The 144,179-nt window shown below is 36.7% G+C and overlaps 2 protein-coding genes, 1 long non-coding RNA gene and 3 pseudogenes across 5 annotated transcripts; 3 read left to right on the forward strand and 3 right to left on the reverse strand.

Annotated features, from left to right (window-relative positions):
- Window positions 1–5,936: 5,936 nt before the first annotated feature.
- LOC145951891 (rust resistance kinase Lr10-like) lies at window positions 5,937–28,581 on the reverse strand (annotated as a pseudogene).
- On the forward strand, window positions 18,181–18,955 carry LOC114915921 (uncharacterized). Its single transcript, XR_003804185.2, has 3 exons — window positions 18,181–18,491; window positions 18,603–18,723; window positions 18,879–18,955. It is a non-coding gene; the product is annotated as an uncharacterized LOC114915921 (long non-coding RNA).
- Window positions 28,582–28,877: 296 nt separating the features above from the next.
- On the reverse strand, window positions 28,878–31,592 carry LOC145951872 (putative pyridoxal 5'-phosphate synthase subunit PDX1; annotated as a pseudogene).
- A 13,974-nt stretch (window positions 31,593–45,566) lies between these two features.
- LOC109799264 (rust resistance kinase Lr10) lies at window positions 45,567–48,476 on the reverse strand. Of its 2 annotated transcripts, XM_083063993.1 has the most exons (3): window positions 47,669–48,476; window positions 46,821–47,452; window positions 45,567–46,727 (listed from the first exon to the last, which is right to left on the reverse strand). In XM_083063993.1, the coding sequence occupies exons 2-3, from the start codon at window positions 47,311–47,313 to the stop codon at window positions 45,625–45,627; spliced, it is 1,596 nt and encodes a 531-aa protein (XP_082920119.1). In that variant the 5' UTR covers window positions 47,314–47,452; window positions 47,669–48,476; the 3' UTR covers window positions 45,567–45,624. The 2 variants fall into 2 exon arrangements, with proteins under 2 accessions (XP_082920119.1, XP_029127221.2); XM_029271388.2 differs by lacking the exon at window positions 47,669–48,476 and having other exon boundaries at window positions 46,821–47,645.
- Window positions 48,477–48,495: 19 nt separating this feature from the next.
- On the forward strand, window positions 48,496–72,382 carry LOC109798876 (uncharacterized). 2 transcript variants are annotated; one of them, XM_083063995.1, is made up of 4 exons: window positions 48,496–48,863; window positions 49,098–49,351; window positions 50,008–50,040; window positions 66,299–72,382. In XM_083063995.1, exons 1-4 carry the CDS (start codon window positions 48,646–48,648, stop codon window positions 66,304–66,306), a joined length of 513 nt encoding a protein of 170 aa, XP_082920121.1. In that variant the 5' UTR covers window positions 48,496–48,645; the 3' UTR covers window positions 66,307–72,382. The 2 variants fall into 2 exon arrangements, with proteins under 2 accessions (XP_082920121.1, XP_082920120.1); XM_083063994.1 differs by having other exon boundaries at window positions 48,532–49,351.
- Window positions 72,383–73,916: 1,534 nt separating this feature from the next.
- On the forward strand, window positions 73,917–81,987 carry LOC109799265 (rust resistance kinase Lr10 pseudogene; annotated as a pseudogene).
- The last annotated feature ends 62,192 nt before the right edge of the window (window positions 81,988–144,179 follow it).

A 144,179-nucleotide genomic window follows, 5' to 3' on the forward strand; every position in this document is an offset into this window, starting at 1 on the left:
CACCCTCTAATTAACACCCTAGCCCAAAATTAAAAACCCTAATCATCAAGAGCACCCCATAATACAAGGGTAAAATGGGAAATACAAGGGAAAATAAATTCTAAGTCCTAAACACCCCAAAATACAAGGGTAAAATTGGAAATACAAGTAAAATAAATTCTATGACTAAAATACCCCAAAGTACAAGGGTAATTTTGGAATCAAAGATAAGGGAAAAAGTAGGAATAAAAATAAATGCTATGCTAATAAGAACTTAGGAGCTAAGGTCCAAAAGTGGCCTCACTCCTCCTATGGTTTTTTTTCAACACTAACCCATTCCTTTTGCTTCCTTCAATACATCACCTCTTGGACTTCTTGGCCTTATTGTTATTCCATCACTTCCACTAGTACTACACGTGAGAGGCTATCAAGGAATTAGATATACCTGATTAGCTTCTTAATACTCCCTCCAAGCTTTACAAATTGGTTTAAAAATACAAGAGAATTGACAAAAATTAAACTAAACTAGAAAGCAAATATTGGCGGCTTTTGTGACCAATTAGTGACGGATTTTTTTGAGTTTCAAATTTCCAACACTTATTCAAGTGTTTAATACGCCACTAACCTTCAAATATGATGCTCCTGGACCTGCAAAAGAAATACAACAAAGAGGTTAATGGTGGCTGCCTCACAAGGTGAAAGGAATGGTCACTCAAGTGAAGGAAGTTTAGGAGAAGTTTGGTCACTAAATTAGGTCAAATTTTGTGATCTTAGTGTCCAAACTTTTCCTACTCTTTGTTGAGCAATGCTTGATCCTTGAGCAAGAATTTGAGGCCACTTCCAGCACAGAGAATTTAAGGAAAGAAAACTAGACAAGCAATAAAAGCACAATTTCAAAAGCTTATACCAAAATTATAGAGTAATAGGTGTATATGACAAGACACAAAGAGGTTCAACAAGTAAAACTGAAAATTAAGACTCCAAATAAAAGTTAGCACTCAGTTAGGAAGGTTCCTAGATAGGTACTAGAGTAGATGAACAAAACAAAAAAAATTTGAAGGCAATTGGAGAAATATAGAACAAGTAGTAGTCAAAACAATAACAAGGAATCAAATGAATTTTATCCAAGAACACCTCACGGCTTTTTCAATTTAAATTGCTTTACATATTTTTTTTTTTAATTCTTTCTTTTTCTAGTCTCAAACTAAGACTTCAGATAAGGTGTTTGCCTTTTGTTTCAAATTTTTCTATGATTCCAAGCTATAGAAACCGAGACTACAAATTAGGTCAAATTTCAAGTGAAAAAAAGGAAACTAGTGCACTAGTTTTAGGTTTTTGTATTGAATTCTTTTTACTCACTTTTCTTTTGAACTTTAGAACTTTTTCTTTTGTTTTAGGCTCTGTTTTATCTCTGTTTTCAGCCTCTAATTTTTTTTTAAAAATTGAATCCACAAAATTAGTGCACTAGAATTAAGATTAAGCACTTGAGATTTTAGGTAACACAAATTTTCTTAAGAATTTTCAAAGGAAAGTGAATTGAAAACTTAAGTACACAATGGAAACCTAACTCTAAAGAAATTTGCTAGAACTAATAGAAAATTATGAACACAATAAGGTAAAAGAAAAAGAACATATAGGTAGGCACATATGAACAATGACCGAGAGCAAAAATTAATGAACAATGAACTCAAAACAAAAATTAGATCAACATGCTATTCAAGGAATTTTGTGACATATAAGGACTACACACAAACTCTAAGACAAAACAAGACTAAAAACCAAAAATATAATGCAAATGCATGAAGTCCAATCACAGACACATACAAGAATGGAGAGACTCAAAGAAAATTCAAAAATAAGCACAAGCTAATAGGTCCTAAACAAGTTGATTGAAGAAGAAATTCAAAAACAATCAACAATGGATCTATGAACACAAGAACATCAACAATATAGATCCGAAAATTGAAAACTCAAAAAAGACAAATACAAGAACACGAGACACAAACACGGACACAAAAACTTGAAGAACTTATCTCCTTGAAGAAACCTTGCTCTTGATACCAAAATTGATGGAGAAGGTAGGAAAAGTGAATGAAGTTCTTCTCCTATTCTTCACCTAGCTCGGATCCTCTTCAATGGAGACACAAACCGAATGGAATGGAACTTGAATGTAGAAGGAACACGGTTGAATGAAGGCTCAAGCCTTGGATGGAAGCATCCAAGCTCAATGATCAATGGAAGACTCACTTCAAAGAGAAGGAAGAAGATGAACTTCCTAGGGTTTTTGAGGTGAATTCTCAAGGTGACTTTGAAAGGAAACTCAGCACTTAGGCTATCAAATTTCATATAAGGTTCAAAGTGAATACAAAATGTGTTAGGAGGGAACATATAAGGCACCGAAAATAGGAGGAGACACTTGGCGCCACATGATAGGTCACATGTTGGCGCCAAGATTTGAATTCAAATTCAAATTTGAATTCAAACCTTGTGTCACATGTGCATAACCGGTCATGTGGAGCTAAATGCACATTAGATTGAATTTAGTATGTATTTAGGGTTGCATTTCGGTGTCACACTTGTGCAGCCAAGGTGGTGCCAAAAGTGTGACCTAAATGCAACTTAAATACATCCTAAATTTAACCTAATTTTGTCCTAATTCAAATGAACTACTAATCTTCCTTTAACCCTAAACTAATGACCAAAATACAATGGTCTAATGAATACAATGAATAGGAAAAATTACAAGGAGAAGAATGAGCCCAATATTGGGTATCAAAAGCCCAAAGCCCAAGAAGCCCAAAATTAAGCCCAAGATACTTAAACCCTAATCTATGGTCAAAATACAAGACCAACATCAAAGTGAATTCCTATACTAAGAAAACATAATTAAACATGGTGTTTATTCAAGTCATGTCCATGTGAGAAGCACCCTAGGCCCACCAAGCCCGTTGGGCCCACTAAGCTCCGAAGCAAATAAGTCTTCCTGTAATCTCCTGGCCATAGCTCTAGTGGTTGGGCCTTTAGCCCATGCTCTTCCATCACGAAGGTTCCTCTTCTCTTCGGCCTCTGGACCGACTGTGTTCCCTATAGGGGCGCCTTTCTGCTCCCCCTTGTTCGGGTTGATCGTGTCGGCGAGATCGATCAGCATTACCGGGATGAAGTGGGACGGTCAACAAAACCTTGGAGTTGTCATTGCTTGATTAAATCCTCAATTTTATCTCTCAGAGCCGAGCGTTCCTCTGTTGAATGTCCTCGATTGCGGTGGTACTTGCAAGACTTGGTTGTATCGGCTCGAGGGGGGGTCGAAGCCCGTTTTGGGACCGCAAGTACTTCGGAGGCAAGTGCTTGCTCTAATATGGCCGATCGGCTGAAGTTTAGCGGCGTATATTGTGAGTATCTCGGCCCACGGGGAGGTTTTTCACGGGGGACAAGCTCTTTCAGGCGGCTTCGATAATTTCTCTCAGCCGGCTTCTCGGGTTTTGTAGTCACTTCCGCCCTAGCTTGGTTGCAAAAATCGGCGAGTTCTTCCATCTTCATATACTTGTCAGCGCGCCAACGTAAGTCATCCATATCAGTTGGTGGTTTCTTGCAAATGTTGTTAGCAAAAGGTCCTGGTTTTAGAGTAGTAGTGAGATGGTGGAGGGCCACAGCGGGGTTCTAATCTCGGATCTCGAGAGCCGCTTTGTTGAATCGGCTCATGAACGTCCGAAGGGACTCTTTCTTCTCTTGTCGAATGCTTACCAAGGCCAGGGAAGTCAGTTGGTGGGGTCGGCTCGTGGCAAATTGGATAGTGAATTGGGAAGCCAAGGTATTGAAGGAGTCGATCGAGTTGGCTGGGAGTCGAGTAAACCAACTTAGTGCGTGCCCTTTCAACGATGTTGGGAAGATTCAACACAAGGCGGCGTAATCAGTCATGCTCAGAGTGACTTGGGTCAGAAAGAAGTCCACATGCTCGTCGGGATCGGAAGTCCCGTCGTACTTGTCCAATGGTAGGGACTTCCAATGGTCCATGAGTGAGGATTGAATGATATTTGGGGTGAAGGGGTGTCGGTGTGCTCTGGCTGGCGTGGTGTGCATCGGTCGGCCGGGTGCCTGGGCAGCCGAGGCGTGGTTTCCCAAGGCGGTGGTAGAGGTGTGAGGGATAGAGGTGTGATGTTCGAGTGAGCGGAATGACCCTTGAGTGTGCGTTCGGGTCGGCTCGAAGGGTTTCCACGTGGGGTCTTGGTTTTTCAAGGCAGCATTCTCTTCCCTCAAGCTGGCCATTTCACGCGCGTCTTTCTCCCGCTGTTGTTTCATGGCAGCCATCTCCTCCTTCAATTGCCGTACCATCTCGGCATTGTCCACCTCGGATCGGTGCTCCTCCTCGGACCGATGGTCTTCAGTCTTTGTTCTCCTTGTCTTCGCCATAGTACTCAGTTTGTCTCTTCAAAGCTTTCGGTTCGGCCCCACGGTGGGCGCCAAAATGAACCTGTCTAGGGGCACACTCGTCATCTTCGGGTAGGTGAAGGACCGAACGAGAGCTCCAGATGGATGCTTCAGAGGGGGGAGGTACCTGCAAAAGGCACTCTGACGCTCAAGTCAGGACAAGAACGATTCTCGAGAGTAATAAATGAACAGTGACATACCTCGTTTTACATGATCTATTTATACTACCTTTGATGGGCCTTGAACGTGGTGGGTCTCTTCTGATGCTTACCAAATTAGGTAATACGATGCTAATCGGCTGATTATGCCTTAATCGCGTGTTTGCCCTTATTAATCGTGATCATCCTCTTAATTCCTTCCTGGCCCTATCGGCTCCTTGTCGAGCCGATAGGTAAAGGCTTAGGGTTACCATCGTTATTGGCCTTTAGTCGAGACATCGATAGATAGAGTGTTGGGTTGTCCTTCGTTCTCGGCCCTTTACCAAGCCAAGGGAGTGTCCGTGGGTAGGGTCCATTTTCTTATCGGTCGCCGACCATGCCGAGAGTGTGTAACTGGGGTTTCCTTTCGGTTTCGACTATTTGCCTGGCCGAGATGATGATAAGAAGGTTACTAATAACTGTCGTCGCTGAGCCGTTAATGGCCTCGTAAGACAACGTGTCAGTCCACGTGGCCGATAGGATCCTTCCAGTACATAATGTATATTTTATTTAAAATTGTAAAAAAATTAAATGTATTTAATAATTTTTTAATGTGTGAAATAACTCATTTTTACTTATATATTAGTCCAGAGGAAATAACATTTAATTTCACCAATTTAATTTAAAAAGTTGTTCTTTTCTTGAATTATTCTTCATCGAAATTTCATATAAATAAAAGGATTCTTTAGAAATAAAACATCATGTGATTTTCTTGTGTTCATATTCAAGACTCGAGGGAGTTCTCCTTTTTCCTTTCTCATTTATATTATTCCCCTCTTTCACTGTAAATTAAACAAGGAAACTTTCTCGTTATCTTGAACCAATCCCCTGTACTTTCTGGCAAGTAGACTTTAGACCTTAACAGTGCCACCAAATTTGAAGTAAGAGCAATATTAATTCATTAATAATTTAATACAAGTTTGACTATCTTTTTATTCTTATAATTTTATCAATTTTACATTTTAGTCTTTATAATTAAAAATAATTCACTCTTGTCACTATAGATATTATGTTCATTTTTTTCTAATTTTATTTCTTTTAAGACTTTAAATATGTTTTTTTCCCTAAAAATGAATTAGTTTCTATTTTGGTTCATATAAAATATGTTTTTTTTCATCCTTTAAAATTTAGTCTTATTGTTTTTAGTCCATACTATTATATAATTATTTTAACAACTTATTTATTTATTAAAAAATTAAATGATCATTTCATGTGTTATCTACAATTGTTAATGATATCATATTAGTGTATGAAATCTTAATTATTTTATAAGTCATTAAAATAAATATTATTTATTTATCTTAAAAGCATCATTAAGGATAAAAGAATAGTGATTTTAAAGTTTAGAGATAAAAATTAAAAATCAAATATTCTATAGAACTAAAATAAAATTTACTCACTATATATAAGTATAAAAATAATGTATACAAATTTTATAAGGATTAAAATATTTAGAGAAAGAAAAAAAATTAGGACCAGAATATAATTCCATAAACTACTTTTTAATCCCTATAATAAAAATGAACACAAATAATATGTATAAGAACCAAAATAAAATATTTTTAACTATAAGAACCAAAAATAAAGTTGATAAAGTTGTAGAGATCAAAAAGAAAATTCAACCTTTATTTTATTTTCATCTACAAAAACAACAACTAACTTTTTTTTTTCTTTTTGAAGAGAAAATAAAATACATTTAAACACTAGGGTTTGTATTTAGTCATATCACATAAAATATATATATATATATGCTACACTTTTATACAAAGTATTCATTTTCTTCCACCGTAAAAGTTGGGAGGGTAAAATTAGCTATTCATTCTCTAATTCTTGAATGACTTCCAACTCCAAAGGTTGTTTCGACGAAGTGAGTCCACCGGTAGAAGTAGAAGTTGTTGAGTTAAATGGATTAGGAGGCACAGTTAACTCGTGTTCTTCTCCAGTTTCTAGCATTTGTATGACAGATTTCATGGATGGACGGTTCACTGGCCGCCATGCACCAAAGTCCAACAATAGCTAGTTGCTTTGCAATTTTAACATCACCTTCTTCCTCGACATGGATATGTACATCTCCATCAACTAGATTATGGATCCAATCCGGGTACAGAACATGGAAATCTTGTTTAGAAGACATGTCCAAATTCTTGCTTCCTCCAACCATTTCTAACAACAACATTCCATAACTATAGATATCAAACTCACTACTACAAGATGTATATTCTATATCAGTTCTCTAAAGTCATCTACATCGGTTCTAAAACCGATGTAGAATAGAGCGATGTAGAAAATGTATACATTTTTACATCGATTCTGAAAACCGATGTAAATTAATTAAGCATAAATCTACATCGGTTCTCTAGACAACCGATGTAGATTTAAGCATAAATCTACATCGGTTCTCTGGGAGAGCATGAAGTTTAGGGTTTGGTGGATGGGGGAGAGGGATTGGGAGTGGGATTGGTGGGAGAGGAGGATGTGGAAGGTGGAGCGGTCGGGGGAGAAGGAGGGGAGGGTTTGGGTGATGTGGCGGAGGAAGGCGAGGGAGTCGGAGGGCGAGGCGGCGACGGCGGCGTAGGAGTGGAGTGTAGACACCCAATTTCGTTCAGGGGCATACAAACAAGGGAATGGACCTCTGTTATGAAGGGAAGGAGCTCCCGAAGCATGCAAACAACAAGATAGGACTTTAGAAAGCCCAAATAAGCTAATTTTAGAAGACTGGAACGGGCTGTTCCAAAACCGGAACGGGCCGTTCCAAGTTCCTAAAAGGACCAATAACCCTAATTTGGAACAGGCTATTCCTAAATTGGAACGCGCCGTTCCAAGATTGGAACGGGCCGTTCCAAACTCTTCAAAAGAGGGCTAAAACTTTAACTGGAACAGGTCATTCCTAAACTGGAACGGGTCGTTCCAAGTTATAAAAAGAGCCTAAAGATCCTTGTTTGGAACACCTGTTCCAGTATACCAAATGACACGTTAATCTTATATCTGGAACGGGCCGTTCCAATTTTTGAATGGGTCGTTCCAGTTACAAAATTTACACGTAACGGCCATATCTAGAACAGGCCGTTCCGATTTTGGAACGGGCTGTTCTGGACCTTTTTTGAAGTCTATAAATAGACTGCTTGGGCTCATTTCTCAAGACTCCAACATTTTGTTCAGACTCCTTACACTACAAGAAAATGACGATTTTGCGACGATTATATGGCCTACATTGCGACGGTTAGAACTGCCGCAAAGACAACATTGCGACGGTTTGGGAACCGTCGCAGAATTGTCCATCACCAGGAAATTTTGCGACGGTTATCAGAACCGTTGCACAAACCGTCGCAAAATTGGAATTGCGACCGTTTCATCAACTGTCGCACCAAATGCCTCTATATTAACATTGCGACCCTTTAATCAACTGTCGCACCAACTGCCTCTAAATTAATATTACAACCCTTTTTTTACCCGTCGAAAATTATAATTTTTTTTATTTTAATAAATTTATTAATGTAACAATCCTCATATTTGGCCTTTCAAGGATTTTATTTCACCATATTTCACTGTTTAGCATGTTTTATCCTTACTTGTGCAATTTCTGGGAAACTTCCCAGAAGGTCACCCATCCCTGTACTACTCCAAGTCAAGCACGCTTAACTGTGAAGTTCTGATGAGTAAGCTACCGAAATGTATATGTATGTTGTCAGTATAACTTATACAAATTAATTCATTTAAGTCATTCTCAAATATACAATCTCATATTTGTACTATAATAATAATATATAATAATTTTATATTACAAATAATAATAATAATAATAATAATAATAATAATAATATATTTAGTTATTCTTTATTTATATGTACTTACTTTTATAATTAACATCTACTTATTTCGATATAAAATTATAATTTAAATTATTTAAATTTTTTAATTTATAATGATAATATAATTTATAAAATTATAAATATTTATTTATTACGTACTTATAAATTAAATTTTAATATTTTAAATAAATTATTAATTAATTTAATATATTTATTTACCTTAAATCAAACATATAAAATTCAAAAAAAATGTATTTATCCTTGTTTTATTTTCTAATTATCAACTATTAATAAAATACTAACTTAAAATCTTATCTAATTATATATAATATTCTCATATCAAATTTAAAACCAGATATTAGTTATACAAAAATATTAAGATCATATAGTAAATTGTCAATAAGATTTTAGTTAAATAATTTAAAATAATTAATGTTTCAATTATATTGTTAATTAGCAAATTATTTATTCCAAAACTAATTAATTTTTATATATTAATTATTAGTAAAATTTAATAATTTTTAAATTAACAATTAATTGGATCGATGAAATTCAACACACACGATGAGTTATTGAGCGGAATAACTTTACCAAGAGTTATTTTGTAAGTTATCTTAAATCAAACATATAAAATTCAAAAAATGTATTTATCCTTGTTTTATTTTTTAATTATCAACCATTAATAAAATACTTACTTAAAATCTTATCTAATTATATCATAATATTTTCATATCAAATTTAAAACCAGTTCTTACATTTTCGACAAATATAAATTTTTCTGAAATATTCCATCAATAATATAGCTTTTCCTACAAAAATTTTCTCATCGAAAATATAAATTTTCCGATAGATTTAATTTTGTTTTTATAAGAAATCATCTTCGATTAATATAACATTTTGTATATATGATTTAACAGTAAAAGATTTTCAATTTAACGGTTAAATTTACAAAATTCACATTTAATATAAAGTTATTGAGTGGTATAACACTTAGTAAAATTTACACTGATGTAATTATAAACCCCCTCATATATATATATATATATTAAATATGACTTTTACTAAGTATTACACCGCTCAATAACTTTATATTAAATGTGAATTTGGTAAATCCAACTGTTAGATTGAAAGTTCATATCTCTCATAGATTATATATACAAAACTTTATATTAACCCAAGATGATTTGATACTTCATTTTTATAAAACAAAATTGATGTAATATATTCATTTCAAAATACACTAAAATATAAACAATTTGATTACCTTCCAGTTGTTGTTCAATTTTAACAAAATTTGATATACACTTATAAAGTGATATGAACTTTCAATTTAACGGTTGGATTTACAAAATACACATTTAATATAAAGTTATTGAGCAACATAATACTTAATAAAAGTTACATTGGTATAATTATAACCCCCTATATTATATATATATATATATATATATATATATATATATATATATATATACAGGGACGGATGCACGTTTGGAATAGTGGGCACTTGCCCCACTACTATTTGACATATACATAATTTTTTATCTAAAAAAATTATATTCTAATAAAATAAAAATATAGATTCAGAAAAAATGTTTATTTATTTTATATCTGTCAAATTTTTGAAAGAAATTAATTCTCATGTAATAAAAAAAATTTCTTAATAATGAATTAATTTTTTAAAAAAGTTTAATTATAATATATATATGTATATATATATATATGTCTTAATATTCACATATATAATGTAATATATTAAAACAAAAAGTTTTTTGATAAAATAAAATTTTTACCATGCATGTTTATCTTTTGTGTTTTTTATTTATTGTATACGTGGATTGAAAAAATCAAAATAGTAAAATTGTATATATTGATTAAAAAAATCAAAATAAGAAAAATAAGAAGATTTATGTTCCATTTAGAATTGTTATTATAAGATATATTTTAAAATAAATTATCATCTAAAAATATATATTAGATATTAAAAACATATTTATATCATAAATAAATTAAACTGGATTTTTATAAAATTTAACATTGTAAATTATTCAATAATATGTGATGTGATAACTCAAAAATTAAGTTATAAAATGATAATTATATTTATTTATATACTCTAACACATCTTACATACAAGATAAATTCATAAGTTTGTTGAAAGATAAATTTATATTCTAGTCACGATTTTGAAATTATATAAAGAAGAAAAAAATCGTGTACCTCATGTTAAAGAAAGTATATATAAAATTGTTAATAAAATATAAGTTCATTAAGATAATATACATAATACTTCAAAAAAAGACTTTTAAATTCTAATAAAAAAAATGTTGAAAATTTTGCGACGGTTTATGACTAACTGTCGCAATGTTAAATTTGCGACGGTTTATGATTAACTGTCGCAATGTTAAACAAATTTTGTGACGATTTACGATAAACCGTCGAAATGTTGAACAATTTTGCGACGGTTTATCATAAACCGTCGCAATGTTAAACAAATTTTGCGACAGTTTATGATAAACCGTCGCAATGTTAAACAAATTTTGCGACGGTTTACGATAAACCGTCGCAATATTGAACAATTTTGCGACGGTTTTGAAAAACTGTCGTATGAAGGGTCGCAATATCAAAGCGACGACGGTTTCTAGATAACCGTCGCAATTTGTCCGTCGCAATTTATCATTTTTCTTGTAGTGTTAGAGCTCGAAATTTCTCTCTTTTTCTCTCTCTCTCTTTTGTATTTCTTGAGATTTTGTGAGGCATTGTAGTGTGAAAGGTTGCCACAAAGCACCTAAAATCTCCATAGTTGAAGATATAATAAAGCTTGCTACGAGATATTACTCATCAATCTCTTATTCTATCTTTCTCTTCTTTTATTTTATATATTGCTATAATAAACGCAATTATGTAGATATCTTAGGGTTCACCGTGTAATTTAATTTTCATGTAAATAATCATTAATAAAGGGGATTAAATATTTTAATTATTAATTCTTATTACGTTATCTTCATCATAGGGTACCGATTTAGGGCGTTGTAGGGGTGCTTAATACCTTCCCTACACGTAACCGACCCCCGAACCCAATTCTGGTTATCAAGAACATTATTGGACTTTTAAAAATCTTTTCTTTTTCTAATGTTTGGAGTAAAACATTGGTGGCGACTCCATGAACCTATTTTCAAAACCATTAATTAAGGATTAGTCTGGCGTCCAGGCATTCCTTAATTGATGAGACTTTTAAACGGATGTTTAAACCATAGGTCGCAAGATCGGAAATTTTCGGGTTGCGACAGATGGCGACTCCATTGGGGACGTTTAAAGAGGGTCAGGCCCATTTAATTGATGAAGTTAATAAAATAAAAATAATAATTTAAATATTTTTCCCCTTTACCTTGTTTGCTTTCTTTGTTTGGCTTTGATATTTGTTTGCTTATTTAAATTTCATACCTGTTTGAAATAAAATTGTACACAAACCTTTGCACACGACAGTTCTCCCTACACCCGGGGGCATGAGGGTATTAAACATAGGGAGTGATTGACATACGAACGGCCCAAGTTTGGCCTTGGAGCCTGCGAGCCTTGTTAGAAATCACACTCAAGGTGATAACCGGTTACTCTAGCCTGAAATACTGCGACAGACCTTAGAGTTTGCCAGGTGACGGTGACAGAGATACTGGGTTCCTATAATGGGGACAGCTTGGGGGCCTTAAAGACCAGTGAGATTAGAACCTTCCTATGCAACGCACTTTTCTTACAGGGACCACAAACCAAAGATTTGAACATGATCGTTCGTGGGTGTACGTTGATTGAGCATATGTGTGTGCATTTGTTTGTATTATTTTATTCTAATAAGATGGATTGGAATTTTAAAATACACAAACAGATAATAAAAAAAATAATAAAAATTTTATACCCCTTTGTACATTCTTAGGTCAGCATCCCATTAACATCATATAGATAGTTTCTTTTTTTTTAAAAAAAAAATGAATAAAGGGAATCTCATCTCCATCACACATCATTCCCCTTTAGATAATAGAAACATGATAAAGATTAGGCAAAAAAAATGACATGCATTCTAGATTAGCTCATTAATTTCATTCATTTTATTTTATTAGCTAAGGAGGATTAGGTTGCAATACGTATAGAAAGTTAAGAAAAGTGAATGCTCTAATATACGACAGTATCTGTGCTATAAACAAAAGCCCAAATCAATTTTTTAAAAAATACTATGATTGGGCCCTTGCTTTGATATGTTTGTTAAAGTAAGTCTTATTGGAACCTAATATAGATTCTCGTTTAATACTGTCAAAATCTATTTGAGCATTCACAGATAAATAAATCAATGAGACTGATATTTATTTTTTTCAACTTTCTCTACATTCTGCATTACATTCATTTAGAACAAATCCCTCCTTGTAAAAGAATAAATGAGAATAAAAAGGGAAATCAACCTATGTGCGTTAGTCAGAAGTAATGGAGAGTAAGTCGCTAGTAGCCAAGCCCACATGATGGAACGGGGCACACTCAATGGTGAAACTAGTTATTATCCGAGGGGGCAAAGGGAAAAGAATGCCAAAATTAACTATCAAGACGTCAGGCCTTTCCCCAAACAACAAAGATGAAGCCGTGTTGGGGGTCCGCGAGAATCCAAGCATCATCATCAAAGGACCCATTCAACATTACTAAGGAGGAGACAAATCTCAAGCGTGTAGGGCAAGTGGATAGAGTTTTCTTATCAAGATAATTTCAATATGGAAAAGGAGTATCATGTTTGCAGACATTGTTTGTCGAAAGCCCGATAGGACGGAAACCCGTAAAGGGCGTCCTAGGTAAAAATTAGGGTTCAAAGAAAAAAAATAAATAAAGAAAATCAAAAGTCTCGATAGGATACGTCCTATGCAAAAGTTAGGGATACAAAAAAGGTAATGTCTTCCAGAGTTGAAAGTCGAAAATTAGTATTCCTTTCAAAAAATAAAGAGAAACAAGACTCCATGAAAATTCTATGCCAAAACTCTATTGTCGCTCCTACCTACAGCCACCTCCTATGAAAGGCCATAGTTACATCAAGCAAGTGGAGGACTAACTCTATAGTCAAATCACCTAGGCCTCTCTAAGGGGAAACCTCCTTCTACTTCTCTATGTGTGAATCACGAACTCGGGCATGCCCGAGCCCTCGAGCTACATTAAATGGGCACGTGTAGATTGAAAATTCTTTTTTAATGCCATACACTTTTCTACTTCATTTCTCTTCTCCCTTTTATCTACTCTAAGCCTCGTCAACAAACCTTAAATGAACAAGTACATTTGAAATAAGGACGTCATTAGAAACAATGGCTTAATACGCAATAAAAAACACATAAAGATCAATCAAATTGGGCATGACTTATGGATAAAAGTCCAAATAAAATCAGTGCAAGGGGCATCCCCCTTTAATGAAGGAATGAAAGATGATCACAAATGCTGCAAAGACAAAAACCTGGCAGGAAACCCACTAAGGGGGCTGCGCAAAAATTAAGGCAAGGTTCGCTAGGAGACTCACAAACAAAAAGGGTAGCCTAGGCAAAAGCGAGGATCAAAAGAAAATGTCCGCTAGGGAACACATCTCAAGCAACCTAGGCAAAAGTTAGGACAAAGCAGCATCCCGAGCTGAAAAACGAAAGGCGGCTCAAGAAGATCATTTAATCAATATGCAATCCCAAGTCATCGCTTAACTTTGAAGGAAATAATAAGCTAACGCGGAAAATGATTTCCTCACTTTGAATGTGCTTGTTCATCAGCCTAAACCACTAGCCTACCTCGGCCAACCATTCTTCTATAAACCATTTTTGAAAAAATCCTTTCTACCAAAACTTTTACAAAAAAATATATATATATATATATATCCTCTTCCTCTTTTTCCTCTTGACCTATATGGCATTAAGATAAATTTGAGAGATACACGGAGTATGCACAGTGAACACTCACAAGGAGAAGATGGAGGTGTCCTGGAACAGAGTCTAGGTTCACCTGATCTAAGGGCTAACATATCATATCCAGTACAAGCGAGAGGGCTGAACCACACAAACCTTAGGTTCAAGAAGCAACACTGAATTCGACAAGGCTAAAGGCTAACAATCCATGTCATTGATCAATGCGCATAGATAAATTTTTTGAAATTAAAAATAAATTTGCATTGTAAGCATTAGCATAGAAGCATCATTGCATAACATGCATATGGCACAAGTGTGCACAAAAGGGTATAAGTTCACAAAAAAAAAATTTAAAAGAAAAAAAATCCAATCCATTTCTACTTTGCATTTTCTTTTGCATCCTTGCATTCTTTGTGTGTGTCTATCCATCACTTGCTGAAGGAATCAAGAGGCAGAAGCACTCGTAAAAAAGATCAACAACTATACAGTGCCTTAAAATCCGAGATCATGTCAAAAAGCATAGCCCCAACAAGGGCATTTCATACAAGTGGTTTCATATAACCACCAAGAAAAAAGACACATCAACAGCAAGACGAGATAGAACCGGACGAGGAAGAATAATCAAGTCCACAAGCATGAAGAGGCCATCATGTCCTACTCCTCAATTGAATTAAGGATGATTCAAGAGAATGTCAAGACTAGGAATGGTTTCCTTACCAAAGCTAGGAGTGGCTTACAAAATAATATTCATCATAAATATTAAGCAAATGATATCCTCATGGGATGGGATCCCTCCACCAATGATGATAACAAAAGATAAAACAGAAAAAGGCAAGCTTCATATATGTTGAAAAAGCCAAAGCATTTAGAAAAATAGCAGAAAAAGGCAAGCTTCAAACATGAAAAAGCCGAAGCTAAACAAATATAAATTCAGAAGAAAAAAAAAACCTACCACAATCAGGCACCTGGAAAGGCATCACAATACTCACATGGCAAGGGCAGCACCAGAATCTCTGTCAACCATCTACTTTTTTGCCCACCAGCACAAGCGCATCACTTACCAACAATCCTCGTCAAGGAGTAATCAGATCATCAGCACCAGCAGACGGCCTGTAGAGGCTATGAAAATACTACGGCCTGTAGAGGCTATGAAAATACTACGACCTGCAGAGGCTACGAAAATACTATGGCCAGTAGAGGCTACGAAAATACTACGGCCTGGAGAGGCTATGAAAATACTACGGCCTGGAGAGGCTATGAAAATACTCTCTCTTAAACAAGCTACAAATAAAGGGACACACCATCACAAGAAAAATAATGGAGCATCTACTCGAAGACTAAAGATCAGGTGTATGGTTTGTCACCCTTGTTACCCCATAGAGTATGCAACCCAACACTCAGCTACTCTAAAAGGTAATGATACAAGCAAATACACCTATCCAAGGGAAGCAACATAGAAGCACCAAAGAGACGAAGAGAAGGCCCGGACGAAATGTCTACGTCTTTTCTTGCCTTTGGAAAAGTAACACATTACTATTCCAAAGGACAAGTAAAGAGGGGTAGCTGTAGACACCCAATTTTGTTCGGGGGCATACAAACAAGGGAATGGACATCTGTTATGAAGGGAAGGAGCTCCCGAAGCATACAAACAACAAAATAGGACTTTAGAAGGCCCAAAAGCCCAAATAAGCTAATTTTAGAAAACTGGAACGGGCATTCCTTAATTGATGAGACTTTTAATTAAGGATTAGTCTGGCGTCCGGGCATTCCTTAATTGATGAGACTTTTAAAAGGATGTTTAAACAATAGGTCGCAAGATCAAAAATTTTCAGGTTGCGACATGGAGGAGGGAGTTGGGGAAGCGGGGGTCGGAGGAGGAGGAGGGGGAGGTGGCGATGGAATCGATGAGGAAGAGGGTTTGGGGATTTGAAGAGAGGGGGAGGGGGTTGCTGATGAGTGAAACGAAAAAAGTAGGGTCTCATTTCTACATCAGTTATAAGCAAAACCGATGTAGAACAACTCCCAGATTTCATTTCTACATCGATCATAAAAAAAAACCGATGTAAATATGTTTGTATTTTCAATTTATTTACAATTTTGCCACCGCGTTTATGATTTACATCGGTTCTACTAGAACCGATGTAAATATGACGATGTTAAACAATATTTTTGTAGTAGTGTTATAAGACACATTTCCAAAGTTCCTGGAGAAAACTTTAGGTGCAATGTATCCCAAGGTTCCCCTAGCAACTGTCATGGAGACCAAACTAGGATTCTTGGAACACAATTTGGCTAAGCCAAAATCAGAAATTTTTGGAGTGAAGTTTTCATCGAGCAACACGTTGTGAGGATTAATGACAAAATGAATAATGGGATGGTTACAACCTCGATGAAGATACTCAATTCCTTTAGCTATGCCAATAGCAATTTGTTGTAGCTTCTCCCAGCCAAGGAAACGGTCCTTGTCATCTGGTGGAAATATGAAACTTTGTAGCGAACCTTTCGGGAACAAACTGTAGACAAGAGCGCGATGGATTCCATCGGCACAGAAGCCACTACAAGAAAATTGTTAATTAGCGAGGGATTTTAGCGTGGAAAAATTTGTCTCGCTATTCCCTCGCTAAATAGCGACAAATTAGCGATAAAAAATATTCTCTAGCTAAGTCGTAGCTAAATTGCGAGAAACATAAATTTGGTCACTAATTGCTCACAAATAGTTAGCGAGAAACAATATCTCTCGCTAATGCTTCGCAAAATGTCTAGAATATTGAATTTGTTTTGGCGAGGTTGAGTTTCCTTCGCTAATCTCTCGCAAAAGAGAAGAATATAAAAGTTATTTTAGCGAGAGAATAATTTGGTCGCTAATCTATCACTATAATTAAAATAGTAAAAGTTACTTTAGCGAGGGAAATGTTCTCTCGCCAATCCTTCACAAAAGTGGAGATATTAAAAGTTTATTTAGCGAGGGAAATTATTTCTCTCTTTTCCCTCGCAAAGTTGACTATATTAAAATTATTTTTTAAATAAAATAAAATTTTTATTATATAATATTAATTACATATATTAAAGATAATATATGAGTATTAAAACAGTAGTTAATAGATGTAGTTAATGTATTTTGTTAATTATAAATATTTAAATAAAATAATATTTTTATTATATTAATTACATATATTAAATGTAATATATGAGTATTAAGATATAATTTATATAAAAATATTTTATAATATCTACATGAATTAGTGTTTTATGATATAATAGTGAATTGTGTTATATATGTAAGGGATAAAAATATAATTTATTTGACATTTTAACATATGAAGAATGAATAATGTAATACTTATGTTACTTATAGAAAGAGAGCGTAATTTACATTAATTACATTAAATTAAATGTACTAAATTGTATATTTTAACATAAAAGTGTGCTTAAAAATTAATTACATTAAATTAAATGTATTAAATTGTTAATTCTTAATTAATTGATAATATAATTTTTTATACTATCAATCCTATAAATTAAACTCTATCAATTACTTACTCCAAATTTCTCCTTTAAGAATAAATTTCTTGCACACATTTAATACTCTTGATTAGCAGACACCATTGATTAGGAGAACCAATATTAGTTAAATATATATATATATATATATATATATATATATATTTATTTATTTATTTATTGTAGGTTTATTTTAGTTTTTTTATACTATATGATTATCTCTACAAAAAACAAGGTTTTCATGATACATCACCGAATATAAATTAGTACGTAATCTTATATATGTCAATGTCACAATAAAATCGTACGTATATATTATATTAAAATTTTAGCATTTTTTTGACATCATAGATTTTTCTTTTTTTTTATTTTTACAAAAAGTTATATAGCTAAAATTTATGTAATTTACATCATAGCCTTATCTGACTGAAATTAAGTCACGCAGACGGCATGAGGCGATGGTGGTTTTCTAACTGAAATTTCCCGCCATGGGGAAACGAGAATATAACAGAATGCATGACAATTGTGAGTGTGAGTGAGACACTGAAATGAAGAATGCAAAAGCTTTGGAGCGAAGACGAAACCCTCTTTCGGATCTCACCAATTCTATCCCTTCCAAACCCAACCCCTTCCATCGTCGTCTTCTTCCTCTTCCACATTCAACACCACACGCGGTACTCTCTTTTTTATTCAATCACATGTTAACTATGAATTTTCCTAAATTCCACATTGCTATATTAACCATAACTCTTTCGTACTTTTCGAATTCCATGCTTTGAATTCAGGTACAGTTGGCCTTCATGTTTCTGAGCCAATTTCCGCATTCTGCAACCGAATTCATACTCTCAATGAAAAGAAAAGGAAAATTAAAAAAACAATGACGAATCCAAAGTTCTCTACTATTCGGTAACATTAACTATCCCTCCGTTTTTTAGTCATACTAAGTTCAATACTACAATGATTAAGGGAGCAAAGTTTAATTATTACTTTTCTTCTATTTTCCATAAAATTCCACCGATGAATTACTCGGTTGGCGTCTATGTTTCTTTCGTTCCAAACAGAGATAAAAGTGATGGAGTTGAGCTTGAAGGTTTGGACCTACCTAAGGCTAGTCTGTTAACAGTCCGTTGCAGGAAGGTAAATAATATGACTACAACGGTTCCATGCAAAACTTTCAACTCTTCTTAATTTGTGTGTGTTGAAACTTGCCATAAGTATTTTCCGTAGATTGGTTAATGTTTACTCTGTTTATGATGGTTCTGCAGATTTCTATGGAATAATTGATTCTGATGTGTTTGTCATTACTCATTGGATTAGTTTTTATATATGAAAAATTAACTCTATAAATGTTAGAGAAATCTTCCCAATTGTTGTCTAATCGGTAGAAATCAAAGGAAAAGTTGTTTTGTGTAGAATTGTTTTGGTAGCCTTTAGTATTTTTATTTTATTTGATGCAAGTTGATGAAACAATATATTTGATATGCAAAATACAGGTACTACAATCTTGATATCACAACTAAACAATTATGATAGTTATAGTATGAAAAATGCAGGTAAAGACGAATATATGAATATTAAAAATAAAATTGCGACAAAATAGCGAGGGATTAGCGATGATAACCAAAACATAACAGTAAGGGATCTGCTAGGAAATAGCGAGGGAAAAAAGAGTAAATAGCTAGGGAAATATAGCGAAGGAATAGCGAGACAATTGCTAGGAAAATATTGCGAGAGAATAGCGAGAAAATTGCTAGGAAGTATTGCGAGGGAATAGCGAGATAATTGCGAGGGAAATATTGCGAGGGAATAGCTAGACAATTGCTAGGGAAATATTGCGAGGGAATAGCGAAACAATTGCTAGCGAAAGGTAGCGAGGGAATAGAGAAGGGTTTGCGAGGGATATTCAGCGAGGGAATTGCGAGGCCTTAGCGAGGGAAATTAGCGAGGGATTAGCTACAAATTAGAGAGGGATATTTTGCGACACCTTAGCGAGGGAATAGCGGGGAAGCTTGATCGCAAATTAGCGAGCGATATAGTTAGCATACTTAATATAATTAGCGAGGAACTTAGCGAGGGATTGGCAACGGATTTTGCTATAGATCAGCGAGGGATTAAATCCCTCGCTAATTAGCTACCTGTATTTAGCGAGGGAATGGTCTCTCGCAATTCCATCACTATTCCGTCGCAAATCTGATTAGCGAGAAATCAGAGAAGAAATAACGAGGGAATATTCCCTCGCTAATATGTAATTTTCTTGTAGTGAACTAAGCAAACGAACCATGTTGATGTGGTGCATTTTGGCCATAATTCTCACTTCACTGATGAACTCTTTCCATTCTCCTTTTGAGTTATTAAGGATCTTCACAGCCACCAGAATCTCATTTGAAAGTTTTCCTCTAAACACAGTCCCGTGAGCCCCTTCACCTAGCTTTTCTTTAAAACCATCGATGATTCTTTTCAAATCAGCATAGGTAAACCTTGCAGGATTTTCTGCCCTATAATCCTCTAAGAACTTCTCCACTCGTGCTTGGTCTTCTTCGTTTCTTCTAAAATAGAGGGCGATCTTAATGAGGGCAACGACCACCAGCCCCAAAAGAATCGAACCTACAATAAGAGTAACTGTTAGTTTATGAATTATTAAATAGTAAAAGATTATTTGATTGGTAGAAAGAATGGGGAGGCAAATTGATAGACCATGGGCCAAGGGCCCAGTCACTAGAGCTATGGCTAGAAGAATTCAAGAAGAGTTGGACCTCTTGAAGACTATTGGGCTTTTCAAGCCCAAGGTATTTTTCACTTGGACCACTCAATCATAAAGAGAAGGCCTAGTTCTACTTGTGTATATTGTATAGTTTATACATAGTCTCTTGTATAGGTTATTTTTGCCTTTGTATTTGTGAGGCACTTTACTTGCTTCTTCTAGTGTTTGTATATTGATTTTTGGGTAGGCTACTTGGAGAGTTTAACTCCATTTAACCTCCCTAGTTGATACATTCATTTTGTATTTTTTTAGTAGGGAAAAGGGGGTGACATTTAGCAAAGCTAGGGAGTGTGTTTAGAAATTGGGCCTGAGTCGGGCCTAGGCAAAACTTTGCATATTGGACTCATTTTACTCCTAATTTTTCATAGATTTGATTTAGCTAGGTCTCATCATCATTTGATGAACCTAACTAAAGAAAATCAACAATTTTTGAAATAATTCAAAGGAGGAAATGAAGCCATGGCCGCTTATCTCACTTACCTCTCCTTGGCCGAAATTTCTAAGCTACACCTCTTGGTTTTTGAAGCTTCTCCTCCAAGTTTCTAAACCTTGGTAGGTTTGGCTGACCTTACCATGGTTCTTAAGTGAACCATGGTCAAGGTTAGCTTCTCCTACAAGTTTTAGAAACCATGGATGGTTAGCTACACCTTACCATGGTTCCTAGTGAACCATGGTTAAGGTTAGCTTCTCCTAGAAGCTACCTCTCCCTATATATTTGTAAATCCCTCTCTTGTAATCACTTTTGGACATTTATGAGAAGAAGAATTCAGAATTCTCTCTCATTTTTCAAGAGTCAAATTCGTGTGAAACTTCTCCTAGTTTTCTCTCAAGGTTCCTTCTCCAAGAAGCTTGGTTCCTCAAGCTTTTTCACTTCTCCAAGAGGTGGCGGAACCTCCCTAGGTGATTCTCCTCCATTGGAGATTGCTTCAAGAAGCTTCAAGTGTTGATTTGAAGATTTACCTCAAGAGTATTCACGGTCCTTTGCATGGAATACTTGAAGAACATCAACCTTCTCCAAGTAGCTCCATCACAAATTTATAATGATAGGCTTAGTTGAGAAGAAAACTAGTTTAGAGGAATAGTTGGAATAGATTTGAGTAGTGGAAATGACTTACTAGTTGCTTAGTATACAAATGTTGGGTACATGACCTATTTATAGGCCTCAACACCACATTCATGTTTTATGTAAAAAACTCTAGAGATATCTATTTCTAGAGTTTTCTATCTATATATAATTATCTACATGATTCTAGAATTTGTATCTAGTAATTACTAGCATACCTATGTATTTTTCTATAAGAATCTAGATTATTCTAGAAGTTTGTATCATATTTTAACACTCCTCCTTGATACAAATTTCTCTAACTCCTATCATAGTGCGAAACTGTTCGAATCTTGCTCTCGGCAATGCCTTTGTGAATATGTCAGCAACTTGCTCTTCGGTCTTACAATACTCCATCTTGATTTCTTTAGTTGTTTCTGTTTCTTTGATAAAGTGATATTTAATTGCAATGTGTTTTATCTTGCTATGATTTAATGGATTTTTTGTCATTGTTATTGCTGATTTATTGTCACAGTAGATTGTAGTAGGCCCATCTTGTTGTTCTCCCATTTCTACAAGTATTCTCCGTAGCCAAATTGCTTGACTTGTAGCTTCAGCCGCTGCAACATATTCTGCCTCTGCGGTTGATTGTGAAACTGTTGCTTGCTTTTTTGATGCCCAAGAAAATATTCCTGATCCGAGTGAGCAAGCATAACCAGAGGTGCTCTTCATGTCATCTACCAATCTTGCCCAATCACTATCGGTGTATCTGAGCATACTTGAGTTGGTCATTGTTTTGTACCAAATATCAAACTCCTTCGTGCCTTGTAGGTATCTTAGAATTCTTTTAGCTACTCCAAAGTGAATTTGGCTTGGGCTTTGCATAAAGCTTGATAAAAGACTTACAGCATACATTATGTCTGGTCGTGTGGCTGTTAAATATAGTAAGCTTCCAATCAAACTTTTGTAGCGAGATGCATCGGCATCTAGTGCTCCATCATCTTTTTGTAACTTCTCCTTTGTCACAAGCAGAGTAGTGACAGTCTTGCAACCACTCATCTTGAACTTCTTCAAGAGAGCTTCAGTGTATTTCTTTTGACAAATTAATATCTCTTTCTTCTTTTGACTTACCTCAATACCAAGGAAGTAGTTCATCAAGCCAAGGTCAGTCATTTCAAATGTCTTCATCATGTCTTCTTTGAATTCTGTCATCATCTTTATATTGTTCCCTGTGTAGATAAGATCATCTACATATAAGGAGACAATGAGAGTGTCATACTGACCTTGGGTCTTAATGTATAGTTTGGCTCACTCTTACTCCTCCTAAATCCATGATCAGTGAAGTATTGATCTATTCTGCTATACCATGCTCGAGGAGCTTGCTTCAAACCATATAAAGCTTTTCTAAGCCTTAGTACTTTGTCTTCATTGCCCTTGTTTATGAAGCCTTGTGGTTGCTCTACATAGATCTCTTCTTGTAGTACTCCATTGAGAAAAGCAGACTTGACATCTAGTTGGTAGATATCCCAGCCATTTTGTGCCGCAAGATCTATTAAAGCTCTAATTGTATCCAGACGTGCTACTGGGGCAAATGTCTCATTGTAGTCAACTCCAGCTTGTTGTGAATAGCCCTTAGCTACCAACCTTGCCTTGAGCTTTTGTATGGTGCCATTTGGATTGAGCTTTGTCTTGTAAACCCATTTTACCCCGATGATATCTTTGTTTTTTGGATAGTCTACTAGATCCCATGTGTTATTTTTCTCAATCACTTTTATCTCTTCTTCCATAGCCTTGACTCATACTTGTTGCTTTGATGTTGCTTCAAATCTTTCAGGTTCAAGTGTGGCCAAGTTGCAGGTTTCATATATATCCGCCAAGGATCTAACTCGTCTTGGAGTAGACTCTGGTGATGGAGTTTGTTGCTGTGGAGGAGAATGAGGCTCACTTGAGACTTTTGTAGTTTCTTCTTCTGGTTGTTGAATTGAGATAGGAATGTTTTTCTCTACTTTCTCATCATTCCAATTGCAAGTCACATTTTCATCAACTTCAACATCTCGACTAATAATCAACTTCTTGGTTTGCAAGTTGTAGACGCGGTAGCCTTTTGACTGTATGCTATATCCAAGGAAGATACCTCGTACTATCTTGTCTTCTAGCTTGTGCCTTTTCTCTTCTAGAACGTGTATGTAGCAAATAGATCCAAATACCCTTAGGTGTTTTGTTGATGGTTTTTTCCCGCTCCAGGCTTCAATCAGAGTCTTATCTTGGACTGTCCTAGTTGGGCATCTATTAAGTATGTAGACAGCAGTATAAACTACTTCAGCCCAAAATGTGTTTGGTAATCCTTTCTCCTTGAGCATCGATCTAGCCATCTCCATTACTGTACGATTTTTTCTTTCAGATACTCCATTTTGTTGTGGAGAATATGAAACTGTAAGTTTTTGCTCAATGCCTTCATCTTCGCAAAATTTATCAAACTCATGGGAAGTGTATTCTTTGCCACGATCACTTCTAAGTACTTTTATTTGTTTGCCACTTTGCTTTTCGACAAGGGTCTTAAACTTCTTCAAAATACCAAAGACTTCTGATTTTTCTTTTATGAAGTAGACCCAAGTCATTCTAGAAAAATCATCTATGAAGAGAATGAAATACCTGTTGTTATGGAGTGACGACGTCCGCATTGGTCCACATATATCTGTATGGATCAGCTCCAACAAGTTCTTTGCTCTCCATGCTTTGCCTGTTGAAAAACGACAGTTGATGTTGCTTGCCAAGGAGACATCCTTCACAAGCTTCACACTATTCTCTTTTAGGCATGGGAGATCTCTCATCATATTTTTTTGATATAATAACTTTAAGGCATGTGTATTAAAGTGGCCAAATCTTCGATGCCAAAGCCATGAGTCATCTACTTCTGCTTTCATGGCAATGTTAGGGCCTTGTCTCAGGCTTATAGGGAAACTTCTATTCCTCTTCTCCATTTTTACTCGACCAATTTCTAGTTTTTTATTGTCATATATTTTACATGTGTCTCCTTCGAAATGGAGAGTATAACCTTTCTCCATCATTTGGCCAATGCTCAAGAGATTTTCTTTAAGATCGGGAACTAGAAGAACATCAGTAGTAAGTCTCGTACCTTTCTTCGTCTCCACCATAACTGTGCCTTTGCCTTTTGATTCAACGACAGTGTCATTCCCCATTCAGACTTTCACTTTGACAGATTCGTCAATACTTGAAGATGCTTGCATCTTTGGCCATATGATTGCTGCAGCCACTATCCAAGTACTAACTTCCACTTGTTTCACTATTGGAATCTTGGCTAGCATAGAAAAGATGTTGCTCACCATCTTTCTCTTCAACAAAGTTTGCTTGATGCTTATTTTTGTTGCGGCAATACTTCTCCACATGTCCAAATTTTTTGCAGTGGCAGCATTGTGGCTTTCCACGATATCGACAGTCTTTCTCGGCATGATTTTTCCTCTTGCAAATGCCGCATGGAGGATATTCATTCTGATAATTTCTAGAGAAATTTCTAGAATTCTCTTAATTTCTAGAAATTTCTCCATTATTCCTTTTATATTTATTTTGAGACCGTAATTTGAGCTTTGATTGAAAGGCATTTTTAGTTGAGTCCTCATCATGCCTATTCAACCTTTGCTCATAAGCTTCAAGTGACCCCATCAACTCTGTTACTGATAAGGTAGATAGATCTTTTGTTTGTTCATCGTTGTCACAATTATTGGATCATACTTATAGGGAACACTAATTAGAATTTTCTCCACAATTTTCTTATCAAGAATATTTTCCCCGTACGCTCTCATTTGGTTAACTATTTCTTTTATCTTAGAATAGTAGTCATTTACAGTCTTAGATTCCTTCATATTTAACAATTCAAAGTTACGCCGTAGAGTTTGTAATTTTACGGCACGTACCTTTTCACTTCCTTCGAACTCCTCCTGCAACGTAGTCCAGGCTTCTTTGGCTGTTGTTGAACCCATTATTCTCGGAAAAATTGTGTCGGTCACAGCTTGTTGCAAAATGAATAACGCCTTTGAATTCTTTTGTTTGTTCTCTTTTAACTCCTTTTTTTTTAGTCGCAGTAAGGGCTGAGGTATCTTCTGGAGTAGAAAATCCTTCTTCTATCGTGTCCCATAAATCTTGAAAGGTGAAATATGTCTTCATTTTCGTACTTCAAAAATCATAATTTTCACCATTAAAAATGGGAATAGGGATAGATGATGGTTGAATGGTGCTAGCCATGGATTAGAATTTGTTTTTTGAAAGTGGGTAGTATATTGGGAAATTTTTTTTGGAAGTAGTGGGGTAATATTTCTACGCCCAGTAGATGACTGATGAGTCAATATTTTCCCCTATTTTCTTACCTTTCTGTACTTATTTTAATCTTTGATTTGTGCCTAATTGCTTATATTCTGCATTGTTTTCTATTTGGGCTGTAATTGGACCGGTAATTCATATTTTAGCTAATTTGAATTTTCTGCATCTAATTATTCCAAATTTCATTTTCAGGGCAGTTTAATAATTATTTGGGCTTGGAATTAATTTCTGGACTTCAAGTGGAGCTGCCACGTCATCTGTCATGTCATCTTCCATGTCACTGCTGCACCATTTTCCACCTCAGCATTCATTTTTAGTTTTTAGGCTATTTTATTGTTATTGGGTCAGACATGTAATTGTTTTGGGGCCCAATCTCATTTTAGGTCATTTTAGGTTTAGGCTAGGGCTGACATGGCAGCCACTAGAGGAGGGGGGTTGATGTGACTACGTGAACAGTAGCCTCCTTCATCATTCCAGACGTTTTTGGCTTCTCTCTTTGTTCTTCTGTTTTACGTTTTCTCTCATGTAGCTACAGTTTGGACGTTTTGAGTTTTCCTTGTTGCTTTCTTTTACGTTTTGTTCTCTTTGAGCTGCCATTGTATTTTCGTTTTACTCTTCTCCTCTGTGGTTGTGGAACTTGAACATTTATATTTGAAGAATACACATTTTCGTTTTCCTTCATTTTCGTTTTTGTTCATTTTCGTTTTCCTTCTCTGCCTTGCTGCATTTTCGTTTCTGTTTTCTGTTCTGTTTTAATGGAAGGCTAAAAACCCTTGGGGTTGGTTCCTTGAGCAGATTGCAATATCTATTTGAGGTTTTATTTGTATTTGAATCTGTGTCCTACTTGGTTCTTCTTCATTGAACCTCTGAAACATTTTCGTTTTTGATAGCTATTCATGCTTAATGAATCAGGTTGCTCACAAGTTGCTTAATCTTGTGGGGAGGTTTAATGTTGTATACGTTTGCTTAATTCGTGTAGGGAAATCTTGAGTTAATCTTCGCTTAGTTGGTTAACTCGGATGAAACAAGGATTAAGTTATGAACAGAGAAATATTCTGAGAACCAGGGATAAAAGAGTTGCAATCTGAGCAGGGAACCAATCTGTTTTACTTGCTATTTTATTTCGTTTTATTGTGTCACCAACTGAAAATCCGAAAACAAACCCCCTCACTGTGTGTTTAAGCCTTTAACAGTAAAAGACGGTCCTTGGAAGACGACCTAGGAGTCACTTCCTAGTACTACATTTAATTGTATTCATTTGACCGGATACGGTTTCGATCAATGACCGAACGTAGCTCTGATACCACTATTAGTTTATGAATTATTAAATAGTAAAAGCTTATTTGATTGGTAGAAAGAATGGGGAGGCAAATTTATAATGATAGGCTTAGTTGAGAGGAAAACTAGTTTAGAGGAATAGTTGGAATAAATTTGAGTAGTGGAAATGACTTACTAGTTGCTTAGTATACAAATGTTGAGTACATGACCTATTTATAAGCCTCAACACCACATTCATGTTTTATGTAGAAAACTTTAGAGATATCTATTTCTAGAATTTTCTATCTATATATAGTTATCTACATGATTCTAGAATTTGTATTTAATAATTACTAGCATACCTATGTATTTTTCTATAAGAATCTAGATTATTCTAGAAGTTTGTATCATATTTTAACAGTAACATATAGGAGAGTTAACTAATTAATAAAGAGATTGACACTTCACTTGAGATAAGTAGTGTGAAAGAGTCTATTCTCACATGTGGTGAAAAGAAACGATCGAAGCATATGGTTTCCTTTTTTGCCCTTGCAGTCAAAACACTCCATGTCTCCTTCTGTGCTGTTGCTCTTCCATTTACATGTCTTGCCTTGCGCTTCACACTTAGCACAACCTGGATTGGACCATCTCAAATTAACCGAATTCGATAGCATCATATCTGCACTCATTGGCGTGATAACGTCGAACATCTTGGTACAAGATGGGTCCATGTTGTCAAATATTTGGAAGACACTATAGTCTGAAGAAGAAACATAAATCGGACATGAGATCATTTCTTGTGAAGAACAATTGAAGAAGATCAATTCGTTGTTTGTTCCTTCCAAATACGGTGATTTAAATTTGTAACGATTGATAAAATTGTTGATTTGTTGAAACTTCTTCGGAAGGCACTTTTCAGGGTCAGTGAACTCAATTTCGTGATTTTCGTAGTCTATGCTACTGACTTGGAGTTTGATTGTAGCGTGAACAACCATTGTCTGATTTTTTCTCGTACAACGTAGACAAATTCTTATTATTATTGGAAAAACCAGATTTTTTGAACATTTTTTGTTTAGGTTTATTAGCGTTTTCCACTAAATGAGCCTTAGCCTGAAAAAAGGATTTACGAGAATCCTTTTGTGAAATATGATGCTTATCTTCAATTCGCAAGGTAACCAATAAATCAGATAAAGTGAAATGATCAGGTTTATGCTTAAGTTCTTGCAAATTTAGACCAAGAAGGAGGTAGTTTTGAAATTAACAAACTAACAAGCATTATGTTAGGCAAAGTAATTTCTTTCATCTTCATATCATAAATAATATTTTCAAACTCATGAACTTGGTTAGAAAAAGGTTTTCCATCTTCCATTTGAAAATAAATCATTCTTTCACAAGAGTATCTTCTTAAACCCTTTTCAGCAGAACCATACTTTAGTTCAAGAACGTCCCATAACTCCAAAGCAGTTTTTGTATGACAAAATATTTTATAAATATTATCAAATTAATAAAGCACTCAAAATACGACCATGACAAAAATATCTTTATCACTAGAAGTATCATTAAAAGAACTATCTTCAACCAAGGCACATTCAAAGCAATTTTTATATTTTCCATTTAAAATAACAGAAAATAAACTCAACTTTATAAGCCAAAATTTCATATGTTGTTGCCAACATAAAAAATTTTCACTATTAAATTTTTCTGTCTTACTACTCAAAGACTTTAAAATATTCATTGCAGACATGTTGATATTGAACAAGAAAAGAAATCTTTTCTCTCTAAGATTGTTGGAGATAAAATTAATTTAATAGAGCACAAGAAAAATAAAAATTTAGATTTATCAATAAAACCAATATCAACAACACAATGAATACCATAAAATTAAAATAAAATAATCAGTAACAACTAATTAAACACAAAGGGTAAATAAAATTATTAAATAATAAGTTTAGAGTAGTCTGGGTTGAAGCACGCAGAGCGCTATCCTTAGAAATAAAACACCTCCACTGCACTGGTAATTTTGAGTCTTATAATGCGCTCCTCTCTCAAGATACGTCAACCTGTTAAACCGTTCGAGTGCAGCGAAAGATCTCCGAATCAAAGAACACTACTCCAAAAAATATTTTTTTTAGTAGTAGAAATAATTTTGAGAGAGAGATAAATGAACTTGTTGTGTATTTTTTAATTTTGTATATATTTCTCACGTACTAATGTATATATAGACACAATATTAAATACCTTCTTTTTTTAAATCAAGAGTACGCGCATCAGTTTTATCTTTAATTTGTTTTGCAAACTTTCTAGTAACAGTAAACAAGTGGATGTACTTGTGCTAACTAATCGGAAAAAACCTGAGACTTGGTCAAAGGTGCAAAACCAAAAAACTGTTTTAGTTTTGAAACGATATGGTATTAAAAAAAACAAAGATTAATAGATTAAATATTTAGTTTAAATTTTAAATTATAGTATAATTATCGGCAATTAGGTCCTCGAATAAAAAACATGGAAAAATAAAAAAAAAATGTTGTGCCTGCTTATAAAGCTTATCAACGGGGTCCACAAGGTTACAATCAAAGTCTTCTCCTTGCCATAAGTCTTTGATGTGGTTGATTTTGGGTTCATCGTATATGTATGGAACTTACCTTTGTAATTATTAAATAATTAATATGCGTTTGCGTATAGGTACCTATACAAGTTATAGACTTGTGTAAATTTCTGTGCAAGACTTGCATGATATTTAAAATACATACAGAAAGTTATAATAAGCAATATTAGTAATTAAACAGAAATTCAAAAATATAAATACACAAAAATGTTAAACAGAAATTTAATATAAAATATTTAAAGGCGTGTTTGCTAAGAAAAAAAAAATAATGGATAAAGAAAAAAGGTAAATAAAAATATATGTATGAGTGAAAAATAAAATGAATTTAAAAGTGCTTGCTTTAAGAAAAACATGAAACTGTACGAAACAGAGAAATAAAAATAAAAATATAAATAGTTTAATTAAATAATATAATCAGTTTTTCATAATTTGAAAATCAATATTGAAAAAGTGATAGTTGATTTTCATGATAATCTATTTTCAAAATGCATAAAATTCATAGTTGTGTGAAAATCGGATGAAAACGGTCGGTTGCACCAAGAACTGGTCCATTTTTTATTTATTTAAATTTAATTTAAAATATTTTTAATTAAAATAATATTTAATAAAAAATCATAAATTAGAATAACTTATTTTAATATTTAGTATTATAAAATTATAGTTTATACTTATTTAATATTATTTTTATACTCATAACAATAATGATAATTATTAATACCGGTTTGATGAAGATTGAATCGTTGAACCTTAAACCACATTAAACCTTAAATAAGTACTTTTCTCGGTTCAACAACTTCTCCAATTTTAAAAATGTTGATAAAATGTAATAACCGATTTTAAAAAAAAATATGATTTTATACTGATTGGAAATAAATTGATTAGGGCTATATGAAATTAAAATTCATTATGTTGATTTAAGACAAAATAAATGAGTTAACGATTATTATTTCTAAAAACAATAATATTTTTTAGTCTTAAATATATTCAAATTATCTCCAATTAGCTCGATTTTCATATTACTACTTATTAAATGTTTTTTGTTTAAATTAACTGACTAATTTTTTTTCCAATTTAGTTGCTGACGTTAGTCCCCTTCTGTTAAATGATGATGTGGCAGCCACATCATCACTCAATGGTGTATGGCATGTCAGTTAGATGTACACCTCACTTGCCATGTCATTTTCCTCGTCATTTTTTAAATTTTAAAAAAAAAATTGTTTCGCATACTCATTCAGAGTGATGGGCAAAGCTCTTGACCTTGGAATCGTTCAAATTGATCCCAACCATGGTGTCGCCCAAGTCGCAACTAACCTTAGCCAAGACCTCAAGGTCGCTGTAATGAGTGACGGCCTGGACGATGGCCCTGGCACACTTGGCAGGGTCGCTGCTCTTGAAGAAGCTAGAGCTGACGCAAACGCTAAGCTACATCATGAGGGTGGCGTCGACAGGGTGGCGACGCTGATAGTGGTGAACAGGACGACGAGGAGGTCGAGATGCTTTGTCTGCATGACAACGTTGTAGGGGGCGGCGAAGTTCTTGGCGAAGGTGAAGACCTTGTCGTCATCCATGTTGCGGAGGAGGCGGATGTCGGCCATGACGGAGTGGATGTGGCGGAGGGCCTCGATGATGATCCCAGTGTCGGCCTCGCCCTTGGTGCGGATCATGGCGGTGCCCTCACAGATGCGGCAGAGGGCTTCGTTGAGGTTGTGGCAGCCGCAAACGAAGGGGATGCGGAAGTTGTGCTTGTTGATGTGGTTGGCATCGTCGATTGGGGTCAGAATTTAAATACTGACGTGGAAAATGACTTGGCAAGTAAGGTGTACATCTAGCTGACATAGCATACACTATTGAGTGATGACATGACAGTCTGTCAGTCACGTCATCATTTAACAGAGAGGGACTAACGTCAGGTACTAAATTGAAAAAAAATTAGTTAGATAATTTAAACAAAAAAAATTTAATAGGTAGTAATTTGAAAATCGAGCTAATTGGAGGTAGTTTGAACATATTTTAGCCTATTTTTTAATATACATATTGATGAATGATTTTATATTGTAGACACCCAATTTCGTCCGGGGGGCACACAAACAAAGAAATGGACCTCCATTACGAAGGGAAGGGGCTTCCGAAGTAGGCAAACAACAAGACAAGACATCAGAAGGCCTAAAGGCCAAATAAGGTGGTTTCAGTAGCCCGAAACGGGCCGTTCCAAAACTCAGAACGAGCCGTTCCAAAATCGGAACAGGCCGTTCTGAACCCCGGAACGGGCCGTTCCAATATAAGAACGGGTCGTTCCAACGTAACTGAAATCAACTAAATATTTTGGGTGAAACGGGCCGTTCCAATACCAGAACGGGCCGTTCCAAACAAGGCAAATCTGGAACGGGCCGTTCTATAAAAGGAAAATTTGTGTTACTTTCTACTCTGGAACGGGCCGTTCCGTTTTCAGAATGGGCCGTTCTAGGGTACGAAATTTACACATAATAATTGGGCCAGAACGGGCCGTTCCGAAATCGGAACAGCCCATTCTGGCCCACTGCTGATCCCTATAAATTGAAGTCACTAGTGGAAAAAAGGCTTTTAAAATCGGTTATTTTGGACTTTTAAAATCGGTTATAGAACCGATCTTAAAAGAGCCGATTTTGAAAAGGTAGACTTTTAAGATCGGTTATCAACCGATTTTAAAAGTAGACTTTTAAGATCGGTTGATTTATAACCGATCTTAAAAGTCTTGAACCATGTATTAACTCTCCAGCTGCAAGCAATATCTGCACCAGTTCTCTCCCCTCTATATATTTGGCATGAACAAACAAAATCAGATAATTCATCTATTTCTCAAAAGAGAATAAATAGCATAAATGATATTAAAATAACCATGTATTAACTCTCAAGGAATGAAAGCAACCAATACCACTTAGTCAGGGAAGTCATAAAAAATCCTCGAAATATAGTCTCCTCAAGGAGTGGAGCAAGAACCCCTGTGATGCCCACCAAGCAGGCAGTGCTACAATGAAAATAAACACAATCAGTCCCATACTTGAGAATCTGGGATATCTAACATAGGTAGGAACTTTTGACAATTTTTTTTCATTGATAGAATAACTGTGATTTGAAATTGAAGTCCACAACTGCAATTTTCACCACAATGTTGTGGTTTAAGATACCCTGCAACTGCAATTTGGCTGCATAAGCCATATTTTACCGCAATTTCTTTAATCAAAGTATAACTGAAGCCGCAACTCCAATTTAAAATAACGGAACAGAATATGTTACCTGAGATTTGAAGATCCAATTAATGGAAGCAAGCATACAAGAGCGTCAGTCTGTAAAGCAGTTTATAAAAGCATCAAAACATCCATAAAAATCCAAAAATTACATACTTTATACTTTTATTTAATAAATAAAAAGAATCACAGCAGGAAGGCAGAGGATTTGCAGCATGAAGAAAGAAACAATTAGCTGGAACAGTATCTTATCAACAAAAGAAATTACAAGGCAGATTAACACTACAACTTGAAAACATTAAGTATAACAAGCTTCTCTTCCCTCCAAAGCCCAAAGCATACAAAGTGCATTTCTACAAGTTCAAAGAAGCATTCAAATTTATGTATTAAACTGGGCACAACAGACTGAATCAACCTTCCAAGATTAAACTGTAAACAAAATAGTAAAATCCTTGGATGATGTTACAGAAGAAAGGACATAATAAAAGAAGTTAATACTGTATAGCACCTTGTACCATTGGATCAACCAACTAAACATGTTTTTTTTCTTTCTTTTGTTTAACTTTTTGTATTAAATAAAAATGAACATGGCTTCTACAAAATCTTAAATTGAAAATAAGGAACAGTTCAATTAATAACTGACCTTTGGTTGTTGATCAGGCTTTGGAAATTGTCTTATGTGAACATTAGCAAGCAGTAAGATCAAATGCTCTCTCTGATTTGCAACATTATGTTTCTGCATTATGTATACAATTGTATATTAAAACCAAGAGGAGGCAAACAAGTTCAATTCAATTACTCATGTTTTTGTTTAAAAAAATTTAAAATATGTATTAAAATAGAAAATTAACCTCACAGTTTCTATTTTAAGAAGTGATTCTAGGTTTAGAGCAGCCAAACCTTAAACGATTTAGGGTTCCTTGCGCGCACAGTTTCAACAATGGCGTTTAAGCTTTTGGAGAAGAAGATGATGCTTCGAGAGACACTTCTTCGGGGGAAATGGCTCACGCTGGTCACCGAACAAACGAAACTTGATGGTGCTTAAGCTATACAACAATGGCGATTCCAGGGCGCGCACAGTTTCTTTGTTCAATGTAATGCATATGGGTAAACGAAACCTAATGTTGTTCACGGAGAAGGAGAAGTGGCTGCAACGAAACCTAATGTTGTTCACGGAGAATGAGAAGGGTGGCGATTTCAGGGCGCGCACAGTTTCTTTGTTCAACGTAATGCATATGGGTAAACGAAACCTAATGTTGTTCATGGAGAAGGAGAAGGGGCTGCAACACGGGTAAGCATATGGGTCTCTGTGCATACCCGAACGGAGAGCTGTCTCTTTGCTAACCTGAACGAAGAACACCCCTTGCGACAACGAACGGACAACAACAAAAATGTCAATGGAGAACAACATTAGAAACCCTAAGCACGAATGAAGGAAAGGACAACAACAAGCCTGAAACACGAACAAACGAACCTGAACGAACGAAGCAGAGAGTGGAAAAGGATATTTAAGATCGGTTATCTAAGAACCGATTTTGTATGTCACATACGAAATCGGTTTCTATATAACCGATCTTAAAAGTAGTAAAAAAGACATGATTTAAAATCAGTTAAATTGTGACCGATTTTAAAAATAATTTTTAAAAATAATTTTTAAAATCGGTTATATTTGAACCGATCTTAAAAGTTGTGTCAGACATACCTTTTAAGATCGGTCATAAAATAACCGATTTTAAAAGTACTTTTAAAATCGGTTAAATTTTAACCGATTTTAAAAATGTTCATATTATTTACAAAATTGCCACCGCATCACTTTTAGGATCGGTTACCTTGTAACCGATCTTAAAACTCCGATTTTAAATCCAATTTTTGCACTAGTGAGTCTTGGGCACAATTCACCGGGCGGCCAGAGAAATTTCGAATAAGACTCCTTTGAGCACGAAAATTCTCTATCTCTCTCCCTTTTATTATATTTTTTGAGATTTGTGTCGCATCTCTATATTCTCTCTCCCTCCTATTGTATTTCTTGAGATTTGTGAGGCATACTGTAGTGTGAAAGGTCGCCACAAAGCACCTTTTCATATTTGAAGATTCAATAAAGCTTGTTCAAGAGGTATTTCAGCTAATCTTCTTCTCTTCCTTTTATTTCTTATCTTTATCTTTTTTTTTGTTATAATAAACATCATAATGTAGATATTTTAGGGTTAATCGCTTAATTTATATTTTAAGAATGATTTATATTTTAAGCATGTAAATAAATATTAATAAAGGGGATTCAATATTTAATTTATTAATTTTTATAATGTTAACTTTATCATAGGGTACCAATTGAGGGCGCTGTAGGGGTGCTTAATACCTTCCCTACACGTAATCGACCCCCGAACCCAATTCTGGTTATCAAGGCCATAGTTGAATCTTTAAAAAACCTTTTCTTTTTCCAATATTTTGAGTAAAATATTGGTGGCGACTCCATGAACCTATTTTCAAAAACCATTAATTAAGGATTAGTCTGGTGTCCGGGCATTCCTTAATTAATGAGACTTTTAAAAGGATGTCTAAACCATACGTCGCGAGATCGGAAATTTTCGGGTTGCGACAGATGGCGACTCTGCTAGGGATGTTTAAAGAGGGTTAGGCCCATTTAATTGATGAAGTTAATAAAATAAAAATAATAAATTAAATATTTTTCCCCTTTACTTTATTTGTTTTATTTGTTTGGCTTTAATATTTGTTTGTTTGTTTATTTAAATTTTGCACCTGTTTGAATAAAATTGTACACAAATCTTTGCACACAACAGTTCCCCCTACACCCGGGGGCATGAGGGTAATAAACATAGGGAGTGGTTGACGTACGACCGGCCCAAGTTTGGCTTTGGAGCCTGCGAGCCTTGTCGGAAATCACACTCAAGGTGATAACTGGTTACTCTAGCCCGAAATACTGCGATAGACCTTAGAGTTTGTCAGGTGACGGCAACAGAGATACTGGGTCCCTATAATGGGGGCACCTTGGGGGCCTTAAGACCAGTGAGATTAGAACCGTCCTATACAATGCACTTTTCTTGCAGGGACCACAGACCAAGGATTTAAACGTGACTATTCGCGGGTGTACATTTGTTTGAGCATATGCGTGTTGCATTTGTTTGTGTTTATTTATTTCAAATAGATAAGAATTACAAACAAGTAGATATCAATAAAAAAAATATGATAAAAATTTTAATTCCCTTCTGTATACCCTAACTCTAAAGCATCATATAGGGTAGTTTATTTCAAAAAAAATAAAAATATATATATATATATAGCAAAAAAAATCATGCATCATAACTCTTAGTTAAAAACATGATAAAATCTAGGCAAAAAATAAATATCATGCATCTCCTAGGATAGTACGTTAGCATATATTCATTAGAAATGGAAGACACATGTAATAGTATGCAAAGAATGTTCTCTAAACAAAAATCAATGAGAATGATATCCGTTGAATTTCTCATATGTCTTTGCATCCTATTTTATGTTTCATATAGATAACACGTCTTCCTTGTAAATAATAAATACGAATAAAAAGGGAAATCTAATTTGTGCGTGTTAGCCGGATAATGGAAATTACTGTAATCAAATGCGAACCTGATACATCAAATCGGGAAACACTTATCAGTAATTAGGGGCATCACACACCCAAATCGACGATTCAAACAGCGAGACTTTCCCATGACGAAATGACAATTGTCGGGATAAGAGGAATGCTCAAGAATGGACGAATCCTTGCTTCTAGGGAATCACAAGACAAAATCCAATTGAGAAATAAAGACATTGCACGACGAAAACCCGCTAGGATGAAAACCCGTAAAGGGCGTCCTAGGCAAAATTAGGGTAAAAGAAAAAAAGAATTAAAATCCCGATAGGATACGTCCTATGCAAAAGTTAGGGATATATAAAAATGTCTCTCTGAGTTAAAATCGAAAGGTGGCTCGAGTATTTCCTTCGAACGCAAGAATTCATAAAGATTTCACTCCCAGTTCGAAACACCGACGTCCAATCAAGCGGAACAGTCTTTTTGAAATTATCAAATCATCCATGACTTTCTAGGGGGCAACCTTTGTCTATCTCTCTGTGTACGAATCACGAACTCGGGGCATGCCCGGGCCTTCGAGCTTTGTTAAAGGGGCACGTGTAAATTGAAAGTACTATTTTAAATGCCATAACACTCTTTTGTTTCTCTTCTCCCTCTAAATATCCATTCTAGGCCTCATCCATCAACCCTTAACAAACAAAATGCATTTGCAACAAAGATGTTACTCAATAATAGCATGGAAAGGATAACAAATGAACAATCAGAATTCAAACATGACTAGGGTTTGATAAAATAAAGACATCCCATACCTCATGAGTGCTGCAAAAAATGAAGGCCCGGCAGGAAACCCACTAAGGGGGCTGCGCAAAAGTTAGGGCAAGATCTACTAGGCAACCCACAATCCAAAAAGGGAAACCTAGGCAAAAGTAAGGATCCAAAGAAAGTGTCCGCTAGGGAACACATCTCAAGTAACCTAGGCAAAAGCTAGGACATCAAAGCAGCGTTCTGAGTTGAAAACTGAAAGGCGGCTCAGGGAATCATCTAAACAAAGCACAACCCCAGGTCATCACTCCACTTTCCAAAAAGGCTAAAACACAATGATAACTTCCTTGTAGCGAATACATTTTGTTTGATAACCCTAAACACCAAAGCTTACCTTGGCTAGCCATTCTTCTAAAATCCCCTTTTGAGAAAACCCCTTCTAACAACCCTTTTAAAAAAAAAAAATAATAATAATAAATACAAACATCCCTTCTTTCTTTTCTCTTAACCCTTATGGCATTAAAATGGTACCGAAAAATACACGGAATATGCACAGTGAATACTCACAGAGGGAAGGCCGAGATGTCCTCAAATAGAGGTTAGAGACGCTTGACTACACATCGACTAGATAATCAAGGAGCCACTGAAACCTTGAGTTCAAAAGAACATATCCCGAGGATAATCACAAATGACATGGTTAAACAGGAATCGTCAACATTAACCTTAACGCGCACAGGTTAATTTCTCAACAAAAAAATTGAATTGCATGTTTAGGAACAAATACATGAGCATAAACTGCATCGCATGCATATGAGGTAGGGGCATATGGAAGGGCGTTACACAAAAAAAATAGAATAAATAAAAGAATCATTCCTGTCTTGCATTTTCTTTGCATCCATGCATTCTACTTGCTATGGGTCAAGAAGAGTCATCAGGACAAAGCACTCGTAAAAGCTCAAAAGCCAAGCATGAGTCGAAACGGTGACAAACAAAAACCCCAAGTGATTCTATGTGCCCACTAAGCAAAGACACATCAGTAGTGGAATAGAATGGAATCAACCAAGCAAGCAACTATAAGCATGAAGAGGCCACCACGCCTTACTTCTTCACCAAATGAAAGATAATCCAAGAGAATGCCAGACTAGGAATGGTTTCCTCACCAAAGCCAGGAGTGGCTTCCGAAATAATACTCATTAATAAAGATTCAGCAAATAACATCATCATGGGATGGGATCCCTCCACCAATGATGACAACAAAAGATAAAATAGAAAAAGGCAAGTTTCGTACATGTTGAAAAAGCCAAAGCATTTAAGAAAAAATAGCAGAAAAAGGCAAGCTTCAAATATGAAAAAGCCGAAGCTAAACAAAAATGAAATTCAGAAAAAGGAAACCTACCACAAGCAAGCGCCTGGAGAGGCATCACAATACTTACACAACAGGGGCAATACCAGAATTCCCGTCACCCATCCACTTTGCCCACCAACATAGGGGCACATCAAACATCTCCTGCCCATCCACCTAGGGGCAGTCTTTCATCCCACAACACCAACAAGAAAAGCCAAAAAGGAAACACAAATTCCAATTGACAACATCTGAACAAAAGACAAAAGCAGCCCAAAATAGAGGCATCACGACACACCTCCTGCCCAACATCCTTGGGGCAATATCTACCAAAATCCAAGCAAACCAATGAGGGCACCGACAGTTTCCTCAAAATACAACAAAGGTCTGGAGAGACTGTACTCGCATCCCAACCGGTATACAACAAAGCCATGAGGGAAAGGTCTGGAGAGACTATACTCAAATCCCAATCCGGTATACGACAAAGCCGTGAGGGAAAGGTCTGGAGAGACTATACTCAAATCCCAATCCGGTATACGACAAAGCTGTGAGGGAAAGGTCTGGAGAGACTATACTCGCATCCCAATCCAGTATACGACAAAGCCGTGAGGGAAAGGTCTGGAGAGACTGTACTCGCATCCCAATCCGGTATACGACAAAGCCGTGAGGGAAAGGTCTGGAGAGACTGTACTCGCATCCCAATCTGGTATACGACAAAGCCGTGAGGGAAAGGTCTGGAGAGACTGTACTCGCATCCCAATCCGGTATACGACAAAGCCGTGAGGGAAAGGTTTGGAGAGACTGTACTCGCATCCCAATCCAGTATACGACAAAGCCGTGAGGGAAAGGTCTGGAGAGACTGTACTCAAATCCCAATCCAGTATACGACAAAGCCGTGAGGGAAAGGTCTGGAGAGACTATACTCACATCCCAATCCGGTATACGACAAAGCCGTGAGGGAAATGTCTGGAGAGACTGTACTCGCATCCCAATCTGGTATACGACAAAGCCGTGAGGGAAAGGTCTGGAGAGACTGTACTCACATCCCAATCCGGTATACGACAAAGCCGTGAGGGAAAGGTCTGGAGAGACTGTAGTCATCTCCCAATCCGGTATACGACAAAGCCGTGAAGGAAGCTAAGCTACGAAAAGACTCCCTCTTCAACAAGCTACAAATAAAAGAACGCACTATCACAAGAGACATAATGGAGCATCTACTTGAAGATCGAAGATCAGGTGTACAGTTTGTTAGCCTTGTTACCCAATAGAGTATGCAACCAACACTCAACTACTCTAAAGGGCGAGGACACGAGCGAATACACCTATCCAAGAGAAGGAACGTAGAAGCGCCAACACCAAAGAGACGAGGAGGAGACTCGGACGAAATGTCTACGTCTTTACTTGCCTTTGGAAAAGCAACACATAGCTACTCCAAAGGACAAGTAAAGAGGGGAAGCTGTAGACACCTAATTTCGTCCGGGGGGCACACAAACAAAGAAATGGACCTCCATTACGAAGGGAAGGGGCTTCCGAAGTAGGCAAACAACAAGACAAGACATCAGAAGGCCTAAAGGCCAAATAAGGTGGTTTTTGTAGCCCGGAACGGGCCGTTCCAAAATCGGAACAAGCCGTTCTGAACCCCGGAACGGGCCGTTCCAACGTAACTGAAATCAACTAAATATTTTGGGTGAAACGGGCTGTTCCAATACCAGAACGGGCCGTTCCAAACAAGGCAAATATGGAACGGGCCGTTCTGTAAAAGGAAAATTTGTGTTACTTTCTACTCTGGAACGGGCCGTTCCGTTTTCAGAACGGGCCGTTCCAGGATACGAAATTTACACATAATAATTGGGCCAGAACGGGCCGTTCCGAAACCGGAATAGGCCGTTTCTGGCCCACTGCTGATCCCTATAAATTGAAGTCTTGGGCACAGTTCACCGGGCGGCCAGAGAACTTTCGAATAAGACTCCTTTGAGCACGAAAATTCTCTATCTCTCTCCCTTCTATTATATTTTTTGAGATTTGTGTCGCATCTCTATATTCTCTCTCCCTCCTATTGTATTTCTTGAGATTTGTGAGGCATACTGTAGTGTGAAAGGTCACCACAAAACACCTTTTTCATATTTGAAGATTCAATAAAGCTTGTTCAAGAGGTATTTCAGCTAATCTTCTTCTCTTCCTTTTATTTCTTATATTTATCTTTTTTTTTTTGTTATAATAAACATCATAATGTAGATATTTTAGGGTTAATCGCTTAATTTATATTTTAAGCATGATTTATATTTTAAGCATGTAAATAAATATTAATAAAGGGGATTCAATATTTAATTTATTAATTTTTATAATGTTAACTTCATCATAGGGTACCAATTGAGGGCGCTGTAGGGGTGCTTAATACCTTCCCTACACGTAATCGACCCCCGAACCCAATTCTGGTTATCAAGGCCATAGTTGGATCTTTAAAAAACCTTTTCTTTTTCCAATGTTTTGAGTAAAATATTGGTGGCGACTCCATGAACCTATTTTCAAAAACCATTAATTAAGGATTAGTCTGGTGTCCGGGCATTCCTTAATTAATGAGACTTTTAAAAGGATGTCTAAACCATACGTCGCGAGATCGGAAATTTTCGGGTTGCGACATATATCAAAATAAATAATCAATTATTTTTGTCGAAAAATGTGTTCTACTATTCATTTAAACATAGTTTTGTTGAGAGAAAAAAATTGCAAGACTTGCATTTTTATTTTTCTCCTTTTCAGTTTCTCTTCATTACAAAATAAGAAATGATTATCATCTCTTCTATATTAATTTCTTCACTTTCACCCTTTAATTTTCATAGCAACAAGCATAGAATAAGGTCTTATGGTTGAGTCAACACACATAATATTGTAAAATTTGATGGTGAAATTATAGTTTATGGAACTTAGAAGCCTAATTTTTGATAATGATACCATTCATGGTAAAGAAAGTTTTGGTTTTGTTTCATGTTGTTACATAATTTGTTTTTACTTGTTATTCAATTCACCACTTTGCTTTTTCGCTCCATTCTTAATGATAACATAATGAATTATTTGACACTCATTCTACCTCAATATACATAATAAAGTAAATTAAAGAAATATCAATTTAACATAGGTAAAATGGTTCATATATCCAAAAGAAAATACATTTCTAATATCCAATCAATTTAAAATAAAATTTAGAAAGTAAATAAGTTCGTAAATAGTTTCAAAGATATGTAAAATCCACATATGTGCTTATAAACAAATTGCACATATACACTGTGTCACACATCTAGTACCGTATCACGTACACGCCCCTACTATCACATCACACACCTAGAATCATGTACACTCTTGACTATGCCAATGCATTCCACTATCGATCGATACCGATATCACGCATATGACTATACCAACACATCACGCATCTAGTACCGTATCACGCATACGACCATTCCCACAATAGCACATAAATAGCATTATATCACATGCATGCCCTTACAGCCCGGTGTCACACATACGACTATGCCCAATCATCACATCATAGTTCACAATTCAATTCCACATCACATGCACAACTAACATTTCCACAATAAGTCATACACATATCTTCCAAAACCTCCTCATACACATCAATCTTTAATTCACAATTAATTTACATTCATCCCAACACAAACCATTTATACCTCTTCATACAATAGCCATTACTGGACATCATACGATTCACATCCATCATCAAAATCTATCAATATAATACCATATTTCACAATCCTACATCAAACTCATTCAATCATATCATAAGTATTATAAATCATCACTAAGAAATCATAAAATATCATAAACATGCCAAAAAAGGGAGTCCCAAAACGTCAAAAACACAAACTAAAATAGAATACCCGCTTCGGGCACTGTAAATATTGACAGTTTGACCTCTACTCACTATTTTGACCATAACTTGAGTTATACACATCCTTTTTGTGTGATTCTAAATCCATTAGAAATCTAACACTCAAATCTACAACCTTTGTGAAGAACATGAAGCCTAAAAATGTCGTTAAGGTTACCTCACATGACTAACAACATAAAAATTAATATTTCGCTCATTAGAATGGAGGTTGAACTTATAACTTGCATAACTCAATCAAATCTTAACATTTTTATATGATTCTAAAGTCTAAATTATAGCCCCAAGTTTCTAATTTCTAACCCAACAAACGAAAATTGATTTAATTAATTACACAGAAAAATATTACAACAATACTAAGATACATTCATAAATAAAATTATAAATTAGTTATGATACCACTCAATATTCTTGAGGACTGATGATGAATTATTTATAAAAATAAAACATTTTTAACCTCAATTTAAGTATGAGGTAATTCATTATGTTATCATTAAGAATGGGGTGAGAAAGCGAATAGGTCAATCCACGGCCATAAAATATAAAATTTTAGTAGCATTTAATATTATTTTTAGTGATAATAAAAATAACTATAAATTTTTTTATCGGTAATCGGTAAAATATATATTAACAATTATTCTTTATGTTAGTAAAATTTTTTATAATAATCAAGAAAAATGTATTATCACTTTTTTTAAAATTGATTTACACATGATGAAAACCAATTATATTATTTAAATAAATTGAATATATTCTTATTCTTATTTCTTTGTTTGTTATAGTTTTATGTTTTTCTTAAAACAAACACTTTTTAAATCATTTTATTTTTCACTCATACATATATTTTCTTTTACCTTTTCCTTATTTTTATCCATCTTATTTGTTAAAAAAAATTCTTCTTACGAAACACACCTTTAAATCTTTTCTTAAGTTGCTGTATAACATTTTTGTGTATATGTATTTTCGAATTTTTGTTTAGTTATTAATATTGCTTATTATAATTTTCTGTAAGTATTTTAATTACAATATGATGCGAGTCTTAGACAGAAATTTAGTCATTGGCTATAACGATAGTCTTTACCTTTATTAGTCTTTGGCAAACGCAAGTGTAAGTTCCATACAACACAGTACATACATAATCAATGAACCCAAAAGACGACCACATCATAGACTTATGGCAAGAAGACTTTGATTAATTAATATCCTTGTGCTTGTGGTCCTTGTTGATAAGTTTTATGCTGGCTCAATACTTTTGTTTTTGCACGATTTTTATCCGTGGGCCGAATGTTATGCGTGGACTTTGACTTGCAGTGAAATATATCTTTCAAATTAATAATTTTTAATTGATACTCGAAAGTGATTATGATAATTAGTTTTTGTCTTGGTCTTTCCCCCGGTGGATCTCATACATAAAGAAAAAAAATGATATATGCTAATCAAGAAAATTAGTTAGTACTGTATCTATATATAAGTATTGGAATGAAAGATAAAAATTAAAAAAAAAATCAAAATCAATTATATTTAATATTTTTAATCCAAAAATATTCTTATGATAATAAATGAGAATATTATTTATTATAAATGTGGTTAATGATATTTTAGTTAATATAATGTATATTTTATTTAAAAATTGTAAAAAAATTAAACGTATTTAATAATTTTTTAATGTGTGAAATAACTCATTTTTACTTATATATTGGTCCAGAGGAAATAACATTTAATTTCACCAATTTAATTTAAAAAGTTGTTCTTTTCTTGAATTATTCTTCATCGAAATTTCATATAAATAAAAGGATTCTTTAGAAATAAAACATCATGTGATTTTCTTGTGTTCATATTCAAGACTCGAGGGAGTTCTCCTTTTTCCTTTCTCATTTATATTATTCCCCTCTTTCACTGTAAATTAAACAAGGAAACTTTCTCTTTTTCTTGAACCAATCCCCTGTACTTCCTGGCAAGTAGACTTTAGACCTTAACAGTGCCACCAAATTTGAAGTAAGAGCAATATTAATTCATTAATAATTTAATACAAGTTTGACTATCTTTTTATTCTTATAGATTTATCAATTTTACATTTTAGTCTTTATAATTAAAAATAATTCACTCTTGTCACTATAGATATTATGTTCTTTTTTTCTAATTTTATTTCTTTTAAGACTTTAAATATGTTTTTTTCCCTAAAAATGAATTAGTTTTTATTTTGGTTCATATAAAATATTTTTTTTCATCCTTTAAAATTTAGTCTTATTGTTTTTAGTCCATAGTATTATATAATTATTTTAACTACTTATTTATTTATTAAAAAATTAAATGATAATTTCATGTGTTATCCACAATTGTTAATGATATCATATTAGTGTATGAAATCTTAATTATTTTATAAGTTATTAAAATAAATATTATTTATTTATCATAAAAGCATCATTAAGGATAAAAGAATAGTACTGATTTTAAAGTTTAGAGATAAAAATTAAAAATCAAATATTCTATAGAACTAAAATAAAATTTACTCACTTTATAAGTATAAAAATAATGTATACAAATTTTATAAGGATTAAAATATTTAGAGAAAGAAAAAAAATTAGGACCAGAATATAATTCCATAAACTACTTTTTAGTCCATATAATACAAATGAACACAAATAATATGTATAAGAACCAAAATAAAATATTTTTAACTATAAAGAACCAAGGATAAAGTTGATAAAGTTGAAAAGAAAATTCGACCTTTATTTTATTTTCATCCACAAAAACAACAACTAACTTTTTTTTTTCCTTTTTGAAGAGAAAATAAAATACATTTAAACACTAGGGTTTTTATTTAGTCATATCACATAAAATAATATATATATATATATATATATATATATATATATATATATATATATATATATATATATATATATATATATATATATATATATATATAATATAATATATATGCTACACTTTTCTACAAAGTATTCATTTTCTTCCACTGTAAAAGTTGGGAGGGTAAAAGTAGCTATTCATTCTCTAATTCTTGAATGACTTCCAACTCCAAAGGTTGTTTTGACGAAGTGAGTCCACCGGTAGAAGTAGAAGTTGTTGAGTTAAATGGATTAGGAGGCACAGTTAACTCGTGTTCTTCTCCAGTTTCTAGCATTTGTATGACAGATTTCATGGATGGACGGTTCACTGGCCGCCACTGAATGCACCAAAGTCCAACAATAGCTAGTTTCTTTGCAATTTTAACATCACCTTCTTCCTCAACATGGATATGTACATCTCCATCAACTAGATTATGGATCCAATCCGGGTACAGAACATGGAAATCTTGTTTAGAAGACATGTCCAAATTCTTCCTTCCTCCAACCATTTCTAACAACAACATTCCATAACTATAGATATCAGACTTATAAGACACATTTCCAAAGTTCCTGGAGAAAACTTCAGGTGCAATGTATCCCAAGGTTCCCCTAGCAGCTGTCATGGACACCAAACTAGGATTCTTGGAACACAATTTGGCTAAGCCAAAATCAGAAATTTTTGGAGTGAAGTTTTCATCGAGCAACACGTTGTGAGGATTAATGTCAAAATGAATAATGGGATGGTTACAACCTCGATGAAGATACTCAATTCCTTTAGCTATGCCAATAGCAATTTGTTGTAGCTTCTCCCAGCCAAGGAAACGGTCCTTGTCATCCGGTGGAAATATGAAACTTTGTAGCGAACCTTTCGGGAACAAACTGTAGACAAGAGCACGATGGATTCCATCGGCACAGAAACCAAGCAAACGAACCACGTTGATGTGGTGCATTTTTCCCATAATTCTCACTTCATTGATGAACTCTTTCCCTTCTCCTTCTGAGTTATTAAGGATCTTCACGGCCACCAGAATCTCATTTGAAAGTTTTCCTCTGAACACAGCCCCGTGAGCCCCTTCACCTAGCTTTTCTTTAAAACCACCGGTGATTCTTTTCACATCAGCGTAGGTAAACCTTGCAGGATTTTCTGCCCTATAATCCTCTAAGAACTTCTCCACTCGTGCTTGGTCTTCTTCTTTTCTTCTAAAATAGAGGGCGATCTTAATGAGGGCAACGACCACCAGCCCCAAAAGAATCGAACCTACAATAAGAGTAACATACAGGAGAGTTAACTAATTAATAAAGAGATTGACACTTCACTTGAGATAAGTAGTGTGAAAGAGTCTATTCTCACATGTGGTGAAAAGAAACGATCGAAGCATATGGTTTCCTTTTTTGCCCTTGCAGTCAAAACATTCCATGTCTCCTTCTGTGCTGTTGCTCTTCCATTTACATGTCTTGCCTTGCGCTTCACACTTAGCACAACCTGGATTGGACCATCTCAAATTAACCGAATTCGATAGCATCATATCTGCACTCATTGGCGTGATAACGTCGAACATCTTGGTACAAGATGGGTCCATGTTGTCAAATATTTGGAAGACACTATAGTCTGAAGAAGAAACATAAATCGGACACGAGATCATATCTTGTGAAGAACAGTTGAAGAAGCTCAAGTCGTGGTTTGTTCCTTCCAAATACGGTGATTTAAATTTGTAACGATTGATAAAATTGTTGATTTGTTGAAACTTCTTCGGAAGGCACTTTTCAGGGTCAGTGAACTCAATTTCGTGATTTTCGTAGTCTATGCTACTGACTTGGAGTTTGATTGTAGCGTGAACAAGCATTGTCTCATTTTTTCCCGTACAATGTAGACAAATGCGGGGATAACCACATCCATCTTCGATTCCCTTCACGAGTTGGAAAGGAAACCTAATAAGAGGTTCTTGAGGCCCACAAGACGTTCCCTCGCACTCGTTGTGACCACTGCCACCACCGAGAAGAAGGAGAATTAGCAACAGTTTGATCAATATGGAATCACATTGCAGGGACAGCACAGTGGACTCTACCATCATAGTTTCAAAATTGTATCTCCACACTTCTATTGAAGATACAAAAATAGTGATTGATATATGAAAGAAAAGTCAATGTAAAACATATATATAATTTAATGACAAAAAGAACCGTATCAAAATAAAACACCTTATATGATGGGTTCTTTCTCCATGAAATGACGTAGAGATGAAGGAGAGGAAGCCTTGGCCCTTGATCTAGGTTCAACAAGGTAGACAAAAGGAAGGTGTATGGTGAAGAAAAGGAAGTTGGCGTGAAAATGATGGTGTTTGGCGGAAGCTATTTAGGTGATGGTGTTTGGTGATTTAGGTTGGCTCACTCCAAGGTAGGTGGAGGCCACTCTAGGTCTCACTCTCCAAGGGTGGAGAATGAAGGTAGGCTAGCCGAATTTAGCTAGGGACTAAGGATAGGGACTTGAGGCATAAGAATGCTCACTCAAATTCATATACATCCAAAGTATTTACAAGTGGTGGGGTGTTGGGTATTTATAGGAGGGGAGGCATCTAGGGTTGCATTTGGAGCAATGCATGGCCGAAATTCACAAGGCAAATGCACTCCAAATGCAATGCCAAATGAACCCTAGATGCTACTTGGTGGCCAAGGATGGAATCTAAGGGGTTAGATTGGCTACAACTAGGTGCATGATAAGTCCATGTAACCTTTGCCCTCCACTTGGGCCTAAGCCTTTCTAACACCAAAAATATGTCCAAGACTCACCAAAAATGCGTCACCTCCTCACTAAAACACCCTAGCCCAAAATTAAAACCCTAATCATCTAAAGCACCCCATAATACAAGGGTAAAATGAGAAATACAAAGAAAATAAATCCTATGACTAAAATACCCCAAAATACAAGGGTAAAATTGGAAAATAAAATAATCCTATACTAATCAAATTGGCCATAACCATGAACCATGTGATGGGTCTCACATGAAGTGAAGTACGAAGGATGGTCCTCCATCATTATATTACATAGAATGAATCAGTTGTGGAAACCAGAAGGAAAGAGAGGAAAACGCGGTTTAATTTCTGAGTCAAAGTCTCCGTTTTGAATATGTGGTCCCTTAGTTTATGTCTATGTCTATTAAATAGGTACTTTGATTTGTATGCAGTTGAAGTTGAGTTCAATGAGAGAGAGTTTGGGAGTAATGTGGAGAGAGAGAGCGTTATTGGTTGTGGTTGTGCTCCTTACGTTCCTAGTGCAGCATATTTGTGCTACCAAAACTAAAAAGCATGCTTGCAACCCTTCTTCATGTGGCACAATCACGAACATACATAATCCATTTCGATTAAAAGACGACCCAAAAAGCTGCGGCGTCAAAAGGTATGAGCTTGCTTGTGAAAATAATGTGACGGTATTGTATTTGTTCTCTGGAAAATATCATGTGCAGGCAATAAACTACAACAATTCCACAATCCGAGTGGCTGATCCTGGAGTTCAACAACACAATTGCTCTTCCCTTCCTCGCTATTTCTTTTCTCGATCCAATTTCAGTCCTAACAGAACGAACCCATACTATGTCTATGGAATAAAATCGTTAGTGTTCTTGAATTGTAGCCATCCAGTGAATGAGAATCTTAAGTATGTGAAAATTCCTCCTCGCTGCCTAAACTGGCACTCGAAAGGGTATCATATATACGCTATTGGTGGTGACGTAAAAGCAAAGGACATTGAAGTTGGTTGTCGTGTAAAGTTGGTTGCTCCCACATCTTGGTGGGGTTTGGACACAAATAAATCTTCATACCCTGTGCTGCAGAGATCGCTGGTCTATGGATTTGAGATTTCATATAGCGGATACTTCGGGAATTTTGGTAAAGGAAAAAAAATAAATGTTAAAATTTAAAATATTTATTCCTTTCAACGTTTTATTTTATTTATATATTATATTCCAATTAATCCTCTCGTACTTCATAACAATAACCTTTTTTCACGCTCTTATACTTTTACATGAACAACTGTCTTTCTAATTTTGTGGAGTTTTCATGTTAAATTAAATTAATATTGTTAATTTATTAATTAATCAAAGTAATTATTTTTATCTCTTTTAATTTCTTAGTTGATACTTTTTTTTTCATTCCAACTAATACTATGCAAATTTAGGTATTTTCAAATCATTAGTAAAATCACCTTTCCTCTTCTAAACGAATTTTTAAGATTTTTAAAAACATAATTTAAAATATATCTATCAATTTATCTCTATATATAAATTTATATATAGTTATTAATTAATTTTCATTGGTAATATACATCATTCTATTAATCCAATCAATTTTTAGAAGAAAAAAATGTATTGTCTCTTATATTTTACCTGAATTTATAAGAATCCATGCGTTAAATAAAAAAAGCTTTTAAACTGGTTGATGGCTATAACCTTTAAGTAATTAAGCAAATAACATTCTTTTTCTCTATGTTGAGATTACTATGATTCTGAAATTGATATTTTCTCTCATTTTTTTTGGTGATATAGGAATTCGGTATTATTTGGTACTATGTGCAAGCGGTAAGAATTTTATCATCTTAATTTACCTTTATGTTTTAATTTTGTACATAATAACAAGAATTTGATTTGATGCTTTATGACGACCTTATTCGATGATATAATTTTTATTTTACACAATTTATATATATAACTTTAAATTCATTATTTATATATTATAAAACATTACATGTAGAAATACCAAAAAATATGTCTATAAATATATAAACCCTAAACTCAAACATTATTACACACACATGTGAATGGTCAGTATTTATTTATTTAAGAGAATATGCTCCCGTGTAGATATATGTATATGAGAAAATGTATTAAATTAAATATAGATGAATCCATTTGGTTGTATAGGTATGTAAGAGTTTTAATGCATGATCTCGTAAAGTATATAATATAGAAAATTAAATAAATATAAAACATCAAATTAGTCTTTCAAATGCCATAATTCGTTATTTTGATACTTTGTGTAACAAAAATAGTAAATTAATTAGCTTTCACAACAATTAGTAACACAAAAGTGTATATTATAAAAGATCATTAATAAAATATATTTAATTAAAAAATATGAAACAATTTCATTAATATGGATTGTAAAAATTTCACATGCCTTTAATAAAAACTTTATAACGTAAAGAAATAATTAAAATATAATTTTATAAATCAAGACACAAATTGGTCTTTTATAAAACATCACAATAAAGTAAACATAAAAAACCACTAGGGTTAGCCTAGTGGTTAGGTGGAGAGGGATTTGGGATAGTTAGAAACATGAAGATCTAGGTTTAATCTTCATTGTGACCATTTTTGGTAATTTTTCCTATCTTTACCAAAAAAAAAAACTATCATAACAAAACTCCAAAACATCAATTTGAAGCACTAAGTTGACTTAAATATGTTTCTAGTCTCTCAAATTTTTAAAAATTTTGTTTTAGTCCCTTAGGTTAATAATAACATATCTAAAAGTGGTAGATTGACATAGTTGTCTAGTATCATCTAGGTTTAATGTGATGTTTTCACTAACAGTGATACTAGTAGGTAAATTTTATACAATAGTATTTGATAGAGTTCCTAACAAAATTTGATTATAAAGATTATAATAATAAGATTTTTTGAAATTACATGGACTAAAAAATAAATTTTAAATTTGAGAAATTAAAAACAAATTTACCTTAAATTTAAGATATTAAAAATATATTTAAGCCCACTAAGCTTCCTCTCTATCACATGCTCGGCCTCATACCTATTCTACTCTTGCATGTGATAGAAAAGAATGGCTTAAATCAAGAGGGGGTCAATTGGATTTAATGACACTTAAAAAATTTATCAGAGTTTAAGGATCTTAATTTCTTTAAAACTTTTCTAAACCCAATTTCCAATGAAGTATATTGAACCTCTTAGTATATGTGAATGACTCTTATATGATTTCTTGGTTAATCTTTATTGAATCAGCTTAAACAACAATTTATATGCAGTGCTTATGTTCCGGTTTAAACCATTTAATCATACAAGCATATTAATCAAGACCAACCATTTTAACATTCAATTAAAGATTGTTCAATGTAAGAGATAATGATAAGAGAAAAGTGCAAAGTGTTTTATCCTGGTTCAGCCACTCTACATGTGACCTACATCTAGTCCTCAATCAAAACCTAATCAAGATTTGTTCCACTATCTCAATGAAAGAGTTTTACAAGCATGCCACACATGCATACACTTCAACACACATGATAGACCCTTTTCTTGCACCCAAGAAAGCACTTCTTGTAGAAACCCACTACAAGAATTCCTTACTACTTTAGAAACCTACTCAAGACTTTTACCACAATACACAAAAAGATTAAAGGAGCGAATTCACTTGGAAATTGAACAAATCATACTGTGAATTCTTGATCAATCTTAATTCCTCTTTCCAAGAATGTAGTGATGATGATGATTCTTCTCAAAGCATTTCACAAAGTGTTTTACTTCTTGGTTTCATAAAGAAAACTCTCCAAGAAGATCACAAAGATCAAAAGTTTATCACAAAGATTTCACAATATCACTTGGTTTCATCTCTCTCCGTTTCTGAGTGTGAGAACTATTTTAATAAAGTTTTCAGGCTCAGATTATCGATTATTTTTAAGGATAATCGATTATTTTGTTCTTCATGAATTCTGGAAATCACTCAAGAACATAATAATCGATTATTTTGCAGGATAATCGATTATTCTAGAGAGCACTTTCTGGAATAATCGATTATTTCACAGATAATTAGTTATTACAACAAGGTTTCTCAACCTCTTGAAAAATAGAGTTGAAATAATTGATTATAGTTAGTAATAATTGATTATTTTGAGTTAGTTTTCAAAATTCAATTTCACATATTTAGAATCTTTCCAAGTTACTTTTAATCATCGTCATACTCACTCTTAGATAATTAGAATTAAGATTTAACTCATGCACAAAGCACAAACATGCATAGAAAATAAAATTGACCAACAAAGCAGCTCAACACATAAGAACACATAAACTGCTCCTATTACATTTGGTATTCATTCATGGTATTCATGTCTTCTCTTTTTTTCATGTCCTTTGTTAGCTTATGTCCTTTGTTATCATCAAAACTCTTTGAACTTGATTCACCATCCATGAATCTCAACAACATGATGATCAACACAAACAAGAAACAACAAAACATACACAAAGGAAAGAAAATATCTCACCTATGTGCAATATATAAGGCATATACACGCAACATACTAACATTTATATTTATACATTTATCCAATACTCAAGATTTATTTCATATAATTCAACACATTAAATCCAAATGATATGTCATATTTGGATAGTAGTACTTGCCACTTGGCAACCTTTCCTATAAGGATGGGTTTCTCAAACAGTCATTTGATAGGGTATACTCTAGACATCAACCAAGTGGTATGCCTAAACATGTACTATCTTAGTCGTTGAGCAGCCCAAACCAGAGCACAACAAGTTTTTTCGAGGGGTAAATACCGTGTTTTGTAGCCGGTAAACTTTTTGCTCAAATAGTATATAGCCCTTTCTCAACTTTTAGTCTCATCCTGCTAGCCTAATACGCATCCCATAGAGTTTTTTAGCACCGTGAGGTACAGAATCAGAGGTTTGCCTTCAATACGAGGCACCAACACTAGTGGACTTGTTAAGCATTCTTTAATCTTGTCAAAAGCCTATTGGCATTCTTCATTCCATTCTGTTGTTTGATTTTTATGGAGCAGTTTGAAGATAGGCACATTATTTGTCAATTGAGAGATGAATCTCACAACATAGTTTACTCTCCCGAGGAAACCTTTGACCTCTTTTTCTGTTTTAGGAGGAGGCATTTCTGTGATGGCCTTTACTTTATCTGGATCTATCTTTAACCTTTCTCATTGACAATAAATCCAAGGAGTTTTCCAGATCGAACTCCGAAAGTACATTTGCCAGGGTTCAGCTTTAGCTGGTATTTCTGGAGACGATTGAACAATTTTCTCAAATGGATAAGATGATCATGTTCGGCTTTTGATTTTGTGATCATGTTCGGCTTTTGATTTTGTGATCATGTCATCCACATAGACTTAGATCTCCTTATGGATCATATCATGGAACAGAGTTACCATGGCTCTCTAGTAGGTAGCTCCTACATTCTTTAAACCAAATTGCATCACCTTATAGCAAAATATGCCCTAGGGTGTGATAAAAGATGTTTTCTCATGATCTTAACCAGCCATCTTAACTTGGTTATACCCTGAATATCCATCCATGAATGAAAAGATGGTATTCATTGCAGTATTGTCTACCAACGCATCAATGTGTGGTAAAGGGAAATCATTTTTGGGACTAGCTTTGTTCTAGTCATGGTAGTCCAGACAGACTCAAACTTTCCCATTCTTTTTCAATACTGGAACTACGTTTGCAAGCTATTCACGACAATGTGAAACAATTAGGAACCCCACATCCAATTTTTTTTAACCTCCTCTTTTATTTTGAGGGACCATTTGGGCTTAATCCTTCTTAATTTCTGTTTCACGAGGCAAAACCCTTCTTTCAAGGGTAGTTTATGTTCCACAATCTTGAGGTCCAATCCTGGCGTATCATGGCCATGCGAAGATGTCGACATACTCTCTTAGTAGATCAATCAACTGATGCCTGATGTTCTCATTAATCATTATGTTGATATTGATTTCCTTCCCATCCTCTCCCTATCCGAGATCTATTTTCTCAACTTCCTCCTAATGATGCTAGATCATTTAAGCTTCTCTATTCAATAATCTCTATATATCTAGAGAAATGACCTCCTCATCCTCCTTAGACTTAGATAATGCATTATGGATGTTCAAAGTTTGATTAATTTCATTATCTTCAGTCATGTTTGCTTTAGGTTCTGTAATTAGTTTTAGAATTTAATGCATGAGAGGAGGAAGAAGATAATAAACATAGAAAGTTGAGATAATGACATATTTTATTGATGAAGGTAAAATTTTTACAAGCCCTTATTTTTGTATGAACTTGTGACCGTGGGCGAAGGTCACGAGTTGAAAGCAAAATTTATCTATTTATTTTTTAGAGAGCCCCCTGGCATCTTTTGAACAGACCATCCCAAAATTGCTACTCATCATATTTGAGGAATGGCTACTTATCAATGTTTGGTGCATTGGCCTCAAACTTGAGCCACTTAGCGTTAATAAGCCCTTGTATCTGTATCTTCAGGGCTTTGTAGTTCTCAATAGAGTGTCCTATAGATCCTGAAAGATAATCGCAAGTTTTGTTGGGCCTATACCATTGTAGATAGGGTGGCTTTAGCTTATTTTACGGTGGAATTCCCACCAACATCGAAGCCTTCAACAATTGAGGAATTAGATTTGCATAGCTTGTTGGTATCTTGTCAAATTTCCTCTCCTCCCTTGGTACTGCTTTGGCCGTCTAAGGAGTAGTGGAGAAGGTACAGTGTTAACTCCACCCTCCTTTTTCTTTCCAAAAAACTTCTTAAGCTTTTGGTTTTTGGAGGTTTTTCCTATCTTCCCTCTTTTCAAGCCTTCTTCGACTCTTTCCTCGATAGTGACTATATCGGCAAAGAAAGTTGATGTGTTCCCTATCATCTTACTATAGTATAGTCTAGTTAGGGAATCGATGAAGAGAGTCATATTCTCTTTGCCCAGGGCTCTACTTTTGTAGGAAACTCCCTCCATCTTTAAGTATAGACCTTGAAGGGTTCGTCATCCTTTTAGCTCAGGTTTTGTAGATCTGACTTGTCGGGTGTCAGGTTGATGTTATACTTGTAGCGCTTGAGGAAGGCATCAACAAGTTGCTTCCAAGTTTAGATTTTCCTACCCTCCAACTGCATATACCAGTTTAATGTAGCTTCAGATAGACTCTCCTAAAAGTAGTGTAATAAGAACTTCTCATTATTGGCGTAGGAAATCATCTTCCAACAACACATTGTCAGATGACCCCTTGGGCAGTTGGCCTCGCTATACTTGGGGAAATTGGGGCTTTGAACTTCAGGAGAAACTAGATGTTTTGCATAAGGCACATCTCATCGGCTTCCTTTACATCAAAGTTATGGACCTCAACGGCCTTTAACCTGTCCTCTAGGGTGTTCAAATGTTCCCTAGAGTTGTCCCCGACGTTATTGGTGCTTTCGTCATTGTTTTGCATTTTGTTCATGGCCTCGATCATTCGGGCCATTTGTTCCCTCATCTGTGTGAGCTCCTCGGAGATTTGGCAGTTTCTTTCCTCTAGGGCTTCCATTACCCTTTCTTTCTAAGCCTTGTCAGAATGAGGTGTTGAAAAGCCAATTTTAGGGAATGTGTTTTATTAGCTTTATGTTGAATGAATGATGCAGAAAAGCTTCTAACAAAGGTTGAAAAATCATTTCCTAAGAAACCTTTGTTCCTTACGAACGAAGGTGATTTATTATCATTAAAATGGGTGTCCCTTTTCGTAATATTTTACAATGTTACAAAAGCCACACTAACTAGGGCCTATTTGCCTTTGTTAGAAAATTTCCTGGTGATTCTAAATGTTTTAAAAAAATGCATGATATTTGTTTAATGATGCAATGCATGTCTCTCATAGATTTATTTTTCCACACTAGGTTTTCCCTCATGAAAATGCTTTTTTTTTGTTTGCTTTTGTGTTTTGAGTGTTTTCTTTATTAGATTATTCAAAACAACAAACAATGCACACAAATAAATGCACAAACATATGCTCAATCAACATACACCCGCAGACAGTCGCGTTCAATTCCATAGGTTGAGGTCCCTGTAGAGAAAAGTGCATATTCTTGGGTGGTTCTAATTGTTCTCACTAGTCTCAAAGGCCCCCAAGGGGCCCCCATTATAGGGACCCAATATCTTTGTCATCGTCATTTGGCAGACGTCAGTGGTCTGACCAAGTATTGGCTAGAGTAATTGATTATCACCGTAAGCCCAATTTCTGACAATGACCTATGGGCGACTAAGACCCGTTCTATGGCTAGCCGTACATCAACCACTCCCTATGGCCTACTCACACTCTAGATCTTGGGTATAGAGGGAACTATTGTGTGGAATGGTTTATGTGTAATTATTTTAAAACAAGTATAGAATTTAAGCAAACATGTAGTTATTAAAGCCATACTAAAAGTATGTTATAGACAAACAATGTAAAGGGGTAAAAATTTGATTACACCTTATTTTTCTAGATTTGTCACTAAATGAGTCTAACCCTCTTTTAGCTTCTCTAGTGGAGTCACCATTTGTCAGAACCCAAAAAAATGAAAATTCCGACGTGATCAATAGATGGTTTGGACCTCTATTTGAAAAATCTCATCAACTTCACATTGCCCAATGACCGGACTAATCCTCTATCTAATGGTTTTGAAAATAGTTTGAAGGAGTCGCCACCAATATTTTACTCAAAACATCATAAAAAGAAAGTTGATTTTTGCAAATTTGACATTGACCTTCATAGCTAGAGTTAGGTTTGAGGGTCAATTACGTGTGGGGAAGGTGTTAGGCACCCCAGAACGCCCGATCTCGATACCTTATGACAAATCTAGCATTATAACGGTGTAATTAAGCATTTACCCCTTTATTTATTAAGCATACATGGCTATTTATTTCTACATTATTCCTAATCTACTACGGAATGTCTTATGATGGCTATCCTAAGCGTACAACTAAAGAAATAAATAAGGAAAAGAGATTGAAACCTCCGAAGCAAATTTTTATATTCTCTTCTCGTAAAACTGTGTGGGGGCACTTTTTTGCAGCAACCTCGCTCTACAAAGACCTCTTTAGTACTAGAGAAGAAATTTTAGACTAGAAACTCCAAAATCTCTGCCAAAGGGACCAAAGATCTCTTAATCGAACACTGCAATGAGTTTATTTTACTCAAAGTGATCTAAAAAGAGTCAAGGGGGAAGAGAGAATGAGGTGTGTGTGAAGTGAAGTCCATGGCACATTTCTATAGGCACCTGGGAAGGGGAAAGGTTGTTCCGCGCTTGGAAAATGCTTCTCTTTGTGCAGGCGAGAACAGTCATTCCAGGCCATGCAAACAATGAAGGTGGAATGGTCATTCTCACTCTGGGAACGGTCGTTCCAAGCTAAAATTAGGGTTTTTGATCCTTTTGGTGAAGAACTTATTGGATGTCCTATGTTCTGTTTTGGATTACTTCTACATCTTCCTCGACTTCAGGGGGTTACTTTTCTTGAATTAGAAGCTTCTTATCCCTTATAGATAAATCTCGAACAAAACCTAGTGTCTAGACTTATTTGGTGATAACCACTTTTAAGATCAATTTTAGAAAATATGAGTGCTCTGTGCAAATCATCTAGCATATCATCTAGTTTAGGGATTGGATACCTATACTTAATAGTTATATTATTAATAGCTCTAAAATCTGTTCACATTCTCCAATTTCTATCCTTATTAGGAACTAGAAGAATAGGCACAACACAAGGGCTAAGGCTCTTTTGAACCCAACCCTTCTTCATCAAGCTTTCAACTTGAGTCTCGATCTCTTTTGTTTCTTGGGGAATGGTCCTATAGGCAGGCCTATTAGGAAGGCTAGCCCCAGGCACCAAATTAATTTGATGTTCTATCCCTCTTAATGGTGGAAGTCCACTTGGAACTTCTTGAAGAAATAAATCATCAAATTCCTTTAAAAGAGTTTGAGCCCCCTTAGGTAGAGACTTAAGTTCAAAACTTGTGACAACAAGTGTCTCTTTGGCATAGAGAAGGTAAAAAGGTTGTTCAACTAGAAGTCATTATTTGATAAAATCTTTAATAGAAAATTGACTTCTAAGAACAACATCCTTGGAAGAGACATTACCCCCAACTCTAGGACCTTTTCTTCCTCCTCTTTAGGACAAAGGTTTTTGTTTTTGTTTTTTACTTTCTTTTATTTTTTTCCTCTTCTTTTCCTATTTTACTTCTTTATCTAATTATTTTTTTCATGGATACTTGATCTTCCAACACTTGTGAAGGTGAAAGAGGAGTCAAGGTATGTTTATATTGCCAAGGTCTACCAACTAAAATATGACTTGCATCCATTGGAATTACATCGCATAAAACTTCATATTTATATTTTCTAATGGATAAAGGAATATTTACTCGGTCTTTGACTTCTATAGGTCCATCCTCATTAAGCCATTAAAGTTTGTAAGATTTAGGATGAGCTATAGTAGTCATGTTAAGCTTATAAATCAACCTTTGGCTTACAAAATTGTTACAAAAACCATTATCAATAATGAGAGAACAAGTTTTCTTAAAAATTTTACATCTAGAATGGAAAAGGTTCTCCCTTTGTGATTGGTCTTGTTCATAAGGTTGATTAGTAAGTAACCTTTGTGCAACAAATATATCACCTCCACATGGTGCTTCCTCACTAGAACTATCGTTTATGTCTTTATCACTTGAGAAAGATGAAGAAGAATATGTGTCTTCTTCACTTAGGATTTCATTTCCCTTCATTATCATGGTTTTCTTTGTGGGGCATTGGGATGTTGTGTGACCCTTTCCTAAGCATTTAAATCACTTGATGGAACTAGTTCTAGTATCATGGGAAGGCTTTTCTTTTTGATTTTCTAGTAACCTTTCAATCCTATTTTGAGAAAAGTAACCCTCGTTCTTGAAGTCCTTATTAAGGTATGAGGTAGAATCTTTCCTAAGACTAGGCTTTCTTCTTAATTTTTGTTCTACCCTCACACAAAGTTGAACTAACTCATTAAGATCTCTATAAGGTAGTAATTCAACCTTGTCCTAATTCCTAGGTGAAGGCCACTTTGGAATCTAGCTATGGTAGACCTTTCCTCTTCCCTAATGTTAGCCCTCATCATGAGCAACTCCATTTGTTGCCTATACTACTCCACACTTTAACTTCTTTGTTGGAGTCTTTGGAGCTTATCCATCAACTCCCTTTCATAGTAGGTGGGTATATGCATTCTCCTTAAGGCACTTCTAAGCTCATTCAAATATTGGACTGAAGGCTCATGATGTATTCTTCTTTCCCTTTCAATGGAAGTCCACCAGTACATGGTATCCCCTTGAAAGTTAAGGGTAGCCATGGGAAATCTTATCTTTTCACTCACATTGTGGCAAGTAAAGAGTTGTTCCACCTTCATCTCCCAATCCAAGTACCCTTCTACATTATTATTTCCATGGAAGGGAGGAAGGTCAACTCTAGATTATCTTTGATAGTGTTTCTCTTGCCTAGGACTATGTTGCCTAGGGGTTTTTTGCTAGTAGCCATCATCATGGTAACTACTATAAAAACCCTTCAATTGAAGTAGTGTGAATGATGGCTTTTGGGCTTACTAGTATCACTCCCACTACTAACTTAGCTATCAACTCTCTAATCGATTGATTATTCTTTTCATTTTCTTCTAATATATTCCCTAAGTTCCCTAAATTCTTCTTTAGTACTTTCCCTACTACTATGAGAGTTTTTTCCATGCACACTACTATCATGAGAATAACCACTCATTTTTTCTTTGAAAAGGTTTTCACAAAAGCTTGCAAGTAAAGAAAAAATAAAAGTTATAAAGATTTTCACAAAAGCTTTGAGTGTGTGTGTGAACACACCCTTAATAGGTAAGAAAGCCTTCTAAAATGAACTTGGAATGCCCTTAAACAAATTTTCAAGGTAAACTAGCAGATAAGGCAATAAAGAAAGCAAGTAAAAGCATAGTCAAATTCCCTAGGGTGGAAGTCTAAGTGACACTTAGAGCTCCTTAGAACACTTCCACGATACTAAATGCATCTAGAAAGAAAGTAAACTAGGAAAGTCCCAAGTGGAAGCCTAAGTGACACTTGGAGCCCCTTAGGACACTTCCACAAGTACTAACGGATATTAGGTTTCACTAGTAAAACTTAGGAGAGATGGGAGACACTAAAAGGTTTCCAAAGTCACTCCTAATAGGTCAATACAATTACAATATGAGTAAGGAATATGAAGGGTCCAGAAACTAAAGATTACAAATGAAATACCAATGAATTAAAAATGAAATCTAATCCAAACAAGGTAGAATTAGATTTAGAGACAGCTTTTGAGACATATTTTGTGACAGATTCAAGTTGCAATGAAAAAATTTCTCTAATTTTTATCGCTAAGTCCTATTCTTTGTAATTTTCCTAAAAAATGAACAAACAAGTTAGCCTCATCAAAGTATTTCCCTCAAGATTTTAGGTACCTCAATCTCCCAAAAGTTGCAACCCCATTTGAAATGGTTCCAATGTGTCTCATTATCAACTTCTTTCCAAGTGTGATGACTTGAAAATAAACCTACCACCAACAAGATGATGGACACGCCTAGTTGAAATGATTGAGGTTCTTCAATCTAGCTCCACCTTCAAGTCCAATCTTCTCTTGAGGTTGAAGGATCTTCATGGATTCAGGTTCAAGCTCCAAGAGCTTGAAGGAAACAACAATGGTGGCGCACTGTTCTTGAAGAAAAAGAAGAAGTTTGATGAATCAAGGCACAAAGGAAAGATTCCTTTGTGAAGGTTCTTAAGGAGAGAAAGTTCTCCACGATTTTGGACTCTTGAGAGAGAGAGAATTTTCTTAATTCTAATCTCATAAATGTCAAAACTAATTACAAAGCCAAGGAAAAGACTTATATAGTGGGGAGAAGCTTGTGGTGCAAGCTAGACTAACTATGGTTCAAGAGAACCATGGTTAGTTAAGCTTGATCAGCTTAGTTGGTTTAGGAGGGTTGTGAAGCAAGCTTCTAACTTAAAAGCTTTGGAAGTAAGCTAAGTTAGAAGCTTGTAGCATAATCTTCCCAAGTGTGTAGAAGAAGCTTGGTAATTCGTCCAAAGGAAGGAGGCTAGGCACCAATGGAGTTTTCTCTCATTTAATCCAATCCAAAAATCTTGGAGTTGATTTAGTTGGGTTCACCAAATGATGGTGAGACCTAGTGAAATCAATTCCTTGGGAAAAAATGGAGGAAAAGAAGCCCAATATGTAAAATTTAGCCTAGGCCCACTCCTGATCCAATTACTAGTTACACCTACACACCTTACTATTTGGAACCCCACTTCTACTACTAAATATATGAAAATTAATGATCCTTAATACAAGTTAAATAGAGAAAAAGTATCCAAGTAACATACCCTAAATACTCAAAGGAATATCCTATAATAAAAGAAAGAAAGTGCCTCACAAATACGAAGGCAAAATGAACCTATACAAGGAACTACTATATACAATCATATGAAAGGTCTTCAAGATTAACTCATTCCTCTTGGGTTCTTTAATGTATCACCTATTGGTCTTCTCGGCCTTGGCATGATTCCATCATCCCCTCTCTCTTGAAAAAGATTTGTCCTCAATTCTCGAGGATCTTCATGATAGACATCATTAACTAAAATTATGAAATACCATTCATAAGAGGTGACATTTTCAAATAACAAATATGAAAGGAATACCCTAAGAGGAATCCTTCCAGAGAACCTAGCAAAGAAGTTTAAATTAATGACATTAGTCCTTCAAGGTAATGGATAGGATTCTCTCCTAAACAAAGTCTAGGTGTGTAACTAAAACCTAAGAATGTGTTAAAACTAAGACTATAACATCTTAAAGAATTAGTCCTAAAAACTAAAACATATTGCCTAAAGTACCCAATGTAGTAACCTAGGCGTTTCCTAGAAAATAAGGAAAATACTACTAGAAAATTTCCTAAAATTTTTTGTAGTATATTATTTGTTGGATAGTTATGAGAAGACAGTGTCAAAAGGAGCCTTAAAGACTCATATATTCTAAGTTTATCTTGTAGGGAAGTAGTCAAATTAAGTTCAAGTGAATGTGAACTTCCCTTAAGATTTAACATAGAATATATCTTTTTAAGTTGTATCCACCAAACAATATAATCCAATAATTGGGTGCTTTATTAGAAAAATTAAGGTAAAAGGAGTCCTAAAGAAAGGAGGGTTATCTACCTAGGGCACCACCAAGGAAGTAGCACAAGAAGTGAGACTAAGTGAAGTCCACTTCTTCTTCACTAAATCTTGAAGTTGAGATTCTTTTTCTTTAAAAATAACTTATTTTTGAATCTCCACTTCATGACTAGTGGCATCATAAGGGTAAGAGTTAAGGTCTTTATGAATGAAGAAAATATTTTTCAAATGATTTTTCGTGATAAAGTAATTCTCTTTACTCACAAGTCCTTTAGAGGAGACATTTTCCACCTTACTCTTCCCTAAGAGAAGTGTCTTTTTTATTTTTCTTTATTTTTCTTTTTTTCTTTTGAGTTTCATATTTGCTTGATCCTCAGCCACTTGTTGAGGTGAGAGAGAATGAAACACAAATTTCTTTTCCTTATGCGTGAAGGTGATTTCATTAGTAGGACCATTATGCATTGTTTTCTTGTCAAATTGCCAAGGTCTTCCTAACAAAATATGACAAACTTCCATTGGTACTATATCACATAAAACATAGTCTTCATACTTCCCAATGGAAAACTTGACCTTCACTTGTTGGTCAACTACTATGTCTCCATCCTCATTGAGCCAATGCAATTGATAAGGTTTAGGATGTGGCATAGTAATTAAACACAACTTCTCAACCAACCTAGTGCTACAATAGTTGCACCATGAGCCACTATCTACAATGAGAGAACATGTTTTTTTTTGAAACATTGCATCTAGTATAAAAAATGTTCTTTCTTTGTGATAGAGTACCACTAGGTTTATTGTTAAGGACTCTCCTAATCATTAGAAGTTCTCCTTGATAAGGATAAACCAACTCCATATTAGACTCTTGCTCTATTGTTTCATCCTCACTCTCACTTGAAGAGGAGGTAGTAGTCTTTTCTTGACTACTATAAGTGTCATACCCCATTGAGATCATGAATTTCTTTTCGGGGCATTGAGATGCAATATGGCCTTTCCTTAGACACTTGAAACATTTAATATTATTAGTCCTTGTGCTAGTGTCTAGAGTGATTTTCCCCTTATCCTTATCCTTAGCTAGTTCTTTGGAGGGTTCTAAAGTATTTTTCCTTTTAAAATATTTCCCCTCCCTTTTGTAGTCTTTCTTACGAGATGTAGAGTGGGAGCTTTCTTTCTTAAAAGAAGATTTTCTAAAAAGTTGTTGTTCTACTCTTACACAAAGTTGGACCAAGTTATTTAGGTCTCTGTAAGGTAGTAGCTCCACTTGATCTCTAATCTCTAAGTTAATACCACTAAGGAACCTAGCTACTGTAGTGGCCTCCTATTCTCTTATACACTCCCTCATCATATATAGCTCCATCTGTTGCCTATATTGTTCAACAGTCATATCCCTTTGTTGGAGCCTTTGGAGCTTATTCATAAGCTCCCTTCCATTATAAGAGGGAATGTGTCTCCTCCTTAATGCACTCCTTAAGTCATTCCAATATTGGATAGGAGAGTCATTGTGGAGGCGCCTCTCTCTTTCTAAGGAGATCCACCAGGACATTGCATGCCATTGAAAGCTAAGGGTTGCAACTGACACCTTCCTCTCTTCACTCACCCTATGGCAAGAAAAAAGTTGCTTTACCTTTATCTCCCAATCAAGGTAGGCTTCCACATCATCCTTCCCAAAAAATTGAGGGAGATCCACCTTGGATTCCCTAGGTTTAATACTCCTCCAAGGGGTAGGTTGATAATGGTCACCTATGTTAAGGCTTTCATTAGGAGAAGAGTATTGTGAGTGGGTGCTACTACTTCTTCTTTTTCTTTTCATTTCTTCGTTCAATTTTTCTTCCTTTTGCCTAAAAAGTCTCATTTCTTCTTCTAGAATAGCAAGTTGAGCCTCTCTTTCAATCTTTTCCTTCTCTTTTTGAATGGCTTCTTGCTTCCTGCATAGTTTAAGTGATTTAAGCTTTTTAGCATGATACAAAATACTTTTTGGTGAGCTATCACTTTCACTATAGTCATCAGGGTGAGACATTTTAGACAAAAGACTTTTTCACACAAAAAAAAATATTTTTTTGAAAACAAAGATTTTGGTGCTAGACTTAGCACTTGAAGGTCTAAGTACACAAATTGAACTATGGAGGGAGGTGACCTACAAGGAGCCACTTAATAACCAAGTCTCTTCAAGTAGAAATTACTAAACTCCCTTGTACCTTGTCTTGCACAAAACAATTTTCACAAAAATTTTCAAAAGAGAAAACAACAAACAAGTTTCTAAGTGTCTTAGCTAAATTTTCCTAGGTGTTACTTTGGCCTTTGGAACCTTGGTAACACTACTAAACACGTATAGCAAGCACAATCAAGAATTAAATAGCAAAAAACTTAAATGACTGAAAACATAAATGACTAAAAACATAAATGAATGAAAACATAAACTAGTCATGTAAAGCTATAACCTATATGGGAGCTTGAAAAACACCAAGAGCTTTCAAGGACCACTCCCACCAAGTACTAAATGAAAATTACCCTAATTGAAAACACTAGGGAGAGATGAAGATGCACCAAAGACACCTTCAAGACACTCCCAAAGGCATTGTACACAAATGAAATTAAAATGGCAATGAAATGAAATGTAGTGGCTGCACCAAGTTTGAAAAACAAAATCAGCCATTAATTAGAGACAGAATTTTGAGATGGATTTAGTGAGGGAAAATTTGTGACAGCAAAATTTCCGTCTCTAAATTCGGTTTCTAATTTCTTCACATATTTTTCTTAAAAATCTCTTTGTTCCTTCAAGTCCAATTCAGCCACTACTCCTTGCAGCAGCTCCTCACAAGTGTTTCACTCTTCTTTTGACGTAGTCTTGATGGTGATTAACTTCAAGGTGTTTATTTCCCTCAAGAGTCTTCCACATAAGGAGAAATCAATCTCCTAAGCCTCCACAAACATTCTAAGATGCTACCCTTGTATCTTGGCCTTCCAATCCTTCAAAGAAGCATTCAACACACCAAGTAGTTTCTGGAGTAAAACGTTAAAAACTGAAATAGCACAATTAAAAAGGCTAAACCAAATTGAGAGTACAATGAGACAAGGCTAGAAGGATTGCCAACAAAAAGACAAGCTAAAATTAAGGTATAAAAGAAAGAAAACACTTCAATAGGAGTCCTATCAATGGCTCTAGAATAGATTACCAAACAAAAATCTAAGATTTGAAAATGAAAACAAGATGGAATAAAAAATATAACAATGGTTGACAATTTTTCCAATAGAAATCCGAGAGCTATTTTCACAAGTTTTTCAATCCTTTTTGGCTTTTTCTTTTGTTCTTTCTTTGGTTTTTATTTTGTGTGTTATTTTCACATCTATTTTTATTCAAACGGGAGTTTCATGCCTTTTAACATATATATGATTCTCGAATTCAAGTCAAAAAGAGTTTCATGAATGTTTCTCAACCAAACAGGTTCACAAGTGTTTGTGTTCTACTAGTACTCACAAAATTTTGCACAAATTTTTAGTATATCTCAAGCAGACCTATCCTTTTTATTTCCTACACTTTTAATACACTTTGAGCCTCTATTTTTCTCTGTTTTGTTTGATTAAGGAAGCATAAAAGATTCGGCCAAACAAAGATATACAAGAACCTAGGAAGCAAGTAGTGTTTATGACAATTTTTTTGACAAACTTTTCAAGAAAACATAATGGAAACCTAACTCTATGAATTTTCTAGAACTAATAGCAAATATGAACTCAAAGATGAAAATAAAAAGCACATTTTGGTTCAGCCACACAAGAACATGTTCAACAAGACGGAATCAACAAAAAATGTAAACAAACTAAGTTTATAAAGCTAGTCTAGGATTTTATGACATATAAAGGACTACACATGACTTCTAAACAAAACTTTTAGGCTTCTGATGGAATCATGCTTTGGAGTGCAAGAGGTGACATACTCAAAGAACCAAGAGGAGTTGGATAGACATGAAGGTTTGGGCCTGTCAGGGCCCATCGGGCCATTGGGCCTAGGAAGGCCCAAGTTAAACTTTTCATGGGCCATATTTTGTTATATCTATTTTCATATGTTTTGTATACATCATGTTAGTATAGGTATCATATATTTTGGTCTTGTATTTTGGACCACATAGAGTAGCATTTTAGGTTATAGGCTAGTTGGGCCTAGTTTTGGGCTACATGGGCCTTTGGGCTTTTGGTACCCAATATTGGGCTCATTATTTTCCTTGTAATATTTCCTATTGATTGTATTCATTAGACCATTGTATTTTGGTCATTAGTTTAGGGTTTAAGGAGGTTTAATAGTTCATTTGAATTAGGACAAATTAGGTCAAATTTAGGATGAATTTAAGTTGCATTTAGGTCACACTTTTGGCACCACCTTGGTTGCACAAGTGTGACACCGAAATGCAACCCTAAATTCACTCTAAATTCAACCTAATCTATCATTTAGCATTACATGACCGGTCATGAGCATGTGACACAAGGTTTGAATTCAAATTTGAATTTGAATTCAAATCTTGGTGCCAACATGTGACCAATCATGTGGCGCCAAGTGTGCTCCTCAATTTCGGATGCTATATGGTTCCCTGTAGACCCCTAAAATTGTCCGGGTCGGAAATAAAGCTTGAAGACTCTTGAAGACTGAAGGAAAGTCAGCCAGAAGGACTCATGGAAGGCCCTAGGAGGATTCTCTGTAGGTCTAGAGGTCTTATAATAGCTCAAAATAAGGAAGTGGAGGGAATAAAGCCCAATATGGCCTCCCAAAAGTTCAGTACGGCCGTATTGAACATTTTGAACTACAATACGGTCGCACTGAACTCAATACGGCCGTATTGAAGTTTCTGAACTTCAATACAGCCGCACTGAACTCAATACGGCCGTATTGAAGTTTTTGAACTTCAATACAGCCGCACTGAACTCAATACGGCCGTATTGAAGTTTCTGAACTTCAATACAGCCGCACTGAACTCAATACGGCCGTATTGTAGTTCAAAACTTCAATACAGACCGTATTGACTCCAGGGCCCGTATTGCGCCTGTTCCCTATAAATAAGACGTCATTTGGACGTCATTTGACACTTTTACACTGAGTTTTAACCCTCTTCTTGAGTATTCTGGGTTTTTTTGAGCAGTGCTCTACCTAGAAATCACTCGGAGAGTTGATCCGACAAAGTTCTCGAGTTCTGAGCTTTTTGCTTGAGTCTCGAACTGAGTCGAAGGGAAATCCTCCGGATTTCCATAGTTAAAATTTTCTAGGAGGGAGCGAGCGGGCTTGTAGAGCGAGGGAACGCCAAAAAGCTTCCCAGTTTTACTTGAATATAAAAGCACGCTTCAAAGGTTTCTTCTTAAGACCTTCCTTTTACTGCTTTCTGTGTGTATATTTAACTGTCATCATGTAGATAGTTAAGTTATAATTGTTTAGAATAAATAGGGGTAATTTAGTAATTTCGCACTATTATTTTTTTAGAAATAATCTGTCATAGGGAACCCGAAAGGGGCGCTGTGGGGTGCTAACACCTTCCCCACGCGTAACCGACTCCCTTACCCGACTCTGGTTGTCATGGCCGAAGTTGATTTTTGAATCGATTGCCTTAAACTTCTTTTTCCAATGTTTTGAGTAAAACATTGGTGGCGACTCCATGAACCCTTCCTTTTTATGAAAACCGCTAATCCATGGAGGGTCCCGCTTGGGATTAACATGGATTGGTGAGCCTTTTAATAAAATTGCTCGTTTGACAAGGTCTCAGTTTGAGAATAAGTCATTCTAGCAATCCATATTTTTAAACAAATAAAAGAGTCCAACCATCCTTCGCGAATGCCGAAAGCCCGTTTCGGGCCGGTGGCGACTTCACTGGGGAAGCCTCGAGAGTCAGTCCCATTTAGTGACAGATTATTTTTAACAAATAATGGTTAAAATTACTTCATTACCCCTTGTTTGTATGATAACATGCTTTATTTATATGGCTTTAATAACTGTTGTATGTTTAGTTTCTGCAATTGTTTGAAATATAAATTGCACACAAACCTTTGCACACAACAGTTCCCTCTATACCCGGGGGCATGAGTGGTAAGCCATAGGGAGTGGATGTTAGTACGGCCGGTTGTCGAATGGGTCTATAGGTGCCCGTAGACCGTTGTCGGAAAGCATCACTCAAGGTGATAACCATGAACTCAAGTCCGACAGTGCGTTGGAACTTTCCATCGACTTACGACGAGAGGAATTGGGTCCCTATAATGGGGGCACCTTGGGGGCCTCAGACCAGTGAGAACAGTTAGAACCTCCTTGAATATGCACTTTTCTGCAGGATACCCCTACCTCGTGATTCGCTCGTGACTGTTCGTGGATGAGTGAATTGTTTGTGCATTGTTTATGTGACATTGTTTGAGCATACATTGCATTCTTTAAACATACAACATTCCTTTTTAAAAGAATAAATGGGAATAAGAATCTTCCGTTACATGGTGTTAACATCTACCTTCATCACATTCATATAGGTAGTTTCCCTTTTCACCCAAAAATACAAAAAAAAAAATATAATAAATAAAAATACCCAAAAAAGAAAAAAGGGTTATTTATCCAAACCAAGCAATATCATGCATCATCTTAGGAACATCCCGAAAACATGATAATGCTTAGTTGAATAAACACAATGCATGCATATTCAACGTCATCATCTCATATCATGCATTCTTATCAAAGATCATGGAGGGATCTAGGTTTACATTTCATACATCCCTCCTAGTAAATCATTAATAAACATTAATAAAAAGAAAGAATTAATCGATGCGTATGTTCAAAGAATGGATCGCACGCCATTTGTTATTAAGTGTAAGCCAACAACCGCGCCAAGCGAGCGCACATCAACTCCGTTGTTGGTAATCAAGACGAATAAAGGGGAAGGTCCAACACCATTAAGGATCACTGCTCCAAGACCTTTCCCCTACGAATCAAATAAGGCTGTGCCGTGGATATACGACATCCATTCTTCTGCCTACAGCGATATCTCTAACATCGCTGGACTTGGGGGCATGACTAGGAGTGGCAGGATCTACACTCCCGATGATCTTCATGATAAAGCTCCCAAGAATAAAGAAAAGGAAAAAGAAAAAGAAAAAAACCGAGGAAAATAAAGAATCCGAGGAGGAGACTGATGAGCTATTAAAATATATCCGACAGAGCGAGTACTCCATCATGGATCAACTTCATAAGACGCCAGCAAAGATTACTCTGTTGTCGTTGATCCTATGCTCCGAACCGCATCGGCAAGCTCTGTTGAAAGTCTTGAACGAGGCATATGTGTCGCACACTATCTTCCAAGACAAGTTTGAGGGGATTGTTAGTCACATCACGGCTAATGATCACCTCACTTTCACCGATGAGGAAATCCCCGCTGGGGGACCAAATCACAACAAGCCCTTGCACATCTCTGTAAAGTGCAAGGAGTATCACATCGCTAAAGTCTTGGTAGATAATGGATCTTCCTTGAACGTGATGCCAAAAAGAACGCTCGATCAAGTGGCAATCAAGGGAATCCAAATGCGCCCGAGCAACATGATCGTTCGAGCTTTCGACGGTTCTAAAAGAGAAGTGGTGGGAGAAGTCAATCTCCCAATCCAAATTGGACCCACCATCTTCAACGTCGAATTTCAAGTGATGGACATTACTCCGGCATACAGCTGTCTCCTTGGCCGACCTTGGATTCATGATGCGAAAGCTGTACCCTCTACGCTCCACCAGAAAGTCAAGTTCATAGTGGGTGACAAACTGGTGACTGTACAAACTGAAGATGACATACTCATCAGCAAGCCATCCAACATACCTTATGTGGATGCAGCAGAGGAAGCTTTAGAAACCGCCTTCCAAGCATTGGAGATCGCCAATGTTGAGACATTTCCCTGAGAAATGAAGAAGGTAGCCCATATGCTCACCAAGAATGGATACTTGCCGGGACAAGGACTTGGCAAGGACTCCCAAGGAATTCCGGAGCTACCCATCATCAAGGATAATTCGGGGAAACAAGGGTTAGGATACAACCCTAATAAAGATCAAAGGACGAAGAGGAACCAAGATCCTTCTCGACGTTCTTTAAGCCAGATCTTTAGGAAGGCCGGTTCACAAACGTCAAGGCCGGTCGTTGTCATCAAGTGCTTTTCTCCTTCTGATAGGGATGTATAGACTTGATGACTATTAGAGATCACTCCTCGGGGACAGCCCGACCCCCGAGCCTCGATAGGGCACATGTTTCCATTATGATTATAATAAAATCATTCTTTATTATTTCTTATTGCTTCTTTTCTTGTTTGCAATAAATCTCTAAACCACATTATTTTTAACCCTGTTTGAATAAGCATGAATGAGGTTAAAATTGTCTTAATAACAATAAACCCACATCATTTTTATGTGGAAGTGTGCGTGACAACTTAGAGCACCTTTCCTTGGCCTCGACAAGTGCCATCATGGATAAAAAGAAATCTTTTAAAATAAAAGAAAGCTCGGCAGGAAACCCAAAAAGGGGGCTGCGCAAAAATAAGAGCAAAAGACCCGCTAGGAATCCCACGAAAGGGTGACCTAGGCAAAAGTTAGGGTTGCAAAAATGAACAAAAATCAAAAGTCCGCTAAAACGCCGCAAAGAGGTGTTTTAGGCAAAAATAAGGACAATCAAAAAACGAAAGAAATCCATGATGGTACCATGAACCGAATTCAAAAAGAAAGGTTCAAGGGAAGTTATCTAAGTTGTCAAATCACAACGTCAATAACAAGATTTGATTAACTTCATGAATGTTTAAACAAACAAACCTAAACACAATAAGCCTACCTTGGCCAGCCATTCTTACAAAAACAATTTTTCAAAATAAAAATAAATCCCCTCTAAAACACAAACTTTCAAAAACGAATATACCTTTCCTTTCTTTTCTCTCTTGTCCCAAACGATTTTAGGATAATCTAGTGAAAACATGGAGATATAGTGGTCAATAGGAGGGTTGACATATCTTTTAAAGGAAGGGAAGGATCATTTGGTTGATGACACCAAATCTCAATATAACACGCATCATTCCTCGGTTACAGAAATCGGCAGCGCACAGCCCGTCTAGAGGAATGGCAAAAATCCAAACAGAAAAAACGCATCGGTTAATTCTTTTGAAAAATGAATCAAATAGAATTAGGTGCATCATACATCATACATGCATACAGATGATAGGTGTAATGGAAAATCACTTATTCTCTGTTTATTCAAAAAAAAAAAAAAAAAAAAAATAAAAAAAAAAATCAAACTTCAGAAAAAACTATGCGCCCGTATCATGTTCAGTATGCCCGTACCAAAATTAGGGTTATGAACAAATTTTCAATTCAATACGGGCATACTGAAATGAATAACGGCCGTATTGGCAATAACAGAAATCCTCCCTCACGTCAATGACAAAAATTCCTCCAAGAAGAAGAGGATAGGGGGAGCCATTCATTTTTTCTAAAAAAAAAAAAAAAACAAATTAATAAAATAATTAAACTTGCATTTTGTGCATCACGCACATTAATTGCACATTCAAAGACCTCATCATGAGGCAGTCGCATAAAATAGAAAAAATAGAAAAATTGCTTGTGTATGACAGCGGCAAACAAAATGCATAAATTCAGAAAATCAATAAAACGTACAGAATAATTGAGCCTGGAGAGGCTCGCCGAAATAATACTCCCTCGTCATACAGAATAATTGAGCCTGGAGAGGCTCGCCGAAATAATACTCCCTCATCATACAGAATAACTGAGCCTGGAGAGGCTTGCCGAAATAATACTCCCCAAATCATACAGAATAACTGAGCCTGAAGAGGCTTGCCAAAATAATACTCCCCAGAGACATTTCTGTACAGAAAAAGCCAAAACCAACAAAAAAGGCAAAAATACAGAAAAAGCCAAAATCAACAAAAAATACAGAAAAAACCGAAATCAACAAAAAAGGCAAAAACACAGAAAAAGCCAAAATCGACAAAAAAGGCAAAATACAGAAAATCCAACAAATCATACAGAATAACTGAGCCTGGAGAGGCTTGCCGAAATAATACTCGTACAGAATAACTGAGCCTGGAGAGGCTTGCCGAAATAATACTCATACAGAATAACTGAGCCTGGAGAGGCTTGCCGAAATAATACTCTCAGAATAACTGAGCCTGGAGAGGCTTGCTGAAATAATACTCTCTCAGAATAACTGAGCCTGGAGAGGCTCGCCGAAATAATACTCCCTCAACAGAATAACTGAGCCTGGAGAGGCTCGCCGAAATAATACTCCCTCAACAGAATAACTGAGCCTGGAGAGGCTTGCTGAAATAATACTCTCTCAGAATAACTGAGCCTGGAGAGGCTTGCTGAAATAATACTCTCTCAGAATAACTGAGCCTGGAGAGGCTCGCCGAAATAATACTCTCTCAGAATAACTGAGCCTGGAGAGGCTCGCAGAAATAATACTCCCCAGAGAAACCTCAGCTTAAGCTCATGGAACAAATCCCCAGCGAGAGCTATCAAAGCAAGATCGTCAAAATCCCCAATGGAAGCGCGATCATCCAAACAAAATATCCAAGTCAAAGGATTTAAACTTCCTCAGTGGAAGATAGCTTTCCAACTCAAACGAAGAGTGAAGCTAAGCCTGAAGAGGCTTTCTAAATAATACTCTGGGATACATAAGAACTTCAAATCCCCAGTCGCCTACACAAGAGGCACTCCTTCAAAAAGGAAAACCCAAAAAAAAAAAAAAGGATCAATAACAATTCCCCAAGCGGAATTTGGCTTTTCAGCCAATCATTGAACATCAAGATAATATGCCTAACAGAAGAGGCTAGACAAAATTAACGACAGAATCCCTCAGCGGATAACAGCCTACGCAGAGGCAATAAAACCAAGAAAACCCAAAAGAGATACCCGAATAAGGATAATCGGGATACTCCACCACCGTCAAAAGGACGTCAGCCAATCATAAGGCATCGCTCACATCAGAAAGAGCATCTTCGTGTCTACACCCCAAGGAAACAGAAATTCCTCAATGGGTACCAACTACGCAATGGAAAGTTGGGACACAAGAACCTATGAGTAACTGCACATCCCCTAGACGGATCCCTGCGTTATCCAGCCCTCAGTGGCACAAAAATCAAAAACAATCGTCGAAGCAGCATCGTGGACTGTGGAGACAAAACTATCACAAATCCCTGGAGAGGGCAAACTCACGCTACCCAGATGTCCAGAACACCGAGGTATGCACAAAGCCTGGAGAGGCAATACTTAGCTACCCAGATGTCCAGAGCACCGAGGTATGCACAAGCCTGGAGAGGCAATACTCAGCTACCCAGATGTCCAGAGCACCGAGGTATGCACAAAGCCTGGAGAGGCAATACTTAGCTACCCAGATGTCCAGAGCACCGAGGTATGCACAAGCCTGGAGAGGCAATACTCAGCTACCCAGATGTCCAGAGCACCGAGGTATGCACAAGCCTGGAGAGGCAATACTCAGCTACCCAGATGTCCAGAGCACCGAGGTATGCACAAGCCTGGAGAGGCGTTACTCAGCTACCCAGATGTCCAGAGCACCGAGGTATGCAATGAGCCTGGAGAGGCGACGACTAATACTCACCCTGGAGAGGGCAAACTCAACCTGGAGAGGCTACTCAACAATTTTCCCACCTGAAGACACTACAAGTCGGAAGGATGGCTTATTCCCCGGACAATTGGGTCAACTCCTTTACTTATTAAACGGTACACCAAAAGGCCGTTTGACTAAGTAAAGGGGGGGCAGCTGTAGACCCCTTTACTTATCAAACGGTACACCAGAAGGACTCATGGAAGGCCCTAGGAGGATTCTCTGTAGGTCTAGAGGTCTTATAATAGCTCAAAATAAGGAAGTGGAGGGAATAAAGCCCAATACGGCCTCCCAAAAGTTCAGTACGGCCGTATTGAACATTTTGAACTACAATACGGCCGCACTGAACTCAATACGGCCGTATTGAAGTTTCTGAACTTCAATACAGCCGCACTGACCTCAATACGGCCGTATTGAAGTTTCTGAACTTCAATACAGCCGCACTGAACTCAATACGGCCGTATTGAAGTTTCTGAACTTCAATACAGCCGCACTGAACTCAATACGGCCGTATTGTAGTTCAAAACTTCAATACGGACCGTATTGACTCCAGGGCCCGTATTGCGCCTGTTCCCTATAAATAAGACGTCATTTGGACGTCATTTGACACTTTTACACTGAGTTTTAACCCTCTTCTTGAGTATTCTGGGTTTTTTTGAGCAGTGCTCTGCCTAGAAATCACTCGGAGAGTTGATCCGACAAAGTTCTCGAGTTCTGAGCTTTTTGCTTGAGTCTCGAACTGAGTCGAAGGGAAATCCTCCGGATTTCCATAGTTAAAATTTTCTAGGAGGGAGCGAGCGGGCTTGTAGAGCGAGGGAACGCCAAAAAGCTTCCCAGTTTTACTTGAATATAAAAGCACGCTTCAAAGGTTTCTTCTTAAGACCTTCCTTTTACTGCTTTCTGTGTGTATATTTAACTGTCATCATGTAGATAGTTAAGTTATAATTGTTTAGAATAAATAGGGGTAATTTAGTAATTTCGCACTATTATTTTTTAGAAATAATCTGTCATAGGGAACCTGAAAGGGGCGCTGTGGGGTGCTAACACCTTCCCCACGCGTAACCGACTCCCTTACCCGACTCTGGTTGTCATGGCCGAAGTTGATTTTTGAATCGATTGCCTTAAACTTCTTTTTCCAATGTTTTGAGTAAAACATTGGTGGCGACTCCATGAACCCTTCCTTTTTATGAAAACCGCTAATCCATGGAGGGTCCCGCTTGGGATTAACATGGATTGGTGAGCCTTTTAATAAAATTGCTCGTTTGACAAGGTCTCAGTTTGAGAATAAGTCATTCTAGCAATCCATATTTTTAAACAAATAAAAGAGTCCAACCATCCTTCGCGAATGCCGAAAGCCCGTTTCGGGCCGGTGGCGACATTCCCTCCTCTCATCTTTTGTACTCACTTTGAATATTGAATGAAATTTGAGAGCCTTTGGCCGAGTTTCCCCTTTCAAAGTCACCTTAGAGTTCATCTTCAAAACCTTAGGATTTCACCTTAGAATCCTCCTCTTTGAAGTGTGCTCTCCATTGATGCTTGAGCTTGGATGCTTCCCTCCTAGTTCTAGGTTGAGTGCATCCGTGAGTTCTTAAGCTTCTAAGTGTCTTGAGTTGAAGAATCAAGCCTCCATTGAAGAAGATCCGGCCTAAGCAAATCCGTGGAGAAGATCATCCATCACTTTTCCTAGGTTTTCCATCAACTTCACAAATAAAAAACACATGCTAATAATGTTGTTCATACACAGATTAGGATTTAAGAAAATGACTCAAGAAAAATAAAAAGGCACAAACACAAGAACCTAAAGCACCACACGGTTTGGTTCATGATTAAAGGAACAAGCAAATTTATGAACCAAACAAACAATGAGACATGTAGATCTATCAAAAATATGTCAAAAAAATTAGATCTATACAACAAACATGACAAGACAAGAAAGAAGACAACACATGAACGAGAATTTTAAGAGAAAAGAAAGGAACACATAACCTCAAGAGCAACCATGGCTCTAGATACCAAAAATGATGTACACGTCTAGTTGAAGTGATTAAGGTTATTCAATATAGCTCCATCTTCAAGTCCAATATTCTCTTGAGGTTGAAGGATCTTCACAGATTGAGGTTCCAGCTCCAAGAGCTTAAAGGAAACAACAATGGTGGCGCACTCTTCTTGAAGGAAAAGAAGAAGTTTAATGAAGCAAGGCACAAAGAAAGGATTCCCTTGTGAAGGTTCTTAAGGAGAGAAAGTTCTCCATGGTTTTGGACTCTTGAGAGAGAGAATTTTCTGAATTCTAATCTCATAAATGTCAAAAGTAATTACAAAGCCAAGGAAAAGACTTATATAGTGGGGAGAAGCTTGTGGTGCAAGCTAGACTAACTATGGTTCAAGAGAACCATGGTTAGTCAAGCTTGACTGACTTAGTTGGTTTAGGAGGCTTGTGGAGCAAGCTTCTAACTTAGAAGCTTGGGAAGCAAGCTAAGTTAGAAGCGTATAGCACAAGCTTCCCAAGTGTGAAGGAAGCTAGGCGCCAATGGAGTTTTCCCATATCTAATCCAATCCAAAAATCTTGGAGTTGATTTAGTCAGGTTCACCAAATGATGGTGAGACCTAGCTAAATCAATTACTTGAAAAAAAATGGAGGAAAACAAGCCCAATATATAAAATTTAGCCTAGGCCCATTCCTGGCCCAATTACTAGTTACATCTACACACCTTGTTATTTGACACCCCACTTCTACTACTAAAAATATGAAAATTAATGACCCTTAATACAAGGTCAAATAGAGAAAAAGTCTCCAAGTAACATACCCTAAATACTCAAAGGAATATCCTATAATAAAAGAAAGAAAGTGCCTCACAAATACGAAGGCAGAATGAACTATACAAGGAATTACTATATATAATCATATGAAAGGTCTTCAAGATTAACCCATTCATCTTGGGTCGTTCAATGTATCACCTCTTGGTCTTTTTGGCCTTGGCATGATTCCATCACAAGAGATAACAACCAACAAGAGAGAGTGGAAGCCAATAAAATCAAGACTAAAAAGAAAAATTAGAAGAGGCTAAACTCAAGTAAGAATTAATGTGACAAACTCAAAGAATATTAAAAGACACAAATCAACAATTAAAGGACAATTTCAACACTAGCTTTCAAAAGAATAGTCCTAGAAATTGTACTAAAGTTGATTACAAAATAATAAAAAAATTGTGCTAAAATTTTGAGAGTTATTAGTATGTTTCTAGCCACTAGATAGAGATTAAACCAAAGGAAAAATACACAAAAAATTATAGTGTCAAGTGCTCTAAACTTGTTTTACACTTTTGTTTTTCTAGCTTTCCTTTTGTTTTATTTTTCTTTTGTTTTCTTCTTGGTTTTTTTTTTTTACACTGAACATGAGCACTAAAATATAGGCTTAATAATGAATTAAAAAAGGTTTACAAGTTGTGGAAAAGAGGTATAGGAAGTATAAGTGTACTAGACAAGTTTTTATATTACTAGTAACTAGTTTTGCTTCTAGTTTGTTCTCTTTTTTGTACACTTTCTTTAATTTTCATTTTACACTTCCTAATCTGATTCTTTTTCTCAAACAAAGCACAAAAGACACAAGGAATTTCTGGCCTTAATTTATAAGAGTTAGCAAGTGAAGTTCACAAAAATTGACACTAGAACATGTTAGTCTAATAACATGCATATGAATCATTCAATGAAAACTTCTAAGAGTAATTACATGTGCAACCAGCAATATAACCAAACCTAAACAGAGACCAGTGTTTATAGATTTCAAAAGAAAAAGGCACACAAGATAAGTAAAGACAAGTAAAGCAACAACACAAGAATTCTAAGACAAATTAAACTAGGATATTAAGAAATGAAAAATGCATTCAACTACTTGTTTTTCTTTGTAGTTTCTTTTGATCGAATATTTTGGAGTTTCAACAAGATATAAGCAAACCTAAAACATTAAGATACGGGTACAAGAATATCCTAAAAGCAAACAACAAGATTGATTCACAAATATTAATGTATAAATCAAAAACATGCAAGACAATTTGAATTGTTCTGTAGATTTATAGTTGTGATACAAGAACAGTTATAAACCATACAAACATTACACAATCAAGAAAAAAACATATAGCACGAATCAAGACACTAAACAAAGTGTTTCAATTGAACCAAAACATACAAGGAAGCTTAAGGAAAGTGTTTACCATGAAGACCTTGATCTTGATGCCAAATGATGGAAACCTTATTGAGGAATTGATATGGCTTCTCCTTCAAGTTCCTTCCTAGATCTTTTGCTTCATGATACTCCTTAAGCTTATCCAGGATCTCCAATAAAGGAAAAGACCTCTAGTTTCACCTTCAAAGGTGAGGAACTTTCTTCAAGTCGTGTCACTTCAAGATAGAAGATAACCCACTTCAACTCTCACCACACTCTTAGGAAGAGGATAAGAGAATTGAAAAAATCAAAGAGAGAATTTAGAATTTTGAAAGAGAGAATTCTTAATAGAAAACTTGGCAAAATCTCATATATCATCCAAAAGTGAGTTTTACAAGTGAAATAACCTATATATAGTAATGGAGAAGCTTGTAGTGTAAGCTAGATAAGGTAGAGACAAGGTAGGGACACTTAGCTCTAGATTATCCAATCATAGAGTACCACGTGTCACCTTGTCTCTTAGGAGACAAAGAGAATACACTTAGACCTAAAAGGGTCAATCATAGTGTCAAGTGTCACCTTGTCCGCTTGGCAAGCCAAAAGACAAAATGTGTTGGAGAAGCTACTAATTCTAGCCATGGAGAAGGGTGGGTGGCCAAGGCTTGTTTTGCTTCATCTAGTCCAATCCAAAATCTTGGAATTGGTTTAGTTAGGTTCACCAAATGATGGTGAGACCTAGTTAAATCAATTCCTTGGATTAAATGGAGAAAAACAAGTCTAACATGTAAAATTTGGCCTAGGCCCACTAAAGGCCCAATTACTATCTTCACCTACACATTTGCTACTTGCTACCCCACTACTAAAACTAAAAATATGAAAATCTATGACCCTTAATACAAGGTCAAATGAAGTAAAATTCTCTAAGAAACATACCCTAAAATCCTAAGGGTATGACCTGCAAAGAAAGATAAAGGTTCCTTACAAATACAAAGGAAAAAATAAGCCTATACAAGTATCTACTATATACAAGGTAAAAGAACTTAAATTATACAAGGTATGTACAATAGAGACTATGAAACTAAAAAGAGGAATCATACTTAATACTTTTATAGAGCATAGGTCTAAGAAACACCTCCTCTATAGAAGCTTCCTCTAGCTTCCTAACCATGGACCTAGTCAAAGGTCCAATGGTCTTTAAGTGTAAACTGTTTGTGGATGGTCCTCCATCAACCCCACTTTCTAATCTTTATCTTTTCTCCACAAACCCCAACCCTTGTACAATTCAATTCAACACATGATTAATTTAGTAACAAAATTTTCACCAACAATCATCATACATTAGTTTCAATTATTAGATTATTCTCATAGGAATAAAAAAAATCCAACTAACAACCTAAAAGGCTCAAGGATTGCCTCACTACCCTTACCCCTCATACGTGTCCAAGAATAAGACATTCCCACTCCCCTTTACCTCAAATAATAACTTTTGAGGCATAGGCACAGACATACTCTCCCAACATCTCTAATGCTACTATACTTGCTCTTCGATGTTTCCTTCTAGGGTTTTTGTTGCACTCACTTTTAGGGTTTAGAATAGATGTGTAACATGACCTAACCTTGTTTTTTTAGTAAGTCTCTACGTTAGACTCTAGAGTCCAATCCATGGCTCTTTTCTAACCCACTACCTATTTTATTTTCTTTTATTTATTAAAAAAAATATTTAATTATAGACTCAATTGAATAAAATAATTTAGTTCATAATATAACTTTTATTTAAACAACTTATTTTATTTTTAACTTAAAAAATCAAGATGTTACAATTTACTCCTACATACCAATGTCAACAACCATGTTGATTGATATTGTTTAAGTTCAAAACTATTTTTTGTAATATTACTATCTAAATGGATATATGTTAGTGTATGTTTTAAAAGCCAAATCGATATTTTACTTAAATCCACATTCTTAAGTCAATACTAGAGCTTATGATCTAGTAATTGTTGTTAGGCTTATGGTGAACATTTGTAGGTGGTTTGCTAACAACATGATAACGGGTAACATAATAAGATTAACAATGATGGCAATGATATTTTTTTATCTTCTCTTAAGATAGTAGACTTTGGTCCTAAATCAACATTACATAATCGATTTGTAAGGTGAGAACTAGTTGATGTGGAATCTTTATTATTAATGAAGTAATCAAATGATTCTTTATCATGATATTTATTAACTTAACTAAAAATTTTCTTGCAGCTATTGCCTCATTGGTCTTTATATCATGGACATGCAAATTTTTGTTTGGGATGCCAATGGTTATTGTGTTTTTAATATACAAATGGAGGAAAAGACATTCATCAATGTTTGAAAGTATTGAAAACTATCTACAACACAATAACTTGATGCCTATTAGATATTCATACAAAGAAATTAAGAAAATGGGTGGAGCTTTCAAAGACAAGTTGGGTGAAGGAGGATATGGCTCTGTGTTCAAAGGAAAGTTGCGTAGTGGGCCACATGTTGCAATTAAAATGTTAGGTAAATCAAAAGGAAATGGACAAGATTTTATTAGTGAAGTTGCAACAATCGGAAGAATACATCATCAGAATATAGTGCAATTAATTGGATTTTGTGTTGAGGGGTCAAAACGTACTCTTGTTTATGAATTCATGCCAAATGGATCTCTTGATAAATTTATTTTTTCCAAAGATGGAAGTGTAAATTTAAGTTATGATAAAATATATAATATATCAATTGGAGTGGCTCGTGGGATTGCTTATCTCCATCATGGGTGTGAGATGCAAATTTTGCATTTTGATATCAAGCCCCACAACATCCTGTTGGATGAAAATTTCAATCCAAAAGTCTCTGACTTTGGGCTGGCAAAGTTATACCCAATAGATAATAACATTGTCACAATGACAGGTGTAAGAGGGACAATTGGGTATATGGCTCCAGAATTATTTTATAAAAATATTGGGGGGATATCCCATAAAGCTGATGTTTATAGCTTTGGAATGCTTTTGATGGAGATGGCAAGTAAGAGGAAAAACCTAAATCCTAATGCAGAGCATTCAAGCCAACTCTACTTTCCATTTTGGATTTATAAAAATCTTGAGGAAGAGAAAGATATAGAAATGGAAGATGTCACAAAAGAGGAAAAGGAAATAGCAAAAAAGATGTTCATGATTGCACTTTGGTGTATACAATTGAAACCAAATGATCGTCCCTCAATGAACAAAGTAGTGGAAATGTTAGAAGGAGACATTGGTAGCCTAGAAATACCTCCAAAGCCTACACTATATCCGCATGAAACAATGACAAGGGATAAAAGAATATGAAGTTTAACCAAAAAATATCAAGTGACTTTATTTGCTCTTTTGATTATTCCACGTAAATTGTAACTAATCCTTTAATAGAGAATACTATTTGAAAATGTACAATAATTACTTCATTAGGTCCGCCAACACCTTGAATTGTTAGTTGAAATCTTTTAAGATTACTTCTTTAAACTCTCGCTGGTAAGATTCTCCATGTAAGATTCCCTCCATTGTAATCAAGAATGGTAATTGGCCATTTTAAACCTCTTCATTTTTTGGGTGGTATTTTCGTGTAGTTTGAAGGTGATTTGAAAACCTTCACCTAGGAAACCGACTAGCATATGCTTTAAGTGCTTTCCTTTGAATGCTTTAAAGCTTTGGTAGTATATTTTCCTAGGACTTTAGTTTGTTTATTTGTTTCATTTAGAAGGTTTCATTTGCCTACTAGGGGGGCGTGCACAACACACACACATAAATTTTGTGCAAAAAAAATTGTTTTGTGAGAAAAGTGTGAAAAGGCTTAGTAATTTTTACTTGAAAAGGCTTGGTTTTTAAGTGATTCTTAGTAGTCCACCTCCCTTGATAGTTCAATTTGTATACTTAGGCCTTTTCATACCAATCTTGCATCTTGAAAACCTTTTTATCACTCATTCTTTGTGAAAACCTTTTTACCAACCTTTTGAAAACAAATTTGTGAAAACCTTTTCTAGATCAAAGATGAGTACTCATTCTAGTGTACATGGTCATAATTCTTGTAGTACTATGTCTAGTATTAGAGATGAGATTAGAGAGTTAAAATAGTACATAAGAAAAAAAGAAGAGGAACACATAAAAAGAGAGGAAGAAATTAGAAAGAGGGGAAAATAAAATGCTAGGAATAAGGAGGAAATAAAACAATTACTTGCAAAATTAGTTGAGGGGAGAGAAACTAGTGGATCCAAACCTAGGGTTTTCCCAACTAGGTATCAAAAATACAAAGAGGTTAGAATCCCTAAGAGTATGCATGAGGAAGAAAATACAAAAAGAGAGGAAGAACTTAGAAGCAAAGAAAAAGAAAAGAAAGAAAAAAATAAGAAAAGTATAGAGAGGGTTAAAGAGTGGTTAGAACAAGAAAAATAACAACCAACACTCTTAGAGAAGAGTAAGGAGGATAATGTTTCTTCCAAAGGGCTTATGCTTGAAGAGAGTCACTTTCCCATTGAAAATGATTTAAAAAAGACTCTCTTCATTCATCAAGACCTTAACTCTTTCTTTCACATTGCCACTAGTCATGAAGTGGAGATTCAAAAACAAATCCTTTTTAAAGAAAAAAAATCTCAACTTCAAGATTTAGTGAAGAAGAAGTGGAATTCACTTAGTCCCACTTCTTGTGCTACTTCCTTGGTGGTGCCCAAGGATGATAAGCCTTCCTTCTTTAAGACTCTTTCCACTTTAGTTCCCTTCATAAAGAACCCAACTTTTGGTTTGTATGGTTTGTTGGATACATCTCATGGTGTTGTATCTTCTATTTTTGATCTTGAAGGAAGTTCACACTTATTTGAACTTAACTTGGTTACTTCCCTACAAGACAAACTTAGATTATATGAGTTTTCTAGACTTCTCTTAACACCTTTTTTATCATATGTATCTAACAAATTATGCAATACAAAGCTGTTTAGGTAATTTTTTAGTTAAGTTTTCTTTATTTTCCAATACATACCTAGGTCACTACATTGGGTACCTCCAAGAAGACATTTTAGTTTTTAGGACTAATGCATTAGTGTGCTATAGTTTTAGTCTTTTTACATTTTTAGATTTTAGTTATACACTTAGACTTCACCATGGGGAGGATCCTATCTTTTGCATTAAAGAGTCTAGTCCTTTTAATTTAGACAATCTTTTTTAGCATTTTTAGGGGAACTCCTCTTAGGATACACTTCCCATTTCTATCATATACTATTACCTCTAATGCTTATTTTTATTTTTTTGTTGGTCATGATGCCCACCATGAAGAACCTCTTGATTTGAGGTCAAATCCTTTTCAAGAGAGGGGGAATGATGGAATAACACTAAGGCCAAGAATTCCAAGAGGTGATGTATTGAAGGAGGCAAAAGGAATGGGTTAGTGTTGAAAAATAAACCATACGAGGAGTGACCCCACTTTTGGGCCTTAGCTCCTAAGATTTTCTCAGCATAGCATTTATTCCTATTTTGTCCTTGTATTTGATTTCCTATTTTACCCTTGTATTTTGGGGTATTTTAGTCTTAGAATTTATTTTACTTGTATTTCCAATTTTACCCTTGTATTTTGGGGTATCTTAGTCATAGGATTTATTTTCTTTTGTATTTCCCATTTTACCCTTGTATTATGGGGTGCTTTAGATCATAGGATTTTATTTTTGGGCTAAGGTATTTGATTAGGGTGGGAACAAAAACCTAGACATATTTTTGTGGCTATTGGACCTATTTTTGGTGTTAGAAAGGCTTAGGCCTGTAGACCCCTAAAATTGTCCGGGTCGGAAATAAGACTCGAAGACTCTCGAAGATCAAAGGAAAGTCAGCCAAAGGGACTCTTAGAAGACCGTGGGACGACAATCTGTAGGTTTAGAGGTCTTAGAGTAGCAAAAAATAAGAAAGTGGAGGGAATGAAGCCCAATACGGCCTCCCAAAAGTTCAGTACGGCCGTATTGAACATTTTAAACTACAATACGGCCGCACTGAACTCAATACGGCCGTATTGAAGTTTCTGAACTTCAATACGGCTGCATTGAATTCAATACGGCTGCACTGAACTTCAATACGGCTGCACTGAACTTCAATACGGCCGTATTGAGGTTTTTTGAACTTCAATACGGCCGTATTGAATTCAATACGGCCGTATTGTAGTTCAAAACTTCAATACGGACCGTATTGACCCCCAGAGGCCGTATTGCGCCTCATCCCTATAAATATGACGTCAATTGGACGTCATTCTACACTTTTTCACTGAGTTTTAACCCTCTTCTTGAGTATTCTGGGTTTTTTTGAGCAGTGCTCTGCCTAGAAATCACTCGGAGAGTTGATCCGACGAAGTTCTTGAGTCACGAGCCATTTGCTTGAGTCTCGAACCTAGTCGAAGGGAAATCCTCCGGATTTCCATAGTTAAAATTTTATAGGAGGGAGCGAGCGGTCTTGTAGAGGGAGGGAACGCCAAAACGCTTCCCAATTTCTGTCAAGATATATAAGAAAGCACGCTTCAAAGGTTTATATCTTTAAAGTCCCTTCTTTTACCGCTTTCTGTGTGTACATATTTAAACTGTCATCATGTAGATAGTTAATTTATAATTGCTTAGAATAAATAGGGGTAATTTAGTAATTTTGCACTATTATTTTTAAATAATCTGTCATAGGGAACCCGAAAGGGGCGCTGTGGGGTGCTAACACCTTCCCCACGCGTAACCGACTCCCTTACCCGACTCTGGTTGTCATGGCCGAAGTCGATTTTTGAATCGATTGCCTTAAACTTCTTTTTCCAATGTTTTGAGTAAAACATTGGTGGCGACTCCACGAACCCTTCCTTTTTATGAAAACCGCTAATCCATGGAGGGTCCCGCTTGGGATTAACATGGATTGGTGAGCCTTTTAATAAAATTGCTCGTTTGACAAGGTCTCAGTTTGAGAATAAGTCATTCTAGCAATCCATATTTTTAAACAAATAAAAGAGTCCAACCATCCTTCGCGAATGCCGAAAGCCCGTTTCGGGCCGGTGGCGACAGATGGCGACTCCACTGGGGAAGCCTCGAGAGTCAGTCCCATTTAGTGACAGATTATTTTAACAAATAATAGTTAAAATTACTTCATTACCCCTTGCTTGTATGATAACATGTTTATCTATTTGGCTTTAATAACTGTTGTTTGTTTAATTTTCCGCAATTGTTTGAAATACAAACTGCACACAAACCTTTGCACACAACAGTTCCCTCTATACCCGGGGGCATGAGTGGTAAACCATAGGGAGTGGATGTTAGTACGGCCGGTTGTCGAATGGGTCTATAGGTGCCCGTAGACCGTTGTCGGAAAGCATCACTCAAGGTGATAACCATGAACTCGAGTCCGACAGTGCGTTGGAGCTTTCCATCGACTTACGACGAGAGGAATTGGGTCCCTATAATGGGGGCACCTTGGGGGCCTCAGACCGGTGAGAACAGTTAGAACCACCTTGAATATGCACTTTTCTGCAGGATACCCCTACCTCGTGATTCGCTCGTGACTGTTCGTGGATGAGTGAATTGTTTGTGTAAATGCTTATGTGCAATTGTTTGTGCATTAATAAATAACCTCATGATAAGGTCTAAGAATAAATCCCCATGCATGAAAATGCCATGACATGAGGGAAAAGACCGTGTGTGAAAATATAATAAAAGTGAGGAACATGTGCATCATTACCAATAAGATATCATGCATCCTCATAAACCATGCATTCTAGGTTCACCAATACCTCTTGACATGAGTAAAAGAGACCCATAATTATCGAGATTCTCCGTTGGGGAGGGATCATAAGTCAAGGAGGGTGGTAACTCTCCGTTTTAAAAAGGCAGCGCCTTAAAAATGGAGGGTTATCAAGCTCATGTCAAGAGCGTATTCATTCCATAAATTAATTAAATTAAATATTCATTTTTAGAAAGTGGCTGGTCATCTCTCTGTCCTCACACGCGCGCAGAAAATCAAGAAGATGGAGGCGCTGGAAGAGCAAAATAAGAAGCTCACAACCGAGCTCTCTCAGCTCAAAGAACAGATGGCGCAAATGATGGAGCTCATGCGTCACCACAATATGCATGGATCACACCACAGTGACCATGAGTCCCATCATAGAGAGGAGGAAGAGCACGAGGAAGAGCCTCCACACGCTATACCTATAGGGGCTGGAATTGTAATCAAAGAGCCCGAGGTTTCAAAAGAACAATTCCACGCCCTAGAGGATCGGTGGAGGGCTATGGAGGGGCATGATTTTGACATCAAAGATGCCACCGACATGTGCTTAGTGAGGGACATTCAATTCCCTCCTAAATTTAAAGTGCCAGATTTCCCGAAATACGTGGGATCGACTTGCCCCAAGAGTCATCTCACCATGTACTGCCGAAAGATGGCTGCATATGCCACAAACGAAAAGCTCTTGATCCACTGCTTCCAAGAGAGCTTGGCTGATACCGCGCTCAACTGGTATATGCAGCTAGATGGAAATCTAGTACACACATGGAGGCAGTTGGCCGACGCCTTTCTCAAGCGCTACAAATACAACATCGACCTAACACCCGATAGGTCAGATCTTCAAGCCTTGAGTAAAAAGAACGATGAATCCTTCAAGGCGTACGCCCAACGTTGGAGGGAGTTGGCGGCACAGATAGAGCCCCCGCTGTCGGATAAGGAGACGGTGTCCTTGTTCATCAATTCGTTGACTGGTCCCTATTATGACAAAATGATAGGGAACACAACGACACTCTTCTCGGACATCATCACCATTGGGGAGAGAGTGGAACAAGGACTTAAAAGTGGGAAGCTGGCTAAGCCTTCCCAATCATATGAAGCTAAGAAGGCCTTCGGGAAGAAGAAGGAGGGAGGAGTCAACGCCATAACCATTTCTTCATCTTCTTCCACTTCGAAGTCAGGAAAGTCGCAGTATAACCCTGTGAGGAAGCTTGATAAACTTCCGACCACATATAGCGACCTCCTGCCGAAGTTAGTGGAAGCTCATCTTCTAGCTTACATTCCACCAAGGAAGATGGATCCACCTTATCCCGAGTGGTACAAACCACAAGATAAATGCCTATACCACTCGGGGGCACCAGGACATTCAACGGAGAACTGTAAGGCTCTCAAATACAAGGTCCAAGACCTTATTGATGCTGGGTGGGTCACCTTTGATTCGACAGCACCCGACGTGAGCAAGAATCCTCTACCAAAGCAGGAGTAGAGAATGATGAGCCACAATAGGGCCCCTCCATATTTTTCTTTTCTTTTAGGGACTCGTGATCAGTACCCGAGATCATGAGAACCTTTTCATGTAAATAAGGGTCTTTGTACAAATTTTAATACATATCAATAAAGAGGCATTTTTCACACATTATTCTCTCATTTGTTCTTTTCTCTCTTTCTCTCATTAATATTAATAAATTCTAAACCTAAACAGAACCAATAAAACAATTATGTCTGTGATTGTTCGCTCCGACCGGGATCCGAAAGTTGAGGATGAATGGGTTGAGTTGGACAGTGATGAGGAGACCATTTCTCCGGACTTGCAAAGACTGCTAAATCAAGAGGCTCGTCTACTCCAACCGCATCAAGAAAAATTGGAGACCGTGAATTTGGGGCAAGGCCAAGAAATAAAAGAGGTCAATATTGGAACCCATATCAGTGATGAAATAAGGGAGCAATTGATCCAGTTGTTAAAGGAATACAAAGATGTATTTGCATGGTCGTACCATGATATGCCCGGTTTGGACTCTAATATCGTCGAGCACAAATTACCACTGAAAGAAGGGTTTCGACCCGTCAAACAAAAGCTCCGACGAGTCAAGCCCGAATGGTCTTTAAAGATCAAGGAGGAGGTAGAAAAACAATTAGACGCGGGGTTCCTGATTGTATCCCAGTATCCCGAATGGCTGGCTAACATAGTGCCGGTCATTAAAAAGAATGGAAAGGTTAGAGTTTGTGTTGACTATAGGGATCTTAATCGTGCTAGTCCAAAGGACGATTTTCCCTTACCACACATCGATACATTGGTGGATCATACAGCCACAAACACACTCTATTCCTTCATGGATGGGTACTCTGGGTACAACCAAATCAAGATGAATGTGGAAGACCGCGAGAAGACTTCCTTCATTACACCCTGGGGTACTTTTTGCTACAGGGTAATGCCTTTTGGACTCAAGAATGCGGGTGCCACCTATCAACGAGCGATGGTGACGTTATTCCACGATATGATCCACAAAGAAATTGAAGTATATGTGGATGACATGATCGCAAAGTCAAAAGATGAGATGGACCATGTCCAATATTTGAGAAAATTATTCAATCGGCTTCGCAAGTATCAGCTTAAGCTAAATCCGGCTAAGTGTACTTTCGGAGTCCGGTCGGGAAAGCTTCTCGGGTTCATCGTCAGTGAAAAAGGCATAGAGGTGGACCCCGATAAAGTAAAGGCAATAATGGAAATGCCTACTCCTAAAACTGAGAAAGAAATTAGAGGATTCCTCGGCAGGGTGAACTACGTCGCAAGGTTCATCGCACAGTTGACTGACACGTGCAAGCCAATATTCAAGCTGTTGCGCAAGAATCATTCCGAAGTTTGGGATGAAAATTGTCAACAAGCTTTTGATAAGATCAAACAGTGCTTGGCCAATCCACCGGTATTGGTGCCACCTGTCGAGGGAAGACCATTAATCCTCTACTTGACGGTGCTTGATGAGTCTATGGGGGCTGTGCTGGGACAACAAGATGAAACAGGAAAGAAAGAACAAGCCATCTACTACCTGAGCAAGAAATTTCTTGATTATGAAACCCGCTATACGCCGCTAGAAAAAACGTGCTGCGCGTTAGCATGGGCAACGCAAAGTCTCAGGCAGTACATGATTAGGCATACTACTTGGTTGGTTTCCAAAATGGATCCAATTAAGTACGTGTTCGACAAACCCATAATCACTGGGAAGATCGCCCGATGGCAAGTACAATTATCAGAATTTGACATCATACATGTCACTCAAAAGGCCATCAAGGGTAGTACCCTAGCTGATTACCTAGCATACGGGCCGACCAACGACTACCAATCCCTTCAGGATGATTTCCCCGATGAGCATATAATGCATCTACAACATGAAGAGCTTAAAGATGATGCATGGACCATGTATTTTGATGGAGCCTCCAACATGCTTGGACGAGGGATTGGCACAGTGCTAATCTCTCCACAAGGAAAACACATTCCCATAACGGCAAGACTCAACTTCGATTGTACAAACAATATGGTAGAATACGAGGCTTGCGCGTTGGGAATCCAAGCAGCCATCAACAATGGTATCCTAAAGCTCAAAGTGTTTGGTGATTCGGCCCTAGTCATCTACCAATTACGAGGTGAATGGGAAGTCCGAAATCCCAAATTGATACCATATGTTGAGCACATCAAAGAATTGACACAACTCTTCCAAAGTGTCGTCTTTGAATACATTCCAAGGGAGGAAAATCAGTTTGCCGACGCTCTTGCTACACTATCATCAATGTTCGCCTTGGATAATGAGCATGAAATGCCCATCATCAATATCCGGAGGCATGATAAGCAAGCGTTTTGCCTTCTGATAGATGAAGTAGTTGATGATCATCCATGGTTCCATGACATCAAGCAATATTTGACAAAAGGGGAATATCCTGATATGGCCAGTGATAATGACAAGAAGTATATCCGAAGAAGGGCCATGGGATTTTTGCTAGTCGGCGAAACCCTCTACAAGAAAAATTATGACTCGGTCTTGTTGAGATGTGTAGACCAAGTCGAAGCTCAAAACATGATCAAAGAAGTTCATGAGGGGGTTTTCGGTACCCACATTCCCGGGCCCGCAATGGCTAAAAAGATCCTCAGGGCGGGATATTATTGGTCGACCATGGAAAAGGATTGTTACCAATATGTGCGAAAATGCCATAAATGTCAAGCATACGCCGACAATATTCATATCCCCCCAACCCCACTCAACGTATTGGCTTCGCCTTGGCCATTCTCAATGTGGGGCATGGATGTTATTGGACCCATTGAGCCGAAAGCATCCAACGGGCACAGATTCATTCTTGTGGCCATTGACTATTTCACCAAATGGGTAGAAGCGGCATTGTATGCTCATGTGACCCGAAAGGTGGTAACATCCTTCATCAAAAAGAATATGATATGCAGATACGGTATTCCTGATAAGATCATCACTGATAATGGATCCAATTTGAATAACAAAATGGTGGGAGAACTGTGCCAAGAATTCAAGATCCAACACCACAACTCTTCCCCATATCGGCCAAAGATGAATGGGGCAGTCGAGGCAGCCAATAAAAACATCAAGAAAATAGTGCAAAAGATGGTTGTCTCATTTAAAGATTGGCACGAGGTGTTACCCTTCGCTCTCCATGGTTATAGGACTTCCATACGCACATCTACCGGAGCTACTCCATTCTCCCTTGTCTATGGGATGGAGGCAGTTCTACCCGTCGAAGTTGAAATACCCTCTCTGAGGGTGATCATGGAAGCAAAACTTTCCGAAGCAGAATGGGTTCAAAGCCGGTATGACCAGTTAAACCTTATTGAAGAAAAACGGCTGAACGCCATATGCCATGGTCAAGCCTATCAGAGAAAGATCAAAAAGGCTTTTGACAAGAAAGTCCACCCTCGAGTCTATCATGAGGGAGAACTGGTAATGAAGAAATTACTACCAGCCCAAAAGGACAAAATCGGAAAGTGGGCCCCGAATTACGAAGGACCATACGTGGTGAAGCGAGCCTTCTCCGGAGGAGCATTGATCCTCACAGACATAGATGGAGAAGAACTTCGATACCCAGTCAACGCCGACGTGGTAAAAAAGTATTATGCTTGAAGACGTTGCTTGCATAAGCCCGCTAGGATGAAAACCCAAAAAAGGGCATCCTAGGCAAAAATTAGGGCAAAACAAAAAGCCCGCCAGTACAAGGGTACTAGGCAAAACAAAGGCAAAATCACCCCCGCTAGGATACGTCCTAGGCAAAAGTTAGGGGCAAAAGAATAAGACATAAAAATAAAGCAAGCAACGATCACTTGAATCGAAAACCGAAAGGCGATTCATGTGATTATCTTCTAGAAGCAAGCGTCTTGCAGTGTCTACACTCCTGACTCAGGCATATCACCCAAAACAACTAGGAGAACGTACGGAGCAACAATTACAGATATAATTGTTAAGCCCAATGTAAATAAGCCTACCCAGGCCAGCCATTCTTCAGAAATTTCCTTCTGTATATCTTTCTGTAAAAACACTTGTGAATATTAATAAAATATCTATTCATTTCTTTTCTCTCTTGACCATGTGATTATGCCTCTAAATTGGTATTTCTAAAAAAAAATTGTATGAAATTCCTTAATAATCGGTCAATAAAAGAAAATGGGAGGGGTTCCTATAAAATCCGTAATCTCCTGCATAAAAAGGCTCACAAAAATATTCCCTCACGTCAATGACAGAAGTTCCTCCAAGAAAAGGAGGATAGGGAGAGCCATTCATTTTTCTAAAAACATTAAATAATAAAACTTGCATTTGTGCATCACACACATTAGTTGCACATTCAAAGACCTTATCATAAGGCAATTGCATAAAATAGAAAATAGGAAAAATTGCTTATGTATGGCAGCGGTCAACAGAAAGGGCCGCAAATCAACAGAAAAGGCAAAAATACAGAAAAAGCCAAAAAAATGACAAAAAAGGCAAAAAATACAGAAAGAGCCAAAAACGACAAAAAAGGCAAAATACAGAAAATCCAGCAAAATTGTACAGAATAATTAAGCCTGGAGAGGCTTGCCGAAATAATACTCTCCAAAAGACGTTTCAGCTCGCATTCTCGGGCTGAACAAAAAACCAATTCATCATACAGAATAATTGAGCCTGGAGAGGCTTGCCGAAATAATACTCCCACAGAATAATTAAGCCTGGAGAGGCTTGCCGAAATAATACTCCCCAGAGATATCTCAGCTTTCACCCTTGGACCAAATTTCCCAGTGAAAGCTATCAAGGCCAGATCATCGAAATTCCCCAACGGAAGCATGATCCAAACAAAATATCCAAGTCAAAGGACTTAAACTCCTTCAGTGGAAGATAGCTTTCCAACTCAAACAAAGAGTGAAGCTAAGCCTGAAGAGGCTTTCTAAATAATACTCTGGGATACATAAGATCCCCAAATCCCCAGTCGCCTACTCAAGAGGCACCCTTACAAAAGGAGAAAAATAAAAAAATAAATATTCCCCAAGCGGAATTCGGCATCTAGCCAAACCACTAAACATCAAGATGATTTGCCTAACAGAAGAGGTCAATCAAAAATCAACATCCAGAATCCCCAGCGGATAACAGCCTACACAGAGGCAGCAAAAATCAGAAAATCCAAAAGAGTCACCCGAATAAGGATAACCGGGATACTCCACCACCGTCAAAAGGACGTCAGCCAACCATAAGGCACCGCTCACATCAGAAAGAGCATCTTCGTGTCTACACCCCAAGGAAACAGAAATTCCTCAATGGGCACCAACTACGCAAAGGAAAGTTGGGACACAAGAACCTATGAGTAACTGCACATCCCCTAGACGGATCCCTGCGTTATCCAGCCCTCAGTGGCACAAAAATCAAAAATCAATCGTCGAAACAGCATCGTGGACTGTGGAGACAAAATCATCACAAATCCCTGGAGAGGGAAAACTCACGCTACCCCGAGGTTGTCAAGAACACGGAGGTATGCAACTACCACGAGGTTGTCAAGAACACGTTGGTAAAGCCTGGAGAGGCGGTACTCGGCTACCCCGAGGTTGTCAAGAACACGGAGGTATGCAACTACCACGAGGTTGTCAAGAACACGTTGGTATAGCCTGGAGAGGCAATACTCAGCTACCCCGAGGTTGTCAGGAACACGGAGGTATGCAACTACCCCCGAGGTTGTCAAGAACACGGAGGTATAGCCTGGAGAGGCAATACTCAGCTACCCCGAGGTTGTCAGGAACACGGAGGTATGCAACTACCCCGAGGTTGTCAAGAACACGGAGGTAAAGCCTGGAGAGGCGGTACTCACAACTTCCAGCTCGGGCGTCGAGTGAAGTTGAGCCTGGAGAGGCGGTACTCACAGCTTCCAGCTTGGGCGGCAAGCGAAGCTAACCCTGGAGAGGGCAAACTCAACTGCCTAGGATGTCAGAAGCACCGAAGCAGAGCCTGGAGAGGCGGTACTCACAGCTTCCAGCTTGGGCGGCAAGCGAAGCTAACCCTGGAGAGGGCAAACTCAACTGCCTAGGATGTCAGAAGCACCGAAGCAGAGCCTGGAGAGGCGGTACTCACAGCTTCCAGCTTGGGCGGCAAGCGAAGCTAACCCTGGAGAGGGCAAACTCAACTGCCTAGGATGTCAGAAGCACCGAAGCAGAGCCTGGAGAGGCGGTACTCACAGCTTCCAGCTTGGGCGGCAAGCGAAGCTAAGCCTGGAGAGGCGGTACTCACAACTTCCAGCTCGGGCGTCGAGTGAAGTTGAGCCTGGAGAGGCGGTACTCACGCTACCAGAGTGTTCAGAAGCACGGAGGTATGCAGCTTCCGGCTCGGGCGACGAGCGAAGCAAAACCTGGAGAGGCTACTCAGCAATTTTCCACCGGAAGACACTACAAGTCGGAAGGATGGCCTTATTCCCCGGACAATTGGGTCAACTCCTTTACTTATCAACCGGTACACTAAAAGGCCATTTGACTAAGTAAAGGGGGGGCAGCTGTAGACCCCTAAAATTGTCCGGGTCGGAAATAAGACTCGAAGACTCTCGAAGATCAAAGGAAAGTCAGCCAAAGGGACTCTTAGAAGACCGTGGGACGACAATCTGTAGGTTTAGAGGTCTTAGAGTAGCAAAAAATAAGAAAGTGGAGGGAATGAAGCCCAATACGGCCTCCCAAAAGTTCAGTACGGCCGTATTGAACATTTTAAACTACAATACGGCCGCACTGAACTCAATACGGCCGTATTGAAGTTTCCAATACGGCTGCATTGAATTCAATACGGCTGCACTGAACTTCAATACGGCTGCACTGAACTTCAATACGGCCGTATTGAGGTTTTTTGAACTTCAATACGGCCGTATTGAATTCAATACGGCCGTATTGTAGTTCAAAACTTCAATACGGACCGTATTGACCCCCAGAGGCCGTATTGCGCCTCATCCCTATAAATATGACGTCAATTGGATGTCATTCTACACTTTTTCACTGAGTTTTAACCCTCTTCTTGAGTATTCTGGGTTTTTTTGAGCAGTGCTCTGCCTAGAAATCACTCGGAGAGTTGATCCGACGAAGTTCTTGAGTCACGAGCCATTTGCTTGAGTCTCGAACCTAGTCGAAGGGAAATCCTCCGGATTTCCATAGTTAAAATTTTATAGGAGGGAGCGAGCGGTCTTGTAGAGGGAGGGAACGCCAAAACGCTTCCCAATTTCTGTCAAGATATATAAGAAAGCACGCTTCAAAGGTTTATATCTTTAAAGTCCCTTCTTTTACCGCTTTCTGTGTGTACATATTTAAACTGTCATCATGTAGATAGTTAATTTATAATTGCTTAGAATAAATAGGGGTAATTTAGTAATTTTGCACTATTATTTTTAAATAATCTGTCATAGGGAACCCGAAAGGGGCGCTGTGGGATGCTAACACCTTCCCCACGCGTAACCGACTCCCTTACCCGACTCTGGTTGTCATGGCCGAAGTCGATTTTTGAATCGATTGCCTTAAACTTCTTTTTCCAATGTTTTGAGTAAAACATTGGTGGCGACTCCACGAACCCTTCCTTTTTATGAAAACCGCTAATCCATGGAGGGTCCCGCTTGGGATTAACATGGATTGGTGAGCCTTTTAATAAAATTGCTCGTTTGACAAGGTCTCAGTTTGAGAATAAGTCATTCTAGCAATCCATATTTTTAAACAAATAAAAGAGTCCAACCATCCTTCGCGAATGCCGAAAGCCCGTTTCGGGCCGGTGGCGTCAAGGCCCAAGTGGAGGGCAAAGGTTGCATGGTCTTATCATGCACTTAGATGTAGCCTAAATAAACCCAAAGATTCCATCCTTGGCCACCAAGTTGCATCTAGGGTTAATTTGGGTTTCATTTCGTGTGCATTTGGCACCCTAAATGCAACCCTAGATGCCTCCCACTCCTATAAATACCCTAGGCACCACACCTTGTAAATACTTTGGATATTGAATATAAACAGAGCCTTTTGTGCCTTTATATCTTTCCTTAGTCACCCTTGGCTAATTCGTCCACCTCTCTCCCATCTCCACCTTGAGAGAAACATCCCTAGAAGTGGCCTTCATCATCATGAAGTAAGCCAACCCTAGAGTACCCTTCTCAAGCATTTCCTCAAACACCTTCTACCTAACCTCTATTTTCATCCATTCCATCATCATCCACCCTAAAACCTTGTGCCACCTTTGAAGAACTTGATCCTTGGAGAAGGCGTCCTATTCTTTGTTGATCATCTCAAGTTCATGCAAGCTAGGATGCCATCAGTTAACAATTCATGTTAATAATTATTGCGCATAGATTAATTTCTTGAAAATAAAAATCAATTTGCATTTTAAGCATGAACATAGAAACATAATTCTATAGCATGCATATGGCATAAGAGGGCACAAGAGGGTAAGCATTTCAAAAAAAAGACAAAAAAGACAACAAAAAAAAAACAAAAACAAAAATAAAAACACAAAAAATAAATATAAAAAAGAAACATCTAATCCATTCCTACTTTGCATTTGCCTTTGTAGTCTTGCATTCTTTGTTTCTGTCTACCTACTACGGATCAGAGGGAATCATAAAGTCGAAGCACTCATAAAAAGCTCAATAGCCAAGCATGGCCTCAAGAGCTGAAACCATGTCAAAAGCCTAGCCCAACTAGAGCACTCCCTACGAGTGGTTCCGTATTTTAATGTTTTAATGTATTTATTAGAAGGATTTTCAATATTATTTAGCTATTTGATATGAACTTTATTTTCATATAAAAATTATGTTATTTTTACTAAAGGAGAGAAGCATATTTTATATTATTTATCTATTTTATATGAGCTTTATTTTATTTATGAGACATGATTTATAATCATTATTTTTATTAGTGATATATAGGTAACTTTTATGAAATGTATTTTATTAATAATACGTTTGTATTTATTTTAATATTTTTATGTGTTTATTAGAAGGATTTTTAATATTATTTAGTTAGTAGGTATGAGTTCTATTTTTATATAAACGTATGTTATTTTTACTAAAAGGGAGAAATATATTTTATATATTTATTTATTTTACGTGAGTTCTATTTTAATATAAAAATGATTTTTAATTAATATTTGGATTATTTGCTATAAGACTATTTTTTATAAAAAAATATGTTTTTATCAAGAATTATGTTTATGTTATTTATTAAAAGCGGAAATGTGTTTAATTATTTTATGAGAAGGGAAGGAGGGACATAGTGGTCGCTTGCTAAATAGTATTATTATTATTATTATTATTATTTATTTTATTTTTAAGAAAGGAGTTGTTAGGAGTTACTTTTCACGTTTCTTATTTCTCCTTACTCTAGTCTCTCATTTCTTTTCTACGCGTTCTAAAGACTCAAAGAGAACCAGGAGGAGGAGATCTGAGGAACTGCACATATTTCATCTTCTGCTCATCTAGGTAAGGGGGAGTGAGAAACCTCACTTGGAGGTTTGGTAATAACTGTTGGGTAGTAGGATTGACCCTCAATCCCTTGCTTGATAGGAACAGACACTTTATGAAAGTTTTATGTTTTGCTTTCTAATTATTCTATTGCGTTCCTTGTGTGATTCTGAGTTGTGAATATTCGTTCAATTTCAAGAATAGATAAGTTTTGATATGAGTTCCTATGGGAAATCCTATGAGAAATAGACAAATTTTGAATGTTTTCTATTTTGGCTTCTAAGTTTTTTATTATATTGCTTGATGATTACTGAGCATGAATTTATGTTTAATTTTGAGTTTGGATATGTTTTGATATGAGTTAGAGTGCTCTACGGGTTTCTACGGGAAACCCTATGAGAAACAGGCAAATTTTAAATATTTTCTGTTTTGGCTTCTAAGTTTTCTGTTGTGTTCCTTGATGTTTGTGAAGTGTAAATATGTGTTTAATTTCGAAAATAGACAATTTTTTATATGAATTAGAGTTCTCTGTGGGTTCCTGTGCGAAATCCTATGAAGTGAAATTAGGGATATGATCTTTGGATGAATTTTGAGGCATTATATATAAAATTAATGATGGATTCATGTTTTGGGTAACATTTGGAGTGTTTTGATCTATTGAAATATTATATTACTTGGCTAGTTGTAAAAAAATGCTTGAAATCATGAAGTTGGGTTTATGACCTTTATGCTTCATATGTTATGAATTGTGAATAATTTTCTATTATGGTTTTTGCGCTATTCTAATGTATATGCCTATGAGAAGTTCCTTGTATAAGACTATGTGAATATGATGAGTGATCGAAGCTGTACTCGGTCAAATAATTGCAATTAAATTGCAATACTAGGAAGTGACTCCTAGGTCATCTCCCAAGGACCAGTTCTTTCTGTCAGAGGATCGAACATGTGGTTGGGGGGGTTTGAGCAGATTTTTGAAATTAAATAACACATAGAGCAAAGATATGAATTAATTGCAGTAATTAAAATAGGTAAGACCCTTGAACATAATGCACCTCTGATATCCTCGGTTCACAATAGATAATCTATCCGAACTTAATCTTGTTCAGTCCAGATTAACCAACTAAGCAAAGATTAACATGAGACCTCACTACACGAATTAAGCAAACGTGAACCTTGTCAGACCTCCTTCCTCGGGATTAAGCAACTTGAGATACTGAACGCAAACAACCTAGAGCCATTAAGCATGACTCAGATGTTGAATGCCTCATAATAGAGACCTCACAAGGGAGAATCAAGCGGAGAAAAAATGCAACGCACAGAGAACCTCCATCTTGCAATATGCTAAGGGCCCAACCTTAGGGTTTTAACCTTCCATTAAAACAAAAGTAGATACAAAAACGAAAATGCAAGGGAAGGAGAGCAGAGCAGAACGAAAATGGATAATATGTATTTTTCAATGTAAGGGTTCAGATACAAAACGTAAAATGCATACAAAAGAAGAGGAGAGTAAAACGTAAACTCAGCTACAACAGAGAAAAACGTAAAAAACAAAGAGAAGGGAGCCAAGTAATGTGGTTACATCAGATGTCCCTTTTAGTGGTTACCCTAGGACCCTAAAAAAAACCTTAAAAGATTCAACATGGGCCCCCAAGTCAGGTTTGACCTGAAAATACATAAAATAAACAAAAAATAAAATAAAACAAAATGTTGATGTGGCGTTGATGTGGTGCTGACGTGGTCGATGACGTGGCAGCTCATCTTGAAGTCCAGAAATTAATTCTAAGCCCAGATAATTATTAAACTGCCCTGAAAATAAAAATTGGAATAATTAGATTCGAAATTCAAATTAGTTAAAATATAAATTACCGGTCCAATTAAAGCCCAAATAGAAAATATTGTAGAATATAAAAAATTAAGCACAAATCAGAGATTAAATTAAGTACAGAAAGGTACGAAAATAAAGGAAAATAATGACTCATCAATGAGACAATGTGAAAAGTGAATATGAGATACGAGACATGATGATATGTGACAATGAGACATGATATATGAGAAACTATGACAAGTGAAATGATGAGTCAATGAAGTATGAGTGTGTGACATGCATCATGTGCATGTATGTGATGGTACAATGTGGAGTACACCATTAGGGAAGGCCCTCCTTATGTAATAGCTTGGGGGAGTCCTAGGGGATAGCGTAGTTTGGATGTCTCGATTCCACCCGTTTGTGAGCACAAGACGTAACTTGCATAACTTTGCTATCCCGACCAGACCCTAGTTGTACATCCTTCTAGTTGAGAGTGTATGGGTAGCTCCCTACATGTACCCCTAGACTACCTTAGGTGTGTTGTTTAGGCAACACACCAGTGATATGTGATAGGTGACTGACACCACATGAATGCATTTGAGTTAAGTCCATGGCATCATTGCATAATGAGTGATTGTGTATGTGTTGCTAATGTATGTATGCCTTGAGTTTTTCTTGATTAATGTGTGCTTTGTGTTGTGCTTTGTTATGATTTGTGTGTGTGTTGCCTGGCCATTATTTTTACATCTTAACCTAAGTGAGATGTCTCTCACTCCCCTGTTTATTTTATGTGTGTCTTCTATTGTGTTGTAGATGACAATCAACATGAGGATGTTGGTGATGAAGCTTAGGATTTAGTTTAGGATGTTGTTTCCATTGAACTATTTTGAAAACCTCAATTTCTTTCCTTTGTAATTTCCACATTAGAGATATTGTTTATGAGTTTATGAATGTGAATCCTTTACATAAGATATTTGAGATTCTGGTTTTATTTATGAAGGTTTTTAATTATTCCTATTTGTTGTATAATTATGAATGTGGGGTAAAGGGTGTCACGAAGTAAATTTCCCTCCACTATCTTATCCTATAGCCTCAGGTTTTGCCACCAAAACGAATCATCTAATTATGCTTCTCCAACTTTCTTGTGACAATCCACTAGTTACTCGAGTTATACCTGTCGCAACCCAAAAATTTCTGATCTTGCAACCTATGGTTTAGACATCCTTTTGAAAATCTCATCAATTAAGGAATGCCCGAACGTCAGACTAATCCTTAATTAATGATTTTGAAAATAGGTTCTCAAGAGTCGCCACCAATGTTTTACTCAAAACATTGGAAAAAGAAAAGGTTTTTTTTTTTAAATCCAATAATGGCATTGATAGCCAGAATTGGGTTCGAGGGTCGGTTACGTGTAAAGAAGGTATTAAGCATCTCTACAACGCCCTTAATCGGTACCCTATGGTGAAGTTAACATTATAAGCAATAATAATATAAATATTAAATCCCCTTTTATTGATGACTATTTACATGCTTAAAATTTAAATTATACGACTAACCCTAAAATATCTACATGATTGCGTTTGTTATAAATAAAAGATGAAGATAAAGATGAGAAATAAAATATAGAAGAAGATTGATTGAAATACCTCTTGAACGAGCTTCTATTGAATTTTCAAATATGGAGAAGGTGCTTTATGGCAACCTTTCATACTACAATATGCCTCACAAATCTCAAGAAATACAATAGGAGGGAGAGAGAGAGAAATTTCGAGCTATAAGGAGTCTTGGATGAAATTTTTGGGGTCTTGAGAACTGTGCCCGAGATTTCTATTTATAGGCATCAGATGTGGGCCGGAACGGCCCGTTCTGGATTCAGAATGGCTCGTTCCGGATCCGAACGTTATGTGTTATTTTTGCACCCTAGAATGGCCTGTTCTGAAATCAGAACGGGCCGTTCAAGAAACCAAAACGGGCCATTCTGAAATGAGAACGGCTCTTTACGGGGTATAAATTAACACTAAATTCCCTTCCCAGAATGGCCCGTTCCAAACTAGGTTTGTTATGTCTTTTAACCTTTTGGAACGGCCCGTTCTGGTTTAGGAACGACCCATTCCAGACCAAGTTTTTTAGGCCCTTTGATTGGTTTGGAACGGCCCGTTCCAACCTACAAATTTTAGGCCTTTCAGGAGTCTTGGAGCGGCCTGTTCCAATTCAAGAACGGCCCATTCTGGACTTGGGAATGACCCATTCTGATTTTGGAACGGCCCGTTCCAAGCCACTAAAAATAGTTAATTTGGGTTTTTGGGCCCTCTGATGTCCTATCTTGTTGTTTGTATGCCCCCAGAAGAAATTGGGTGTTTACAGCTGCCCCTCTTTACTTGTCTTTTGGAATAGTGTGTTGCTTTTCCAAAGGCAAGTAAAGACGTAGACATTTCGTCTGGGTCTTCTTCTCGTCTCTGTGTTGATGCTTCTACTTTTCTTCCCTTGGACAGGTGTATTTGCTCGTATCCTCACCCTTTAGAACAGTTGAGCATTAAATGCGTACTTTATTGGGTAATAAGGTTGATAAACTGTACACCTGATCTTCAGTCTTCGAGTAGAAGCTCCATTGTTTCTCTTGTGATAATGTGTCCCTTTATTGTAGCTTGTTTAAGAGGGAGTATTATTATGGCTGGCCTCTCCAGGTTGCCTGTTGAACGGTGAGTATTATTATGCCTGGCCTCTCCAGGTGCCTGCTGAATGTTGAGTATTATTATGACTGTCGCCACCGGCCCGAAACGGGCTTTCGGCATTCGCGATGGATGGTTGGACTCTTTTATTTGTTTAAAAATATGGATTGCTAGAATGACTTATTCTCAAACTGAGACCTTGTCAAACGAGCAATTTTATTAAAAGGCTCACCAATCCATGTTAATCCCAAGCGGGACCCTCCATGGATTAGCGGTTTTCATAAAAAGGAAGGGTTCATGGAGTCGCCACCAATGTTTTACTCAAAACATTGGAAAAAGAAGTTTAAGGCAATCGATTCAAAAATCGACCTCGGCCATGACAACCAGAGTCGGGTAAGGGAGTCGGTTACGCGTGGGGAAGGTGTTAGCACCCCACAGCGCCCCTTTCGGGTTCCCTATGACAGATTATTTCTAAAAATAATAGTGCGAAATTACTAAATTACCCCTATTTATTCTAAACAATTATAACTTAACTATCTACATGATGACAGTTAAATATACACACAGAAAGCAGTAAAAGGAAGGTCTTAAGAAGAAACCTTTGAAGCGTGCTTTTATATTCAAGTAAAACTGGGAAGCTTTTTGGCGTTCCCTCGCTCTACAAGCCCGCTCGCTCCCTCCTAGAAAATTTTAACTATAGAAATCCGGAGGATTTCCCTTCGACTCAGTTCGAGACTCAAGCAAAAAGCTCAGAACTCGAGAACTTTGTCGGATCAACTCTCTGAGTGATTTCTAGGCAGAGCACTGCTCAAAAAAACCCAGAATACTCAAGAAGAGGGTTAAAACTCAGTGTAAAAGTGTTGAATGACGTCCAAATGACGTCTTATTTATAGGGAACAGGCGCAATACGGGCCCTGGAGTCAATACGGCCCGTATTGAAGTTTTGAACTACAATACGGCCGTATTGAATTCAGTACGGCCGTATTGAAGTTCAAAAAACCTCAATACGGCCGTATTGAGTTCAGTGCGGCCGTAGTGAACTTCAATCCGGCCGTATTGAGTTCAGTGCGGCCGTATTGTAGTTCAAAATGTTCAATACGGTCGTACTGAACTTTTGGGAGGCCGTATTGGGCTTCATTCCCTCCACTTCCTTATTTTGAGCTTATTACAAGACCTCTAGACCTACTGAGAATCCTCCTAGGGCCTTCCATGAGTCCTTCTGGCTGACTTTCCTTCAGTCCTCAAGAGTCTTCAAGCTTTATTTCCGACCCGGACAATTTTAGGGGTCTACAGCTGCCCCCCCTTTACTTAGTCGGACGGCCTTTTGGTGTACCGGCTGACAAGTAAAGGAGTTGACCCAATTGTCCGGGTGATGTGCCAACCTTCTGACTTGTAGCGTCTTCCGGTGGAAAATTGTTGAGTAGCCTCTCCAGGTTGTTGCATACCTCGGCGCTTCTGACAACCTCGGTAGCTAAGTTTACCCTCTCCAGGTCAACTTCACTCGACGCCCGAGCCGGAAGTTGAACACCAACGTGCCTCTGACGACGCTGATGGTTGAGTACTGTCTCTCCAGACCTTGAGTACCGTCTCTCCAGACTTTGAGTACCGTCTCTCCAGACCTTGAGTACCGTCTCTCCAGACTCTGAGTACCGTCTCTCCAGACTTTGAGTACCGTCTCTCCAGACTCTGAGTACCGTCTCTCCAGACTCTGAGTACCGTCTCTCCAGACTTTGAGTACCGTCTCTCCAGACTTTGAGTCCGTCTCTCCAGACTTTGAGTACCGTCTCTCCAGACTTTGAGTACCGTCTCTCCAGACTTTGAGTACCGTCTCTCCAGACTTTGAGTACCGTCTCTCCAGACTTTGAGTACCGTCTCTCCAGACTTTGAGTACAGTCTCTCCAGACTTTGAGTACCGTCTCTCCAGACTTTGAGTACCGTCTCTCCAGACTTTGAGTACCGTCTCTCCAGACTCTGAGTACCGTCTCTCCAGACTCTGAGTACCGTCTCTCCAGACTCTGAGTACAGTCTCTCCAGACTCTGAGTACAGTCTCTCCAGACTCTGAGTACCGTCTCTCCAGACTCTGAGTACCGTCTCTCCAGACTCTGAGTACAGTCTCTCCAGACTCTGAGTACCGTCTCTCCAGACTCTGAGTACCGTCTCTCCAGACTCTGAGTACCGTCTCTCCAGACTTTGAGTACCGTCTCTCCAGACTTTGAGTACCGTCTCTCCAGACTTTGAGTACCGTCTCTCCAGACTTTGAGTATCGTCTCTCCAGACTCTAAGTACCGTCTCTCCAGACTTTGCTTCGGTTGTCTCTGACGACCTAGGCAACTGAGTTTGCCCTCTCCAGGGTCTGCGTCCGTGTCTTCTGATCACTTCGGCAATGCGAGTTTACCCTCTCCAGGGATCTGAGATGATTTTTTTGTCTCCACAGTCCACTATGCTGCTTCGATGGTTTTTCTGATTTTGTGCCACTGAGGGCTGGATAACGCAGGGATCCGTCTAGGGGATGTGCAGTCATTCATAGGTTCTTGTGCCCCAACTTGCATTTGCATAAATGGTACCCATGGGGAATTTCTGACTCCTTGGGGTGTAGACACAGATGCTCTTCTTGAATTGAGCGATGCCTTATGTTTGGCTGACGTCCTTTGACGTTGGTGGAGTATCCCGGTTATCCTTATTCGGGTGTCTCTTTTGATTTTCTGATTTTTGTAGCCTCTGTGTAGGCTGTTATCCGCTGGGGGATTCTGTCGTTCAATTCTTGACTGGCCTCTTCTGTTAGGCAAATCATCTTGATGTTCGGTGTTTGGCTGGATGCCGAATTCCGCTTGGGGAATATTTATTGATATTTTTTTATTTTTCTCCTTTTGTAGGGGTGCCTCTTGAGTAGGCGACTGGGGATTTGGGGATCTTATGTATCCCAGAGTATTATTTAGGAAGCCTCTGCAGGCTTAGCCTCACTCAGCGCTTGAGTCAGAGAGCTATCTTCCACTGAGGAAGTTTCAAGTCCTTTGACTGAATATTTTGCTTGGATGATCGCGCTTCCATTGGGGATTTTGACGATCTTGCTTTGATAGCTCTCGCTGGGGATTTGTTCCATGAGCTTAAGCTGAGGTTTCTCTAGGGAGTATTATTTCTGCGAGCCTCTCCAGGCTCAGTTATTCTGAGAGAGTATTATTTCGGCGAGCCTCTCCAGGCTCAATTATGCTAAGAGGGAGTATTGTTTCGGCAAGCCTCTCCAGGCTCAGTTATTCTGAGAGAGTATTATTTCGGCAAGCCTCTCCAGGCTCAATTATTCTGAGAGAGTATTATTTCGGCAAGCCTCTCCAGGCTCAATTATTCTGATGAGGGAGTATTATTTCGGCGAGCCTCTCCAGGCTCAGTTATTCTGTATGAGTATTGTTTCGGCAAGCCTCTCCAGGCTCAGTTATTCTGATGAGGGAGTATTATTTCGGCGAGCCTCTCCAGGCTCAGTTATTCTGTATGAGTATTGTTTCGGCAAGCCTCTCCAGGCTCAGTTATTCTGTACGATGCGGAATCTTTGCCTTTTTTGTCGAATTTTGACTTTTTCTGTATTTTTGCCTTTTTTGTCATTTTTTTGGCTTTTTCTTGTTGACCGCTGCCATACACAAGCAATTTTTCCTATTTTTCTATTTTATGCAATTGCCTCATGAAGAAGTCTTTGAAAATTTCTTTGTGGCTAATACGGCCATATCCATTTTAGTACGCCCGTATTGAGTTGAAAATTTGTTCATAACCCTATTTTTAGTACGGGTGTACTGAACATGATACGGGCGCATTTGTTTTTTCTGAAGTTTGATTTTTTTTTTTTTTTTTTTTTTTGAATAAACAGAGAATAAGTGATCTTCCATTACACCTATCATCTGTATGCATGTATGTGATGTATGATGCACCTAATTCTATTTGATTTATCTTTCAAAAGAATTAACCGATGCGTTTTTGTTTGGATTCTGCCATTCCTCAAGACGGACTGTGCGCTGCCGACTTCTATAACCGAGGAACGATGCGTATTATATTGAGATTTGGTGTTATCAACCAAGTGATTCTTCCCTTCCTTTAGAAGACATGTCAACCCTCCTATTGACCACTATATCTCCATGTTTCCATTAGATTATCCTAAAATCGCTTGGGACAAGAGAGAAAAGAAAGGAAAGGTATATATTTTTTGAAAGTTTGTGTTTTAGAGGGGTTTTTATTTTCATTTTGAAAAATGGTTTTTGTAAGAATGGCTGGCCAAGGTAGGCTTATTGTGTCTAGGCTTGTTTGTTTAAGCATTTATGAAGTTAATCAAATCTTGTTATCGACGTTGTGATTTGACAACTTAGATAGCTCCCCTTGAACCTTTCTTTTTTGAATTCGGTTCATGGTACCATCATGGATTTATTTTCGTTTTTTGATTGTCCTTATTTTTGCCTAAAACACCCTTTTGTGGCGTCTTAGCGGACTTTTGTTTCTGTTCATTTTTGCAACCCTAACTTTTGCCTAGGTCACCCTTTCGTGGGATTCCTAGCGGGTCTTTTGCTCTTATTTTTGCGCAGCCCCCTTTTTGGGTTTCCTGCCGAGCTTTCTTTTATTTTAAAAGATTTCTTTTTATCCATGATGGCACTTGTCGAGGCCAAGGAAAGGTGCTCTAAGTTGTCACGCACACTTCCACATAAAAATGATGTGGGTTTATTGTTATTAAGACAATTTTAACCTCATTCATGCTTATTCAAACAGGGTTAAAAATAATGTGGTTTAGAGATTTATTACAAGCAAGAAAAGAAGCAATAAGAAATAATAAAGAATGATTTTATTATAATCATAATGGAAACATGTGCCCTATCGAGGCTCGGGGGTCGGGCTGTCCCCGAGGAGTGATCTCTAATAGTCATCAGGTCTATACATCCCTATCAGAAGGAGAAAAGCACTTGATGACAACGACCGGCCTTGACGTTTGTGAACCGGCCTTCCTAAAGATCTGGCTTAAAGAACGTCGAGAAGGATCTTGGTTCCTCTTCGTCCTTTGATCTTTATTAGGGTTGTATCCTAACCCTTGTTTCCCCGGATTATCTTTGATAATGGGTAGCTCTGGAGTCCCTTGGGAGTCCTTGCCAAGTCCTTGTCCAGGCAAGTATCCGTTCTTGGTAAGCATGTAGGCTACCTTCTTCATTTCTCGGGGAAACGTCTCAACATTGGCAATTTCCAATGCTTGGAAGGCGGTTTCCAAAGCTTCCTCTGCTGCATCCACATAAGGTATGGTGGATGGCTTGCTGATGAGTATGTCATCTTCAGCTTGTACGGTCACCAGTTTGTCACCCACTATGAACTTGACTTTCTGGTGGAGCGTAGAGGGTACAGCTTTCACATCATGAATCCAAGGTCGGCCGAGGAGACAGCTGTATGCAGGAGTAATATCCATTACTTGGAATTCGACATTAAAGATAGTGGGCCCAATTTGGATTGGAAGACTGATTTCTCCCACCACTTCTCTTTTAGAGCCGTCGAAAGCTCGAACGATCATGTTGCTCGGGCGCATTTGGACTCCCTTGATTGTCATTTGGTCGAACGTTCTCTTTGGCATTACGTTCAAGGAAGATCCATTATCCACCAAGACCTTTGCGATGTGATACTCCTTGCACTTTACAGAGATGTGCAAGGGCTTGTTGTGGTTCGGTCCCTCAGCGGGGATCTCTTCATCTGTGAAAGAGAGGTGATCATTAGCCGTGATGTGACTAACAATCCCCTCAAATTTGTCTTGGGAGATAGTATGCGACACATATGCCTCGTTCAAGACTTTCAACAGAGCTTGCCGATGCGGTTCGGAGCTTAGGATCAACGACAACAAAGTGATCTTTGCTGGTGTCTTGTGAAGTTGATCCACAATGGAATACTCGCTTTGTTTGATGATTTTTAACAGCTCATCAGTCTCCTCCTCGGATTATCTATCTTCCTCGGTTTTCTCCTTTTCTTTTCCTTTATTCTTGGGAGCTTTGTCGTGCAGATCTTCGGGAGTGTAGATCCTGCCACTCCTAGTTATGCCCCCAAGTCCAGCGATGTTAGAGATATCGCTGTCGGCAGAAGAATGGATGTCGTATATCCATGGCACAGCCTTATTTGATTTGTAGGGAAAAGGTCTTGGAGTAGTGATCCTTAACGGTGTTGGACCTTCCCCTTTGTTCGTCTTGATTACCAACAACGGAGTTGACGTGTGTTCGCTTGGCACGGTTGTTGGCTTACACTTGATAACGAACGGCGTGCGATCCATTCTTTGAACATACGCATCGATTAATTCTTTCTTTTTATTAATGTTTATTAATGATTTATGATGTTGTGTATTTTACTCGTATTTTAGCACTTTAATTCACAAGAATTCATAGCATAATCATGCATATCTTTCATGTTTTTAATAAATTTTTATATCATTTTCCTATTTTATGCTTTTCTTGGTATGTGTTGTGTTTTCTCTGAGCAGGATCAAGATTTAAGAATTAAAGAGGAAATGCTGAGCTACAGGGAAAATCACGGCCGTGATTCTAAATCACGCCCGTGATTCACCAGAGAAAATCACGGCCGTGACTCCCAATCACACCCGTGAACGCCACTGACCCTTCATAGATGTGCTCCAGAGAAGATCACGGTCGTGATTCTCAGTCACGGCCTTGATTCACTTCGCGTCGATTTGGTGAATGAATGTGCTCCAGAGAAGATCACGGTCGTGATTCTCAGTCACGGCCGTGATTCACTTCGCGTCCCAGCTTTTTAAGTTTTATGTTTTATTTTTATTTTTGTAATTTTTATCTTGGTAGTTTTACCTTTTTACCCTTTTAGGTTATAAATTAGATGAGGTTAGCCTAGAACAGCACTTTTGTTGGTTCGTGAGACAGTTTTCTAGTTTTTGACACTTGGAGAAGGTTGGGCGCCTGTGCCATCGACTCTAAGGTTTACTTTTCTTTTATTCTTTTCTTCTTGGAGAACTACTATGAACTCCTGTGAGTAGTTTCCCTTTTTCTGGGATCAGGGCTTAGCCTCTGAGAACCTCTTTATTAATGCATTATTCAGTTTCTTAATTTTATTCCAATTCTTGATCTGTTCTTTTATATTTTATATATGAACTTTAATATTATTGTTTTCATAATAACATTAATTAAGGATGAACTGAGAGGAGAACTTGATTATAATTATGATAAACAATTAATCTTAATTTTCATAATCATAGATAATTAGGGATGAACTGAGAGGAGAACCTAATTATCGGAACCTAAAGGAATAGACTTGAGTGTTAAATCACGAGAGTAGATTTAAGCTTTCGAGGAGCAATAGATTAACAAAGATCTTAACGGGTTTAATTGAACGTAATTACCACGAGAGTAGGGATTAATTTTAATTAAACACGTCCTCGTAGCCTGAGAAGGTGCAAGGATTAAATTAGGTTAAGACTACCTTCAAGATGGAATAGAATTAATTAATGAAAATAATAATTCAATAATGTTGGAACTCTTTGTGCGAACCCTAGATTCCCGGAAATCTCCTTATCTTATCTTAAAGTTTTATCTTATTCATTAATTGCATTACTATCTCTTTTACCATGAAATCTGATCTTATCATATCAAAACAGAAATTCCATCTGTTTTAAAATTCAAATTAAAATACTAGTAATTCTAGGTCAAACACGTAGTCTCTGTGATTCGATATTTATTACTTGACGACAACCGTACACTTGCGGTTTTTCACACATCAATTTACTAGGAGGGATGTATGAAATGTAAACCTAGATCCCTCCATGATCTTTGATAAGAATGCATGATATGAGATGATGACGTTGAATATGCATGCATTGTGTTTATTCACCTAAGCATTATCATGTTTTTAGGATGTCCCTAAGATGATGCATGATATTGCTTGGTTTGGATAAATAATATTTTTTCTTTTGGATATTTTGTATCTTTTTTGTATTTTTTGGGTGAAAAGGGAAACTACCTATATGAATGCAATGAAGGTAGATGTTAACACCATGCAATGGAAGATTCTTATTCCTATTTATTCTTATTTTAAAAAGGAATGTTGTATGTTTAAAGAAATGCAATGTATGCTCAAACAATTTCACATAATCAATGCACAAACAATTCACTCATCCACGAACAGTCACGAGCGAATCACGAGGTAGGGGTATCCTGCAGAAAAGTGCATATTCAAGGTGGATCTAACTGTTCTCACCGGTCTGAGGCCCCCAAGGTGCCCCCATTATAGGGACCCAATTCCTCTCGTCGTAAGTCGATGGAAAGCTCCAACGCACTGTCGGACTTGAGTTCATGGTTATCACCTTGAGTGATGCTTTCCGACAACGGTCTACGGGCACCTATAGACCCATTCGACAACCGGCCGTACTAACATCCACTCCCTATGGCTTTCCACTCATGCCCCCGGGTATAGAGGGAACTGTTGTGTGCAAAGGTTCGTGTACAGTTTGTATTCCAAACAATTGCGAGAATTTAAACATACAACAGTTATTTAAAGCCAAATAGATAAAACATATTATCATACAAGCGAGGGGTAATGAAGTAATTTTAAACTATTATTTTAGAAATAATCCATCACTAAATGGGACTGACTCTCGAGGCTTCCCCAGTGGAGTCGCCATCTGTCGCCACCGGCCCGAAACGGGCTTTCGGCATTCGCGATGGATGGTTGGACTCTTTTATTTGTTTAAAAATATGAATTGCTAGAATAACTTATTCTCAAACTGAGACCTTGTCAAACGAGCAATTTTATTAAAAGGCTCACCAATCCATGTTAATCCCAAGCGGGACCCTCCATGGATTAGTAGTTTTCATAAAAAGGAAGGGTTCATGGAGTCGCCACCAATGTTTTACTCAAAACATTGGAAAAAGAAGTTAAGGCAATCGATTCAAAAATCGACCTCGGCCATGACAACCAGAGTCGGGTAAGGGAGTCGGTTACGCGTGGGGAAGGTGTTAGCACCCCACAGCGCCCCTTTCGGGTTCCCTATGACAGATTATTTCTAAAAATAATAGTGCGAAATTACTAAATTACCCCTATTTATTCTAAACAATTATAACTTAACTATCTACATGATGACAGTTAAATATACACACAGAAAGCAGTAAAAGGAAGGTCTTAAGAAGAAACCTTTGAAGCGTGCTTTTATATTCAAGTAAAACTGGGAAGCTTTTTGGCGTTCCCTCGCTCTACAAGCCCGCTCGCTCCCTCCTAGAAAATTTTAACTATGGAAATCCGGAGGATTTCCCTTCGACTCAGTTCGAGACTCAAGCAAAAAGCTCAGAACTCGAGAACTTTGTCGGATCAACTCTCCGAGTGATTTCTAGGCAGAGCACTGCTCAAAAAAACCCAGAATACTCAAGAAGAGGGTTAAAACTCAGTGTAAAAGTGTTGAATGACGTCCAAATGACGTCTTATTTATAGGGAACAGGCGCAATACGGGCCCTGGAGTTAATACGGCCCGTATTGAAGTTTTGAACTACAATACGGCCGTATTGAATTCAGTACGGCCGTATTGAAGTTCAAAAAACCTCAATACGGCCGTATTGAGTTCAGTGCGGCCGTAGTGAACTTCAATCCGGCCGTATTGAGTTCAGTGCGGCCGTATTGTAGTTCAAAATGTTCAATACGGCCGTACTGAACTTTTGGGAGGCCGTATTGGGCTTCATTCCCTCCACTTCCTTATTTTGAGCTTATTACAAGACCTCTAGACCTACAGAGAATCCTCCTAGGGCCTTCCATGAGTCCTTCTGGCTGACTTTCCTTCAGTCCTCAAGAGTCTTCAAGCTTTATTTCCGACCCGGACAATTTTAGGGGTCTACAATGACTGGCCTCTCTAGGCTGCCTGCTGAACGTGAGTATTATTATGCCTAGCCTCTCCAAGCTGCCTGCTGAATGGTGAGTATTATTATGCCTGGCATCTCCAGGCTGCCTGCTAAATGGTCAATATTATTATGCCTGGCCTCTCCAGGCTTCTTGTTGATGCTGAGTATTATTATGCCTGGCCTCTCCAGGCTGCCTGCTGAATGCTGAGTATTATTATGCCTGGTCTCTCCAAGCTGCCTGCTGAATGCTGAGTATTATTATTCCTGGCCTCTCTAGGCTGCCTACTAAATGCTGAGTATTATTATGCCTGGCCTCTCTAGGCTGTCTACTGATGCTGATGATGTGATTTCCCCTTTTCTATGGGAGGACGTTTGATGAAGACGAGGATTGCTGGTAGGTGGTGCCCTTGTGATGGTGGGCAAAGGAGTAAATGATGAGTATTATTATGTTTGGCCTCTCCAAGCTGTCTGTTTATGATGATGATGTGATTACCCCTTTTCTTTGAAGGTTGCCTTTTTTTCTATTTTTCTAAATGCTTCAGCTTTTTCAACATTTACAAAGCTTGCCTTTTTCTCATGTTGTTTTTGCTTTTTATTTTCATCATTGATGGAGGGATCTATTCACATGATGTTATTTGCTGAATCTTTATTGATGAGTATTATTTTGGAAGCTACTCCTGGCTTTGGTGAGGAAACCATTCCTGGTGGTCTTGGCATTCTCTTGGATTATCCTTCATTTTGTGAAGAAGTAAGCCGTGATGGCCTCTTCAAGCTTATAGGCTTGATTATTCTTCCTCGTCCGGTTCTATCCCGTCTTGCTATTGATGTGTCTTTCTTTTCTTGGTGACTATATGAAACAACTTGTATGGAATGCCCTTATTGGGGCTAGGTTTTTTTTATGACATGATCTTGGCTCTTAAGGCAATGTCCAGTTGTTGATCTTTTTTACGATTGCTTCGGCCTCTTGATTCCTCCAACAAGTGATGGATAGACACACACAAAGAATGCAAGAATTCAAAAGAAAATGCAAAGCAGGAATGGATTAGATTTTTTTTAAATGAACTTATACCCTTTTGTGCACGCTTGTGCCATATGCATGTTATGCAATGATGCTTCTATGCGAATGCTTAAAATGCTAATTTATTTTCTTTCAAGAAATTAATCTATGTGCATTCATCAATGACATGGACTATTAGCCTTTAGCCCTGTCGAATTCAATGTTGCTTCTTGAACCTGAGGTTTGTGTAGTTCAGTCCTCTCGCTTGTACCGGATGTGATATGTTAGCCCTTAGATCAGGTGTACCTAGACTCTGTTCTAGGACACCTCCATCTTTTCCTTGTGAGTATTCATTGTGCATACTCCGTGTATCTCTCAAATTTATCTTAATGCAATATAGGTCAAGAGGAAAGAGAAGAAGAGGATATATACATATATTTTTTGCAGAAGTTTTGTTAGAAAAGATTTTTTTCAAAAATGATTTTAAAAGAATGGCTGGTCGAGGTAGGCTAGTGGTTTAGGCTGATGAACAAGCACATTCAAAGTGAGGAAATCATTTTCCACGTTGGCTTATTATTTTCTTCAAAGCTAAGCGATGACTTAGGATTGTGTATCGATTAAATGATCTTCCCAGGCTGCCTAGCTCGGGATGCTGCTTTGTCCTAACTTTTGCCTAGGTTACATGAGATGTGTTCCCTAGCAGACATTTTCTTTTGATCCTCACTTTTTCCTAGGCTACCCTTTTTGTTTATGGGTCTCCTAGCGGACCTTGCTCTAATCTTTGCGCTGCCCTCTTAATGGGTTTCTTGCAGGGCTTTTGTTTTTGCAGCATTTGTGATCATCTTTCATTCCTTCACTAAAGGGGGATGCCTCTTGCACTGATTTCATTTGGACTTTTATCCACAAGTCATGCCAAATTTGATTGATCTTTATGTGTTTTTTATTGCGTATTAAACCATTGTTTCTAATGATGTCCTTATTTCAAATGTACTTGTTCATTTAAGGTTTGTTGACGAGGCCTAGAGTAGATAAAAGGGAGAAGAGAAATGAAGTAGAAAAGTGTATGGCATTAAAATAGAATTTTTAATTTATGTGTGCCCATTTAGTGTAGCTTGAGGGCCCGGGCATGCCACAAGTTCGTGATTCGTACACAAAGAAAAAGAAGGAGGTTTCCCCTTAGAGAGGCCTAAGTCATCTAACTGTAGAGCTAGTCCTCCACTTGCTTGGATGTGGCGCTTTAGAAGATCTCGTGTAGAGGGAGGGCGCTTCAGAAGATCTCGTGTAGAGAGAGGTCCTTTGGCTTCTTCTCTCGTAAAGGTATTTTTAACTCATATCCTAAGCCTTTCCTAAGAAGTAGGAATGGGTAGAAGCGATGATAGAGTTTTCCATGGAGTCTTGATTCTCAAGAGGAACATTCAAGCTGTCTCTCAATTTTCAGCTCGAACAAACATTGCTTCTCAAATTATTTATTTATTTTTTATTTTTTTTATTTTTTTTCCCTAGAACGCCCTTTGCGGGTTTTCATTCTAGCAGCTTTATAACAAGCAATGTTTCTCTCTTGTTGAAATCACTTTTCGAGGAAGCTCTATTCACTTTGCCTTAGTGTTTGAGGGATTCGTCCTCCTCAGATTCTCTTTATTAGCTTGCAACTCGTTAGGAGTGTGGATCCATCCATTCCTAGTCGTTTCTCCTATTCTGCTTGGATTTCACGGTTGCACGACACAGCTTTATCCTCTTGGGGCAAGAGTTGGGGTCTTCAAAACTCTTTATGCATATGGCTTATATCCCATTACTTTTGACTATTGCATATAGGTTAATTTCCCTTTTTATTCTCATTTATTCTTTTACAAGGAGGGATTTGTTCTAAATGAATGTAATGCAGAATGTAAAGAAAGTTGAGAAAAATAAATATCAGTCTCATTGATTTGTTTATCTGTGAATGCTCAAATAGATTTTGACAGTAGTAAGCGAGAATCTATATTAGATTCTAAGAAGACTTACTTTAACAAACATATCAAAGCAAGCGCCCAACCATAGTATTTTTTGAAAATTGATTTGGGCTTTTCTTTAGAGCGTAGGTACTGTCGTATATTAGAGCATTCACTTTTCTTAACTTTCTATACGTACTGCAACCTAATCTTCCTTAGCTAATAAAATAAAATGAATGAAATTAATGAGCTAATCTAGAATTCATGTCATATTTTTTTGACTAATCTTTATCATGTTTCTATTATCTAAAAGGGAATGATGCATGGTAAAGAAGAGACTTCTTTTATTGATTTTTTTTTACAAAAAGGAAACTACCTATATAATGTTAATGGAATACTGGCCTAAGAATGTACGAAGGGGTATAAAATTTTTATTATTATTTTTTATTATTTGTTTGCTTATTTTAAAATTCCAATCCACTCTTATTAGAAGAAATAATACAACAAATGCACACACATGCTCAATCAATGTACAGCCACGAACGATCGTGTTCAAATCCTTGGTCTGTGGTCCCTGTCAAGAAAAGTGTGTTGTATAGGATGGTTCTAATCTCATTGGTCTTTAAGACCCCCAAGGTGCCCACATTATAGGGACTTAGTATCTCTGTCACCGTCACCTGGCAAACTCTAAGGTTTGTCGCAGTATTTCGGGCTAGAGTAACCGGTTATCACCTTGAGTGTGATTTTCGACAAGGCTCGTAGGCTCCAAGGCCAAACTTGGGTCGGTTTTACGTCAACCACTCCCTATGTTTAATACCCTCATGCCCCCGGGTGTAGTGGGAATTGTTGTGTGCAAAGGTTTTGTGTACAATTTGTATTCCAACAAGTGCAAAATTTAAATAGGCAAACAAATATTAAAGCCAAGTAAATAAAACAAACAAAGTAAAGGAGAAAAATATTTAAATATTATTTTTATTTTATTAACTTCATCAATTAAATGGGCCTGGCCCTCTTTAAACGCCCCAGTGGAGTCGCCATCTGTCACAACTCAAAAAATTCCGATTTTGCGACCTATGGTTTAGACATCCTTTTAGAAATCTCATCAATAAAGGAATGTCCGGACGCTAGACTAATCTTTAATCAATGATTTTGAAAATAGGTTCTTAAGAGTCGCCATCAATGTTTTACTCAAAACATTGGAAAAAGAAAAGGTTTTTCTAAAATCCAATAATGGCCTTGATAACCAGAATTGGGTTCAGGGGTTAGTTACGTGTAAGGAAGGTATTAAGCACCCCTACAATGCCCTTAATCGGTAACCTATGATGAAGTTAACATTATAAGGAATAATAATATAAATATTAAATCCCCTTTTGTTGATGACTATTTACATGCTTAAAATTTAAATTCTACGACTAACCCTAAAATATCTACATGATTGGGTTTGTTATAAATAAAAGATGAAGATAAAGACGAGAAATAAAATATAGAAGAAGATTGATTGAAATATGTTGAGATTGGGGGAGACTGAGATTGTTGAGATCACCTCTGAAGATTAAAGGTTTTGATGATAACAAATGTGTGGAACAAAGTTGACCAAGGACATCAACAACTTAGAAGTCAAAAACAAAGTCAAAGAAAAATGTTATGTAAAAGGAGTAGTTTATAGATTGCTTTTATTGAGTTTATATTTTGTGTGTGCTTTGTGCTTTAGCTAATCTTCTAATCTGATTGGGAGTGTGTATGATGATGAGTTTAAAAGGTTAAAAAGTTATTTTGAGACTTAAAATAGAGTTTTGAAAACTAACTCAAAATAATCGATTATCATTAAATACAATCGATTATTCCAGCAACAGGCAAAAAGGATGCCTTGGTGCAATAATCGATTATTTGTGAAATAATCGATTATCCTAGAAATGACTCTCTAGAATAATCAATTATCCAGCAAAATAATCGATTAAATTGTTCTTGGTTGATTTCCATAAATCATGAAGAACAAAATAATCGATTATTCTTTAAAATAATTGATTATCTGGTTCTGAAAAACTTATAAATAGTTTGACCATTTTGAAACTTCAGAACAGGGTTAGAATTGAGAATCAAAATTAGAAAAACGTGTTTGTGAAGTCTTTGTGACAATCTTGGAGAGTTTTCTTTTTGAATCCAAGAAGAAAAACGTTTTTGAAAATCTTTGAGAAAAAATCATCATCATCACATTCTTGAAAGGAAAGAGATTAAGATTTGCTTCTGAATTCCAGGTGAATTCGTTCCTTAACTCTTTGTGAATACTTGTAAATCTTGAGTATGTTTTTCAAGTGGTAAGGAATTCTTGTAGTGGGTTTCTACAAGGGGTGCTTTCTTGAGGTCAAGAAAATAGTTATCTTGAATGTAGGAGTATATGCATGTGTGGTATGCTTGTAAACCTTCTTCATTAAGATAGTGGAACAAATCTTGATCAAGTTATGATTGAGGACTGGATGTAGGTCACATGTGGAGTGGTTGAACCAGGATAAAAGACTTGTGCAATCTTTTGTTACCCTTATCTTTTACTTTGTGTAATATCTTGATTGTATATTGAAAAGATTGTTCTTGATTAACATGTTTGCATGAGCAACGTTGGTTTGAACTGAGCATTACATATTGTTCTATTGGTTAATCAAGAAAGCATATAGGATTAATTCTTCATTAACAAGTCTTTAAGAAACTTAATTGAAAAATCATTTTTAGAAAAGTTTAAATCGAAATAAAGATCCTAAAAACTCTGAAAATTTTTTAAGTGTCATAGAATCCAATTCACCCCCTCTTGGATTGAGCCATTCTTTTCTAACAATTGGTATCTAGAGCAAGGTTCTTGAGAGTTATTCAAGATTTCAAAAATGGCCTATAGCAACCTACCCTATGGTGAGGGTGTGTCTATTCATAGACCTCCTGTTTTCAATGGTGAAAACTATGTCTACTGGAAAATTAGGATGAGAATTTTCATTGAAGCAATTGATATTGCTGTATGGGATGCAATTGAAAATGGACCCTATATCCCAATGACAAAAGATGGTGATGAGAAGAGAGAAAAACATTGGAGTGAGTGAAGTGATGATGAGAGAAAAAGAACCCAATATGACTATAGAGCCAAAAACATCATTACATATGCATTGTCTATTGATGAATTTTTTAAATATCACAATGCAAATCTGCTAAAGAAATGTAGGATACTTTGCAAGTCACTCATGAAGGAACAAGTGATGTAAAGAGATCTAGAAAGCATATTCTCATAAGAGAATATGAATTGTTGAGAATGAACAATGGTGAATCTATTTCTGATTTTCAAAAGAGATTTACACACTTAATAAATCACCTTGTTGACCTTGGCAGGAAATTTGAAAATGAAGAGTTGAATTTGAAAGTGCTGCAATGCTTGGACAGATCACGGCAAGCAAAGGTGACAGCCATAGAAGAATCAAAGGACTTGACCTCTTTGACCCTTGCTACTCCCTTTGGGAAGCTAAGAGAGCATGAGCAAAAGCTCCACATATTTGAGGAAAATGAACGGCAGGACAAGAAGGGCAAGGGAGTTTCACTAAAGGCCTTGAAATCAGCCAAAGGCAAAAAGGTGTGTGAAGAATCAAGCTCCGATGATTCCGAAACTGAGAACTTCAACTTGTTGGTGAAGAAGTTCAGAAAATTCTTGAGAAAAAGAGGAATTCCCCCTACAAGTTCAATAAAAAGACTAATAAGAAAGAGGAAGCAAGTACATCCTCCTATAATTGCTTTGAGTATGGAAAACTGGGACATATAAAAGCTGAGTGTCCAAACCTCTTGAAGAAGCAACAAGAGGAGAAGAAAATGAAGAAAAATGGCAAAGGGAAGAAAGACTACATTGCTTAGGAAGACAATGACTCAAGCACAACAAGTGATGAATCTGAATTTAAAGAGAACAATTTGTGTTTGATGGCTGGAGCTGACCAAGACACAATTGTAAGTGACTCTGACCTTGAATCTAATCCAGATTATGATCAACTCTAAGAAGCTTTTATACAAATTCATAAAGAGGCTGTGAAATGAGAAGCCTTAAATTCAAAGCTTAAAAACAAGCTGAAATGGTATGAAAATGCTTTAATTAAAGCTGAACAAGAGCTTGAGGATTTGAAACATGAGCATGAAAATCTTCAAACTATTTTCAACTTTAGTGAAGCTCATTGTGAAACCTGCTCCTCCTCAAAAGATGTTTGTGAAAATTACAAGACTTTTGAAAAAGAAAATGCTGATTTAAAAACCACTCTTGCAAAGTTCACAAATGGAAATGCAAATTTGAATATTCTTTTGGGAAAACAAAGAAACACTTTTGATAGGAGTTTGATGGAATCATGCTTTGGAGTGCAAGAGGTGACATACTCAAAGATCCAAGAGGAGTTGGCTAGAGATGAAGGTTTGGGCCTGTCAGGGCCCATCGGGCCCATTGGGCCTAGGAAGGCCCAAGTTGAACTTTTCAGGGGTCATAAATTGTTATAGCTATTTTCATATGTTTTGTATACATCATGTTAGTATAGGTATCATATATTTTGGTCTTGTATTTTGGACCACATAGAGTAGCATTTTAGGTTTTAGGCTTGTTGGGCCTAGTTTTGGGCTTCATGGGCCTTTGGGCTTTTGGTACCCAATATTGGGCTCATTTTCATTCTTGTAATTTTTCCTTTCCATTGTATTTGTTTGACCATTGTATTTAGGTCATTAGATTAGGAAAATACAAGGAATACTAAAGTAGGCTAATTAGGTTAAATTAGGTTTAATTTGGAAGCCATTTAAGTTACATTTGAGTCACATGTTTTGCACCTTTGGTGGCTGAACATGTGACCTCAAATTAACCCTAAATGACACTCCAAATTACACTTAGATGCACCTTAGGTACCTGAATTTTCGGAGTAGCACATGGGAGCCAAAATTTGAATTCAAATTTCAAATTTGAATTCAAATTTCAAATTTGAATTCAAATTTTGGGCGCCACATGTCACCTTTTGATTTAGGCGCCCAAAGTGTGCAAAACCGTGCTTACTAAAGTGTTTCCTTCACCATTTTGTATTCACTTTGAATATTCAGAAATTTGAGAGCCATTGAGCCAAGTTTCTCCCTCAAAGTCACCGAAATTCCAAGAGAGAAAGTCTTAGAGAGTGCCTTCAAAATACCCTAGGAAAACCTATTTTCCTTCTCTTTGAAGTGTGCAATCCCTTGAGGCTTGAGCTTGGATGCTTCCTTCTATGGATTAGGAATCCTAATCCGCAGGTTCTACATCTTCTAGAGGTGTTCTACATTCGGTTTATCTCCATTGAAGTTGATCCGTGCATAAGGAGAGCTAAGGAGAAGAACATTCATCACTCCTCCTTACCATTTCCATCATTTTTGGTATCAAGAGCAAGGTCTTCAAGGAGATAAGTTCTTGAGTTTTTTGGTCCGATTATTTTTGTGTTCTTTGTGTTCTAAGTGTCTTGTTTGAGTTTCTTTTCGGATCTACATGCTTTATATCATATTTTGTTCCATAGATCCATTGGTTGATTGTTCTTGAATTTTCTTCCTCAATCAACTTGTTTAGGACCTATTAGCTTGTGCTTATTTTTTGATTTTAATTTTGAGTCTCTCCATTCCTAATATGTGTCCGTGATTGGACTGCATACATTGCATTTAGATTTTGGTTTTTAATCCATGTTTTGTCTTAGTATGTTTGTGTAGTCTTTATATGTCTTAAAATTCCTTGAATAGCATGTTGACCTAAATTTCTTTGTGTCTTGTTCATCAATTTGTTGCTCTCGGTTTGCTTATTGTTCTTGCCTCCTATATGTGCTTTTTCTTTTACCTTATTGTGTTCATAACTTGCTATTAGTTCTAGTAAGTTTCTTTAGAGTTAGGTTTCCATTGTGTCTTAAGTTTTCAAATCACATTTCCATTGAAAAATCTTATAAAAATTTTTGTGACTCAAAATTTCAAGTGCTTAATCTTGCTTCTAGTGCACTATCTTTTGGATTCAAATTTTAAAAAGTAAATAGGCTGAAAACAGAGACAAAAACAGAGCCTAAATCAATAGAAAAGTACAAAGATTCAAAGAAGAAAAGTGTACAAAAGAATCCAAGACAAAACCTAAAAACTAGTGCACTAGTTTCCTTGTTTTCATTTGAATTTTTGTCTAACTTGTAGTCACGGTTTCTATAGCTTAGAATCTTAGAAAATTTGAAACAAAAGGCAAATATACTCTCTGGACTGTTAACTTGAATATAGAAAAAGAAAGAATTAAAAAAAAATTAGAGAAAGCATTTTAAAGTGAAAAAGCCGAGAGGTGTACATTGGTGAAAAATCACTTGATTCCTTGTTATTGTTTTGACTACTACTTGTGCTATACTTATCCAATTGCTTTCAAATTTTTTTTGTTTTGTTCATCTACTCTAGTACCTATATAGGAACATTCCTAACTGAGTGCTAGCTTTATTTGGAGTCTTATTTTCCAGTTTTACTTGTTGAACCTCTTTGAGTCTTGTCATATATACATATTACTCTTAACTTTTGGTATAAGCTTTCCAAATTGTGCTTTATTGCTTGTCTAGTTTTCTTTCAATAATTTCCCTGTGCTGGAAGTGGCCTCAAATCCTTTCTCAAGGATCAAGCATTGCTCAACAAAGAGTAGGAAAAGTTTGGACACTAAGACCTAAAAATTTGACCTAATTTAGTGACCAAAACTTCTCCTAAACTTCCTTCACTTGAGTGACCATTCCTTTCACCTTGTGAGGCAGCCACCATTAACCTCTTTGTTGTGTTTCTTTTGCAGGTCCAGTAGCATCATATTGAAGGATTAGTGACGGATTAAACACTTGATTAAGTGTTGGAAAATTTGCACAACAATCCGTCACTAAATTGGTCACCAAAACCGCCATTTATTGCTTTCTAGGCTAGTTAAAATTTTGCAATCTCTCTTGTATTTTAAAATCAATTTGTAAAGCTTGGAGGGAGTATTAAGAAGCTGGTCAGGTATATCTAAATCCTTGTTAGCATCCTCACGTGTAGTGCTAGTGGAAGTGGCTTGGAAATTTCATATGTTTCAAGCTTCCACTTAGGATATCCGACTAGTTGCTTACATTGTTTCCTTTAAGTTCTTTGTCTTTTAATTGCTTTATTTTGCTGCCTTGAAACGTCTAGACTTGTGTAGATTTACTTGCTCACGTTTAGTTTAGTCTCAAAAAACAAACAAATTGTGAAAAAGCATTCAAAATTTTTGTGAAAAGTTTTGGGGAATTGGAGATACCACAAAGGAGTTTAGTGATTTCCACTTGAAAAGGCTTGGTTATTAAGTGGCTCTTTGTAGCTCACCTCCCTTGATAGTGCAACTTGTACACTTAGACTTCCAAGTGTTATTTTCATTCCTAGAAAATACCAAAAACATTTTATAACTTTTTGCATAGCATATAAAAAAAAAATTCTTTTGTTTAATCATGAGAAAATATTTCTCAAGTGGTAGTGAATTAAGCTCTCCAAAAGGTTTTTCACATTCTACTCAAAGGCTTAAATCACTAACACCTTGGACAAAGCAAGAAGCTTTAAAAAAAGAAAAAGAAAAACTTGAAAAAAAAGCACAAATTGCAATTTTAGAGGAAGAAATTCACATTATTAAACAAAAGAGAGAAAAACTTTTAGCAAAAGAAAAATTGAGAAAAACAAGAGAAAAAGAAAGAAAAAAGGCATTGCTCTTAAGGGAGAGTAAGGAGGAAAATAATTCCTCTAAAGGACTTGTGAGTGAAGAGAGTTGTTCTACCACTAAAAATCATTTACAAAATACTCTCTTCATAAATAAAGACCTTAACTCTTACCCTAATCTTACCACTAGTCATGAAGTAGAGATTCAAGAACAAATCATTCTAAAGAAAAATGAATCTCAACTTCAAGATGTAGTGAAGAAGGAGTGGACTACATTTAGTTCCACTTCTTGTGCTACTTCCTTGGAGGTGCCCAAGGAAGATAGCCTTCCTCTCTTTAGGAATCCTTCTACCATAGTTGTTCTAATAAAGCACCCTAATTTTGGAATATATTGTGTGATAGATACATCTTGTCATATTTCATATTCTATTTTTGATCTTATGGGAAGTTCATCTTTATTTGAACTTAATTTGCACCCTTCCCTACAAGACAAAAATAGTTTATATGAGTTTTCAAGTTTTTCCAAGACATTTTATCTACCAAACAATATGATTCAAAATTGTTTAGGACGTTTTCTAGTATTATTTTCTTTATATTTTAGGAAAAGCCTAGGCTACCATTTAGGGTATTTTAGGCAAGATATTGTAGTGTTTAAAAATCATTTTTTTCATTGTCTTAGTCATAGTGTTCTTACATTTTTAGGTTTTACTTCTAGGTTATGCTTAGAAGAGGAGCCTATTTTTAGAGAGTCTAATATTTTATCTTTCTTTGTTAGGTTAGATACTAGGACTCCTCTTAGGATCCATGATCTTTTCTCTTACCATGTTACTTTTTATTCCTTGCATGTTTTATATGTAGGTGTTAATTTTTCTTCCATTCATCCTCGAGATTTGAGGACAAATCCTTTTCAAGAGGGAGGGGATGATGGAATCATGCTTTGGAGTGCAAGAGGTGACATACTCAAAGATCCAAGAGGAGTTGGCTAGAGATGAAGGTTTGGGCCTGTCAGGGCCCATCGGGCCCATTGGGCCTAGGAAGGCCCAAGTTGAACTTTTCATGGGCCATATTTTGTTATAGCTATTTTCATATGTTTTGTATACATCATGTTAGTATAGGTATCATATATTTTGGTCTTGTATTTTGGACCACATAGAGTAGCATTTTAGGTTTTAGGCTTGTTGGGCCTAGTTTTGGGCTTCATGGGCCTTTGGGCTTTTGGTACCCAATATTGGGCTCATTTTCATTCTTGTAATTTTTCTTTTCCATTGTATTTGTTTGACCATTGTATTTAGGTCATTAGATTAGGAAAATACAAGGAATACTAAAGTAGGCTAATTAGGTTAAATTAGGTTTAATTTGGAAGCCATTTAAGTTACATTTGAGTCACATGTTTTGCACCTTTGGTGGCTGAACATGTGACCTCAAATTAACCCTAAATGACACTCCAAATTACACTTAGATGCACCTTAGGTACCTGAATTTTCGGAGTAGCACATGGGAGCCAAAATTTGAATTCAAATTTCAAATTTGAATTCAAATTTCAAATTTGAATTCAAATTTTGGGCGCCACATGTCACCTTTTGATTTAGGCGCCCAAAGTGTGCAAAACCGTGCTTACTAAAGTGTTTCCTTCACCATTTTGTATTCACTTTGAATATTCAGAAATTTGAGAGCCATTGAGCCAAGTTTCTCCCTCAAAGTCACCGAAATTCCAAGAGAGAAAGTCTTAGAGAGTGCCTTCAAAATACCCTAGGAAAACCTATTTTCCTTCTCTTTGAAGTGTGCAATCCCTTAAGGCTTGAGCTTGGATGCTTCCTTCTATGGATTAGGAATCCTAATCCGCAGGTTCTACATCTTCTAGAGGTGTTCTACATTCGGTTTATCTCCATTGAAGTTGATCCGTGCATAAGGAGAGCTAAGGAGAAGAACATTCATCACTCCTCCTTACCATTTCCATCAGAGTTGATGGCATCCTTACTTGCATGAACTTGAGATGATGAGCAAGGAGGAGGACGCCTTCTCCAAGGATCAAGTTCTTCAAAGGTGGACCAAGGTTTTAGGGTGGATGATGATGGAATGGACGAAAATGAAGGTTGGGTAGAAGGTGTTTGAGGAAATGCTTGAGAATGGTACTCTAGGGTTGGCTCACTTCATGATGATGAAGGCCACTTCTAGGGTTGTTTCTCTCAAGGTGGAGATGATAGGGTTTGGCCGAAAATAGCCAAGGGTGACTAAGGAAAGATATAAAGGCACTAAAGGCTCTCTTTATATTCAATATCCAAACTATTTACAAGGTGTGAGGTGTTGGGTATTTATAGGAGGGGAGGCATCTAGGGTTGCATTTGGAGTAGGCAAATGCATTCCAAATGAAATGCAAATGAACCCTAGATGCAACTTGGTGGCCAAGGATGGAATCTTTGGGTTTAGATTGGCTATATCTAGGTGCATGATAAGACCATGCAACCTTTGCCCTCCACTTGGGCCTAAGCCTTTCTAACACCAAAAATAGATCCAATGAACACCAAAAAAATGCGTCACCCTTCTAGTTAACACCCTAGCCCAAAATTAAAAACCCTAATCATCTAGAGCACCCCATAATACAAGGGTAAAAAGGGAAATACAAGGGAAAATAAATTCTAAGTCCTAAACACCCCAAAATACAAGGGTAAAATTGGAAATACAAGTAAAATAAATTCTATGATTAAAAAGAACTTAGGAGCTAAGGTCCAAAAGTGGCATCACTAACCCATTCCTCTTGTCTCCTTTAATATATCACATCTTGGTCTTCTCGACCTTAGTGTTATTCCATCATTCCCTCCCTCTTGAAAAGGATTTGACCTCAAATCAAGAGGTTCCTCATGGTGGGCATCATGACCAACAAAAACATAAAAATAAGCATTAGAGGTAATAGTATATGATAGAAATGGAAAGTGTATCCTAAGAGGAGTTCTACTAAAAATGCTAAAAAGATTGTCTAAATTAAAAGGACTAGACTTTCTAATGTTAAGGATAGGATCCTCCCCACGGTGAAGTCTAGGTGTATAACTAAAACCTAAAAAGGTAAAAAGACTAAAACTATCGCACACTAATGTATTAGTCCTAAAAACTAAAATATCTTGTTGGAAGTGCCCAATGTAATGACCTAGGTATGTATTGGAAAATAAAGAAAACTTAACTAAAAAATTACCTAAACAACTTTGTATTGCATAATTTGTTAGATACATATGAGAAAAAGGTGTTAAGAGGAGTCTAGGGAACTCATATAATCTAAGTTTGTCTCGTAGGAAAGTATTCAAGTTAAGTTCAAATAAGTTTGAACTTCCTTCAAGATCAAAAATAGAAGATACAACACCATGAGATGTATCCAACAAACCATACAAACCAAAAGTTGGGTGCTTTATGAAGAAAACTAAAGTAGAAAGAGTCTTAAAGAAAGAAGGCTTATCTTCCTTGGGCACCACCAAGGAAGTAGCACAAGAAGTGGGACTAAGTGAAGTCCACTTCTTCTTCACTAAATCTTGAAGTTGAGATTCTTTTTCTTTAAAAAGGATTTGTTTTTGAATCTCCACTTCATGACTAGTGGCAACGTGAGAGAAAGAGTTAAGGTCTTGATGAATGAAGAAAGTCTTTTTAAAATCATTTTCAATGGGAAAGTGACTCTCTTCAAGCATAAGCCCTTTGAAAGAAACATTATCCTCCTTACTCTTCTCTAAGAGTGTTGGTTGTTGTTTTTCATTTTCTAGCCATTCTTTAACTTTCTCTATACTTTTCTTTATTTTTTCTTTCTTTTCTATTTTGTTTTCTTTTTCTTTCCTTCTAAGTTCCTCCTCTCTTGTTGTATTTTCTTGCTCATGCATACTCCTAGGAACTCTAACTTCTTTGCCTTTTTGAGATCTAGTTGGAACAATCCTAGGTTGGGATCCACTAGTTTCTCTCCTCTCAACTAATTTTGCAAGTAGTTGTTTTATTTCCTCATTATTTTTTTCAAACTCTTTTTCTTTTCTTCTCAATTCTTCCTCTCTTTTTATATTTTCCTCTTCTTTTTTTCATAGGTACTCTTTGAGTTGCCTAATTTCTTCCCTAACACTAGACCTAGTACTACAAGAGTTATGACCATGGACACTAGAATGATCACTCATCTTTGATCCAAAAAGGTTTTCACAAAGTGTTTTCAAAAAGGTTTGAAAAAGTTTTCACAAAGAGTGAGTGATAAAAGGGTTTTCACAAAAAAGGATTTTCAAGGTGCAAGATAGGTATGAAAAGGCCTAAGTGTACAAAGTGAACTATCAAGGGAGGTGGACTACTAAGAATCACTTAAAAACCAAGCCTTTTCAAGTAAAAATCACTAAGCCTTTTCACATTTTTCTCACAAAAACAATTTTCACAATACTAAGGTGTGTGATGTGCACGCCCCCCTAGTAGGAAAATGAAGCCTTCTAAACGAAACAAATAAACAATGTAAAGTCCTAGGCAAATATACTACCAAAGCTTTAAAGCATGCAAAGGAAAGCACTTAAAGCATATGCTAGTCGGTTTCCTAGGTGAAGGTTTTCAAATCACCTTCAAACTACACGAAACTACCACCAAATTGAAAAGGTTTAAAAATGGCCAATTACAAACCAAAAATGAATGAAACCAAGGCCAAAAACACAAGAGGCCGAAATTAAAAACCCTAATCATCTAGAGCACCCCATAATACAAGGGTAAAAAGGGAAATACAAGGGAAAATAAATTCTAAGTCCTAAACACCCCAAAATACAAGGGTAAAATTGGAAATACAAGTAAAATAAATTCTATGATTAAAAAGAACTTAGGAGCTAAGGTCCAAAAGTGGCCTCACTAACCCATTCCTCTTGCCTCCTTTAATATATCACCTCTTGGTCTTCTCGACCTTAGTGTTATTCCATCAGGAGTGCACTTGGTTTTAATCAAAGCATGAGCATGCCATTCAAGTCAAAGAAAAGAGTTTTTAAGAAAAACCAAGATTTCAGAAAATTTAAAAGCAATTTCTCTAGACAAACAACTTGCTATTATTGTTGTAAAAGAGGTCACACAATAAGGAATTGCTACTCTAGGAAATATGGAGTTCCAAATGGAGAAATGGTTTGGATTAAAAAGAGCCAAAGGATGAGAACTAACCTACAAGGACCCTTGACATGGGTACCTAAATTTTTTCTCTGAATCTTTGTTGTAGGAATGCTTGAGGGCCAAGAACTTGCTATGGTATCTTGATAGTGGCTGCTCAAGGCATATGGCTGGAGATCCTTCAAAATTCTCAAGTCTGAAATTAAAGAATGAAGGATATGTTACCTATGGTGACAACAACAAAGGGAGAATTCTTGGTCATGGTAATATTGGTAACTCCTCCTCCCAAACATTGATTGAGAATGTATTGCTTGTTGATGGGCTAAAACATAATTTGATGAGCATAAGTCAACTTAGTGATAAAGGCTTTAAAATTGAATTTGATAATACATATTGCTTGATATGTGATAAAAAGACAAAGGAAACCAGATTCATTGGAAAAAGAATTGACAACATATACATGCTAGACTTAGAACACTCAATAGCAATTTCTAATACTAAGTGCCTAATAACCAAAGAAGACAATATTTGGCTTTGGCATAGGAGAGCTGCACATATTCACATGGATCATTTAAATAAACTGAGTAGGAAGGAATTAGTGGTAGGATTACCTAAACTTAAGTTTAGTAAGGACAAACTATGTGATGCTTGTCAAAAGGGCAAGCAAGTGAAGTCTAGCTTTAAAAGCAAAAATCAGATTTCCACAACTAGACATTTGCAATTGATTCACATGGATTTGTTTGGTCCTTTAAGAACCATGAGTCTAGGTGGGAACTACTATGGTTTAGTTATTGTAGATGACTACTCAAGATTCACATGGGTTATGTTTCTTGCAACTAAAAATGATGCTTTTAATGCCTTCATAAAATTTGCCAAGCTTGTTCAAAATGAAAAGAATTCAAACATTACCTCTATAAGAAGTGACCATGGAGGTGAATTCCAAAACATTTTGTTCCAAAAATTCTGTGAGGAGCATGGTATAAACCATAATTTCTCAGCACCTAGGACACCTCAACAAAATGGGGTTGTTGAGAGGAAAAATAGGTCTCTTGAAGAACTAGCTAGGACTATGTTGAATGAGACAATTGCCAAAATATTTTTGGGCTGATGCTATTAACACAGCTTGTCATGTGTTAAACAAAGTTCTGATCTGGCCCATACTAAAGAAAACACCCTATGAAATTTAAAATAGAAGGAAGCCTAACATTTCATACTTTAGAGTGTTTGGGTGTAAGTGCTTTGTGCTGAACAATGGGAAAGAGCAACTTGCAAAATTTGATGCAAAGGCAGATGAGGCAATCTTTCTAGGATATTCTACAAATAGCAAAGCCTATAGAATCTATAACAAGAGAACTCTAGTTGTTGAAGAATCAGTCCATGTTGTATTTGATGAGACAAATAAACAAGAGACAAAGCAAACTGAAATAGAAGACTTGACTGATTTGCTTGATCAACCTCTATTGGAGAGTGAACCCAATGAAAAGCCTAAAGAGAGTGAATCACATGAAACCACTAAGGATACAAGTGAACAATTGCCTAAGGAATGGAAAACTTCTAGGGACTTATCAATGGATAATATAATTGGAAATATTGGTAAGGGAGTTTCAACTAGGAGTGCCATTAAGAATATTTGCAATACTATGGCTTTTGTGTCACAAGTTGAACCTAAGAGTATTGATGAAGCACTAAAAGATGAACATTGGTTAATGGTCACGCAAGTGGAACTAAATCAGTTTGAAAGAAATGAAGTATGGGATTTAGTGCCATTACCAACTGATTATCCAATTATAGGAACCAAGTGGGTTTTTAGAAATAAGCTTGATGAATCAGGAATTATTATAAGAAATAAGGCAAGACTAGTGGCTAAGGGGTATAATCAAGAAGAGGGAATTGACTATGATGATAATTTTGCTCCTGTAGCAAGGATAGAAGCTATTAGATTACTTCTTGCTTATTCTTCTATAATGAATTTCAAGCTTTATCAAATGGATGTGAAAAGTGCTTTTCTCAATGGGTTGATACAAGAGGAAGTGTATGTGGAGCAACCACCAGGTTTTGTGGGTTTTAAAAATCCTAATCATATGTACAAACTTAAAAAGGCACTCTATGGCTTGAAGCAAGCTCCAAGATCATGGTATGACAGGTTGAGCAAATTTTTGATTGAGAATGACTATGTAAAAGGGAAAGTAGATAATACATTGTTTGTGAAGAAATTTAAAAATGATACAATGTATGTTCAAATCTATGTGGATGATATTGTATTTGGATCTACCAATGTCTCTCTATGCAAAGAATTTGCTAAGACCATGCAAGGAGAATTTGAAATGTCAATGATGGGGGAGCTTACATTCTTTTTGGGGTTGCAAATCAAACAAATGAGTAATGGAATTTTCATAAGTCAAAGCAAGTATTGCAATGAACTATTGAAAAAGTTTGTTATGGAAGGGTGTAAGGAGGCTGCCACACCAATATCAAACGCATGCAATCTTGACTTGGATGAAAAAGACATAGTTGTTGATAGCTCAAAGTATAGAGGTATCATTGGATCACTCTTATATTTGACAGCTAGTAGGCCTGATATAATGTTTGTTGTGTGCTTGTGTCCAAGATTTCAGGCAAATCCAAAAGAATCTCACATGAAATGTGTAAAGAGAATTCTTAAATACCTGAAAGGTACAACTAATGTAGGTTTGTGGTATCCAAAGGGAGTCTCACTAAGTCTGATAGGCTACTCAGATTCAGACGATGCTGGGTGTAGACTAGATAGAAAAAGCACAAGTGGTACTTGTCACCTACTAGGTAGTGCACTTGTCTCATGGCATAGCAAAAAGCAAGCTAGTGTTGCTTTAAGTACAGCTGAGGCTGAGTATATAGCTGCTGGGAGTTGTTGTGCTCAAATTCTTTGGATGAAACAACAACTAAGAGACTATGGAACTAAGTTAAATAAAATACCTCTGACATGTGATAATACAAGTGCAATAAATCTGACCAAAAATCCAATTTTGCACTCTAGGACAAAACATATAGAGATAAGACACCACTTTTTGAGAGATCATGTTCAAAGAAATGATTGTGTAGTAGAGTTTATTGAGACTAGTAAGCAATTAGCTGATATATTTACAAAACCTCTACCAAGGGAAAGATTTAATCAATTAAGAATTGAACTAGGAATAGTCAATGAATCTTGTTTGAATTGATTGTGATTTGAGATTGATTGTGTGATTGTTTGGAATAAGTGTGAAACATTGATGCATAAAAGAGAGTGTTCAAGAAGTGAATTAGACTTGGAGTAATTTGAAAAGTTAAATTTCTGAGAAGCAAAACTTCTCTGGAATAATTGATTATCTTAAAATTTAATCGATTATTTCAAGTGAGCCCATAATAATAATCGATTATTTGGGCAATAATCGATTATCTAGTAAGATGAATTCCAAGAGCCTCTGGAATAATCGATTATTTAGGGAAATAATCGATTATCTGGGAAGTAGAATATGAAAAGCCTCTGGAATAATCGATTATCTTGGAAATAATCGATTATCTAGGCAACGTTGAGAAAAATAACCCTCTGGAATAATCGATTATTCTAAAAATAATCGATTATTTAGTGTAAACAGGGTTTTTAAAGGCTTTTACTGATATAAATAATCAATTATTTGAATGAATAATCGATTATCTACGTGACGTTTGGATTTTCTGAAGCATTTTGAATGGTTTTTATGCGCGCCAAACCCTTAACTTCCCATTATTCTTCAGTTAAGTAACCTCTCCCAACTCAGAAACGTGCTAGGGCATAAGAACCTCCAAACCCTCTCTTTTCTCCATATACTCGCATTCTCTCAAACTCTCAAACCCTAACCTCTTCATCTCTCTCATTCTCTTCTTCTCCACCAAAACCCAACCATGGCTTCTTCTTCCAAAAGACCCAAGAAGCTGGATGTGAAGGGGAGCAAGCGTCCTCTGCCCTCAGGGCAACTAATTTCCAAGTGGTTTGCGGATGAGAAAACCCAGGAGTACTACTTCGAGTGGTATGCGGGTCGGAGAATCATCCCTCCCAAAACCCTGAAGTTGGAATGGTTCAAAAATGAAGGGTTTAGTTTCCCTACTCTGCTAGAGCACCAAGACCTTGGGAAGTTCTTGGAACTAGAAGGACCCTACTACCCTGAGCTGATCAGGCTATTTCTCTGCTTTGCTACCAGCAATGAAGGGATAATGAAATTAGTTGTGAAGGGCAAGCTGATAAAGCTTGATGGACCAACCTTGAAGGCGGCTGCCGGGCCAAGTGGCAATGGGAGTTCCAAACCCCAACCCTTCAACTTTGGTGATTTTGAGGAGCTGACGACCTTTAGAGATTGTCAGAGGAATCCTGAGAACACCAACTACAAGTTCTTGGCAGGAGGTATGAAGAAAAATTCTCGTTTGATTTCTTTTATTATTACCCAGATGATTACACTACGTTTGCACAACCATGCTCAAATGTCAAGGGATGACATTTTGTTGATGCATGTGATTAAAAAAAATTAAGATTGATTGGGTGTCAGTGGTGAATGACTGCATGTGGAAGGCAAGAAGGAAAGAGGATGATCCAATTCCTTATGCCTTGTTGCTGTCTAAGATTTTTGAGAATGCAGGGGTAGACTTGACAGGGGAGAAGAAGATTATTCTTCATGCTTCTAACAAAATTGATAAATCTTCCTTGCATCACATGGGGATGCTAAAATAGGAAGATAAGTGGGTATTCAAAGGAGATGTACCTCCAACCCCTGAACTGGCAACAGATAAGGATGGCGTTCCATCTCATGATGAGGACCAGCCACCACAGGTCAAAGCTGAACTTGACAAAGAGCAAGAGGCGGAGCCTAAACCATTCTCTCCATTCGAGCAAATTATGATTAATAAGCTTGATGATGTTATGGAGATGTCTATAAGGCATGAGTCAATCTAATCGGGTATTCTTGATCGGTTTGATACCCTTGATCATGAAATTAACCGACTCAAGACTCACCTTGGGATGCTTGAGGACTCAGATTGATTAATGCTCTATTCTGTTTTTTAATTAGGAAGTTTAAAATTCTTGATGGAATCATTCCTAGGAAGGCAAGGGATGACACATTGAAGGAGCCAAGAGGAGTTGGCTAGACATGGAGGTTTGGGCCTGCCCAATGGGCCCGATGGGCTTCGAAGGCCCAAGTGGAGTTTCTCATGGGCCATATTTTGTTTAGCTATTTTTCCTTATATTTTGTACATATTATATTAGTATAGGTTTCACATATTTTGGTCTTGTATTTTGGACCACATAGAGTAGCATTTTTGGGCCATAGGCCTATTGGGCCTAATTTTGGGCTTCATGGGCCTTTGGGCTTTTGGTACCCAATATTGGGCTCATTTTGTTTCTTTTATTATTTCCTAATGTTTGTATTTCATTAACCATTGTATTTAGGTCATTAGATTAGGATTGAAGGAGGATTATTAGTTTAATTGAATTAGGCAAAACTAGGTTTAATTTAGCATGCATTTAAGTTGCATTTTGAGTCACATGGATGGTGCCACCTTGGTTGAACATGTGTGACTCAAATTCAACCCTAAATGCACACTAAATCAAACCTAAATACACCTAGCATCAATGTGAACCGGACTTGCACATGTGAGTTAAGTTTTGAATTCAAAATTCAAAATTTGAATTCAAAACTTGGTGCCACATGTGAAGCCTCCACATTGGCGCCAAGTGTCCCTAATTCCGGATCCATTTAAGCTTCCTCCTTCACTCATTGTAATCACTTTTGATATTTGAAATTTGAGAGCAAATATTCTGCCAAGTTTCTTCCAAAAGTCACCAAGAGAGAGCCATCACTTTTTAGGAACCCTAGCTAGGTTTCCTACCTTTTGAAGTGAGCTTTCCTTTGTTCCTTAAGCTTGGATGCTTCCATCCATAGTCTAGGAACCCTAAGTCCGAAAATCTTCACTCCTTCAAGTGTCTTACATTCGGATTTCAAGCTCCATTGAAGAGGTCCAAGCATTGGTGAATCCGAGGAGAAGAACACCTATCACTTCTCCTAGTTTTTTGCTTTGATACCAAAAATGATGGCAAAAACTAGGAGAAGAACGGCACATTCCGAATCCGAACGTTATGTGTTATTTTTGCACCCTAGAATGGCCCATTCTGAAATCAGAATGGGCCGTTCAGGAAACTAGAACGGGTTGTTCTGAAATGAGAACGGCTCGTTACAGGGTACAAATTAACACTAAATTCCCTTCCCAGAATGGCCCGTTCCAAACTAGGTTTGTTAGGTCTTTTAACCTTTTGGAACGACCCGTTCCAGACCAAGTTTTTTAGGCCCTTTGATTGCTTTGGAACGGCCCGTTCCAACCTACAATTTTTAGGCCTTTTAGGAGTCTCGGAGCGGCCCATTCCAATTCAAGAACGGCCCGTTCTGGACTTGGGAACGGCTCGTTTTGATTTTGGAACAGCCCATTCCGGGCCACTAAAGATAGTTGATTTGGGCTTTTGGGCCCTCTGATGTCATATCTTATTTTTTGTATGCTCCCGAACGAAATTAGGTGTCTACAATACCTAGTCTTACACTATGATGGAAGAAAGTAGAAGGAGTGATGGTTGTTATCCTCTGATCTCCATCTTCAAGTCCAATCGTTCTCTTAAGGTCTTCAATGGTGACTTTGATGAAGAAAACACAAGCTCCAAAGCTTGTAGAAGCAACTAGGAGTGTTCGGTTTCTTCCTTGAAGAGGAAGAAGCTTGAGGAACCAAGTACAAAGGAGGAATTCCTTTGTGGAAGTTCTTAAGGAGAAGGTTCTTCTCCACAGTTTTTTGTGACCCTTGAGAGAGAATTTTTAGAGAAAATTTTGAATTCATATACGCAAAAGTGATTACAAATGCAAAGAAAAGGTTTATATAGAAGGAGATAGCTTGTGGAGCAAACTAAGCTTAACCATGGTTCAAGAGAACCATGGTTGGCTTAGCTTGACCGGCCACCTTGGTTTGGGAGGCTTGTGGAGCAAACTTCTAACTTAGTAGCTTGGGAAGCAAGCTAAGTTTGAAGCTTGTAGCACAAGCTTCCCAAAGACACCAAAGCTAAGAAGCAAATTCGGCCATGGGTGGGGAGGGGCGACCTTGGGCTTGTTTTCTCCATTGGTCTAATCCAAATAAATTGGAATTGGTTTAGTTAGGTTCACCCCATGATGGTGAGACCTAGCTAAATCAATTCCTTGAAAAATATGGAGCAAAACAAGTCAAATATGTAAAATTTGGCCTAGGCCCAACTCTAGCCCATTTACCAGTTACACTCTCATGTCTTGCTAATTGTCACCCCACTTTTACTACTAAAATTTGTAAAATGAATGACCCTTAATACAAGGTCAAATGGAGCAAAAGTCTCCAAGGAACCTACCCTAAATATACAATAGAATAGTCTATAAAAAGGAAATAAAGTGTCTCACAAATACAAAGGCAAAAAGGAACCTATACAATGGAAACTATGTACAAAAGAACTTAGGCCTTCTCTTCAAGGTAAAGTGGTCCACATGAAGATTACCTTGGGCTTAGATAGACCATTAACCTTCAAGTTATCCAATCCCTCCTGTATGCTCCTGGCCATAGCTCTAGTAATTGGGCCCTTGGCCCATGGTCAATCACACTACTAAGGCTAAATCCTTAGACTGAGCCAAAAGATCCATCTCTCTAATCCTAAGGGAAGTTAAATGTAGAGGTTTCTTACTCAAAGCATCAACCACCACATTGGCTTTGCCCAAATGACAACTAAGATCAAAATCATAGTCCTTAAGAAATTCTAACCATTCCTCTGTCTCAAATCAATTCTTTTTGGTCAAAAAGATATTTAAGACTCTTATAATCACTAAACACGTCAAATTTAGAACCATATCGGTAATGTCTCCAAAAATTAAAATGTGAATATCACAGTCGCTAACTCAAGATCATGGGTAGGGTAATTTCTCTCAAATCCAACTTAGAAGCATCACAATATACTACAAAAGACTTACTAAAATCTGATAATATTACACTGGCACACTAGTTAATCTTTCCTTAAGAGTTTGGAAACTACTCTCACACTTACTATCCCACATAAAGGCAAAACTCTCTTCCTGGTCAATCCAGTCAAAGGTAATGCTATCTTAGAAATTTTCTCAATAAATATCCTATAATAATAAGTTAATCTAAGAAAACTCTTAACCTCACTAATTGACTTAGGTATCTCTCACTTAAGCACAACTTTTACCATAGATAGATATACATTATACCTCCATTAGAAATTACAAGACCTAGAAAAATCACTTCATACAACCAAAAATTGTACTTAGATAACTTAGCTTAAAGCTGTATTGGATATATCGTCACCCTCAACTCCAATCTGATGATATCACACCCTAAGGTCAATTTTACTAAACACACAAACATCCACTAATTGATTCATAATACATGCATATCAAATCATATTAGAATACCTGTTTAAACATTCATATATATACATGTTTACTAATAGGCAACAATTTTGCTTTCAGCCACGAAAACAAAATAATTGTGGGCTTAAATACTAAGATATACCACACTTTTTTTTTCATGGTTATAATTTTAAGACCACGAAGATTTGATTGTGGCCAAATATAATAAACAACGAACACAATATTTTATAATACACCTCTTTAAATATTGTCTAATCATAGACCATGATTTTCTAAATGTTGTCATACATGTTAAATGGTTAGACAACATTTATAAAAATGTGAACCTATGCAGTTTTTCCAACAAAGAATTATTATGCTTTAAACATTTAGGCCATGATTTTTTAAGTGTTTATTGTGAGTGGAGTGTGTCTTGTACTAATTCTTTCTTTTTGTGCAGATTTTTGTCAAAGATTCCAGCACTCTCACACAAAATTTAATCACTCACACATGTACACAAGGGATAAAGGAATAATCATGCAATGATGATCATGGAAAGGTGGCCAATCATGTATATGTAGGAAGAAAATAACACATAGATTTCCATACAAATTTGGAGCATGCCAAGGACTAATCAACATGCATGAATGACTTCTAGATGGTGCAGTAAACTTTTGGCCACCTCATGGAGAAAACACATACATTTCATATTTTCATTTTCTCATACATCAAGTTGGTGCATCATACATATAGGTATTTGTCTTTTTTGAGGTGGGTGAGAGAAACACAAATTATGACAAAACTTGAAGGTAAAAAGATCAAAAAGAGATGCAAGACATGTTCTTGATGTTCATAATATATTTTTCCAGCACTCAAGAGTAAAAAACAAAAATGGCACACAAGAACCTAAGACTTAAGAAAAACCCTAAAACACAAAAGGAGGCTCATGAATAAGCAATGAACCATGGAATAACATAAAAAGACATTTACAACAAGGTTTTCATGGATGACAATAGACTCAAAGAAGATGCCAAAGAAGACTCAAAGAAATGAAAGAAAACTAGTTACCCTTGAAGATAACCAAAGCTCATGATACCAAATGATGGGTTTCTTCTCACCATGGGGAATCAAGGACGTCCAAATGGGAGTGGGCTCCTTCTCCACGGTCAAAATGATGAATAGGGGCTGGATGTTTCTTCAAGGATGATGAATAACAAAAGGAAAGGGGTGGATGGCATGGAATGGGCGAATAGGAGAAAGGTTGGGAAGATGGTGTTTTTGGGTGTTCTAGTTGGCTCTCTTCACCAAGTGTGGATGAAGGCCACTCAATGGAACCCTAAACTCACTCAAGGGAGGAGAGGGGAGATTGTGGTCGTGTAGACCTAGGTGACTAAGGAAGGATTTGAGGCAAAAATGCTTACTTAAATTCATATATTCCAAAGTGTGTACAAGGAGTTAGGCTAAGTGTACTTATAGGAGTGGGAAGGCATATAGGGTTGCATTTAGGGTCGCATGGCCATGTGATGCAACCCAAATGCAAGCCAAATGCAACCTAAATGAACTCTAGATAATGTGTGGGTTTCTTCTGTTGAGATTCATAGGGTAATGAATCAACTTAGCCTGGATTCTGAGAGTTTTGATGATAACAAAGGATGGATTCTGAGAGTTTTGATGATAACAAAGAGTTGAAGCTGACCAAGGACACAAACCAGTTAAGAAAGGAATGTATGATTATCATGATGTGTAATAGGAGTATCTCATGAGTTCTTATGTGTTGTATTATTTTGATCAGTTTATTTTGCGTGTGTATGCTTTGTGCATGAGTTAATCTTAATCTAAATTGACTGAGTGTGAGTTTGATGATGATTTAAAATACTTGGAAAGATTTTTGAAGTATAAAATTGAGATTTTGACAGCTAACTCAAAATAATCGATTATCATTAAGTGTAATCGATTATTCCAGCAACAGGTGAAAAGAGCCTTGCTATAATAATCAATTATCTGTGAAATAATCGATTATTCCAGGAAGTATTCTCTGGAATAATTGATTATCCTGCTAAATAATCGATTATTCTATTCTTAAGTGGTTTTCAAAAATCATGAAGAACAAAATAATCGATTATCCTTTAAAATAATCGATTATCTGGATCTAAAAACTTTATAAATAACTTTCACACTTTGAAACAACATATGAGATGAACTGAAAATAAAAAGAGAGAAAGATTGATATTGTGAAGTCTTTCTGACCTTCTTGAAGTATTTTCTTTGTGAAACCAAGAAGAGAAATATTTTGTGAAATGCTTTGAAAGAGATCATCATCATCACTACATTCTTGGGAGAGAAAGATTAAGATTTGCTTGGAATTCACAATCTGATTTGTTCAGCTTCCAGGTGAATTCGTTCCTTTAATTCTCTGTGTAATGTGTAAGGGAAATCTTGAGTAGGTGTCTCAAGTGGTAAGGAATTCTTGTAGTGGGTTTCTACAAGAAGTGCTTTCTTGAGGGTAAGAAAGTGGTTATCTTGAATGTAGGAGTATATGCATGTGTGGTATGCTTGTAAAACTTCTTCATTAAGATAGTGGAACAAATCTTGATCAGGTTATGATTGAGAACTGGATGTAGGTCATATGTGGAGTGGCTGAACCAGGATAAAATACTTGTACATTCTTCTCTCACCATTATCTCTTACATTGAGCAAAAGCATAATTGAGTGATAAAATGGGTGATCTTGATTAATATGGTTGTATGCTTAACATTACTTAAAACTGAATTAAAGTATTGCATATTAGTTGTTCTTAAAACTTAACTTAATCAAGATTAATCAAGAGAGCTTATAGGACTCATTCTCATTAGCAAGTCTTTCAAGAAACTTATTTGAGAATTTATATTAGAAAAGTTTAAGTTGAAATAAAGATCCTTAAAACTCTGATAAATTTTTTAAGTGTCATAGAATCCAATTCACCCCCGTCTTGGATTGAGCCATTCTTTTCTAACACCTTCCTACCAAGAGACCAAAATACCCTTTGACCTAAAAATAGAAAAAGTGGACTTTGACCTCACAAGTCAAGGTTTAAGCCCTAAAATAAATCCTAAACTAGTTTGCCCCATAATACAAAGGCTAAATGAAAATACATAATAAAATCCTATTATCTAAAGTACCCCAAAATACAAGGGTAAAAAAGGAAATAAAGCAATAAAATCATATACTACTCAAAATGGGCCTAGAAGATGGATCAATACTCCACACTCATGATGAGTATGGCTCTAGGCATGGTATCTCTTTCATCTTCCTCCATTCTCCTAGCCATGGACCTAGTAATTGGTCCAACATGAAGCTCCAAACGTGGCCCTCCATCAGATCTCCACCTTGAGTAAAAACCCTAGGAGTGGCCTTCATCTACCTTAGAGTGAGCCAAATCCTAGAGTATCTCTCAAGCATTCCATCAAACACCTTTTATCCTTCCTCCATTTTGGTCACCACCACCATCAAGGCTAGGTGATAGAAGTAAGAAGGAGAAGTGAAGAATGAACTCCTCCAAGCTCCTTCTAGGCACGGATCCTCTTCAATGGAGATGAGACCGAGATGTTGAACACCTTAGAATGAAGAACACTTGCGGAAGGTAAGGTCTAAACCTTAGAAGGAAGCATCCAAGCTCAAAACTCAAGGGATTGCTCACTTCAAAGAGGAGGAAACCTAAAAGGGTTCCTAAAAGTGTAGCTCTCTAAATTCGGTGACTCTTGAATAAATTTGGCTGAATAAGCTCTCAAATTTCATTATTCTCAAAAGTGAATACAAAAATGTGAAGGGAGGACTTAAGTATGCACGGAAATGAAGCACATAGGCACCTAAACCAAAGCTACACAAATTGGTGCCTAAAGTTTGAATTCAAATTTGAAATTTGAATTCAAACTTTGGTGCACATGTGTAAGTCCGAAAATTTAGGTACCAAGGTGCATTTAGGTCTGATTTGAGAGTCATTTAGGGTTAATTTGAGTGTCACATGTTCAGCCACCAATGGTGCAAAACATGTGACTCAAATGTAACTTAAATGGCTTCCAAATTAAACCTAGTTTAACCTAATTAGCATACTTTAATATTCCTTGTATTTTCCTATTCTAATGACCTAATTACATTGGACAAACAATTACAATGGAAAAGAAAAATTACAAGAATGAAAATGAGCCCAATATTGGGTACCAAAAGCCCAAAGGCCCATGAAGCCCAAAACTAGGCCCAACAAGCCTAAAACCTAAAATGTTACTCTATGTGGTCTAAAATACAAGACCAAAATATATGATACATATACTAACATGATGTATACAAAACATATGAAAATAGCTATAACAAAATATGGCCCATGAAAAGTTCAACTTGGGCCTTCCCAGGCCCATCAGGCCCATTGGGCCCTGACTGGCCCAAACCTTCATGTCTAGCCAACTCCTCTTGGCTCCTTCAATATGTCACCTCTTGCCTTCCTAGGCATGATTCCATCATCCCCTCCCTCTTGAAAAGGATTTGTCCTCAAATCACGAGGATGCATGGAATAAGAAACATCACCTACATACACAACAAACCATGTATAAGAGGTGACATGTTTATGATGAGAAAATGGATTATGGATCCTAAGAGGAGTCCTTATATCTAGCCTAAGAAAAAATAAACTATCAAAATTAGACACCCTAAAAGTAGAAATAGGCTCCTCCCCTAAGCATAACCTAGAAGTAAAACCTAAGAATGTAATAACACTATGACTAAGACAATGAAAAGAATGATTTTTAAACACTACAATATCTTGCCTAAAATACCCTAAATGGTAGCCTAGGCTTTTCCTAAAATATAAAGAAAAGAATACTAGAAAACGTCCTAAACAATTTTGAATCATATTGTTTGGTAGATAAAATGTCTTGGAAAATCTTGAAAACTCATATAAACTATTTTTGTCTTGTAGGGAAGGGTGCAAATTAAGTTCAAATAAAGATGAACTTCCCATAAGATCAAAAATAGAATATGAAATATGACAATATGTATCTATCAAACAATATATTCCAAAATTTGGGTGCTTTATTAGAACAACTATGGTAGAAGGATTCCTAAAGAGAGAAAGGCTATCTTTCTTGGGCACCTCCAAGGAAGTAGCACAAAAAGTGGAACTAAATGTAGTCCACTCCTTCTTCACTACATCTTGAAGTTGAGATTCATTTTTCTTTAGAATGATTTGTTCTTGAATCTCTACTTCATGACTAGTGGTAAGATTAGGGTAAGAGTTAAGGTCTTTATTTATGAAGAGAGTATTTTGTAAATGATTTTTAGTGGTAGAACAACTCTCTTCACTCACAAGTCCTTTAGAGGAATTATTTTCCTCCTTACTCTTCCCTAAGAGCAATGCCTTTTTTCTTTCTTTTTCTCTTGTTTTTCTCAATTTTTCTTTTGCTAAAAGTTTTTCTCTCTTTTGTTTAATAATGTGAATTTCTTCCTCTAAAATTGCAATTTGTGCTTTTTTTTCAAGTTTTTCTTTTTCTTTTTTTAAAGCTTCTTGCTTTGTCCAAGGTGTTAGTGATTTAAGCCTTTGAGTAGAATGTGAAAAACCTTTTGGAGAGCTTAATTCACTACCACTTGAGAAATATTTTCTCATGATTAAACAAAAGAATTTTTTTTGTATATGCTATGCAAAAAGTTATAAAATGTTTTTGGTATTTTCTAGGAATGAAAATAACACTTGGAAGTCTAAGTGTACAAGTTGCACTATCAAGGGAGGTGAGCTACAAAGAGCCACTTAATAACCAAGCCTTTTCAAGTGGAAATCACTAAAATCCTTTGTGGTATCTCCAATTCCCCAAAACTTTTCACAAAAATTTTGAATGCTTTTTCACAATTTGTTTGTTTTTTTTTTAGACTAAACTAAACGTGAGCAAGTAAATCTACACAAGTCTAGACGTTTCAAGGCAGAAAAATAAAGCAATTAAAAGACAAAGAACTTAAAGGAAACAATGTAAGCAACTAGTCGGATATCCTAAGTGGAAGCTTGAAACATATGAAATTTCCAAGCCACTTCCACTAGCACTACACGTGAGGATGCTAACAAGAAGTTAGATATACCTGACCAGCTTCTTAATACTCCCTCCAAGCTTTACAAATTGATTTTAAAATACAAGAGAGATTGCAATATTTAAACTAGCCTAGAAAGCAATAAATGGCGGTTTTGGTGACCAATTTAGTGACGGTTTTTGTGTTCAACTTTTCTAACACTTGTTTAAGTGTCTTAATCCGCCACTAATCCTTCAAATTTGATGCTCCTGGACCTGCAAAGAATCACAACAAAAGAGGTTAATGGTGGCTGCCTCACAAGGTGAAAGGAATGGTCACTCAAGTGAAGGAAGTTTAGGAGAAGTTTTGGTCACTAAATTAGGTCAAATTTTTAGGTCTTAGTGTCCAAACTTTTCCTACTCTTTGTTGAGCAATGCTTGATCCTTGAGCAAGGATTTGAGGCCACTTCCAGCACAGGGAAATTATTGAAAGAAAACTAGACAAGCAATAGAAGCACAATTTGAAAGGCTTATACCAAAAGTTAAGAGTAATATGTATATATGACAAGACTCAAAGAGGTTCAACAAGTAAAACTGGAAAATAAGACTCCAAATAAAGCTAGCACTCAGTTAGGAATGTTCCTAGATAGGTACTAGAGTAGATGAACAAAACAAAAAAAATTTGAAAGCAATTGGATAAGTATAGCAAAAGTAGTAGTCAAAACAATAACAAGGAATCAAATGATTTTCTATCAATACACACCTCACGGCTTTTTCAATTTAAAATGTCTTATATATTTTTTTTTTAATTCTTTCTTTTTCTAGTCTCAATTTAAGACTCCAGAGAAGGTGTTTGCCTTTTTTTTCAAATTTTTCTATGATTCCAAGCTATAGAAACCGAGACTACAATTTAGCCAAAAATTAGATCAAAATTCAAGTAAATTTGAGAAACTAGTGCACTAGTCTTTAGGTTTTGGTTTGGATTTCTTTTGAACTCTTTTTCTTTTGAACATTAGGTCTTTAGGCTTTGTTTTAAACTCTTTTTTCCAGCCTCTTAACTCACTTTTTTTTTTAAATTTGAATCCACAAAATTAGTGCACTAGAAGTAGGATTACACTTGAAATTTTGAGTCAAAATTTTTTTATAAGATTTTCAATGGAATGTGATTTGAAAACTTAAGAACACAAATGAAACCTAACTCTAAGGAAACTTGCTAGGACTAATAGCAAATCATGAACACAATAAGGTAAAAGAAAAAGCACATATAGGTAGGCACATTAGAAGTATGACCGAATCAAAAAATGATGAACAATGTACTAAAAAACAATTAGGTCAACATGCTATTCAAGGAGTTTTTGAACATATAAGAACTAAACACAAACTCTAAGAAAAAACATGTATTAAAAACCAAAATCTAATGAAAATGCATGAAGTCCAATCACGGACACATACAAGAATGGAGAGACTCAAATTAAATCAAAACAAGCACAAGCTAATAGGTCCTAAACATGTTGATTGTGGAAGAAAATTCAAAAACAATCAACCAATGGATCTATGGAACAAAATGTGATTCAAAACATATAGATCCGAAAATAAACTCAAACAAGACAAGAAGAACACAATGAACACACTAGAACACAAGAAGAAACGGACTCAAAAGTGAAACAACTTATCTCCTTGAAGAACCTTGCTCTTGATACCAAAAATGATAGAAGTAAGAAGGAGAAGTGATGAATGAACTCCTCCAAGCTCCTTCTAGGCACGGATCCTCTTCAATGGAGATGAGACCGAGATGTTGAACACCTTAGAATGAAGAACACTTGCGGAAGGTAAGGTCTAAACATTAGAAGGAAGCATCCAAGCTCAAAACTCAAGGGATTGATCACTTCAAAGAGGAGGAAACCTAAAAGGGTTCCTAAAAGTGAAGCTCTCTAAATTCGGTGACTCTTGAAGAAATTTGGCTGAATAAGCTCTCAAATTTCATTATTCTCAAAAGTGAATACAAAAATGTGAAGGGAGGGCTTAAGTATGCACGGAAATGAAGCACATAGGCACCTAAACCAAAGCTACACAAATTGGCGCCTAAAGTTTGAATTCAAATTTGAAATTTGAATTCAAACTTTGGTGCACATGTGTAAGTCCGAAAATTTAGGTACCAAGGTGCATTTAGGTCTGATTTGAGAGTCATTTAGGGTTAATTTGAGTGTCACATGTTCAGCCACCAATGGTGCAAAACATGTGACTCAAATGTAACTTAAATGGCTTCCAAATTAAACCTAGTTTAACCTAATTAGCATACTTTAGTATTCCTTGTATTTTCCTATTCTAATGACCTAATTACATTGGTCAAACAATTACAATGGAAAAGAAAAATTACAAGAATGAAAATGAGCCCAATATTGGGTACCAAAAGCCCAAAGGCCCATGAAGCCCAAAACTAGGCCCAACAAGCCTAAAACCTAAAATGCTACTCTATGTGGTCCAAAATACAAGACCAAAATATATGATACCTATACTAACATGATGTATACAAAACATATGAAAATAGCTATAACAAAATATGGCCCATGAAAAGTTCAACTTGGGCCTTCCCAGGCCCATCAGGCCCATTGGGCCCTGACTGGCCCAAACCTTCATGTCTAGCCAACTCCTCTTGGCTCCTTCAATATGTCACCTCTTGCCTTCCTAGGCATGATTCCATCACTAGGCCTTTGAAGAACTAAGATCCGTGGAGTCTAAGAGTCCTCTCATTAATCATCCTTCTTCCATCAATGCTAGGAGGTCTTCCATCATCGAGTATTCCCTTTGAGAATCAAGACTCTATAAAGGTTCTATTTCGAATCCAAAGCACTAAACAAGTAGAAGGATGT

This window comes from Cajanus cajan, chromosome 9, assembly GCF_000230855.2.
Source record: "Cajanus cajan strain Asha chromosome 9, NIPB_CcT2T_4, whole genome shotgun sequence".
NCBI lineage: Eukaryota > Viridiplantae > Streptophyta > Magnoliopsida > Fabales > Fabaceae > Cajanus > Cajanus cajan.

Coding starts and splice junctions, on each gene's coding strand:
- LOC109799264 (XM_029271388.2), bottom strand. CDS start 47,541: ATGATGGTAGAGTCCACTGTGCTGTCCCTGCAATGTGATTCCATATTG. Junction 46,728..46,820: donor ATCGTTTCTTTTCACCACAT/GTGAGAATAGAC, acceptor CTCTTATTGTAG/GTTCGATTCTTTTGGGGCTG.
- LOC109798876 (XM_083063994.1), top strand. CDS start 48,646: ATGCAGTTGAAGTTGAGTTCAATGAGAGAGAGTTTGGGAGTAATGTGG. Junction 49,352..50,007: donor CGGATACTTCGGGAATTTTG/GTAAAGGAAAAA, acceptor TTGGTGATATAG/GAATTCGGTATTATTTGGTA.